Source organism: Notechis scutatus, chromosome 2 (genome assembly GCF_049901735.1).
Source record: "Notechis scutatus isolate UNSWTSFEM ecotype Mainland chromosome 2, rNotScu1.2, whole genome shotgun sequence".
Taxonomy (NCBI): domain Eukaryota; kingdom Metazoa; phylum Chordata; class Lepidosauria; order Squamata; family Elapidae; genus Notechis; species Notechis scutatus.
Window position 1 is genome coordinate 89,284,688 of NC_142010.1, and position 139,945 is coordinate 89,424,632.

The 139,945-nt window shown below is 39.0% G+C and overlaps 2 long non-coding RNA genes across 2 annotated transcripts; one reads left to right on the forward strand and one right to left on the reverse strand.

The window, feature by feature from the left end:
* Positions 1 to 21,147: 21,147 nt before the first annotated feature.
* On the forward strand, positions 21,148 to 66,477 carry LOC148132124 (uncharacterized). Its single transcript, XR_015747613.1, has 4 exons — positions 21,148 to 21,275; positions 56,952 to 56,990; positions 62,394 to 62,513; positions 63,806 to 66,477. It is a non-coding gene; the product is annotated as an uncharacterized LOC148132124 (long non-coding RNA).
* Positions 66,478 to 72,452: 5,975 nt separating this feature from the next.
* On the reverse strand, positions 72,453 to 81,999 carry LOC113423984 (uncharacterized). Its single transcript, XR_003372453.2, has 3 exons — positions 81,898 to 81,999; positions 74,372 to 74,585; positions 72,453 to 72,646 (listed from the first exon to the last, which is right to left on the reverse strand). It is a non-coding gene; the product is annotated as an uncharacterized LOC113423984 (long non-coding RNA).
* Positions 82,000 to 139,945: the final 57,946 nt, after the last annotated feature.

Sequence of the window (139,945 nt, forward strand, 5' to 3'; positions counted from 1 at the left end):
AGATTGACAAACCTTGAAGTTTCCCTTGAATGGTCTTGGAAGAAAATTCTACATTAACTTCAGAATAGCCAAGAGTAATGGTTTACGCCTGTCTTACTTGATGTCTGGGGATGAGAAAAAGGTCATCTTATGCTAGATTGTCAGGGCATCTTTGTGCTGTGGTTCAGTGAAAAGGGGAAAGCCCTTGCATAGGACCAAATGAAAAAAATGACATACCTCAGGGTGGGGACATTTATTAGACTCCTGGATTACTCCCAGAGTTGAATGATGTTATTGACTTAGACTCCACTCAAAAGTCTTTTTCCAAATGTTGCTCCTTAGAATCAGATCACTGTGAACTTTCCTATGCATTAAAATCTCAGAATTCTCCCTTTCTCCTTTTTCTGATCAGTCTGACTTTGAGACACTGGAGCTTGCAGAGGGGCCTTTTAGCTAGGCCAGAAGAAGCTAAATCAAGAACCTTATATCCTACATCAAGCCTATACAGGAAGAAAGTTCCCAGAACTCTGCCATATGTTTTCAGTGAATTGTGAAGATTTAAATACACATGTGTATAAAAGATCATACTGAACATTTGGTTTAAAGACAGTTCTGAAAAAGTCCTCCTTTTTTGAAAATTCAAATACGGCATTGTCCTGACACCAAATGTCACAATTAACCTTAAGGCTATACTGGAAGACAAAGCTGTACTGATAAACAAAATGAACATTTGCTCAGCCTCAGCAGTTTATGGCATTGGTACGTTTTAAAAAAACCAATAATGAGGTATTAAGAAAATGGTAATATATTCAGATGCATTAAAATAGTAGCTTTATACATAAAGTAGTCAGACCAATGCACAAAAATTAGCCAGAAACACGCCTTTATACTGTTGTAGCAGATAACTAAGTTTTAAATAATATGTTATGTATATTTAAAAAAAAAACATAATAAAAAATTGAACACTTCCCTAATCCAGTAAGACTGGGGCAACAAACTTACTTTCTTCCCAAGAAACAGTTTTGTCTTACAATCCATTGCATGCTTACTTGGGAGTTACTGTTATTTACTTCCAAGAAAACATATAATTATGTGGGCTGCACATAATTGTCATCAATTATAATTATCTGTAGTTGTTGTCTTGCCTAAGTAACCCCCTGTACTTCACATAATAGTACATGAAAGATATTATATGAAAAGTTCATAGTGACTACTTCTTTTAAACATTTGAAATCTACCTTCTACTAAGCAGTCTTACCCTAATGATCCTTAAAAAAATCACCACTTTTTCTTCCTGTTATCATTTATGCATAACTTACTATTTCATTTTCTTGGAGACCTTAACTTGTATCATATGCTCACTCCAAAAGACTTCAAAGCAAATCATACTTAGGACTGGTTTTTAAGTATTTCCCTAGATATAACAGCTGGAAAATGAGATTATGGTTAGAATTTCCAATCTTCATGTATGCTGGCCTTTTTAAGCCATCTATTTTCAAAGTGACTGTCATGTTAGTCTTTCACAGCAGAATCAAAACAAGTGTTTTGTGGCATGAGATACCAGTATATCTGATGAGAGGACTGGGTTCTAGGAAAGCAAAGCAGTAATAAATTTTCTAGTCTTTAAGGTAACCCAAACCCTTTACTATTACAATTTTATTCCTATCAGTTTTCAGGTGTCTTTCTCTGCCAATCATCTCAGAATATTTCTATATCCATTTATTGAACTCAGGGTAATGAATTCCCCATTAAAGATCTTTATTAAAGAAAAATAAACTGTCATTATTTTGATTTCTATCACTATTGGATGATTGTTTTATTGTTTCATTGATTATGTGCCAATGCTGACTCTTAATTTCTATCCAAGATGATCTGTCCAACCTGATCCTTCAATTCTTCCAACATTGTGATAATTTGAGTCTATCCACCTTGCTGCTTCTCTTTTCTTCTTCTCTTTCCTTCCACTTTTCTCAGCATTAGGCACCATTCCAGGAGCCAAATCTTCATAAAATGTGTCCAAAATATTTTAGACACAACATTTGTGCCCCAAGTCAAGTGACAACCCTGAACTGATTTGTGTGATGGTCAGTTAGACTGCTTTCGTGGTTATCTGTGGTATTTTCAGGAATCTTCTCCAGCACCAAAGTTTAAATGTGTCAATATTCTTGCTAACCTACTTTTTCCAGTCCATCTTTTGCTTCCATAGAGTATCAAAGGGAAAAACACTGTCTATTCAATTCTGATCTTTGTAGATGTGTGCACATCCCAGCATGTAAAATTTTTCCAAGGCCTTCATTGCTTTCCTAGCAAGTGCTAGTCTGCAGCATATTTCTTAATTGCTGATTCCTTTGGTGTTCATTGTTGAGTCTAAAAGACAAACACTAGCCACCATTCCAGTATCTTCACTGTCAGTTGCGAAGCTGGTTATCTGTAGTGGTTTTTATATTTAATCTTAATCCCATTTTTTCACTTTGTTCTTGCAGATTATTTGCATTTTCAGCTATCAAAATAGTTTCATCATTATGACAAGTATTGTTGTTCCTCCAGTCTTAAAGTCATGCTCATCTTCTTCTAGCTTCTCTTAGTATATATTCAGCATATAGGTTGAGTAAATAAGGAGGAAGTGCCCAGTCTTGTCTCACTCCTATGCCAACCTGGAACCTGGTCTGCTTCACCATGTTCTTTCTGGACTGTGGCTTCCTGACCTGTGTTTACTGGTTTTGCCAATAAGATGTTATGGGATTGCTTTTTTCTCAACACTATGGTGTTACCTAGAGTTAGGTGAAGAAGTAGATGTTTTGGGCAGAATTAGCTAAATTGAAGTAACGGCTTGACAACTGGTACAACAGCTTTTATCTGGAAACCTGATGCAAAGACTACAAGATGTGCCTTGTGTTGGAGGAATTATTTACATTTATGTTTATACACATATAAAGCAAATAGTATTAATGTGCCATTTTATCATCCAAACTGTACTTTGCAAAGGAAAATAAACTTTGTAGTATTGCTTTTAGAACTGCTCACAGGATATATGGGCATGCGCAATAGCATTATGCAAAACGCCATATATTTGAACTGGAATATATTAGGAACATTAGGTACATCTGTAGAAATGTGAGTGTGCTTGTTGCAAAGTTGGATTTTTATTTTTATTTTTGCCAAAGTTCACAGTGATAAAAGCAAATACAAGTTTATAATATGGCAAATTTTAAAGCAACCATTTAAAATAAATGCATTCCCCAAAGAACTAATAAGGAGTTATGGTCCCTATTCCTGGAGATAAATACCCATAATGACTAATAGCTACTGTTCCTGTAGTCCTTCCATGGTAACTGGCTTTTCTAGCACATCATCATGTGAGGTACCTCCCTTGTGTCCTCGGCACACATTTCTCCACTCTCTGGGAGATTAGTGGCATTCATTATTTCAACACCTTTGCATTTCTTCCTGATTTTATTCTCCATCCGAATAACATTTTCAGTGATATAAATATGAAGACAATTTCTGAAACCATGGTAAATGTTTATATAGAAGGACCAGTAATTCAGTTCCTGTATGCAAAACAAAATTTTGGATTCATAAATCTTTAACACTACTGGGAACCTGGTGTTATCATTTATGCATAGTGATTTGGTTCAGGAGTTTTCTGCTTTCAAGAATTTTAGCCTTTCCCCCCCCCCATAGTTTGGCTCTGCCTCCCCCTGTCCTTCTGCACCAAAAGTTTGTCTGTCTCTGAGCTATGGCTTCACATTACAACTGCTGAAAAGCTAACAAAGTCTCAAACAATGAGAAAATTGCTTGCTTGCTCCATTATATGTATGTTTCATTCATACTCTTATCTTCCTCTAAGAAACCTAGCATAGTGTTTTGTTAAAAGACCCATAGAGACACATATGCACACACCACTTCATGAGACAGGATGTGTCACAAATATATAAACTGCCCAAAGCTATTCAACAAGCTTAGCTGCATTTGAACCTAAATTTCACCAAATTCCATCAACATCACACATCTACTAACATTCCTTCTCAGGTTAAATAATTTGTTCGTCAACTTGACTAGCCTGACAAGTTTTATATAATGTGTGTGTGTGTGTGTGTGTATCTATATCTATATCTATATCTATATCTATATCTATATCTATATCTATATCTATATATATATATCTATATATATATCAAATACAGAATACTCAGAATCTATCTATCTATGGCAGATATATATATATATATATATACTACTGATAACATATATACATATATACATATATACATATATACATATATACATTACATACATACATAAACATACAACATATACACAATGACGTGGGAAAATACCCGAACCAAGCCGAACACCATACATGTAAGTGCCCGCAAAACTTAAGAAAACATATATATGTGTGTGTGTATGTGTGTGTATGTGAAAAATGTATTCTGATTTAAAAAGGAGGCATGTATGTGATCTCAGGCATATTAATCTGTTTCAAGTATGTATTGTTACTTGAGAATAAAAAAATAAGCTGTAAGAAAAATGAGAAATAAGTGATCCGGCTAAAATCAAAAAATTATCACCAGTACTGTAGCTGAGCATATTGATTGGCTAACAAATTGCAGCTACAACCTATATCTATATCAGCTCTACTATCATCCCAGTGCCAAAGAAGCCCTCCATCAGGGAACTGAATGATTGCAGCCCAGTTGCTCTAATAACTGTAGTTATGAAAACCTTTGAAAGTGCTGTCCCACCTGAAAACCATCACTGATCTGCTGTTAGATCCCATGCAGTTTGTATACCGAACAAATAGATCGACAGATGATGCTGTTAATATGGCTCTGCACTACATCCTACAACACCTTGAATCTCCAAATGCCTACGCAAGAGTCCTCTTTTCAGCATTCAATACCATCATTCCAGACATTCTTTTAACTAAACTAAACCACTAGCAATACCTGAACACACTTGTAAGTGGATCATAAGCTTCTTAACAGACAGGAAGCAGCAGGTGAAGCTAGGCAGAATCACACACCTGTACAATTAGCACCCCCCACCCCCAAGGCTGTGTGCTTTTTCCATTTCTCCCTATATACCAATGACTGCATCTCAAACAATCCATCTGTTAAAATACTGAAGTTTGCAGATTATACAACAGTGATTGGTCTCATCCGAGACAATGACGAATCCACATACCGACTGGAGGTTGTACAACTTGCATTGTGGTGTAACTGGAACAATCTGGAACTGAACACACTGAAAACCATAGAAATAGTGGTAGACTTTAGGAGAAACCCTCCCATACTACCACTTCTTACAATACTAGACATATCAACAGTAGAGACCTTCAAATTTCTAGGTTCTTCATATCCCAAGACTTAAAATGGACACCTAACATCAAAAACGTCATCAAAAAAGCACAACAAAGAATGTTCTTTCTGCCCCAACTCAGAAAACTCAAACTGCCCCAGGAGCTGCTGATACAATTCTACAGAGGAATTATTGAGTCTGTCATCTGCACCTCTATAACTGTCTGGTTTGGTTCTGCAACCCAACAGGACAGACACAGACTTCAAAGAGTAATTAGGACTGCAGAAAAAACAATTACTACCAACTTGCCTTCAATCGAGGATCTGTATACTGCACGAGGCAAAAAGAGGGCTGTGAAAATATGTACAGACCCCTCACATCCTGGACATAAACTGTTTCAACTCCTACCCTCAAAACAACTCTATAGGGCACTGCACACCGGAACAACCAGACACAAGGACAGTTTTTCCCTGAACACCATCACTCTGCTAAACAAATAATTCCCTCAATGCTGTCCAACTATTTACTATTAATCTTCTCATCACTCCTTGTTACCCAACCCCTCCCACTTGTGACTGTATGATGGTAACTTTGTCACTTTATTTATTTATTTTATTTATTATTTGATTAATTGTTTAAAAATAAGAAAGTGAATAGTTGGAATAAGAAATGGGTACAGAAAAAAAAGAAAAGGAAAAAAGGAGGGCGGGGCCGTTGGTGCCTACCCCAAGACCCTTAGAAAAGGGGGAGGTCAATAGAGACAGCTAAGGTAAAGTTGGGGTTTGGGGAAGAGACACAGACGGTGAGTTCCAGCATGCCACCTTTGTTGAGTCGATTTCTGACAGTTTGGTGCGGTTTACTTTGAGTTGTCTATTGTGGCTCTGTTTGTTATGGTGCGAGATCATTGAAGGTGGACTTGCATGATGATATACCACTAAGTCAGACAGAATTCAGGTTTTCTGTCAAATTCGTTGGTGGCATGGTATTTACGTCCAATACTTGTATCCTTACAATTTATATTGACTGTTTCCTAATATGATTTGATTGCTTATTGTACCCTATGACTATTATTAAGCATTGTACCTTATGATTCTTGATGAATGTATCTTTTCTTTTATGTACAATGAGAGCATATGCACCAAGACAAATTCCTTGTGCGTCCAATCAGACTTGGCCAATAAAGAATTCTATTCTATTCTATTACAAATATGAAGAAAACCTGGTGTAATCAGAAATAAAAAGACTGTGAGTTCTATTCAGCTTTTGTATTCAAAACAAGTTCCTAGGCTTGGAATTTTCAAAATCTGAAACAAGGATAGGTGGCATCAGTGGTGGGATTCAAATTTTTTTACAACTGGTTCCGTGGCAGGGGAAGGATACTGTGAAATCTCCACTCAGAGGTGATATTTGCTGCTTCTCTGCACTACTCAAAATTTCTGCTACCAGTTCTCCAGAACTGGTCAGAACCTGCTGAATACCACCTCTGAGTGGCATGCAGATATTTAGATATGCTCCTTTCATAAACCCTGACTCTTGGTTATACTGGCTGGAATGGTTGAGAATTGAAGTCATTTATATCAATTTTTCCTAATTTGCTCTTAATTTTCTTAGAAGTTTTTAGCTAGTTTACATTTTCTTGCTAAGTATATAGTTAATATAGATTTTTTCCCTTGCTAAATAGTTTATTATATAACAGTTATACAGTCTATATATTAGTTATCAGTTATTAATATATAATACCTTTTAAACAATTTAACTAATATTTAAATAAATCTATTTTTCAAAAGAATTGAATTCCAAAATATTTGGCACTTTTGGATGCCAAAACCTATTGATTAATTTCGGGATTTTAATAAAAAAAAATTAAAAATTCTAGCACATAAAAAGTATGCTTTTCTGCTCCTTTTAGATTCCAGTATAAATGTTAAAGTTGCTGGATTTTGTGGCATTACTCATAATTAATTTAGGGGGAAATGGGTCATTCATAATGTAAAAGTTGTTTAAATGCTACATTCATCATCTTTTATTATTCTGTAATAATTCTCAGATACATTTTTCTTTATAAGCTGGTGATATAAAGAAATGACTACATGATTATTTAACTAAAAAGTACAAACTAAATGTAATAAGCCTTAAGTCTACCCATAGCTTTTTTCTGAGTTCATCTCTGTGTATGTTCCCATGTAGTTCCTTCTATGTTTTGAAAGGCTCTTCATTCACTTTTTTTAGCATTAGAATTCCTTAAAGTATAATACTATTAGGCACATTTTGTAATTATACTCCATAAAAGTTTAATGTATAAATTATTGAAAATTAATGAGTATCACTGCAAAGTACATATCATCCTATTAAGAAGTTACTGTGAATAAAATTCTGTGTGCAAAGAATGTGTGAAGACAACTCAGTGAATTCTAGCATGTTATTGTGCCATCAAAATAGAATAATAAGCACAATTACCAAAATCTATCTGGGGTATATGTTGGCTTCCTAAGCTTTTCCAACAGCTCCATTTGAATCAACTTAATTGTCATAATCCAGTAGCCAATGACCATTTTCCAAGGTGAATGAAGATAATTTCCTAGAAGGTGACTTTCTTTGCATTTGCCACAACTAGTGGCATATAATGTGTTCACAGCATCATGCAGCCTGGGTTGAAGTATAACTCATAACTATTATTTTGGCACCAGTGGTGGGATGACTCTAGAACACAGGGTTAAATTATAGTGGGAAAATGATTTACAACAGTCAGATTATTATTTGGCCCCAGGAAACCATGAGGCCTCAGCTTTGTCAGTCAGTACAGTAGCATTTAAAAAAACAATCCATGATTGCTGATAATGAAGTGGGAAGAAAGAGAAAGAAATACCATGCTTGAGCTATTGTTTTGTTAACATTGTCTGCTTGTTTTACCAGTCTGATTTATCTGAATTTATTATTATTTTATCTTTTATTTATTAAACATGAAACTCAGTCAACTGAACATTTTAAAATGTATCACAAATATAATTGACAAATATGACAAATTATTATTAGTATTATTATTATTTAAAAAGTTGCTTTGGATAATTGTGCTTGAATACTAATTGGGAGGCAGCTGTTTTTTGAGTGCCAGGCTGGCTAAAATGCTAGGAGTTAAAATCTAACACTTCTATTATTAGTACTAGGTTGCAAGAAGGCTGATGTGGAAAAAATTAAGAGTTACAATTTAACAAATAAATACCAAAAACTGAGATATCACTGTGTCACATGCTTTCTTCCGTAATCTTTTTTCTTTTTTCTTTGCTCTGTAGCATGTACTTAAGAGTCCCTAAAAATTAATGACATGGGCAAGAATGGGGGAGAGACAGCATTGGGACACAAGTCATCCAATCCAGCATTAACTAGGGTCATAGGGCCAGCCATGCTCATTCCTGATATCTCTAACATATGGGCAAGGATTTCCATACAGAATGGAGAAAACAAAACTGACAGGAAGAAATGTTCAATATATACTTCTGTCCTTCTCAGCAGATTCTGTGCCAGAGTTATATCTAGGCAACCAAGAAGAAGCTGATACAGAACAGTCCAAATTTAGAGATTGCCTTTGCTTCAAATACTGCACAAGAGATGTTTTACAAAGCAATCCTATGCATATTTATTCATGAACAAATCCCACTGCTTAATGGAGTGTACACCCAGGCAAGTATATAAAAGGTTATAGCAAATTAGATCCTAGGAATATTATGTCAGCTCCTTTACACACAGACACCTTGTCTGAATCAAGATGCAACCACAATTTGTTTTCCTGAATTTCCTTTCCTCTGTTCAGTTACTGCAATGCCAATTACTTGTTCTATAAACCATTTACACTGTTCACAGGCACATTTATTTGTGTTAAGGTCATTTAATAAAAATGCCTTTACTATTTTTCTGAAATTCATTAAGATATTATATAGTTACATACTCTCGTGTTAAATAAGCTTTTAATAAAATTCATTGCCTTAGAGCATGCTGTCTTTCTCTTCTTTTTCTCCTTTTTTTTTAAAGCTGCCAGTACCTAAAGAAGTATTTCAGATGTAATACTGTAATTATGTAATATTAATGAATGGTACTGCATGCAGTTCTATTTGCAAGTCCTTTAATGGATGGAAGAAATTCATTGTACACAAAGTGCTTCTTGAGAATGACCTGACTTTGCAAAACTGCCCAGGTTTAACAGCTCATGTAATATAAAAACAAATGCATAAATAATTGAGAATCAGAAATAGGCAATGTTTTAAGGATGATAGTATTCATGCAGATACTTATTAAAAAATCTGCTAGTTAATTCTATGGAAGCTTCCCATTTTACCAATAAGTATGATGCACCATCCATATAGTGTTCACTGTGCATATTAGTTCTGGGTACAGCACAATCTTGTATGTTTCCTCAGAAATAAGACTCAGTATCTGAATTCAAACTTAATGTATACTTGTTAGTCTTTTTAAATCCATGTCCTGCCAAACGGCATTAAAATATTTCAGGTGTGCCTTGGAAAAAGACATACAACTGTATTATTGCATACGATATGCGCATAATATAATGTGAACAGCCATTCTTCAATGCACTTTGCAAGAACAAAATTTAAAATTTGGGATTCACAACATTACAGGCCTTACTCCAGGCAATAAAGCCTAGACTGAAAAGAGTTGTTGCATATTTAATGCTCTGTTTCCCCCCCCCCCCCTTTCATTACAATGGGGGGAAAAGTTGTACAGTTTAGGCATCTGCTATGGTATAGAAAGAGCACATGGCTTGTAGTTTTTCTCCATGTTAAGAAACCAGGTTTATCTCATTACTGATGACAGCACATATTGGTAGGTCATGGAGTAAGGGAACAGCCCTGCATGGAGCAGCTGGGGCCCAGAGCCAGCAATCTCATTAAAGTAAGCCGCTGCTGTTGCTGCTACTATTTTCAGCCAGTAATAGATCTTTGCAGCTCGGTTAAAGTCAGTGTAAGCAGGTCATTACAAATAGCGCTTTTTTGTGTGCATATTATCTAAATTGAAAAAGTATAATTTCTCGTTTCATGTTCTATATTGATAACTTCCAGTTCAGGAATGAAACATGTTGATTAGTTAGTTAAAAGGTGTTAGTTCAGCTTTATGCTTCCAACATTAAATCTTGCTTAATGCAAACAAGTATTGTTTTGATAATAGGTTATTTACAGATTATTCTTTCCAATGGAACACACAACCATCAAAATGAAGTTGAAATGCCACAGGATTCTCCCTTTTTTTACTATTTAAGCATAACTTTATTTTCTACTTTTAGAACTTAAAAAGCAAATCTATATTGTGTTTAAGTTGTCTATCCTTCATTCAACAGTATAATAATGGGCAAAGGAAATTCATTGCAGTGTGCAAAGATTCAAAATATGGTAATATGGCAAACAGAATCTCATAACAATCTTTATACTAAACTGAAGGGAATGTATTCATGGGATTCTTTAGGTGGCAGACAATATTTTTCTATACAGTAATTGCATCTTCCTTAATGAACAGATAAACAGCCAGATTTACAGCCTTATCCAGGCTTGCTATGCTAGTTTCTACACATTTAAACTAAGGCGTTCCTATTTTTATATTAACTGTTGCAAAATTTGTTGCGCAAGCCATTTTTTTTTTCAGATTGCTAGCCCCAGCACTGGTGAAGATTCAGGATTCTAGGGGCTTTCCTAGTAAGATTAATTCTTGAATAGTGTTTTCTAACCTATAAAACTTCAGATTGGACAGTTACAAGATACCCTGCTCTTAGTGCTTGCTTAAGTACCTTTCTAGTCACTGTGAGGCATTCGGAGATGCTAGATGCTCTGAGAATTAACCAGAATAGAAACTCATAATAAAAATATCTTAATTACCTTGTAGAATATTAATAGTTATATATAAAGTTAAGTCTATATATTTACCCAGTGCATAAGAAAATAGGAACCTTAATTTTTAATAAAAGTTATCAGTATCTATATTACCCTATTTTCTAAATATTTTTAATTGCAGAAATATTCTTATTACCCCTTGTCACCCTGCAGAATCCCCTTTTTAATTCATCAACCATTATCTCTGAAAAAACAATTTCTTTTCAACGTTTTACTATTTCCGTATTTCTTTATTTCATGCACCTGTTTCTTACTGCTTCTCCTCCCCCTCTTTTCCCCATATCTTTTCTCATTCCAGTTTATATCCCTCTCTTTCTTAATTTCTTCCTTTCCCCTTTTCTGCTGGGTCTTTCTGCCTTTTCCGACTTCACAGTTATTCCCCCTTTTGATTGCCTTCTTAAATCTCAACTTTTTAACCTTCCTTCTTTCCCCACTTCTTTGTAGTGTTCTTTGTGTTAATTGTCTATTTAAAATGTCTTCTCCTTGAGTCGACTCCTCCTCCTCTGACACTCTTTCTTCTTGTTCTTCAATCACCATTTCCATTTTTTCTAACACAGAGCAAAATGATTCGCCTCTTTCCTGTAGTAATTCTCTCATATTTTTAAGTTCCATTTTTTATTCCCGAAGAGATATCATCATTACACACTCTTATATTTTATGATCGTTAAAGTCCACAAAAAACCACTTTTACTTTCCTTCTTTTTTCTTTCAATTTTCTAAAGTTCTCAATTATTCCAGCCCAGGGTCTATACCAAAAAACATCAATCAATCCCACAGTCAGTCTTTCCTTGCTTTTTTCTTTATTCTGGTTCTGCTTTCACTTTCTAAGATTCTTACTTTGTTTCAATATTTCTTTAGTGTTATATCCACACAAGTTCATTCAGAAACAGGATGCTTTCCCTTGTTTGAGCTCAAGTTTTTGTCAAAAGGTGGCATTCTCCATTATACAAAGTCTTCACCTTTTCCCCCTATTTTTTTGTTTAGGGTTTTTTGAACCTCAATATTCCAACACAGTCCAGTCTCTAATTTGTAAACTTTATTATTATTATTTTTTGACAATCTTAAGTCCAGCTTTATTTTATGCCTGTTTATTGCCAAAATATTTTAGTCCAATTTAGTTAAATCTTTAGTTCCAGCTTCTTCCTAAGCCCCGCTTAGCTGTCAAAAAAAATTTTTTTTTCCTGTCACTTTGTAATTTCGCCGCTCACTTTTCTTTTCTTAAAAATTCCATGTTACCTTAATCCTGGGGTACTTTTGTTTAGTTGTATTGCCCAGTTGTCTGGGTTCAGATGTTATCCACCTCTTTCTTCTCTCCTGCACAAAGCTTAATCCAGCTGAGTCCTCCTCTTCGGGGTGGCCATTTTAAACCACCGCTGCAGTCATCTTCGGGGGGAAAAAGACCAAGCCCAGGAGGGGAGATGCGGCTCCCCTCAACCTGGCTTGCAGCTTCCCCTTACTCCGCCACCCCTCCAAGGCAGCTTCAGCCCCTAATTGTAATGATTGGGGCTCTCCAACGAAAGAGCACGGACCATAGCTGCAGAGAGTCATGATCTACAGTCCGTCAGCGAGGAGGCTCCGCCTTATCAAATTTTATTAAAAATTAAGGGGGGGAAATATGCTGCGGAATCCAAATGAAAAGATGTAATGATTATTATTGTAACTTCTTAAAAATAATGGTTTATTGGGAATCAAGATGAGGGAATAAAGGTATATTTTAATCATTGAGATGTCACACTCAAAGCAGTAAAAGGGGGGAAACCTATACTTGCTTTTTTTTCTTTAGTGTTAAAATTTGTATTAATCTAGAATTTATAAAAAGAATGTGTAATGGAAAGGAAATATGACAGACTAAAGAACCAACTAAATTAATAAGTTAATATAGACTATTAAAAGCAATTATTATTATTATTATTAGGCAAACACATATTGTTTATCTTTATTTTTAAAATAAATATTAAAGGATTATATTTGAAATAATTGAAATGAAACAAAAAGATGTTTCAATTGAGATTAATGAAAGAGGCTAGAATTAATGTGTTTGTTTCTCTCCTTACTGAAAATTTGGAATGGAAAAGGTAATAATAGAATTAAGTATGCATATATGAATGTATAATTGCTGTCATATTTGTATGTAAAGGTGATGACCCGGAAATATGTTGTCCACTAAAAAGATATTTTTGTTTTTAATGAAAAACTGAATAAAATTTGTTTTAAAAAAAGGAAGAAAATAGGAACCTTTAAAAAAATGTTACATTGACATTCATTCCCTCTCCAAGTGAAAGAATATGTCTACTCATATGACTATATTTATAGTATTTGATTGTCTTCTGATTCTAGTTAGGGGCTGAAAACCTGATGGTCTGTCTGTACCTAACAGAAGTGGCCACTCCTTCATTCATCACTGAAACATTTTCAAAGCCTCCACTGAGAAAGAAACCAGGTTTGAAACATTCATTTAACTCTCAGTAGTCATTAAGTCTTAAATATATGCTTAAAGTCCAGTTTGTGTTTGCAATGTGCCATTAAAATTATGCTTTCCTAAAGCCTCACCCTGTGTATGTTTACTCTAACCTAATTCTCACTAAGCGTAGTGGAACTGACAATTATTTTCATCTCTAAGTAACTGCGATCTTAAACACACAATAAGTCCCATTGCACATAATGGTTTTTATTTCCAAGGAAAAATGCTTAGCAATGTGCCATTAATTAGTTATATGGCAGTCTTCACTGCCAGTCTGTCCCCAGAGCAAAGCTGTGTATTGTTGCCATAAAACATGGCTTTATGTAATGATTATTGGCAATTTCAGTTCTTTTATATATTGCTAGGTATGAGAAAGATAAAGAAAACTGGAAGACCAGAAAAGTGTTTGTGATAAGGAAAGACAAATCATAATATACAAGTATAGATAAGTTCTATCTAATTTCCACTCCTAACTTTCTAGGTCATCATTGGGTTTATTTACAGTCTCCCTCTATTTATTCCTAATCAGTTTTTTTTTTTTTTAAGTTGTGGTAGGTAATCCTGCAGTCCTTGCAATGTTCGGACCTTTTTCCCCATTAGCTTCAGCCAGCAAAGAATATAGGAACTATTGACTATCTCTTTTTAAACTGTAGAATGTATGCTATCAGACATGCCTTCTGGCATCAACATTAGTAACATAGCTCCTGTCATCGCAGAACTAGAGACTTGTGAATAGAATTAGCTTAGGAGATAGTTTAGGGTGACTGAAATATGATAGCGTGGCCCTACTTTAATCCTTTGGTTTGGAATAAAAAACACCCAGTACACTCATGTCGTCGTCATCATCCTCATCCTCAAGTTATCCTCACTAAAAAACCAGGTCTTCAGGGCCTTTCAAAACAATGGTAGAGTGGGAGCTATTTGAATCTCAGGAGACTCATTCCAGAGAGCCGGCACTGCTAGAGAAAAGACATGCTTCCAAAATCCTAATGGATTTATTGAAGGAACTGGATCAGATCAGCCAGGCAGATACTTTTGCTAGAGGAAGTGTGCAACATGTATATAATAGTATTTACACATTGTACTTACAATTAGTTGCAGACATCTCCTAAAAATATTTTATACCTCACATGGAGAAAAAATATTTTTTAGTTATTTAAGTACTGTATTACAATTTTAATCCTTTTTGCTTCTGGTTTTGGAAAGATGAACAAGAACCAAAAGAATGTGAAAATCATAATGAAAGACTGATTTCTCAGAAGTCAACATTTTGCTGAAATATAGTTGTTCACCATCAAGTACACTACATTTTACTTGCACCTGCAATAATGGTGAGTTGCAAAGTATATTTAAAAACCTTAAACCTTGATGGTTTGCTGTTCTTTTATCTCAGTTTTCTTTCATATTGTTCGTTTAAAAACTAGAGGTCAGTGCATTGATCTGTTAGTTCAAAATTGTTTGTGGTGATTGGCAGCAGTTCTGGAATTCTCAAATAGGAGTGTGTTGTTTTTTAAAATCAATCCTACCTAGAGATATAGGGGATTAAGCTTGAAACATTTTGTGACCTTTTCTCCTAAATACAATACTCACTCTTTCTCCCTCCCTCCCTCCCTCCCTCCCCCTCCCTGTCTCTCTCTCTCTCTCTCCTCCCTCCCTCCCTCCCCCTCTCTTTCTCTCCATTTATGAGAGAGAGAGAGAAAATGAGAATATATATTATTGTGATACAATATGTCTTTAAATAAAGAAATAGAGATATAATAAAATAAAATTCTGCTTCCATGTCTTGATTATCCTGTCCAAATTCAGTAAGTAAGATATCAAAGGTCTTAAGCAAATTTAAAAATATTGAGTTTGAAAGATTCAATGTATACTGTATTGGGAAATCAGCGTGTTATTGTCAAACATTCAATAACCATACGAAATAACTTTGTTTAATGCGTATGTAGTACACAGGTCAAATGTGGGAAGAAATCACCAGACCAGATATACTTGAAAAGCAACATTATTTGTTACCACAGCTTTGTTGCCAGAAGCTAGAAACTAGTTTAGATCCTGTTATATTACTGAAGTCAAATGTAGTTGTTTTATCATTCCCATTATGCTCCTCCTACGTCTCTTATTCCAGTTTTTCAATCAACCATGCACAATATTATAATGAATTTCTTGCCTTGTAAGGAATAAAATATGTGTGGCATGTGCCTATGTGGCATATATAGAACTTGCTCTGATGTTCATTTGCTGCATTTCATTTATCAGAAAGCCAAATAAACACTGTGTCATATCCATCCAACAAGTTGGTATTGTAACTCAGCTCACAAAAGAACAGCACACAGATATTTTCATCCTCATCTGCATAAAATGCAGCACATGTAAATAGACATCTTTTGAGCATTTGACTTAATAAGTTTGCCTATCTGCTATATCAGAATTAAGCTTTACTTGCCTGTGCAATTATTAAGAAAACATGTGTGTCCATGGGTGTGAACAGTCCATCTACAATGTGAAAATAAAACAGCTAGGTGTTAACTTCTCTTTGAACATATTGTCAAGCTCTTCTACTTGCCATAATGTTCTAACTCTGCCTATGTTTTGCAAACTGTGTGTCTTTAAAATCTCTGATGGAGCAGATTTCATTTGTTGGCTTATAATTGCCCATTTGTCAGGTTGCCAGGCCCAACAAGGTTCTGCATTTGCTCAAATGACTATGAAGATATTATTTACTCTCCGTTTGTTATGAAGCACAATAAAGAAAAAATGCCAGGGCAAACATTGTGATGTCAACAGAGAAGGTTATAAAATCTGATATAAAAAGTTTCTTCTACTGTTTCCCCTCTAGATGACTTAAAGGTCAGGGTTTAGGTTGGTTTGTTATAGACCGGGTTATTTGTCAGGTTGCTGTAGGTTTAGTTCTGTGGGGGGAATGAGAAGAATAGCAAATAGGAAAACATCTTAAACTGTGTACCTTTTAGTGCGCAAATGTGCATGTGTACATGCAAGCACATGCATTCACACACCTATCTTTTGAAGTTGTAATGCTTCCCAAGCTTCATATGCTTCAAATATTTTGACACTAAACTGTCAATTCCCATTCCATCTTTACGGCCAAAGAATTTAGAAATTCAGATCTCCACTCATTCAGAGGTAGCAGATTGAGGATAGATTCTGTGCATACTGCCCATTTTGTGAAGATACTATATGGATTATGATCTTATTCCTGTTTGCCATATAACACATATAACTTAATATTGTTGCCTAAAAAGTCAAGCTAGGAGGGTTAGAAGAAATTAGAGGAACAATATAAAAGCACTGTTTCAAAAAGTATGCTTTTATTGTTGGGACTACAGGAATACTTCTCATTTTTGTCATTTTTTAAAATATAAATCCTTAAATAGAGCTGCTGTTGCCTTCAAAATCATGGGAACTATAAGGTTTGGGAAGGACAATAGAGATTTTAGCCAGTAATGTTGCCAAAACTGAGCATTAGTTCATAAGTTAAATTTATAGCATCTTCATGTATCCCAAACATATGAGTCCAGATGTCCATCCAATGAACTGTAATATTTTTGAAACTCAATGTAAGCTTGATTATACATTCATTGATACTTTCTGCACTTGTGCAGTTCATCTGCTGTAATTGCATATGGCCTACTGCTGAAATACGTAAGAAGAAAGTGCATTTGTGCATACTGTATGTGGAATGCAATTCATTTTAACCCTTCAGTTATTCTTTAGGAAAAGAACAAATAATTTGAAAATGCAATCAGAGGAGGTGGCTTATGGGAATTTTCTCTGCCTTGACATCATCAGCAACATATTGAAACTTGTAATAAACAGGTAAGATTTGGTTGTGTTTCTACTCATTTTGTTCCACTGCTACCAGATACTTTACTAGTCTCATATATTGATCTACTATATTAAACAAAATGTATAGAATGACAATCTCTCAATAAGTAACATCATGCATGGTGCACTGATGCAGTAGTATCTAACCTGTGTGGTTACCAGAATGCCTTTGATGTGCATTCACTGAAATTATAAATTACATACAGATAGTTCTCCTTTGGCGACCATTGAAAAAGTAACTTTGCAACCAATGACTGCATTTATAAACATCATAGTTCTATAAAACAAAGGAAAGCTGAGGTAAATTCATAAGGACATTCATAGTTTCACTCAGCAATGACTTCACTTAACAACTAAATGGCCAATCCGCACTGGGGTCACTAAACAAGGATTGCCCGCAAGGTCATTTTGATGTCAACCTTTTTAAATCTATTTGTTTGTCACATAGAAAAGAATGTACAGGTAGTCCTCAACTCCACATTTGAGCCCAAAATTTCTGTTGCTAACTGAGAAATTTGTTAGGTGAGTTTTGCCCCATTTTATGACTTTTCTTGCCATGATTGTTAAGCAAATCACAGCAGTTGTTAAATTAGCAACATGGTTGTTAAATGAATCTGGTTTCCGCACTGACTTTGCTTGTCAGAAAGTCGCAAAAGATGATCCTGGGCCACTGCAACCTGCCATAAATGTGAGTCAGTTGTCAAGCATCCAAATGTAAATTATATGACCATGGGGATTCAAATAATTTAACAACCAGTTCTCTGCCCTAATGATTTCTTCCAACAACCAGTTCGCCAAACTGCTCAGAAAATTAACAACCGATTCTCCTGAAGTGGTGCGAACTGGCTGAATCCCATCACTGATGGGGATGTTGCAACGGTCATAATTGTAAAAAATGATCATAACTCACTTTTTTCAGTGACATAACTTTTGAATGGTCACTGAGTGAACTGTTATAAGTCGAGGACTGTATGTATTAGTATCTCATATGGTACAGTTCTACTAAAATGCTACCCATGGAAGATTCTTTTTTCTTTCATTATTAAAAATATAGCATACCAATCATTCAGTTGTTTAAGAAAGTCCAACACATCTGAACAGCACCAGACTAAGGATTAGAACTTTGTCCTAATTTATTTCTTAACTGGGTAAGGAACTTAACATTAAATGTTCAGATGAAACTTCTCTATGGTAAACAATGTCATATGTTGCCACATTTCAGTGAATGCACATTAAATGAATCGCGATAACATGGCATATATTAGATGCTATTGCATCAGTATTTTCACATATCATGGTGACTCTTCTTTTGATTGGTTCTTACTATATATTTAACCTTATTTTGGTTGAGTTCTTGGGGCTAGTTTGTTTACCTTTGTCTTTTGGTAAAACAAAGATAAAATCAAGCATGCTAGGGTTTTAAAAAAGAGCATTTTATTTTTTAAAAAAACATTATTCAAAGCCTTGCATTTACAGTACACACACAACCCAGCCTTGTCCCCAACCATGCAAAACAAAAAACCCTATCAAATTTGCCTTTCTCCCAGTTTTATATTCTACCAGTTACGGGCATATGCAAACAGTAATGCACATCTGTAATGAATACCATATGCAATTATCTGCAACAGCACCTCCCTAAGTGCCAGAAGTGGCTCTTTTAACAGTCATCTAAATTTGCCATTTTCTGTTGCATTCATTAAAGCTGTCCTTTTGTGCATATCAAGTAAGGTTTTCAATGCAAACTGATATTTTACGTGCTCTGTTGGTCTACAGGTAATTATTAGTGGGATTATTTTAATCCATTTGCTGCATGTGCTGCAGGATTATTTATTGTCCCAAACAAACAAACAAATAAAGCTCCCACAATGAGATTTCTGCTAGGTAATACATTTATAGAGTTTGGAGCTAAAGGGAAAAAGGCTGCCAGTATGTTCTCGGTTTAAGACTGTGATTTAATTCAAGAACGCTTTCAGATATAAACTTAACACTGTGTCTACTCAGAAGACAATTTCAATGAGATGGACTACAAAGTAAGCAGGTGGATTGGAAACATTTGGGTCTTCAATTTTTTTCAGAATTACAACTTGTGCTAACCCCATCCACTATTAGACACTGACATAGAATATGGTATTTGTAGTTCACAAAGATGTGGAGGGCCCTTATTCCCACCCCAGCACTCAAGATAGATGATTTGAGCTCCATTTAACCAAAGCTACCTTGATCACGAGGTTATCTGGAGCAATAATATCATAATGTGAAAGAATTTAATTTAAGAACTAATGTTTGTCCCAAATCCTATACATTTAATAAATTCTATCAGCAGACATCCTCTGCAGTAGTGAAATGTAGTGGTGACTAATTAAATATTAAATGAGTCTGTATGGCTAGCTTTTGATGATCCTTGCAACTTACAAGCTGGCAAAAATTTGCTGAGTAATATCATAAGAAAGGCAAAAGGACAAAAAGTCCTTTATGTTGTATTTTATGTTTGTGTAAAATCATAGATCTTTCTTCAGAGGTGAGCGCAAAATCTGAAAGGATTTAAGCAACATTAAAAACAGTATAGCTGGATAAACACATCAAACTAAGCCATTATGTGATTTGCTTGGTCTTGGGCTTAGCTCTCATTACTCTGTTATCTAGTTCAGTATAACTTGTAAAATAAGCAATGGCTTAAGCAGAGGAATCCATAACCTGTTTGGAACAGTAAGCACACTTTTAAGAATATATACAGGCATTCTCACAAAATGGTTGCTGTGGTAGGTGTGGTCACTCACAAAATATTTGGTTACTAGAAGGCAAACAAAACACTGGCTGTAGTTATGTACTATTTGATTTTCTTCTGGGTTCCAACTATAATCTAAAAATATTGCTGAAAATACAGATATGCTTGAATTTAGTGATATGCTTTGCAGCATATCAGATTATTTTGTTGTTTTAATTAAAATAATATTAGCTTGAAAAGTTTAGTGGGCACCAAATAATATGACAGAGGCACATCATTGCTCAGACATTACTTTGAGGACCAGCAAAGATCTGGGTCTAGTCATAGTATTTTGAAAAATGTACTGTTGACCAACATGTGCAGAATCCTACTACAATTTTCAGGTATCCCTAGCAAGACAGAACAATAGTGCTCCTGACTTGTTCAGCCATGAGAAAAGCCATCGCTTTTTGAAATATTTTCTGCCCTTCCTTATTAGACCACATTTTAAATTGGGAGGGGGGGATGAGGAGGTGGTCAAGTCTAAGATCAGCTATTTTTATAGAAATGAAATGCAGCTCCATGACAGAAAATTCCATAGATCAATTTCATACTGGCTGTATGGCTAGGCAATGAACACTATCCGTGTTCAGTGCAGGATCTCCACACTGCCGGCTTTTAAGTTCAACTATCAGTCGGGAAAATGCTTTATACCAAGAGTCAGCAGAATCCAAATCACAGCCTTAAGTACATGGGCCTGCAGCACAGAGTAATAGCTGCATGAAGATCCAGACTTTCCTGGAACACCATCCTATCGGTACTATGATCATGCCTTTACTTGGGCTTCAGTATCTCTTTTCCTGGAAAAGCATTTCAATTATTAATCAGGGTTTTACTGCTGTCACCAGTGGACAATGGGGAGCTTTGCCTTCCTTTTGTTTATTCCTCTTATTCAGCAAATTTCTCTCTTTCCTTTTTTTCCCTTACAACACAGCAGATTAATCGGTGCAGAGGTATCAGCTGATAATACAACACATATGCTACAAAGAGATACAAAGGCAACAGCGCCTTGTTCTCCAAAATACTGAAGGTAATGGCTGTTCTATAAAGTGTTCCATTTAAATCCTAGCATGTACAGACTTCCCTGTAATGGTGGCAGACCCTGGGCAGGTTTTAAGGTTTTTCATGAACAAGACTTTGGCATTCAGTTGGCTAGCTGGTGAACAATATGCTCTCTTGTCCTAGAAAATTCCTCTGCATTCCAACCAATTAAATGAAGGGTAGCTCCTATAGATGGTTGACAGTGGTTGGCCTCCTGAGTTAAACTTCAGGTGATACAGGCCCCTAGCTGGAGTCAAACAAGGAGAGGAATGTGTGCATTAGTACTTGTTTACTGTTCAAATTGCAAAATGAAAAAGTTTCTCTCTGGGCCATTGAACTCGTCTATAGCTCTGTCAATAGAAGGTTGACGTTGCCATAGGGAGTCATAAGGGCACATGGTATTCACAGTGATCTTTGCATTGTGCCCTGAGAACAGCAATCCCACCATGCTTTCACTTGCTTTTTGATAATTAGCAGCAAGTGCAAATCATGTTGGCCCTTAGTGTTTTCAGACATTTGGAAAAAGCTGTATGTTTGCTGTGTCCTTAACATGCAATTGTTCAATAAAGCAGCAAATTTTATGACGAGCTAGGCTTCTTTTGGCTCTTTCACATTAAGGGCATTTTCAGTAATACTCTTCCCCAGCCCATGGCTTCCCTCTAGAATTGTTGGTGCGTTGTTTATTTGTTTAGTGGCAGTTACGCATTCATTCCCAAATTAGCTTAATCTCTCATCCTATCCATTCTCCCAAAATTACATGTACCTTTCATTCAATCCTTTCCTTCGGTTATCTCAAAGAAGCACACACTGTGATTCTCGGCATTTATCTTTGCAACAAAATTGAAAACACCCTAAAGCTATAAAGAATAACCACAGGCTCCAGGATCATCCAATGTGATCTATAGTTGTGGGAGATCTCTGTAATCTTAGTCCAATACTGTTTTCAAGCCCCCTTTTTAACTGAATTTCATCTTCTAGCCACTTTATATCTCTCCTCCCAAATCCTGAAATATTTCCTGTTTCTCACAAGTTACTGGATCCAGGCCAGACTGCCCTATTACAACCCTTTGCATGATTATTAGTCAGTTCAAATCCATTTCAACACAGTAGTATTTGTCTCCAGGTTAACACACATAAAGCCAAGCTAGTTCAGGTTTTAGTCTGTTGTCTATTGTACCATATACTGATTTCCAGGGCTGCATGTCTCACTTTTGCCCTAAAAACTCCTCAGCTGCTATTACCTCACTTTAATTACCTAAGCATAAATATAAACCAAAAATAAAGAGAATCAAAGAAAAAAGAAACACAAAAGCATACATTTGTCAGGTAAAACTAGTTTTGCATATATTTTCATCTCTTGTTATACAGTTGCATTAATAACATTTAAGTCAGTGTTATTAACAATAGGAGAGACTAGAATGTGCTGTATAAATTTCTAGGTAATCCTCCAATAGGAACTCTTTCTCTTGTGTCTGAGCTCATGTTAGTAACAACCTATAAACTTATTTGCCCCAACAAATATCTTGAACTGTGGGCCTTTTCCACATTTTGGGATAGCTGATAAATTTTATTTTTCTCCTTTTCCTTCTTGTCATGTATTTGTTAAAGTTGTTCTCTTTCTGGCATTTACGCTGCTTCTCAGTCATTAGGTTATGTCATGTTCAGCTGTTCTGGAGGATAGTCTTTTAATTGATGATGCCACTCTGAACTGTGTCTGTGCCCTTATATCTTGAGTAATATCTTCCACAAATGATCTCCTGGTAATCAATGTGTCATCTTCATCACTTGTGTTCCATAGCTTGTCCTGATTGTCTTTCAAATTCCACCCATAACTCGTAGTTTGCCTATTCTTACCATCTGCTAGTGGTCACGAACCCTTTAGCTCATAACCACTGGCAGGTCTGATTTGAATGTCCAAGCAATTTACTACCCAGGAGAAGAGAAAATAAGCAAAGAGGGAAGGGCACTGTCCGCAGTACATTCCCAGCGGACAAAGCGTGAAGATCCGGGAATGAACAGTACAACTGAACTGGAGTCTGTACTATCTAAGCTCAACACTCTGTGTATGCTATATCAACCTTCTCAAGTTCCGGAATTTCTCCACAAAGGTTCCTATTTCTACTCTCCTATTTCTCTTGTCTCTCACCTCTATTGCTGCTAGCTCCTCTCTGCTTGGTCTTCTGGTGTTAGAGGTGAACAGAAAAGAATTGAAATCAATCATTACTGTAGAATGTGATCATATGGGATGCAATAATAGCACACTCGTAAATTTAAAAGTTGCAAAGAAAATGGAGAGGAGGTTGACTTTTAAAGGCAGACAAGTATGGGAACTGCTAAACGCTTCACCTGCGTCTAGCTTAAGTCTTTGCACTGCTCTCTCTCTCATGTTGGAGGTCAGAAACTTTCTTTAGAAAACCAACAGAAGAAAATAGAATGTGTGGACAAAAAGCATTCCCTTTCTGCCATTCCTTTTAATGACAAAAATTGAATGATGTGATTAGGATAAGTCTGAACATATGATATGGAATTGCTTAGCAGATTATATGTATTATTCTGATAGAAATTAATATGATATGAAAATTTCTACCAGAATTGTATATATAGTCATCTAAGCTGTCAAAGCAGAAAAATATAGATCTTATAATATGTCATTATTATTATTATTATTATTATTATTATTATTATTATTATTATTATTATTATTATTATTATTATTATTATTATTATTATATTATATTATATTATATTTATATTATATTATATTATATTATATTATATTATATTATATTATATTATATTATATTATATTATATTATATTATATTATATTATTATATTATATTATATTATATTATATTATATTATATTATATTATATTATATTATTATATTGTTATATTATTATTATACACAAAAAACTACAGTGTACACAGCATGCGAGATAACTATGCTGGGTTTCGTATCACAAATCACTAGTCGAACACAAGCATTTAGGACTATGTGATGTATCGGCGGATTATGCGAGCAGATCCCAGTAAGGTGGCCTTCTGCAGCTGACCAATGGTGATTTTGTCAGTGCCTATTGTTTTTAAGTGCTTGCCTAGGTCTTTATTATTATTATTATTATTATTATTATTATTATTATTATTATTATTATTATTATTATTATTATTATTATTATTATTATTATATCTTTAGTGAGATTCATAGCCTTAAGGGCTGGTTGATAGCTCAACAGCTCGAGTCCTAACCAAAGACCTAGGAACTTTTTAGGTAGCATCAGAGGATATAAGCTGTGCCAAGTAGGGTGGTTTTTTGTAGAATCAGGGTATTCAAGTCTGATAAATTCAGAATTTCCAAATAGCGAGGTAGCCCTTTAGGTATTGCGCCAAGGGTTCCAATTACAATTGGGATAACGCACAATTTCTTTTTCCAAAGTCACTCAACTTCAATTTGTAAGTCCCGATACTTTGTGATTTTTTCTTGCTGTGTCTCTACAATTCGTGCATCACCAGGTATTGCAATGTCAATGAACCAAACCTTTTTCTTTTCAACTATTGTTATGTCAGGTGTGTTGTGGGCCAAGTGCCTGTCCGTCTGAATTCTGAAGTCCCACAAGATCTTGATTTTTTCATTCTCCAGAACCTTCTCAACCTGATGTTCCCTATTATTATTATTAATAATATTAATAATAATGCTACCTTTTTATATATTGCCTTGTATATGCAATTTTGCATGGTATTCACACACCATCCATATGACCAAAGGTAAATTTCTCTTATTTTTACACTGTGGTATTTTCAGTTTCATTGACCACCACATGACCAAGTTCATCCTTATAGGAACTCCGCAGACAAGGATAGCCAGTTGTTATCCCATGAGATTAAAATCCTCTACTGAAAATTTAATGTTTGGATTTTCCCACTGTAGATGGCTGTATATACACAGTGTGTTAGATTTAGGAGCCATCCAGACCCTAAGGTCCAATGTTTTCTGGAAGATATATCTATAACCTATCAGAATGGTATATATATATATATATATAATCTATAGGTTATTTATTTATTTATTTATTTATTTATTTATTTATTTATTTGATTTGCCAATTGTTTACAAGATAATAAGTATAAGTGTATACATAGTTGTGAATATATGAAATGGGTACATATAAGAAAAATAAAAGAAGAATAAGAGAAACAATAGGACAGGGACGGTAGGCACGTTCTATCTGCAATATCTGCAATATCTGCAATGGGTACATATAAACTGTAAAAAAAATTTTTTTAAAGTAGGGTGACTTCATGTAAAAAGCCATACATGAGGGCCATGCATAATATAGCATCTGTATTTCTCTTCTCTGAGAGTTCAAAAAAGGGTGTTCTGTATCGTTCCTAATATAACTATATGAATGTGCCGATGAAGTCACCTGGAATAATGTAACCATTAAGTTTACTGCTCTCTGACCATGTAATAAAAAAAATTATTCTTGCAGTTGAAATTTAAATGACAGGAAAAAGTGTTCTAAGTCACAACTCACCAACATATGTGTAGAATTTTGATTGAAAACTTATTGTATCTTTGACCATCCCATTGTAATCTGAAGTAGTGGAGTCCAGATTTACTCTTAGATGCTCATCCATCAACATTTATAAACTTATTAGCATGGTAATTTGCCCTCTCTTACCTAAAATGCTGTATACATAGTGGTTATATATATGATTCCAAGCATATTATGAGACAAGGCTCCCATTACAATAGTGAATCCATCTACAAAAAGAACACAACTATAACAATGCACTTATTGTTCTATATTGATTGACACAAAATGGAGAATCTTTAATTCATCAGGGAGCTCCTTTGAAGTGCTGGGTCAGAATGACTAATTAAAAGCAACAAATACCTAATATCCAATATTTTACCTCTCTTGAACCTGCCAATTATTCAATGGACACTTTTTGTTCCTTGAGTAAGCAATTTATCCTCCCATTTCCCTGAGAGAAAATAGCCCATTTTGTTACTACTATTACAACCATAAAAAGTACAACAGAAAAAAGATTAATGATTGTAGGGACATTCTACTTTTCCAGTCTTAAGATGTGTTTGCTCTGAATTTAGCGTGCTGACTGGAATTTATTGGAACTTTCATCATTTTCTGAGGGCATCAAGGCTATTGAATTGCAATACAGGCCAAGGCAATTATTTTCATAGATGCTCATCAGAATTATAAAAAAAATGCATGGAAACAAGCAAACTGTATTTTTTAAACCATTTACATTCACAATAACAATCAACCAAAGTGAAAAGTTGGTTGTAGCAGAATTCTTCCGGCTTGGGGCAACTAAATTACAGAGTGCTACTTTAGACATAATTATGTGAAGTCACAACAATGCTGCCTCCATTTAAGAAAATACTGATTACCCTCCAAAAGGACCAGAATAGCCATCTGAATAAATTGAGTTTTTTTCAATATAAGCAAATCTTGGGGTTTTGATTTTATTTTGCAGATCTTTATTCCCTGCATGTGAGACTGCATCAATATAGTGGCATGTTTTCATGAACTTTGTTATCTCAGCCAGGGCCAAGAGTAGTTACATGATCAGTAAACAGAAATAAGTATTTATTCCATGACTGGATGCAGGTGGGGATACAATCAGTATAATTACTACCCACTCTGAAAGTTTTATTTCTTTTGCTCAAGCAACTACTGAGGAATTTAAATGTGTCATTGTTCTTAGCTGGTATTACTGGATTTACATTACTGGATTTTTGTGGATGTACTGGAATTATATATGGTTGAGTCAATGTCAACTCTTAGATTTTCTCCAGAATGAGCTATCTTTAACCTGGCTCTTCAGATTTTTCAAGGGTGCATCTATCTGTCCATCCCACTCAAGTCATCCTCAACTTCTCTTTTCTTCCGCTTTTCTCAACAATATGGACTTCTCAAGAGATCTGAATTTTCACATAATGTATCCAAAATTGTTATATTATTATTAAGCTGAATTTCTATGTGTTCAACTCCCAGCAAATTTGGGCACTTTACAAATTGATAAAAATATTTTTTTTAAAAAAAGAAAATCACATAAAGGTGGCAGAGATAACAAACCCAAATGGGGGCAAAGAGAAAGAATAAAAAGAATGCTTCAATCATACGCACCAAGGCCTGAGCAAAGAGCCATGACTTTATAGCCCTTTGAAATGCCAGTAGGATGGAAGTTATTCAGGTTTTGAGGAATCCACATACCACATAGTAGGCAAATATTATAATTATGTATGGTTATTTGTCCCTTGTGCAGCAATCTTGGATTGATCTGTTCTATGATCAATTTGTTTGCTGTCTTGGCTATCCAAAGCATTCCTAAGAGTCTTCTATCCATTGAAATTCAAAAGCATCAATATTATTTTCATCCTGCTTCTTTAAAGACAAACTTTCACTTCTATAAAGTGTCCCAAAGAAAACCATTAACTGCAGGGTTTTGATATTTTCAGGTATAGACATATCATAGCAATTGATTGTCTTTTCTCAGGCCTTCATTGCCATCTATTGTGTTTTTTATTTTTTTATTTATTTTATTTGGTTTGTCAATTGCTTACAAGATAATAGGTATAAGTAAAAACATAGTTATGAATACATGGATACATATAAGAAAAATAAAAGAAACAATAGGACAGGGACAGTAGGCACGTTGGTGCGCTTATGCACGCCCCCTACAGACCTCTTAGGAAAGGGGTGAGGTCAATAGTAGAAAGTCTCAGGTTAAAATTTTTGGGGTTTGGGGAAGAAACCACAGAGTCAGGTAGAGTATTCGAGACATTGACCACTCTGTTGCTGAAGTCGTATTTCCTGCAATCAAGTTTGGTGCGATTAACCTTGAGTTTGTATCTATTGTGTGCTCTTGTATTGTTATGGTTGAAGCTGAAGTATTCATTGACAGGTAGGACATTGCAATGTATGATTTTATATACTATACTTAGATCGGACCAAAGGCAGCGTAGTTCTAGGTTTTCTAGGTCTAGAATTTCAAGTCTGGCGGCATAAAGTATTCTGCAATGAGTAGATGAGTGAAGAACTCTTCTTGTGAAATATTTCTGGACTTTCTCAACTGTGTTAATATCAGATACGTAATGTGGGTTCCAGACTGATGAGCTGTATTCGAGTATTGGTCTGGTAAATGTTTTGTATGGTCTAGTTATTAGTGTAATATTACCAGAGAAAAAGCTAGGTAAGATTAGGTTAACAACTTTTAATGCCTTTTTGGCTATGTAGTTTTTCATTTTTCTTATATGTATCCATGTATTCATAACTATGTTTTTACTTATACCTATTATCTTGTAAGCAATTGACAAACCAAATAAAATAAATAAAAAAATAAAAAACACGATAGATTTATTTATTTATTTATTTATTTATTTGATTTGCCAATTGTTTACAAGATAATAAGTATAAGCGTATACATAGTTGTGAATACATGAAATGGGTACATATAAGAAAAATAAAAGAATAAGAGAAACAATAGGACAGGGACGGTAGGCACGTTGGTGCGCTTATGCACGCCCCCACAGACCTCTTAGGAAGGGGTGAGGTCAATAGTAGACAGTCTAAGGTTAAAGTTTTTGGGGTTTGGGGAAGAGACTACAGAGTCAGGTAGAGTATTCCAGACGTTGACCACTCTGTTGCTGAAGTCGTATTTCCTGCAATCAAGTTTGGTGCGGTTTACTTTGAGTTTGTATCTATTGTGTGCTCTTGTGTTGTTATGGTTGAAGCTGAAGTATTCATTGACAGGTAGGACATTGCAATGTATGATTTTATATACCATGCTTAAGTCAGACCGAAGACGGCGTAATTCAAGGTTTTCTAGTTTTAGAATTTCGAGTCTGGTGGCATAAGGTATTCTACAACGAGTAGAAGAGTGGAGAACTCTCCTTGTGAAATATTTCTGGACTTTCTCAATTGTGCTAATATCAGATACGTAATGAGGGTTCCAGACTGATGAACTGTATTCGAGTATTGGTCTAGCAAATGTTTTGTATGCTCTGGTTAGTAGTGTGATATTACCAGAGAAAAAGCTATGTAGGATTAGGTTAACAACTCTTAATGCCTTTTTGGCTATGTAGTTGCAGTGGGCTCTAGCACTTAGATCATTAGAGATGAGTATTCCAAGGTCCTTTACAGAGCTTGGGTCATCAACAAGTTCTTGACTATTCAGCTTGTATTTTATTTTCTGATTTTTTTGCCAATATGTAAGACAGAGCATTTATTTGTTGAGATTTGAAGTTGCCATTTGTTTGACCATTCAGATACATAGTCGAGATCTTTTTGAAGGGTAGCAGTATTGTCTGTGGTATTGAACAGCTTTACATCATCAGCGAAAAGAACGCAATTGCTCTTAATATGATCGCAGAGGTCATTTATGTAGAGTATGAAGAGAGTTGGTCCTAGAACACTGCCCTGGGGGACACCACTATTGACAGGTACTGGATTTGATAGGACGCTCCCGATTTTGACCATTTGTTGTCTGTTTGACAGGAATGCTTCTATCCAGTTATTCAGTTGTCCAGAGATACCATAGGATTTTATTTTTAGGAGTAGTTTGTCGTGTACCACTGAATCAAAGGCTTTACAGAAGTCTATGTAGATTGCGTCTATTGCTTTGCCCTGGTCGAGTTGTGTCGTCCATATGTTTTTGCAGTGTAAGAGTTGCAGATTACAGGATAGTTTTTTTCTGAAACCAAATTGTTTATTGGAGAGTAGGTTGTTTGTCTCTAAGTGGAGGATAATGGATTGGTTAATAATTGATTCCATGACTTTACAGGTGACGCAGCATAAGGAGATTGGCCTGTAATTTTCAACTAGGCTTGGGTCTCCTTTTTGAAGATGGGGATGACTGTGGCTTGTGACCATAGGTTAGGCAAGGAGCTGGTTCTGAAAGATTTTTCAAAGATTATGCTTAGAGGTTTGGCTATGGCAGTGGATAGCTTTCTTAAGAAGTAGGCACATATTCCATCCGGTCCAATAGATAGAGATGGTTTTAGATTGCGTAGTGATTTTTCAACATTGTCTTCTGTGAAATCGATATGTATTAGATCATTGTAGTTATCTGTGGTACGGCTAGGAAATACTGGGCATGATCCATTGCTGTTTACAAATACTGAGCCGAAGAATGTGTTAAAGATGTTGGATTTAATGGTGTCGTCGTTGCAGTCTTTACCATCAGGTCCTATCAAGGGAGGGATGGACCTTGAGTCTTTAGTTTGTTGTTTACAAAATTGTAAAAAGCACGGGTGGAATTGGTGCTTAGAAGGTTTTCCTCTTGTTTAATGTGATAATTGGTGCATTCGGTCTTTATCTGGTGGCATAAATTTTTGTATCGGTTTTTGAAATTGGCAACGTGACCAGATTTGTTTTTCCGCCAGAGTGATCTCTTTTTGGATTGAAGTTTCCTTATTGATATGGGTAATCTGCTTTTTTGTTTTGTTTTGGGAGTTGTTGTTGGAACATATAGTTTGATGACTCTTTTGACTTCAAGTAAAAATATGTTGTAATGGTCTTCAACAGTATTGCATCCAGTGAATAGAGATTGCCAATCAAGGGATGAGAGATCGTTGTCTATAAGATCATAGTTGCCTTTTTGAAGTTACAATTGGGGATTACATCATAGTGGTGATTTTTGTGTGGACGTATGTTGAGACAAAAGTCAATCATATTGTGGTCACTACTGGAAAAGGGTTCTTTAGTTTGTATTCCGTAAATTAAATTCAAACTATTGCAGAAGATGAGATCAAGGCAGTTGTTTAGTCTAGTGTTGTTGGTTACTAGTTGTTCCAGTCCCAGATTTGTAATAGCATTATAGAAGGTTGTGTGTATGATTTCAGTTGTACAGTCATTTAGGGTCCAGTCAATATGAGGTAGATTGAAATCACCAAGAAGATAAAAGGGCGGATGCAGCCTGTTAGTAGTTTTGCTTGTTTAGTTGAGTATCAGGGCTCGAACAAGTAGAACGGATGGGCCAGAGAGGAGGGCCTCTGGGAACGGATATTTTTAGATGAGGTTTTATAGAATAGCAACACCCTCTCGTTTCTCGACGGGAAGTCTCTCTGTGGAGAGTCGGGGAGATGCTTGGCCAGTTCCAGACAAATATAATGTCGAAGTTAGCCATAGGGATGAGAAACAGGTATTTACACGAGGCTTTGCATGTAGTTTGCGGCGGCCTTCTTTGGGGTTTGCTGAGTAGGGTTGCGTGGCACTTTTGATACAGTCAGCATGGTAGTCATGCGGCCTCCTTGCGTTGAGTTCGACACGGGGCAGCACGTTGGGGTGGCAGGGCCGAGGCGGTGTGTGGCGGAACGGTCTGCAGCCCTACGCGGGCCTCTTTGCCCGGCCCCGCGACACTTACCAAATAAGATGGCAATGAAGGCCTGAGAAAAGACAATCAATTGCTATGATATGTCTATACCTGAAAATATCAAAACCCTGCAGTTAATGGTTTTCTTTGGGACACTTTATAGAAGTGAAAGTTTGTCTTTAAAGAAGCAGGATGAAAATAATATTGATGCTTTTGAATTTCAATGGGTAGAAGACTCTTAGGAATGCTTTGGATAGCCAAGACAGCAAGCAAGTTGATCATAGAACAGATCAATCCAAGATTGCTACACAAGGGACAAATAACCATACATCATGGCTCTTTGCTCAGGCCTTGGTGCGTATGATTGAAGCATTCTTTTTATTCTTTCTCTTTGCCCCCATTTGGGTTTGTTATCTGGGCTCTAACACTTATATCATTAGAGACAGTACTCCAAGATCCTTGTCAGAGTTTGGATCATCAACAAGGTCTTGACTATTCAGCCTGTATTCTATTCAGCCTGTATTTGTATTTATATTTGTATTTGTTGATTTGCTGGTTCTCTTACTGCTGAATCGAAAAAGCTGAAACTATCCACCTCTTCAGAGAATGCCTGTTGAGAAATACTCTGGATTATAACCCCAACATATCCTCCCCAAAATTAGGAGAGGCAGCAGACTTATGTCTCAGCAATGTTACAGCTATCTGAGATCTCAGTGAAGTGTAACAAACCACAGCTCACAACACAGCTGTAGTGGAGCAGGTTTGGAACAGGCTTACATTTATAATGCAGGGTTGTCCTCTAACTCAAGAAACTTCATACAGAAAGAGGGACACAAAGGCTGCTTTGTATACAGTGAACTTGATCAGCAGTGAGCATAAAATCTCCCTGTGCTTGTTAATATTTTTTTGTGGCACAATATTCTGTGCACAGGCTTTCCTTACTGTTGAATGAATCTTTCCACCGCCTCCCCCTACACCCAGTAGCTGCTGATTTATTATTATAAAGACATAATTGAAGGAAAGCTGGAGTTGCCTCACCACGCAGAGCATATGCATCATTTAGGCAAAGCAGACATTTAAGCTGAGTCATCGTAGCATGGCTGAGAGCAGATGCTAAGCAATAAAACTCCAGGTAAGCTGGTTCATTAATGACAGGACTCTCCATTTCTTCCACCTATCATTTCCATGATGAATCCAAAGTACCTTGTTTGCTGCTGATGCAATGTGAAAAAAGGAAGCTGAAAATAATTCTGCCCTCTTCCCATTTTGCCTTCAAAGTATTCAAGAAAAGTTCTCAATCTATTTAAATACAGTAACAGATAGTCTAAAAGTTGTTGGGTTTTTTTACATCTGAAAGGGGACATACAACTGTGGATAATCCAACACACGCATCTGCATTTCTCATCACTTTGTGCGTCAGCTTGTTCACTGGCTGACAGCTCATATATCAGGAAGTTTCTCCTGATACCTTGTATGTTTTAACTCATTGGGTCTGCTCTAGCAATAGAGAATAAATTCATTCCCTATTCCGTGTGACAGTATTTGTGTATTTGTGTATTTCCGTGTATTTGGGAACTGGGCACACACCTGTCCAGGGCAGAGAAGAATGTAATGGCTATTTCCCATAATTTAGACACAATACTCCTTTTATTATAGCCCAATATAACATTTACCTTTTTAGTATCTGTATCACAGTGCTGTACTTTCCCAAGGTTTCTTGCATCCTATGCGTACCTTACATTTTTCCTTTTCAGATCTCCTTCCTATACATTTAAGCCCATGCACACACATTTGAAACTTCTCTTCCTTCTGTAGAACATAAGCCCCTATTCCCAGCTTTGAGTCATTTGCAGATTTGATAAATATTCCTTCAATATCTTATATTCTTAGTTTGAAACTAAACCATTGGTTTTGGCTCTGAATAATTGTGATGATCCGGAGTGTAACACAAATGTAACAAAATCCAAAATGTAAATAAATGTCCTTTAGTGCCTCCAACTTGGCCCCACTATTCAATAATTCTCAGTTGGAGATAAAACTTATGCAAAAATAGTCTTCAAAATAAAGCAATACAATCCAAACAATGAGCAGATAGAGGTGAAATAAAAAACCAAAAACAAACAACAATGGAGGAATTTTCCCAAGGACCAGGATAAGTAATTACCAACTGCAAGGAGATAACAAGGCACAGTCTGTTGGAAGGATGCTAACCAAGATGACTTCATCCCAAAATAAAACATGCTTTGCTTCTGGCAATGCTGTGCTTTAACCGTCTCTCTTATATACTATTCTCCCCAGCTGCAACCAATGAGGGGGATCATGGCCGCTTCCTCTCTCATAAGCCAAGTTGTTTCCTTCTCCATTCCTCCCTGTGTGTCCTAGGATGAAGAGGGGATGGGCCTGGTTCTTCCTCTGACTGCCCAGCTGGCCTCTGCCCTCCTCCACAACCTCTGGAGTGATACCTCCACTCCCTGTCAGCTGTTCCTCCTCTCCCTCAGAGTCTGAGGGCATGTCGGTAATTCTGCAGCAGAGTAAGTATTTCAGTATGAAGTGTGTCCATAGATATGAAACAAGATGACATTGCTGTCAATGAAGCAGTACACACAGTGACAGGAGGCCTTAAACCCACACCAATTGAGAAAATGTATCCTCTTTTTGGTATTGTTCCACCTAGGATTAGGACAGAGAACCAAACAAAAGAATGATTCTTGGCATCCTCTGAATGGATGCATGCCCCAAACTTGTTGGCTTAGATCTAGGAGGAGTTTTATAGCAAGAACAAATATTCTTCAAGGTGCACAGGAGCAAAACTGAATTAGAAGATGAAGGAGAAAATTTACGGAACAAAAAATAATCCCAGAGGAGAACAGGGTTAAGGGATCGTATCTCCCCTGTGTTATTTGGAAGACTTTAAATAGGCTGAGGGTGGGAGTGCCTAAGTGTAAGACCAAAATGCTCTAGTGGAGGTTGGTGGCAGATAATACACAATGTGAATGTGGAGAGATGCAGAGTCCACCCCATTTGTTGGTCTGTTAATTACTTCCAGTAGAACGCACCAAAAGTTATTTGGTTTTGGCCAATGATATAGCCAAAAAGGTGGCCTTGTTATGACAGTATAAGGTTTGATCTGCGCATGAAAGAAAGAAAATCAAAGTCCTTCTCAATAATATTGAACCACAAAGAACTCTGGACACAATTTTGGAGGGTCCCCTTGATACATCCTTCTAAGTCTCAGAAGAACCAGTAACTCCATCACAGCATGTACCCCAAAGATCATATGGACCAGTGGTGAGATTCAAATTTTTTTACTACCGGTTCTGTAGGCGTGGCTTGGTGGGCATGGCATGGCTTGGTGGGCGTGGCTTGGTGGGCATAGCAGGGGAAGGATACTGTAAAATCTCCATTCCCTCCCCATCCCGCTAACCTGCTTTCCAGCTCCATTCTCCTGTGTAGGGCAACAAAAGAAGACCCTGCTCATCAGCTGGGACTCAGGAGGCAGAGAATAGATGGGGGTGGGGCCAGTCAGAGATGGTATTTGCTGGTTCTCCGAACTACTCAAAATTTCCACTACTGGTTCTCCAGAACTGGTTAGAACCTGTTGAATAACACCTCTGGTATGGACTCCAATTTGACCCTGTTTAAATGAGCCCTTAAAACTGGCTCTTCTCCAGGCCTTAGATTAGAATGGTTGGTAAATGCTATGGTGGTGTTGCTGTTATTTTTCTCAATATTTGGTTTTTAGGACAGATTTTGAAACGGAAGTGAACCCCTCTCCTTCTGTCACAGAGATTGAAAAGTTTTACTACCTTTAGGACTGCATTCCTCTGTAGGGCTGTGGTAGAGTTAGGTGAAGTTGGAACTAAAAATGGATCCAGCCAGAGCCATGATACATGCATTAACGGAACTCTCCACACAGAGACATATTCACATTCTACCATCCACATAGTTCTCTCCTTAATCTTCTGGGAATTTACCCAGTCTCCTTTAAAAACCTTCCAAATTAGTAGCCATTACCATGTCTGATGGTACTGATTCCCACAATTTAACTGTTTCATCAGAATCCTGGCTCAGTGGAAGAAAACCTAGCTTCCCTTTTGTAGAAATCTACACTGAACATGCACACATCTGCAAGAAAACTGATGATATCACAACCACAACATCAGTGGCTGAGGAGGGTGGATATTTAAACACAGTTTATAAAGAGAAAATAGATTCCTGGGAATCAGTTCCTAGGTTTTTTGTGTTGGGGGGTTGTTATTTTTTATTTTATGGTTCCTGATTTTATAATTATTGATAGTATTATTGTGAGCTGTCCTGAGTTGTTATTTAAGATGTGGCCATACAAATCTTTTAAATAAATAATTAAAAGCAATAATAATCAAGCACACAAAAGTCTGTCTCAGTCTTTTTGCCACTATTTTTTTCTGCTCAGTTCTAAATTCCATATTTAATTCCCACTCATAAAGTTAATCCCTCATCAGCTAACAACAGTGTGGTAATTGGGAAAATGTTTTTTTTAATCCTCCACATAATTCTTCAGTCAAGTAAGGATATGGGTAGATGGAATTGCATATAAAAGGATAATTGTATACAAGAAGATCATATCTTATATAATTTTATGTGGTATACAACAGGAAGAAGCCAGTGCCTACAAATGTAGAACATTCCCCCTAATTCTCTCTCAGAATATAGTACTCATAGTACAGTTCCAATTTTGGAAATCAAAACATTCAGTATTTGAATATGATTGGTGATGGGCTGGGCCCAAGGATGAAGAACTGAAGGGAGGAATGTCTGTGAAGATTCTCAGTCATCCAGGTCATAGTTGTCCCAAAGGTGCTATTTCAAGAGGCAATTGGACTTTCTGTTCTTTTTCTTTGAAGACATTTCGCTTCTCATCCGAGAAGCTTCTTCAGCTCTGACTGGATGGTGGGGAATGGAAGGATTTATACTCCTTGCAGATAGCTGGTCATTTACATTATTTTAGCGAGTTGTTAAGGGAAGAGAGGAATTAAAACATTGAGAGTGGGTTGTGAATAAGAGCTATCTAATCAACTAAGATACCTAATAAATAATTATTAAAATCTGGGAGATATTAAATAGCCTGCCCTATTATTTCCCTGGTATATCTTTCAATTTTTTTTAAAAAAAACCACCCACATATTGTGGGAGTTCTTTTTTTTCTGGTTGGCAACTATAATCACAAATAGGAAAAAGTGACGTCTGTCTGGTTAGCTGCCTCATTGTGTTTTGCACTAGGATGCTATATTTGTATTCTCTTCTTATTTCCAGTAATCATCATGATCCAGTTGTCTTCTCTTGTGTTAAAGTTCAGATATATTCCTGTTTGTGAGTGATTTTAATCAGGGAGAGATTATGTCTTGATACAAAAGTAATCATTATTGTCCAAATAATTTCTTCAACGGTGTAATGTTATGATTGTTTGCTGCTAATTATACTTGTAGGCCAAAGTAAGTCAGTGGATTTTATTCAAAATGCACCACAATATATTAAAACACATTGTGCATGTTCAAAACATATATGCTCAAAGTTATTTATTTATTTGTTTCTTTGTTTGTAGAATGAACATGGCTGCCTATCTCGTACAATGACACTAGAAGGTTCACCACAAGCCACAAAACATGGTTAAAAACAAAGATACTTTCCTCCCCAGGCATCAGACCCAGAGGTGGTATTCAGCAGGTTCTGACCAGTTCTGGAGAACCGGTAGTGGAAATTTTGAGTAGTTCAGAGAATCGGCAAATACTACCTCTGACTGGAGATTTTACAGTATCCTTCCCCTGCCAAACCCACCAAGTCACGCCCACAGAACCGGTAGTAAAAAAATATTCGAATCCCACCACTGATCAGACCAAACATCCTTGCAACTCAACCCTCATCCTAGCCAAAACCTTTGACGAAGAACCAAATTTTCACAGCACTCCCAGAGGGCTAAAACGATAGGTATCATCTGATCTCAAATAGGAGGCTGTTCCAAAATGTTGAGGTGACTTCTGAAGACTCATTACATGACAACATTTAAGACAGGAACCTGGAATGCACCACCCTATTTAAGCTGAGAGCCAGTTTGTATAGTGATTAATGTACCAATCTAGAAGCCAGAGACCATGAGTTCGAATTCTATATTAGGCATGAAAGCTGGCTGGGTGACTTTGGGCCAATCACTCTCTCTAAATCCAAATCACAGCACAGGGTTGTTATTGGATAGGAAGGAAAAGTATCATCGTAATATAATGTTCACCCCCTCAAAAAACAACAACCCTGAAACCAGTTCAGAAAGATAGGTCAGTTTGATCTAGTGGGTAAGGGCACCAGGTTAGAAAGCAACAGTGAGCCTTAGCCATGAAAGCCGGTTGAGTGACTTTGAGCTAGTCATTCTCTTTCAATCCAACCTACCTCAGAGGGTTTTATGGTAGGGACAATAGGAGGAGGAAGGAGTATTAGATACATTTGCTGTTTTGAGTTAGTTATAAAAATAATACAGACAGGATAAAAATAAATAAATAGCCTGATAAGACAAGCAGATACCCTCAGGGGAGGGTCCCATCGGTAATCAGACCTTGTGTTACAGTATGTATAATCTTTAAAGATTATAACCAATGGAAAGCACTATTGTTTATTATATTTTGATAATCTGTGGTACCCCAATCTCAGCTGAACCATGGAGAGATTTTGGTGGCTCCATATATGGCATAAAATACTTCTGTGTCTCAATGGACCTCTAATAAAAACTTGACAATACTTCTTCATGATCTTCCTCATACTAATATCTTCTGGGCATATTGGGAAAAACTTGAAATTGCCAGGTTGGAGAAGTCTATTCAGCTATGGTCACAGAGATCTACAGGATCTGATGTTTTTATTAAATCAGTGAAATCAACATCTTGCCAGTGTGATGTGAGTTTTGCCATTTTCATATGTGTGTGTAATTAACACAATACATGTATAAAAGGGGAGAGCTAGCAGCAAGAGGTCATTTGCCTCTCTCCCTTGCCCCCCACTCCCATAAACACCTTGGGACAAACAAACACACACCTCATAAAATAATTTCCTGCCTTGATCAAAATTTAATCCAATAATAAAGACACAACAAGAATGCACACATTTCTTTCAATAGAGACATCTGACCTGTCACTTAAAGAAGCAGATCAACCTAATTAGAACTTCTCATTAGGATAAAGTGAACTTTGTTTTGAGGGACAAAAGAAAGAAAGAGAGAGAAGCCTGACCTGAATTGCAAAATGCTCCCGGTTAGTTCTATTATTGTATAATCTAGAACACAAAAAGTTTTCCAAAACTAAATACTGCCATTTATTGTTAGGAGCTTTATTAAAGCCTCGCTGCATTCTTGTTCAGTTCTATCATCATTTCCAAAATTTCACAAAGGGAGGCATCCACAATATCAACTCAACAAGCAGCTTATGAAACAACTACAAATATATAACCAATAACCTGACACAGTCTCAGCTATTTTTTTTTATAAACAGGGTACTCTTTTTATTGCTCAGGGAGGTGCTATTAAATAAGCACTCTTTTTTTTAAAAAAAAAAATAGAATGTAAATATGGTTAGGGTTAAATCTGCAAGACTTTGATAACACTAAACAGTCTAATACAGCATACATTATGTTTGGATCTCCCATAAGAGGTATGTAGAACATGGGCTGTTTATTACATAATTGAATCAACAGCCATTTAATTCAGCGAATGGCAAGCTTTACACTTTAGCAACAGCAAAAGAAAAAAATCATTTGCCATTCTATAAAATGCCCAGATCTTTCTTACCTACGTCTTATCTTACATCTTATCTTATCTTACCTACAAATTTGTATTCTAGCGATGTCACTGCTGAAGTTATAATATGCTATCCCACATATTTTAATGTAGTGAAGCATACAGGGTAACATGGTAATGTGAGGAAGCCTGGAGCCTGAAAATTCTACACTTCTATTATTTATGTTTAGTGACTTGGTGTGCACATATACTACTAAAAATGTCAAGTACTTCAAAGTTTTAAAAGTTTTCCACAAGTTTATGGGCACTAGAAATCAAAGCATCAAAGTGCCACAAGAACTCCTCCTTTTCTTCATCAGGTGCTCATTTACATGCTAGATTAGTAAAAGAAAAAAAAAAGGAAAAAAGATTCTCCAATACATTACTTTTCCTACTGAGATAATGCTTGGAGGCTGCAAAATGAGACTATAACGGAAGACAAGGAAATCAAAAGACAAAAGCTGTAACAAAACCATATGAAATGCATATTTAAGCCTCCAAATAACAAAAAAAAACAACAGATCAAAAAATAATGAAAAGTATTAATATGTAAAAGCAATTCAGTTTTCGAATTAAAAAAAATCAGCTTTACACACATGGAATCATATTGATTAATCTTGTTGACAGGGAGCTAATTTAAAAGCTGAGAGTAAAAAATTTAAAAGGTTTTAAATTTGGGTTTTTTAAATATAAATTGTTGCTATAATATAAAGAAAAGAAAAAAAAAGCAAATAGAGGGAATCAGAGTTAAGCATTTCTTCACCCAACACAGCAGATTTGCCTCTCCTGAACCCTTTCATATAAACTGTGATCAGACTTCTTAGACTTTCCGGTGAACACTGGCTGAAAAAAGGCTTGTTTATAGATACACTGATGCACTGATAGCAGGGGTGGGATTCATTTTTTTTAACAACCGGTCCTGTGGGCGTGGCTTAGGTGGTGGGTGTGGTTTAGGTGGTAGGTGTGGCTTAGTGGTAATGTGACTGACTGGGCATGGCCAACTCAACATCACTCACATCGAGGCACGCATCTCCTCATCTAGCCTCTCGTGACTATGGGGATGCTGCAATAGTCGTAAGGGTGAAAACTGGTTATAAGTCATTTTTTTCAGTGACATTGTAACTTTAAATGGTCACTCCACACAAGCAAAGTACCAGCAAAGGAGGGGAAAAAAACTCCAGAGAAGTTCCTGAGACAGGAAGTCTAGTCCTGCCAAGAATGTAATAAGGGTTAACGGAGAGGCAGTTTCTGTAAGCAACACCAGAATGTTTCCTTCCTGCCTTCCTTACAGGATTAGGCCAGTAATTTCTTCTAACAACCGGTTCTCTGAACTGCTTAGAATGTTAACAACCGGTTCTAGCGAATAGGTGCGAACCTGTAGAAACCCAACCCCTGACTGATAGCCACAATCCTAGAAGGTGACTTTTAAAGGATTGTTATTGATTAGACATTCAGTCTTTTGTGTGATCCAATGGATATTATTTTTCCAATACTTCTTTGTCCTTATAAGCTCCTGAGTGTTTATCTGTGACAATATTTAGCTAGCTATCATTGTCAGCCTCTGTTTTCATTGCCTTCAATTTTTCCTAACATCAGGAACTTCTTCAGGAACTCTTGCCTTTGCATCAGGGGTGGGATTCTACCAGTTCAGACCAGTTCTATAGAACTGGCAATATCATGCCCCTGGCTGGCCCTGCCCCTCTCCACCCACCCGTCCCCTCCGTGCCCAGTCAGTCCTTATCATGCATGCATGACATTGTGTGCATGCCCACCATCGCTGACTGCATTCTCCCTATCCAGTCACTCCTTAAGGTACTTCTTCTTTTTCCTCCTCCTAATGATCAGCTGTTCTGACGATCAGCTGTGCCAGGACTCCCTGCTGTCTTACTGCTTCACCCAGGAGGGTCCCCTGAGGCCCAGGAGGCAAAAAGGAGTATGGGGGTACTGTGCTGCCCTCCCATGCTGCATTTTTTGCCTTCCTTGGCCTCAGGGAAGCCTCCTGGGAGCAAAACGCCCAGGAGGCTTCCCTGAGGCCCAGAAGGCAAAAAAAAAAAAATGGAGCACGGGGGGCTGAAAAAAGAAGAAGCCATGCCCACCCAGTCACATGGCCATGTTCACCTCGCCATGCCCACCTAGCCATGCCCACAGAACCAGTAGTAAAAATATTTGCATCCCACTCCTGCTTTGTATTATGAGTCTGAAAGGACCCAAAGCGTAGTAATGGATACCAGGACAACAGAGGGTTAGTTGTGATAGCTAAATGGTATCTGCAGCTCAAAACAGCTTTATATACCAGTTGGTGACTGTCAGACAGGTGAGGGCTCTTACTTCCATGCTCAGTTGATGAAATTCCCAGAATAGATGGTTAGCTGTTGCTGGGAAAATGCAGGAATGCTAAATTAGATTGCCTCTTGATCTAATCTCCTGGGCTCTTTTGGAGGATAAGCCTACCAATAACTAAAGTGATGACAGCTATATATACCCTTCAGAATCAGAAGAAACGTTTATCTCAATATCAGCTCCAAGTAAATCCAAGCAGAAACAAATCTTGCCTGTTAATTTCCCAGAAGCACCTGCTGGTCATTATAACAACAAAATGCTTTACTAGATGAATCTTTGGTTCAATCTCTGATCTAGAAAGGACTAGTATGTAAGGTTTTTACATACACAAATGTACTTTTTGTGAAATTAATTATTTTCCACTTTGATGGTTGAATGCCTGCTAACTTTTTTTTCTTTCCTGATATTAAGAAAGTGCAGAATCCCATGACCTTAAGAAATGATCAGATCTGGTTTATCTTGTTTTAATCTTAATGTATTATATATTTCCCACATACTTAATGACACATATACATCATATCTACAGGATTAGGCATCTTAAAAGTAGATTTTCTAAAAAGTCCTAAGGACTTTTACTACATGGGGCCATGGAACTAGTAAAAAAAAAAAAAGGCATAACTCTGGCTTGTCACATTTGTCAGTCAAAATACTTCAAGTCAAAAGAAGAAGAAATGTATTGTGTGATTATACTGTATTTGGGAATACTGCATCAAATCATTATCCCTGTTTTAATCTTGAAATAACCATTTTCAGGCACATGCAGGTCATTCACACCTGTGGAAAGGGACAAGGAAGGATTAATGATGGAATGTTCATTAAAATGGCAGTTCCATCTCTTACGTATTTGAGTGAGTTGAGATGAAACTTGCATCAGCTTGCATTCCGATATCACAAGTCATATTTCAGCCTTTTATCATCAATGTGGTAAGGATGGAAGTCCAGGGAAAAAAAACATCTTGCTGAGGTCTTTAAGGGCATTCTAGCAAAATGAAAAGCCTTGCTGATCTCTTTAGGATGTATAGGAATACATTCTCAATCATATTGGCTGGTTCTCAAGTTATTGTATAGATTTGACAGCCTTTTAATCTCAGCCTATCCACAAAATAAATCCCCATCAAAATGGTATCCTCCAAAGTAGTCTGCCAAGATATTGACTACTCTAAATATTTTAGGAAATTCAAACTACTGCTTCAATTTATTCACTATTCCTATATGTCTGTGTCTAACATTAAACCAGGATTATTACTGCACTTATTTATGAGCTCATGAGTTTTGTGATGAGAACCAATGACATAACAACACTCACCAAACAGTGATTTCCTGGTTCCCTCTCGTCCCCCTCCTTTGTGATGGTTATCCAAAGGACATTTCCTGTGCTGTTGTATACTAAATAAATCAGAATTACTTTTGGGTCAAGAGAGACTAATCCCTCCTGTATCTCATTTAGTTTTGAAATGCATCCCCTCCTTGCACTATGATGGGGAATGGCACATGATCGGCATCCAGTTCTTCCTGTCACTTGGCTCTGTGTCAGGAAGCCAGAAGAGAATGTCAACATTTGGTAAATTCCCAAGCAAAGTCTCAGTGTACATCAGGCCATGACTTTGCCAAGTAAGCCAAGAAAATTATTACAAGTTAAGTTTTAGATGTTCTACTGGAAACTGAGCCATGGTTCAGATTCAAATGACATTATGATCCAAACTAGAGTATGCCTTACTTTGGACCTACTGAACTATACTCAAGACTTCCAGTAGAATATTTTCTTAGTGCTATCTGAGCGTGTCAAGAATTGAAATGGTTTAGAAAATGTGCTATCATGCTTGATGGACCAGTTTAATACATGCTATGTTTGGTGGACATGTAAAACCGCTAAATATTTGGATTCAAATGTATACTTTGACACAAAGGATTTCAAAGATTAATATTCAATTGAAGCCAGAACTTCTTTTCTTTTCTTGCACTTTTTGCCTTCTCTTTGATTTCTTTCTCTTTTTTTCTTCCTTACTTTTATATTAGTTTAGATTAGTTTTGATCTTTCTTTTTAATGTTTCAATAAAAATTAGATATTAAAAAACATGCTCTGCTATTTGAGGAACAGAATTTCCTGGTCCAAATTTTATATACACATGGTGGAATATTTTCATTACCAATTCTTTAAGAAAAACAAAACTGAACCATCCACTGCTATTCTCAAAACCAAGCCTTTCTCTAACATCAAAGCTGAATTGAGAGGGGGCAATGCTGGTTCTATGGAGAGAGGGAGGTAAAAGAGATCATAACAGGGTTAGCTTAAGCATCCACATGTTTTTACATTGAAAAGGGATTCTCAGGTTTCTGTCCCATTGCAATTGACAAATTATACCGAGTTTACATATTCCACTAAGCTGAAACATGGTTTATTTGATTACTGCATGGCTTGAGTCAGTGTGTGACTCCAACCACGGTGTAAACCATGATTTGAAACTTCTTATCTGTGAACCAGGCCGTGGCTTAGTTAACAAACCATCATTAATAAAACAAACTGACATGTGTGCATTAAGGGACACTAGCAAACATTTGACCTTCATGTACAGGTAGTCCTCGACTTACAACAGTTCATTTAGTGACCATTCAAAGTTACAATGGCACTGAAAAAAGTAACTTATTACTTATTACACTTACAACTGTTGTAGCATCTGCATGGTCACATGATCAAAATTCAGATGCTTGGCAACTGACTCATATTTATGACAGTTGCAGGGTAATATGATCTCCTTTTGGAACCTTCTGATAGCATAGTCAGCGGGGAATCCAGATTCACGTAACAATAATGTTAAATTCATATTAAATTCACTTAATAACTGTTTCACTTAGCCACGGAAATTTTGCCCTCAATTATGCTCATAAATCAATCAATCAGAATAGAGCTGGAAGAGACCTTCAAGGTCTTCTAGTCCAACCAGGAGATCAAGCAGGAGACCCTACATCATTTCAGATGATTGTTCAGTCTCTTCTTAAAAGGCTCCAGTGATGAAGCACCCACAACTTCTGGCAGCAAGCTGTTCCACTGGTGAATTGTTTTCACTGTTAGGATGCTTCTCCTGAATTCCAGGTTGCTGCGCTTCTTGATTAGTTTCCATCCATTGTTTCTTGTCCTGACCTCTGGTGCTTTGGGAAGTAAGTTGACCACCTCCTCTTTGTGGCAACCTCTCAAATACTGGAATGCTGCTAAAATGTCTCCCCTAGTCCTTCTTTTCTCTAGACTAGCCAAGCACTACCTGTACACATACTCTCATTCCATTGCTTCTCTAAAATATGTTACAGAGACTTTTGCAACAGAGAAGCTCTCTGTTCAGTATTGTAGCTACCTCTCTATGGTCTCTTTTTTCAGAATCCTTCTTTTCCTTCTGCCCCTGCTTTTTATCCTCTCACCTTCCTATGGCCACTCAGTGCTTATTGGGCTGTTCCAGAGGTGGGTATTTAGCAGAATGACCAGTTCTGGAGAACTGGTAGCGGAAATTTTGAGTAGTTCAGAGAACCGGCAAAATACCACCTCTGACTGGAGATTTTACCATATCCTTCCCCTGCCATGCCGACCCAGCCACGCCCACAGAACCGGTAGTAAAAAAAAAATTGAATCTCACCACTGGTTTGTTCCCTTCATTCATTTTGTACTTTTTCCAAATGCTGGAAAACTTCAAGCATCACATCTGTGATGGTTGTGATCTGGTGGGATCTTAGTACCTGAGCTAACTATTACTGTGAGTACTATAAGTCCAAAGGAAACATAGGATAAACATTTAAATAAATAAACAGACAGACAGCAGGCTATAGCTTACTCCATGACATGAAGGAAATGGAGAGGGAGAAATGAAGGCAGCATATGCCAGACTATTGAGCTGTCATTCAAAACACATCTGTATGCCATAAAGAAAGATGGCTTCCTGAACAGTGGTAGGGCCATGTAGTGATCCAGATAAAAAGTGCAGGGTAATTTGGAGTATATATTTGTGTGTGTGTGTGTAACACTAGTCAAGAAATTCTTGTTACAAATGTATCTTTCCCCACGTTCAAGCAACAACCACCTGAACCCAGGAAAGAACACTGCTGTTTTAAGATATACTTGACAAGTGTTACATCTGCACCTATGTAAACTCTGAATCATGTTTTGCCTTCCACACACTTTTTTTGCATAGTTTTTGCATAGTTTTTTGCATAGTTTTCCTCAAAATAAAAGTGCCCCAAAAATGGAAGTGGTTTGTCTTCCTGCATTGGATAGTGTTCCAATATCTATGGGATTGCCACAAAGAAGAGGGAGTCAAGCTATTCTCCAAACCCCCTGAAGGCAGGACAAGAAACAATGGATGGAAACTAATCAAGAGGAGAAGAAACCTAGAACCGAGGTATTAGTTCTAGGTTCCAGAGTTCGAACAATTAATTAGTGGAATGACTTGTCTCCAGAAGTTATGTATGTTGCAGCATTGGAAGTTTTTAAGAAGAGATTGGACAGCCATTTGTCTGAAATGATATAGGGTTTCCTGCCTAAGCAGGGGGTTGGACTAGAAGACTGCCAAGGTCCCTTCCAACTCTGTTATTTTATTCTGTTGTCTTGCTTACAATTTTTAATGAGTTTCCTGTTCAGTTTGCAACCTGTAATTTCCCTCCCATCCAATCACTAAAACTAAAGCACATATATACTCCAAATTGCTCTGCACTTTTGATCCTGCTTAACTTTTTGAGATCAACTGATGTTCACATTTGATTAATACCTTTATTTATTTGAAAGGTAGGTTCTGTCCTTCCTTTCAAAACAGGGTTATTCCAATTTGATGGAACACGGGAAACTTGCCCTCTCAAGTTCACACTTGAATATGGCTGAGATTTATTTATGTATTTTGGACCATTGTATAATACCAATTATAAATACCCATGTATGGTATATATGTGAGAGATAAAGGGATGAAAATATTCTCAAGAGCAACTGGTCAATGACATTTCCAAACCTGATACAGTTTGTGGTCCTTTCAGCTGTTATGGTTAAATGTGATTGTAATTGAAATACATTGATCAATGCAAAATAACTTTCCCTCATTTTGCTGGCTGCTCAAAAATACTCAGGGAACTTGCTTTTGTTCTTCGTTAGTCATTCAGGAGTCCTGGCTCCAGTTTTGATGTAGCTATTGAAATTGAGTGAACCAGAAAAGCTCCAGGAACTATGCAAGGACACGTAGTACAGTTTAATTAGTTGGAGGGAAGAGTTCAATTTTTCTTGCAAAGTATTACTCTGATACTGTATTTGTTATTTTGCTTTTACATTTCATGCCTATGTGGGTGTGCACACACATTTGTGGGTAGATACTTTTATTTTTTTCATCCACAGTTTATTAGAGTGGGCCAAGGCCCAAGACATCTCAGAACATGATTAGAATACACTTATTCCCTTCATCCAAAATTTAAAAGCGTTAGATTTGGCTTATATGTAAAAGTTTTCATTTGTTGATGGTTTGTACGTTGAAAAAGCAGAATGGTCACTGGTAGATGTGAAGCAGAAGGACCCAATAAAAACATAATAGCTTCAGGGTTTTTTTCAGTAATGGTCTCATTTCCAGAGTGACAAGCCTAAGGAAAAGAACTGTATTCAGAAATATAAACACCGGGATTCAACTAAGTTTTGTTTCTGTACTTGTAGTTCCTGGAATCACATTCGGTATTGGTGAGGTTCTTCCAGATGTAAGGGTAGCACCAACCTAAGAATGCTGCTATAAATTTAGGTCATGAGACTGATAGCTTAGAAAATATGGAACCAATAAACTGGACTAAGTATGGTTCAGCATTATATGTTAACCCAACTGTACACATATAAACAAACAGATATATTACCTGAGATTAAAGCTGTAGTTGACAGCAGCAAATCCTTTCCTTTAGTATGAAGGTATCCTAATCACTTACAGGAAGCATAAGAAGCTATCTTATATCAAATCAAGCCTCTTATATTCTTTACTCATCTTTACAGGGTCCCAGACAAAGTTTTTTCAAACCTACATTTAAATTATAGATTATGCAACTTAGTTTAGATCAGTGGTGGGATTCAAATTTTTTTACTTCCAGTACTGTGGGCGTGGCTTGGTGGGCGTGGCAGGGGAAGGATACTGTAAAATTTCCAGTCAAAGGTAGTATTTGCCGGTACTCAAAATTTCTGCTACTGGTTCTCCAGAACTGGTCAGAACCTGCTTAATACCACCTCTGGTTTAGATCCTGTCTCCTAAGGCTAGGCTTATAGCATGGAAACATTGGCAACTTTCAATTCCATAATATGGAAGTGGGGAAAACATTTTAAAAATCCCCTAACATTGCTAGGTTAAATTTGGCCTCATCACTGAGCCAGCAAGATGCAGCGAAGAGAAAGGGCAGTTTAGTGGTTAGTATTCATGATAGTGAAGTTTGCCTCCATTATGAAGATGGGGTCTCCTATAAAAAATTGATTTATTTATTGATTGATTTATTTATTTGATTTGCCAATTGTTTACAAGATAATAAGTATAAGTGTATACATAGTTGTGAATACATGAAATGGGTACATATAAGAAAAATAAAAGAATAAGAGAAACAATAGGACAGGGATGGTAGGCACATTGGTGCGCTTATGCACGCCCCTACAGACCTCTTAGGAAAGGGGTGAGGTCAATAGTAGACAGTCTAAGGTTAAAGTTTTTGGGGTTTGGGGAAGAAACTACAGAGTCGGGTAGAGTATTCCAGACATTGACCACTCTATTGCTGAAGTCGTATTTCCTGCAATCAAGTTTGGCGCGGTTAACTTTGAGTTTGTATCTATTGTGTGCTCTTGTGTTGTTATGGTTGAAGCTGAAGTATTCATTGACAGGTAGGACATTGCAATGTATGATTTTATATACCATGCTTAAGTCAGACCGAAGACGGCGTAATTCAAGGTTTTCTAGTTCTAGAATTTCAAGTCTGGTGGCATAAGGTATTCTACAACGAGTAGAGGAGTGGAGAACTCTTCTTGTGAAATATTTCTGGACTTTCTCAATTGTGCTAATATCAGATACGTAATGTGGGTTCCAGACTGATGAACTGTATTTGAGTATTGGTCTAGCAAATGTTTTGTATGCTCTGGTTAGTAGTGTGATATTACCAGAGAAAAAGCTACGTAGGATTAGGTTAACAACTCTTAATGCCTTTTTGGCTATGTAGTTGCAGTGGGCTCTAGCACTTAGATCATTAGAGGTGAGTATTCCAAGGTCCTTTACAGAGCTTGGGTCATCAACAAGATCTTGACTATTCAGCTTGTATTTTATTTTCTGATTTTTTTGCCAATATGTAAGACAGAGCATTTATTTGTTGAGATTTGAAGTTGCCATTTGTTTGACCATTCTGATACATAGTCAAGATCTTTTTGTAGGGTAGCAGTATTGTCTGTGGTATTGAACAGCTTTACATCATCAGCGAAGAGAACGCAATTGCTCTTAATATGATCACAGAGGTCATTTATGTAGAGTATGAAGAGAGTTGGTCCTAGAACACTGCCTTGGGGGACACCACTATTGACAGGTACTGGATTTGATAGGACGCTCCCAATTTTGACCATTTGTTGTCTGTTTGACAGGAATGCTTCTATCCAGTTATTCAGTTGTCCAGAGATACCATAGGATTTTATTTTTAGGAGTAGTTTGTCGTGTACCACTGAATCAAAGGCTTTATAGAAGTCTATGTAGACTGCGTCTATTGCTTTGCCCTGGTCGAGTTGTGTCGTCCATATGTTTTTGCAGTGTAAGAGTTGCAGATTACAGGATAGTTTTTTCTGAAACCAAATTGTTTATTGGAGAGTAGGTTATTTGTCTCTAAGTGGAGGATGATGGATTGGTTAATAATTGATTCCATGACTTTACAGGTGACGCAGCATAAGGAGATTGGCCTGTAATTTTCAACTAGGCTTGGGTCTCCCTTTTTGAAGATGGGGATGACTGTGGCTTGTGACCATAGGTTAGGCAAGGAGCTGGTCCTGAAAGATTTTTCAAAGATTATGCTTAGAGGTTTGGCTATGGCAGTGGATAGCTTTTTTAAGAAGTAGGCACATATTCCATCCGGTCCAATAGATAGGGATGGTTTTAGATTGCGTAGTACTTTTTCAACATTGTCTTCTGTGAAATCGATATGTATTAGATCATTGTTGTTATCTGTGGTACGGCTAGGAAATACTGGGCATGATCCATTGCTGTTTACAAATACTGAGCCGAAGAATGTGTTAAAGATGTTGGCTTTAATGGTGTCGTCGTTGCAGTCTTTACCATCAGGTCCTATCATGGGAGGGATGGATCTTGAGTCTTTTAGTTTGTTGTTTACAAAATTGTAAAAAGCACGGGTGGAATTGGTGCTTAGAAGGTTTTCCTCTTGTTTAATGTGATAATTGGTGCATTCGGTCTTTATCTGGTGGCATAAATTTTTGTATCGGTTTTTGAAATTGGCAACGTGACCAGATTTGTTTTTCCGCCAGAGTGATCTCTTTTTGGATTGAAGTTTCCTTATTGTTATGGGTAATCTGCTTTTTTGTTTTGTTTTGGGAGTTGTTGTTGGTACATATAGTTTGATGACACTTTTGACTTCAAGTAAAAATATGTTGTAATGGTCTTCAACAGTATTGCATCCAGTGAATAGAGATTGCCAATCGAGGGATGAGAGATCGTTGTCTATAAGATCATAGTTGCCTTTTTGAAGTTACAATTGGGGATTACATCATTGTGGTGATTTTTGTGTAGACGTATGTTGAGACAAAAGTCAATCATATTGTGGTCACTACTGAAAAGGGTTCTTTAGTTTGTATTCCGTAAATTAAATTCAAACTATTGCAGAAGATGAGATCGAGGCAGTTGTTTAGTCTAGTGTTGTTGGTTACTAGTTGTTCCAGTCCCAGATTTGTAATAGCATTGTAGAAGGTTGTGTGTATGATTTCAGTTGTACAATCATTTAGGGTCCAGTCAATATGAGGTAGATTGAAATCACCAAGAAAGATAAAAGGGTATGGGCAGGATGCAGCCCATGTTAGTAATGTATTTAGCTTGTTTACATGTTCGATGTCATAATCAGGTGCTCTGTAACATAGTAAGAATCGAATTGTGATATTTAAGGATAGTTCACAGATGATGGTCTCAGGAAGAGCAAGCTCCTGGGTAACTTGGATATTTTTTAGATGTAAGGATTTTTTATAGAAGATAGCAACACCACCTCCTCGACGATTTTCACGATCTGATCGGTAAACATGATAGTCTCTTACTGTGGTAATGGAGTCGGAGAGAGATGCATTGAGCCATGTTTCACAGACAAATATAATGTCGAAGTTAGCCATATTTAGTAGGATGAGAAATTCAGGTATTTTATTCACGAGGCTTCTTGCATTGAGTAGTTTGCATTTAAGGCCGGCAGTAGTTGGAATTGAGGTAGTTGGGGCGTGCGTGCCTAGTCTTGGGTGATGGTGGATCGGTTGAGGTAGGGTTGTGGTTGAGGGTAAAAGCTGAGTATTGGGTTGCGTGGCTTACTTTTGATACAGTCAGCATGGTAGTCAATGTACAGGTCCTTCTCTCCATTGTCTAGACGGTTTTTGAGTTCAATGCGGAGTACACGGGAGCGGGCACGTTGCTGTATGGTTAGGTCAGGGCGACAACGGAGGTTCTTATGGTTGGTGTTGGTTTTGGCGAGTGAGTTTATAGTATAAATGAATTTATGTTTGCTTGATTCATTTTTGCAAATGACTCTGCACAGGCGTGGGGCCACAGAGCCGTCACTGTTATTGAGCTCTCGGCCAATGCGTGATTATGAGCCATCAAGTCATAGTTGATTCCTAGTGATTACATAGATAGATCTGCTGTATGTCAATGTATCTTCAATCTGTTCTTTCAAGTCTCCCACTGGTGCACTCACTGCCATTGTAACTGAGTCCATCCACCTTAATGCTGATTGTCCTTTTTTTCCCTTTCTTTCCATCTTTCCCAACATTCTCTAGAGAGCTAGACCTTTGAATAATGAAATAGGATTATTTGAGCCTGGTCATTTATGCCTCAACTGAGAACCCTCGGTTGACTTGATCAACAATCCTTTACTTTGTTTTCTTGGCTGTCCACAGATTCTTCTCTAACACCAAAGTTCAAAAGCATCAATCCTCCTCCTATCCTTCTTTGAAGGCTGACTTCAGGAAAAAAAATAAAAATAAAACCCCCTATACTTTTAGCTGAAGCAGCCCTGGGTAGCCAAGTATATAACTCTGATTTGCCCATCTTCATCCTCACTTGGAAGAGGCAGAAAAAGAGTGCACAGGAATCTAGATGCACCGAAGCAGGACCCTCTATCTCCTGTGTTGTTGTGATGCTCAATTTAGCATCTAGCATTCACACGTCATAATTTTATCCATCAACAAAACAGATAATGAGCAAGTACAAATAAGCACCATGACTCATTGAAATGGATCAAGATAATCACAAGTTCATTGTCTAAAAAAAAATCATGTGAATCAGCTTCAGGAATAAGTTCTCCCCACATGGAAAGAAACTGCAGGAAAAACTGACAGTTGGAGATTGATTTTTTAGGAACCAAACAGCCCGTTCTTTGTCAGAGCAAGTACTGATAAATTTGGCAGCAGTTCATTAAATCCAGTGGGTTTTTTTCTTCTTTCAAAGATTTAGGAGTGAAATGTTAGAACAAAAAGGGTTCATTTTCCAGATAATAAAATGAACAGAATAATACAACAGCAATACAGAAAATACACGTGAGGGTTTTAAAATGGCATCATTTTTTTCAGTATCCTTTGGGAGATACCGTTCTTTCTGCCAAGGAGGTCATCCAGTTTTATTCAATGGAGAATCAATTGTAGGTCCTTACTGGACTTCTGCTTATAGGACAATGAATGATGGCCTATTAATTGTCTGGATTTGGCAGCAAATATCTTTTTTGTTTTTGTTTGGGAGGTTCTTAATTTTGGCATATCAAATATATATTTTCCCATAGTACAACTGAAAAGCATTATGCCATTAAATCTGATGGCAACCAAAATCATTCTGGAAATCAAATGCTAGGAAGGAAGGAAGGAAGGAAGGAAGGAAGGAAGGAAGGAAGGAAGGAAGGAAGGAAGGAAGGAAGGAAGGAAGGAAGGAAGGAAGGAAGGAAGGAAGGGGAAAAAATCACATGTTTCAGTGTTTAAGCTGCAGGTGAAGTTCAAGAGAGGCAGCCAAATAAAACATGCAGCATGATTGATGTAACAAATTTTAAATAACCCAAAAACTAACCATTGGTTAGTTTGTGGTACTATAAAAGGAACTATGAAAAATAGAATTTTTTTTCTTAAATAAATACAGAGGTATGCTTCCTGCTGTGAAAGGTTATGGGGCACATTTGCGCACAGATTAATGCACACTGCTGATGATTATGTTTACAACTAATCCAACTTTGGGTGCTTTCTGATAGGTATCCTGTCTTCATGGGCTCAGGCAAAATTACATGCAAATAGTGCTAGCAGTATTCGGAATCAGCTGTTTATGTTTTCCATAATGCCTGGAGGGATGTTACACCTAGGAGACAATGGAAAATTTGAACAGCCATTCCCAGACCTTGCCCTTTTTCCAGGACCGATTAGGACTGATACCATCAGTTGCACTAAGAGAAGCCTTTTCTGATTGTGGCCATGCTGAATTACAAATGCTTATTATTATAAATACCATACATGGAACTAACTGATATACCTGGAGGTAGCATTATAATTAATCTTTGCCTTTAGGGACTTAAGCTATATATATATATCTCCCTGCCCCACCCCACCCCCAGGAAAACAAAACAATTCCATCACAATGCAGATTTAAACCATGAAGTCCAGAGGTGGTATTCAGCAGGTTCTGACCAGTTTTGGAGAACCAGTAGAGGAAATTTTCAGTAGTTTGGAGAATTGGCAAATAACACCCCGACTGGCCCCTCCACCATCTATTCTCTACCTCCCGAGTCCCAGCTGATCGGCTGGGCTGGGTCTTCTTTTGTTGCCCTGCACTGGAGAACGGAGCTGGAAAGCAAGTTAGTGAGGTGGGGAGGGAATGGAGTTTTTACAATATCCTTCCCCTGCCATGCTCACCAAGCCACGCCCACAGAACTGGTAGTCAAAAATTTTGAATCCCACCACTGATGAAGTCCGACTTCCTTCTCAAGGAAGGAATATAAATTAAAGCATCCCCAACAGCTGACTGTTCTGCCTGTGACTGAATATATCCTGTAAAAAATATCTCACCATCTTTCTTTGTAATTAAGTCTATAATACTGCTAAACTGCTTTTATTGTTAGGAAGGGTTTTTCAGCAATCAATGAATTTAGGCAAACCCTGGCTACCTGTAACTTAATGTTCTGCATTCTAGGATAATAAAAAAGTCTTAATCTTCAAATATTTCAAAAGGGTTATTATATCCCTTTTCTCTCCCTCTCTCCCTCTCCCTCTCTTTCTCTTTCTCTCTCTTTCTCATTTTCCAATCTTCTAATCATCCTTATCACCTTCCCTACACTGCTCTGTTTTCCCCCGCATTTCTTTAAGTGTTGACTGTAATACGCCAGCTAGAATTTGACTAATATGGAATAGAGTGAAATGATTTCTACTTTCATGAGCTGGAACCTATATTTGATGGGGAACTTAAAGCACTATATTTCCCCCACTGAAACAGGTACTGTTGAAACAACTAGAAAAAGGGAATGAAAAATTGGCACACATTAAAAACAGGGAAGAAGAGCAGAACAAAGGTGACTGAAAACAACCCAAGATATCAGGCTATTTTAGGCTTCCAGCCATCATATACAGGGGTGTGGGCCAGAATAACACTAAAGAAACAGATGACTGTGAAGGCAACACGCCACAAAAGAAGAAAAATATTTTTAACACAGGAAAAACAAAATATATGAGAGAGAAAGCATGTCCTTTTAAAAAAAACACACACAATCAGATTTACCACCTTCTAATGAAATAGCTACTTTCAACTTGGGAGGGTGAAGAAATCCCAGCAAATCCTAAACAGCAGGGTGACCAATACAGAACCTCTGAATCAAGACAGCTTAATACTGTGTTGGATACTTGCCCGAGAGTTGTTGAACTCCAGAATGCCAAAGGTTGCATTTTAGCTAGCTGGATCATGGGTCTGGCAGACAAATTCCTTTTTGCCCCATGGTGCCTATCAACAAAACAGGACAGTAAGGCAAAGGCCTAGGAATGTGTATGTCTTTAATCCTGCCATTTATTACAAGTGGCTGGCTTTTTGTGCAGAATGAAAGTGTTAGTTCCCCTAAGAAAGGGAGCTTTTCTTCTTCGCTTGATTAACAATAATATATATTCAGTTTCCTGTTTCAGGAAAAATATGTCAGCACATTTTGGTTATTAGGATCAATGTAGCATGAATGGAACTTGGGGTTAAATAGAGGTTTGTAATCCGCCACAGTTGCCCCTGCCATTTGACAGAGAGAGACAGCTAGAAATTATGAATGGCAGGGTTAGGGTTATGATGTGTGCACCGTATGACTTGTCCTGAACCTCTAAAGCTAACCTTCTCTTTTCTGACAGAAAGAAATCAGACTATTGCCTGTGTTAAGTAAGGGTCAACTGCCAGACAGTTTCCCTGTTTGAACTAGAATGGGAGCATTTTGTTCTTTCTCAATGAAAAAAACTTTATCAATACATACAAAAGGGACCTTGACTGTCCTCTAATCCAACTGCCTGCTTAAACAGGAGACCTATACTAGTGGTCCTCAACCTCTGGTCCGTGGACACCTGGGGCCCCCAATATCATCATAGGAGGATCTGCAAGGCTTGAAGAAATGTTATTTAAATCTTGAGTTAAGTCTTGGTAGTCTGTGGTCATGGTCCGTGGCCACAAAGGGTATTTAAAGGGGGTCCATGGGGAAGAAAAGGTTGAGAACCACTGCCCTATATCATTTCAGAAAATGGCTGACCAGTCTCTTACTGTGATGAAGCATCCACAACTTCTTAAGGCAAGCCATTCCACTGGTTAATCGTTCTCACTGAGGAAATTTATCCTTATTTCTAGGCTGCTTTTCTCCTTGATTAGCTTCAACCCATTGTTTCTTATCTTGCCTTTTTCCGGTGCTTTGGAAAATAGATTGAACACCCCTCCCCCCTATTCTTTGTGACAGCCTCTCCAATATTGGAACAATTGCTATCATGTCACTCCTTCTATTCTCTAGACTGGCCATACCCAATTCCTGTAACTGTTTTTTCATATTTTTTTTAGTTTCCAGGCCTTTAATTATCTTACTTGCTCTTCTCTGCACTATTTCAGAGTCTCAACATCTTTTTTATAACATAGTGGCCAAAACTGGATTATAAAAAAGATGTTGAGACTTTGGAAATAACCTTGGTATATTCTGACCAAGCGATCTCACTTTAAATCTCACTATTATGGGTGCTCTGTATCTTCCTCAAATCTCAGGTTCTATATCAGTGGCCTGGGAGTTTGAGATTCTGAACAATATCTTAGCTGTTCCTAACACCACACTATTCTGGATAGAGAGCTCTGATATTGTGGCTTGGATCTGTTGGAGCTATTCTGCCAACTTAGAGGTCACAGACCCAAGGGCTCCTACCACCATTGGGACTAACTTGGCCTTTGTTTTCCACATCCTTTTTAGCTCCGCATTCAGGACTCTATTTTCTCATATTCTTTCTTCTTGATGCTGCTGTCACTTGGCACTGCTACATCTATCATCACCACCATCTTCTCCTTGTCTACTATCACAGTGTCTAATCAATTGGCCAATACCTGCTTTTCTTTCTGGATCTGAAAGTCCTGTAGGATCTTAGTCCTGTAGTTCTCCATTACAGAGGATGGAGCCATCTGACTTTGGTATAAGCCCGTACACCGTGCAAATGTTCCCGTATACCATGCAGCTACTTGGTTGTGCCATCCAATGCCCACATCTTATCCCTGCCACTATTCGTTGAACTGTTTCTGAGTCCTAAAACAGTAAAGCAATTGCTCTAAAACAGATGTTCACATGAGAACCAGCTATCCTATTAGGCAGAATACAACCATCAACTCAAGCAGCAGATTCTGGGGGACATCCGTGACAGGTTCTTGGCTGATGTTTGTAATCTGATCTCTTTTTTTTCCCTTGCAGAACCATTCCATTAATCCTGTTACCTGTCCTGTATCTCTAACTTCTTTTCAGGTACAGTCTATGCGACAGTATCCCATCCCCTGTTGTGAAGTAAGTGTCAATTTTCAGCCCACTCATCTTCGGCACGGGGACAATTGACATGTATCATCTTGTCTTTTGCTTCTAGAAGAATAAGATATTGGGTTGGTACCGGCTCACCCATTCATGCTGGGAAAATTTTGGAATGAACATTATCCTTAATGATCATTTGTTTGCGATGTGAAAAATAAGATGAAACCAAAGAGAAAATCAGAAGAGTACTTCTTTGCACTCCAACAAGTTTACCAGGTTTCTATTCAAACCTGGGAGCACAGTGTCACAGCCCATCTCCTGCTCACTTTGTTTTTTGCCCCTGAAATGATTCTTCTTTCCAATTTTAACTTTTTTTTTGTTAAAGTTTCTGCATGGAATTTTAAAATGATCTTCTGCTGTCAGATTACTGCATAACTGAAGTTACATAATCCAAAACCACTTCTAAAGCATGTTTGAGTTTTTACTATTGTGAAAAGAACTCATGCTTGTAGATTAATTAGAGTAGTGGGGAAAGCAGTTCTGACTGGGGAGAAGCAAACTGGCAAAGCTACAACTGGCTTATTATTGGAGGTTTAAGCTATTCTGAAAAGAGGCATTGTCGTTGCAAGTTGTGCCAGTTCTAGGAACTCAGAGTCAGGCCCTGTAAAATCCTGTTTGCACAGCTTCCGCCAAAAAATGCTTTATTAGCAAGTTGCAAAGTCTCTAAGGCTGGAATTTCTGCTGCAAAATGGCATCCAGGCCAAGTTCACAAATCATTAGCCCCACAATCTTGTTTATCCTGCTAGGGATTGGAGTTTGTCCTGTTACAAAATCAGAGCAACAAGGTTGGATAGTTCTGAGCAAAATAATAAATAAATAAGCTACCCTTTGAAGAGCAGAAAGATGCTCGCTTTGTGCTGACAGGATCAAGGCTATGTAACATGCTTTTGGAAAAGAGAAAAGACCAGCAGAAAATCTAGGGCAAGCAGCCAACTGCAAGCCATTCCTCTTCAGCTCCTTTCCTACAAAGGAGTTCTGATGCTAATTTTTGAAGCAGATCAATCAGACACACACCCTGCACTCAGTTCTGTATTAATCAGTCCCTAAATGTGAAGGACTGCTTCCTAAGCAGTTACCAGGCTTATTAACCGAACCATACAATATTTTTTGGATTGATTGACTCCATCTGTACCTTCTCTCAAGGAATTCACTGTTGTGTTCTTATTACAACCCTGCAAAACAATTTAGACTAAACAGAAGCTATTTATTCAAGGATAGGATTGGCATATGTGAATCAGAAGTCGGCCATTTTTACCCATCTCATTTGAATAAGTCAGTTAATATGCCACCCAGAGTCACTTGCTTTTAAGATGGGTGGCTATATAAATCAAACAAATAAATAAGTATCAAGGAAAGCAAAAGCTGCTGGATGTCAAAGCTGTTGTGGTTTCACAACTATTGTTTTCTACGATGGGATAGAACTTCAATTGTAAGGGATATTTTAAAAAATCCTTAGTTTAACATTCTGGAGCATGGTCACTCTAAAGTGACACCAATAATTTTGTATTTCCCTTAAGAATCTGGGATCATAATATATGGAAAGCGAATGTGGTGCAGTGGTTAAGATACTAGCACCGGAGAGGCTTATGCAAGTTCACCTTTGGTCTTGGAACCTTCCTAGGTGATTTTGAGGCAGTTATACTTTCTTATTAAAACATCTATTTTTGGTCTGGTGGTTGAAAGAAAATCTGAAGGCCAGGAGTGATATGTGTTCTTCTTTGAGAGGAAGGAACAGGTAGCAACTCAAGCCAAGAAGCCAGGCAACCAATAATTATGGATTTCAGGCTGCTCCAGAAACATGGGTTTTGTTCACTAACTTCATCTTGGTCCAATGGAACAGTACTTCTCATTCAACCACTTCTTTTTCCCAACACCTTTTCTAAATGGGAGAATAAAAATCTTTTGTTTATAGTCCTTAGCAAAGAAATACATGTAATTTTGAGTGTTCTCTTCATTTTATAGATCAAAATTTCAATTTTGTGATTTGGCTGGAGAACTGGCATTAAAAGAGAGTCACATTATTACAGTGAGCCCATTAGGGGTCCATGTAAATCCTGCTGTAGGACTTTCAATATCTATGATTTTTCTATCATTCTAAATGGAGTCAGTCTCTATTTCAGAAATTTCACTGATCACAGAAGAACTCACAAAATCAGAAAATAAAGTCCCCAAGCACAGTGGACCCCATGCTAATAATATCTCAACCAGAATGATTTTCATTTGTTTTTCTTTGTACTTATAGCACACACATTGAATAGGGATAGAGGAAATTCATGTATACTGAATATATTCTATCAACGTTTGTATTTAATGAATGCTTAACTTTGCAAAGACAGACAGTTTGGTGTAGTAGTCAATGCCCCAGGTACTGAATTTTTGTACCACCTAAGGCACAAAGCTAGCTGGGTGAACTTGGGCCAGTCCCGCTCAGCCCTGGAAGCAGGAAAGGGCAAACCACTTCTGAAAATGTTGCCAAATAAATTGCAATCAATTAAGCATTTCTAAAAGAAGTTTTGAAACTCTACAATTCTCCTGCTTCAGGTTTCAATCACACATATTCAAACATGGTTGCTATGGAGATCAGTAATTTTTCTTCAAGGCTGAAGAAATAACAGCAAACGAAGAATGTAAATGAAACTGAGGCTTGCCTGAAGAATTTGCTTTTAATAGGAGCACACAGAAGAATAGTCGAGGTCCAATCCAGAGTTCTGAAAGCCAGGTCAGGATTGACACCCTGTTCAGAAGTTTAATGTTTTTTATACAAACAGGACTCCCAGGAACATCACCCAAGAGCTGGAGATAAGATGTTGCTTCCAACAAAGACAAGTTGGGTTAGAATTGTTTCATAATAGCAAGCTACAGTCTGCTATCATTATTCAAGAAATTTACTCCCTTGCCTGGCAAGTAGATTCATGGAACATCTCTGGTCTTCTCTCTGTTTGCTGGGTGGAGGGGCTGGGAGGCCTTATGTTAGTCTCATCTGACTGCTCCAGCTGTCCAGGTAGTACCTGTGTTTGATCAGTCTCATGTGATTCCTGGCTTGGTGTCTCCTGAGGCTGATATTCCACCAGTTCAGCAAGAGCAGTTTCTTCAGATTCAGAATCAGGGACAACAGTGAAATTCAATTGTAATTCATGTTGCACACTGATGTCCTCACTATGCTATGGTACACCTCCTTACGGTTGTGGATTTTTTTTTATTGCTATGAACCTGCTTCCATTATTTTTAGAGGGATATATAGTAGTATGTAGCATCCTCAATGCTGGGAACGTGATAGTACAAAAGTGTATTAATTAATCAAATTTATGTAGCTTCCCATGTCACCAAAGCAGTTCTGGGCAGTACACAACAAATGAGTATTATGTAGTATTATGTAGACATGAGACAAATTTGCTAGATAAAGTGAGACCTTCAGACACAATTTTTTCTTGTAGTTTGCCATATCTTTACCATAAGTTTTTGTTTTCTAGGACTCCTATTGGCAACTCACATCCTTAATATTCTAGAAAGGCTTCCTTCATGTAAGAAATAAGTGTTTTTGTAGAATATTAGTGTAAATTGCAATTAAGGAAGAGAAATTGATTTATTTGATCAGAAATTGAAGTTTTCACTATGCCTAAACCAGGTGTTTGGGTTTTTTTTTTTTTCATGCCTTGAATGTTTGAATTGCATACCACTCCTCTGGCACATGCCCTACTTTTGGGGAAGAAGGTTTGTTACTTTTTTTTTTAAACATCCAGGTCCTGTACTTAGGGCTAGCCACCATCCATTTAATGATGGTGATCTGTAGCAGTAAGCAAGTGATATATTTACTTCATCAGCTGTTTATTGCATATGAAAATTTGCCTTCTCTTTAGTTTACTATTTTATGACCAACTGGCAACTGTATAGGTAGTCACCTACTGTTTTCCACTGTTAAAACACAGCCTTGAAAAGAAGGTGTGCTTGCATATCTGATAATACAAAAAAAGATTTCGGGCTTTGGAATCAGATTAAAATGCAGTTGTTAATGCTAAAGAATCGGTTCCCTTTTCTTGAATGGAGCTTTCTTATTTTCAGTCCTCTGTGGAGAAAGTGTTTGTCATTGGAGTGATTTTTAATCATTATATTTTCCTCAGTGTACTTTCCATAAACTACATACAACCCTCTTTGACATTTAAATCGTTTCTAGTAAGCAGGTATTTGAGATTATAGAGCTATGGGCAGCGCAGTATACTGTAAAAATCCTGGAAAAGAGCTTTAAAGTCCTATGAAGAATTATTATTTCCCTCATTTTCTAGGGTAATATCATTGACTTCAATATGACAGTTCTTAAATCCATGCTTTGGATGCAAATGTATCAATTCCCCCCCCCCCCCATGGACTGATATAAAACATCCCAATAGTCTAGATAATTCTTAGCACCCAGCATTATAATCCAATGTAATTTGTGGGCACCAAATTGAGGAATACTCCTCTGGATGACCACTTACTACCTTTATATTTTTACCTTTACCTCACTACCTTTATATTTTTCAGTTAAGCAATTTTCCCTCTTTTATCAGTATTGAGGGAGGGGGGGGGGTTATGCAAATATTGTCACTTTCCTTTTTTCCTTTTCTGTGTTGTTAACCGTCTCCCAGAGCTAACTTCTTTTCAAGTCAGATTACCCTTTATTAAAATAGCCCTGTAACGTCCTTTTCATCAATAACATCATACAAGGCATGAATTAATCCCATTCCACAAAAAGCTCCATCTTTCGATTATGGAACACCACAACACAGGAGCAAACTAGTTGACAATCCTAGTTCCAGGCTTTTGTTGTTGTTGTTGTTGTTGTTGTTGTTGTTGTAGTAGTAGTAGTAGTAGTAGTAGTAGTAGTATCTAAGATTGCTATGGTCTGTTCAGCTTCACTTCATTTATTATTATTGTTTTGTACTATAGCGAAATGTACCTATTTTAACTGCAGTAAGATAAACGCTTGCCCCCCTTCTCAGTCTTCTAAGTTCTCTGCAAATGTGACAAAGTATAACAATGGTCCATTCTGAATGAGTAGTTCAACAAATATGTATTTATAGGTCATAAGCCCATCACGGGTCCACAAAAGTATAACAAATTAGGATTATCTCCAGTTTGTAGCAGCTTGCTTTTCCTCATATGTATATACCGTATGATTAATTTTTGTCTAAAGAAGAAATCATAATCATCTTTCAGAAAAATTCTATGTGGCTGTATAAAATTGGTTTCTATTTGCTAACTGACCAAACAAGTGACTATTTGCACAACTGGTAGTTAATATAGTTCTGTGCTCTTTGGATAATGTAAAATGTTGTGGTGAATTATTATTATTTTTTTAAAAAAACACCTTTTCAAATCATATTGCTTCAATTCTTCTGTCTGCAGAGTTTTATCTTTCAGTGTATGTTGAGAAATCAAACTGATGTAGCACCAAGATGGATCATCTTTTCCCTTATAATGTTATGCAGCCATTTTTCTCCCTACTGTCAGCCAAATTCTGAAAAGGTTTGTTTGAATAATTTAACAAATTTCACTCAGTTTATATTGGATTTTTAAAAAGCCCTGCCTGTTTCCACAAGTAGGGCCCAAAAGCCCCAGATAATTTGCAAGATGGGGATCACTTGTGATGGAGATTGAATCTTCTCTTAATTGTGTTACTTCTTTTTCATAGTGGGGCTAGTTCCAGTCACTGGAAGCATTGACAGTGATAATAAGTAGATTTAATGTATTCTCCCATGCCCCCATCCCACATTTTGAATGGCTCCCTCCCACCCTATGGCTTTATATTGGCTTTCTCCAACTGGATATCCTTTGATAAGTATGCTGTGACTGCAACACACAGAAGCAAGGCTACAGTTTAGACAACATTGGTTTACAAAACAGGATCACAACTGTTTAACCTGAATGTGATGCTCTTGAACCTAAGAAATAGAACATCAAAGATACTGTATGTGGCTGAGGGTGTAAGAAATTAGCACTGTTGAATGATTATGGGCATAAGACAGTATTGTTGATTTCCCAAGAAAGCACTTCCTTTCTAAAGAAGAAACACAGAAGCATCTTGTCCTCTGGATAGTTATTAACAGAATAACAGACTTGAAAGGTTCCTTGGAGGTCTTCCAGTTCAATCCCTTGCTCAGGCAGGAAACCTGATACCATTTCAGACAAATCATTGTCCAATCTGTTCTTAAAAACTTCCAGCGTTGGAGCATTCACAACTTCTGGAGGCAAGTCGTTCTACTGATTAATTGTTCTAACTCTCAGGAAATTTCTCCTTAGTTCTAAGTTGCTTCTCTCCTTGATTAGTTTCCATCCATTGATTCTTGTCCTGCATACAGATGCTTTAGAGAATAGGATGACCCCCTCTTCTTGGTGGCAACCCCTTAGATATTGGAACACTGCTATCATGCCATCCCTAGTCCTTCTTTTCATTAGACTAGACATATTCAATCCTGAAATTCTTGGCTAAATGTACAACCATACCTTTTTCACCATAATTTCCCCATCTATTCCCTTCCAATGATCTAAATCATTGATGGATATTGAAGTGTACTTGGCCTAGAACAGAGCCTTGGGGTACTCCACTGCATACTTCCCTTGATGGTTGCACACTTATTAATCTGTTACCTCTTTGAGTTTAATATTGTACCTATTTTTTAATGTTATATTTTAGACACATAACTTTAGTGTTCTACTTTAGGGATACATGACTTCATTTCTGAATGTGAGTAGTTTTAGAGAAAAAATTCCTTTGAGTTAGGGAATAATCAAGCCTTATGTTTTCATTTTATTTATAGATATATAAACAATAAATGCTGAATAGATATTGAGGGAGATTGGATTGGAAGAAGATGAATGTGATTTTAAAACTGAAGGAAGAAACATCAATAATCTGTGCTAGACTGAAAATATTATTCTGATAGCAGAAAATGCAAATGATTTACAAAGTCCAGTAATGAAAGTCAAGGGGCACAGTGAAAAAAATGGAACTTAGATAAAATATAAAGAAGATTAAAATAACAATAGATGCAGCCAGCAGTCTCAAATCTGCCAAAATTATTGAGGTGATTGATGGCTTCTGCTTTTTAAAAGCAATTATCAACAGTAAAGGCAATGAAATATACCACAAAGTAGAAGTTTATAGAATAGCTTTGAAAATCTTGGCAAAGATATTCATATGCTATTATGTTTCTGTACCTGCTACAATCAGAATTTTGCAGTTTTATGGTTTCCTTTGTGGCACTCTATGAAAGGAAAAGCTGTGCTTCAAAAAATCAGGATAGAAAGAACATTGGTGCTTTTTTGATACTCCAATGTTGGTGGAAAAGACTCCTGAAAATTCTATGGATAATAAACAAAATAAACAAATAGATAGAACAAAGCACTTGAGGCACAAAGTACCAGGCTCAAATTATCATACTATGAACACTTTATGAAAAGACCCAGTCCCTTAAGATGTTCATAATAGTGGAAAAGATGGAAAGAAAGAAAAAGAAAAGAGATTGATTATAATGAATGCACCTCTGGAAGATCTGAAGGGCCAGCTGGAGAACAACTCGTCCTGGAGAAGACCTGCCTATGTAGTTGCTAAAAAGTCCACGCTCAATTGATGGCACTTACTCAGTTAATATGAGAATATCATGGTCAAAAGAAAAAGGCATTCCTGCAGTAATGAAGAGCAAACAGTAAGTCTGCATCCGGTTCAGTTGACAGATCTGTGAGTATTAATGTGTTTGTGGATTTTTCTCATGCTTACCAGACTCTCAGATCCCAATCCTCCTTCCTGTGAACTCTTCTAACAATTATGTTGATCACTGGTAGGCACCATGCTCCCAGTTTCATCCTTACTGGGAATTGTCAGAAACCTAACAGGAACTAAAGCTAATGCGGTACATCCAAGTACAAAAGTCCCTGAGTGCAATTCCTGATAGGGGTTTTGAACCTCATAGAATAACATCCAGTGGTGGGCTTCAAATTTTTTTTACTACTGGTTCTGTGGGCGTGGCTTGGTGGGCGTGGCAAGGGAAGGATACTGTAAAATCTCCAGTCAGAGGTGGGATTTGCTGGTCCTCCAAACTACTCAAAATTTCCACTACTGGTTCTCCAGAACTGGTCAGAACCTGCTGAATACCACCTCTGATAATATCTGACTACTCATGTCTGATGATTCCCAATAAGGATGAAACTGGTAACATGACGTCTCCTGGTGGTCAGTGAAACTGTGAATGCCATCAGGATATATACTGTGTAAAAATAGAATTGGACTCATGGGGACATGACATAATGTAACATCTCTATCTCTCTCTTTAAAGAAAGCTGGGCTATATATATAATATTCTGATAGCTTCAATCAATTACCGTGGAACTTTAGGATAATATTATTTCCAAGAAGGGCCCCCTCAAAGGCCCCACCAGCAAAATACAGAAACGTTGAATAGTTGGGTGTTTTGTTTGGAAACATGTCCACTTACCCAAGAAAATCAAAATGTCTTTGGTTAGCTGAAGGATAAAGGCCTTGGAGGACTTGGCAGTTTACATTCTAAAAATGGGATATGTGAAACCCATCTGGCAGGCATTTTGTGACTGTGCCCATGGCATGATCTCAAATTCCCGAGCCCGCCCTTAAACTTAAGAGTATTGTCTTTTCCTATTATATATCCATGTTTTCCTGGATTGGGTTAACAAATATTGTTGGACTATGATTCTTATCATAGTTAACTAATTCAAGATATAGATCAATATCTGGAGTTTTCTATTCTGGCAAGTATTATTTGTGGAGAATAAGATGAGAATTTGACTTTGACATAAATATGCAAAAAACAAAAACAAACCCATCAATACCTAAGCAGAGGACTGAAATGTTCTTTAAATGCTGGAAAGCAAGATAATATCCAGAAGTGGCTAAGGGAAACAACTCCTTGATTCACTGTGATATAAGGAGAGAAGGAATAGTACAATCAGACTTGCAGGAATCTGTTATTATGTTAGGGATTATGTTCTGTTATTATATAAAGAGACATCTCTTTTATCCAAATGTTAATTATTAACCTAACTGATTTGTGTGTGTTGGTGTGGGTGTATACATACACACTAAAATAAGTTTAATTAATAATTAACGTTGTGACAAAAGGGATGTTCCTTTACTAATCAATCTGCAATCCATTTACTAGGTTCTTGGTCATTCATTCCCAATGCTGCAACATTTTTAATTATATCTTTTATTAACATCCTATATACCACTCATTAACGTTTATTCTTTTCTTGGAAGCTCTTTGTTTTCTCCAGTGGAAAAGATATAAATTGCTATTCAAAGAAATTTAGCCAAAGCACACCCATTATAAAATCCCCCAAATGGAACACTGGGACACTGCTATTTTAAAAATGAACAAGAAAACAAAGCAGCATTTCTTCAGCCCCAAAGTAACATGGCCACCCAGAGAATGCTTGAAGGTTTATTAAACACCTGTATCATTAAATCCTTGATCAGATTCAAAATCCCTTGAATGAACTTCCATGCATTACACTGTAGATGTGACCCATCCAAGTCTAGTTCTTTCTCTGAACGAATCTTACATGTTCTTGATCGTCCTGTGCCCATTTTTGTGGGGTGAATGTCACTACTGAGGACTGGAGCTTTCTGACGGGCATGCTATGAGGTTACAATAGCTCTGATTGGTTCTGATGATTTGGAAAAGGCTTAAAACTGTAATACAATTTTGCTTTTAAGCAAATTATCTAGCTGGGGGAAGGGGAAGGCACTGCATGCAAGAGATTCCTGCAGAGATTATTGTATTCGCTTGCTCCCCCTCCTTTTTTGCACATGAACAGTCCGTGTGAGCCAAAGTCCTTTCCATGTGACTTGCTCATTCCCATGCTGGCAGCGTAGCAGGGCATTTAAAGCAAGAGGCAAGGTCAATGTCTGTTTGTTGACTCTATTATAGGAACAAACATTACAGAAAAGATCAGAATTCAGAAACTCCCACCACATGCATGTACACCGAGAGGTATAAATAAGTGCTCCCTATACATCTGTGGAGAACACAGGCATCATTCCTTTTATAATGCTACCAGATGGAGATTCTAGATTGGGCATCCAAAAGAGGTCATATTAACTGAATCAGAAGGCATGTCTACTTGTCCTGCTACCTTGCACAAATGTGACATTCAATGCGGCACCACTGTCTATGCATCAACTTTCAAAGAAGTCTATTATCCCTTCAGAATAAAAAAACACTCACTTTATTAGCATTTTTTTCTGCCCTTCCAAATGTGCTGGTAGCAATCCTTCATGTGCCCAGAAATTAGATGTTATTACTACAACATCATGATAATCAACGTATCAAATCAGACATAAAATGAATTGGTTCCTTCATTTATTTATTTATTTGTTTGTTATTTTCGAAAAGGACTGCTTTCTGCTTAGATTAAGAATAGAAAGCTTTTACAGATTAAATTTATGGATGAAATATATAATGTATCCAAAATTTCTAGGATGAATGTGCATTCATTTGATTATTGAAAAGAATACTGCAAATGTTGGGGATTAAGGACAGCAGTTTTAACAGAGTGTGCAATTTTGTCATCCATTGAGTATGTTACTTCATTAAAGACTCCAGTGTAAATTGTAATGTTCCTGAAGTTCTGAGAATGAAAATCTAATAAAGTAAGATCTGTATTCAATCAATGGGAGTTGTGACATTTTAGTCATAGAGTTACATCTGCCAAGTTATAGTCCTAAACTGATCCAATTTATTGCAAGCAAATCAATGAGGTTTAATTTTAGAGTGACTGTATGCCAAGATGGAAAGAATTCTTATTCTTTTAAAAATTGTGAACACTTGCCCAAAACAGCTTATTTATTTATTTTAATTAAGACATTTCTATAGTTGCTTATCTTTCAGCCAACTTTAGATGGCACCCAATCAAAGCTCATCATAACAAACTTAGAGTGTAACATTAATTAATTAATTTACAACATTTATATCGATACCCAGCTCATATTACCATGACTCTCAGACAGCCTACATCAAATAAAAACCAACCAATCAAACCAATCCCCCCCCCATTATTACAAGTAATAAAGTATATACAACTTTTTTTAAAAAAAAAATCCCTAGCCAGCATATCAAATGCATATGATATAGGTCAACCAAACACAAATTCTCCCTCTCAGAAGACATGTTTATTTTTTATTCTGGCCCAGTGACTGAGTAAAAACAGTTTTTAAATATTTTTGGAAAGCTAATAAAGGCAGGGCCTTCTCCCCTTGTGGGATCATTCCAATGAGCAGGCATTAATACAGAAAAGAAACACCTCCAAGACACCATCAAATAATCTTGCCATAAGGACAGGACTTGTAGCAACACCCTCCAGAATGGATGAGACAGGCACAAATGGGCAGAGAGGTCATTCTGCAAATAATTTGGAGTCTCCACCCAATTCAAAGCTGTTAAAGACATAAGCACAATGTTATCTCTTCTTCTTTTATTTAATCATGAAGCCGTGGAGGTGCAATGGTTAGAATGCAGTATGGCAGGCTAATTCAGCTCACTGCCAGGACTTCAATCCTCACCAGCTCGTGGTTGACTCAGCCTTCCATCCTTCCGAGGTCAGTAAAATGAGGACCCAGATTGTTGGGGGCAATATGATGACTCTATAAACTGCTTAGCACTATGACGTGATATAAAAGGCTAAATACTATTGTTATTACTTCTCCTATATATCAGGGGTGTCAAACTTGTGGCCCGCGGGCCAGATGTGTCAAGCGCTGGTCATGCCCACCCGTTTTAACAAAGAGGAAAGAAGTTGTGACAACAACGTGATGCTGTGAGTTTGACACCCCTGCTATATACCATCCCAAGTAAAATTGATTGTTTTTTTAAAATTATTTCAAAATGCCCATATTGATACCAAGTCAATATGAGGCCTCTGGTTTATATACAACTTACTGGTAGAATATGCATTAAGAATTAGAACTATCCCAATTTGTGAAGCTGACTGCATAATGACCAAGCAGAAAATGGAGGACAAGGGGAAAGGAACACCCTGAGCTTTGCCTCTCCTAAATTATGGGTGGAAAGGTGTTTTTTTTCTTCTCCTTCATCTAGAAAAAAAGTATAGCAATGAAGGAATAACAGTGGATAGATGGAGGGTCACAGATCAAAAATGGCAAGAATCATGCGCTGCAATTTTAGTGCTAAGGTTGCCAAAAACTTGCTGCTGTTTCTGTGCTTTCTACTTCTGCAGTGATGAAATGTATCTCTTGTGTTCACATTATAAACCCTGCAGATGCTACATTCTTCTATTCATAACGAAAGGGCTTGCATTCTGGAAGACTACTGTTGTCTTAGTGCTTCATAGATGGAAAGGACTTGTAACCTTAATCAGCCACGTGGCATCAACATGGGGAATAGAAACAAGAATATTGTCGTGGCCCCAATGGAGCCCAGTTCGGAGGAGAAGAAGGAGTTGAAACTGGGACCATCTGACAGGGATGGCACTCTCCCTTGGCATGCTTGGAGTGGCCAGGAGATGAGTATAGTGCTGTCCTGGGCCCAGTGGTGGGATTCAAAATTTCTTACTATTGGTTTGGTGGGCATGACATGGCTTGGTGGGCGTGGCTTAGTGGGCATAGCAGGGGAAGGATACTGCAAAATCTCCATTCCCTCCCCACCCCTCTAACCTGCTTCCCAGTTCCATTCTCCTGTGCAGGGCAACAAAAGAAGACCCAGTCAATCAGCTGGGGACTCGGGAGGCAGAGAATAGATGGGGCCAGTCAGAGGTGGTATTTGCCAGTTCTCTGAACTACTCAAAATTTCCACTACTGGTTCTCCAGAACTGGTCAGAACCTGCTGAATATGACCTCTGCCCCTCAGGTATTGGAGGAGGTGTTAGACCAGACAGAGAGTTGCCTCCCTGCACAGATACAGGGGAGGATCAGCTGCTGACAGGCAGTGGTGTTGATAGGCAGCATATCTCTTCCTCTTGATCCAAGGGCAAGGGGAGCGGACGGTAGGCAAGCATAAAGAAGGGCTGCAAGGGAGGAGGTTGCCCCACCCCTCCTCACAAGGAACACCTGGAATGGGGTAATTTAAGGAGAAGTCATGGGAAGTTAGTCTTTGCCAGGAACAATTGTTTGCTTTGGATTACACTCCCCCGGCTTCGACTGGTGCCTGTTGCTGTTTGCCTTACCTTCAAAGATTGCTCTTCACCTTTAGTCTTGGACCTTGCCCTTCTCTGTGGACTGCATTTGGCCTTTGATTCTTGCCTTGGAGCTTTTTTTTTTTTTTTTTTGCCATTGTCTTGTGCCTGGACTCTGCCTTATGGACTGGACTTGGAACACTGGACCTTGCCCCATGAGCATGCACCTACTCCATGGACTTTATTTATACTGAAGTGGCTGTTGTTTAGGGACTGAGGGTGGCTGCCTTCAGGGTAGCGTGGGACTGGAGCCTGACTGGTCATCGGAGGGCCATTTTCTGGATGAGAGAAATAAAGAACTCTCTAGAGGTCTGCCTCGCCTTGACCAGCTGGGTCAGAACAAATATCCTGAATTATACATACACCTTCCAAATTTCCAAATCCAACATCCAGAATATTATCTAGGCTTAAAGATTTTATTTCTTAATTTTATTTATTTAATTAAAACGTTTATATGGTCATCAATCTTTCAGCCAACTCTGGTTGACTCCTGGTCAAGTTTCTACATTTAACCATGTAGGTTTCAAAGAAAGGGCGGAGGGGAGGTGGAAATAATCTTAAATTTTCCTTTGCTTAAAATTTAGGTTCCATATATTGCAGAATGAGATAGAGAAGTGGCTGTTTCTCCAATGATAGTGCCAATCTTTTAAAATAGTCTTCCTACAAAGCATTCGATGCTACCTTTGTCCCTAAGCTTCAGGGAGACCTTGTAACTGAACTATTCAGAAGGGCATTTGCTGGCTGAAATCTGTTTCTGGGACACCATTTAATAGCTTTAATAGTGTTACTGAAGCTTGATTTTATTAGTTTGATTTATTATTTTATTAGCATGGGTAAGAGACTTTCTTAAGGAATACCCTGTGACAATAAGGATGGCAAAATGAAATTATTTCCGTGCTGTTATTGTGTCTGAAGAACGCTGACCATCAGGCCTGTTTAAGGTAACTTGCTCTCTTAGGATGAGTAAGGGAACACTTGCAGACTCATTGTGAGGATCAGTCTAGGCATTTGTCAGATAAAATCAATTGGATTCACTCAGTTGCACTTCGGCTGCACAAGTTCTACAGGGTTGAGTAAAGTGTATCCTTTAGTTATCTGGGGAGAGTTTGATCCTGTTGTCGAACTCTGATGAAGCAGTCAGAGTTCTTGGTGATCTTTATTACTCCTGGCAGTAAAGGCCTCCTAGAAGGCCTCCTACCTACCACTTGTGGTGGTAAATATTTCATTGAGGGATGGAGTGCTGCTGCCTTTGTACAAGATATCTTCACTCCATTCAACAGAGCTGGATTGTTTTTAATCCAGGATCAATCTTCCCTTTTTAATAAAACTTTTTGACAAGGTTCCCAATCTCCAGTTCCAAAGGGAAAAAAATGAATTATCTGGATTCTTTTCAGTCGGAATTCAAACCTGGCATTAGCACTGTGGTGGCATTGATCGCACTTGTCAATGACCTCTAGTGAGCTTGGGATGGGGGAGGGCAGTGAATCTATCCTGGCCAGCAGCTTAATTCCCAAGCAGTTTTCAACGTCATCAACTACGGTACTTTCTGGACCAACCTAGGTAGTTTGAAGTGACACTCTATTCTAGAGTGGTTCTCCTTCCTTCAAAGCAGGTTACAATCAGTGACAAAGAAAATGAGGTCTACTCTAAACTCTTTGTAATTATTGCTATTTTGGCAATAGTTATCAAAGGGAAGTTCAAAGACCAGGGGGGAAAGGGATTATGGGATCTACATGCAAATATATGGGACATCTGCAGCAATGGACAGTGGCTTCAAAATGGTGGAGGCAAACAAGTTATGTGTGTTAAAAAGAGATGGCACTTTGATCACCTAGCCCCATTTAAAACCAGTAGCTGTCTCTCAGATGACCCTGCTGGATGGGTTTGTAGGTGGCTCCCCTTCCTAGGCTGAGCACAAACAATACCCCCTACCTATAAGCCAAAATGATACAATCCAAGTAAAGTCTTACTGTGAATTATTTCTTTCTTTATGAATTTGAAATAGAAACAAGAAATCGTTTCTGTCTTTGTAATTCAATGTATTATGTGGGAAGTAATGCACTTTTCAAATGTTCTTCCCCAAAGGTTACCCCAGTGACATAAAGACACCATGGTAACAATTGCTAAGCTTTGGTAGACAAAAGTTGGGATGGTTTTGACAGACTGAATAGAAAAGTAAAATAATTAAAGTAGCAATTCTCAACTTACTTTTTGCAGAATAAATAACATTGAACTCAAGTGTGCTTTATTCTAAGTAAACGTACTTAGGACCATATTATAGACGTGACTGCACTGTGACACTGAACAAAACAATTAAATGCTTTTGGTTTGTTCAACCTCTGCTACATGACACACTGAAGTCAAAGGTCAGGGTATCTTCCAGGACATGCTTGTTCATTTTTATTATGCTGTAAACCAAGAATGGTAAGTTCTATTTCCTGAAAAGAGGTAGAGGAGAGATTTCAATTGTTGATCCTGGATATTTGTTTACAAGGAAACACATTTAATGATGACCTATGGGTGGCAATTGTAGACTGTTTTCTTAAAAGCAGAAGATATGTTCCTTATCAGTTTTGCAACGAGTTTTTTAAATGTGAACTGAGCTTGCTGAGTATTCCACTCACCACAAGTAGCTAACAGCAATAATGGAAAAATAAAACAAATCCAGTATATATTTAACTGGCTGGAACAATTATTCACTGACAAAATTTGGCTAAATCTACACGCAAAAGCAAGTAGGACACTCAAATATCTGCAAATCTAGTACAAAAGGCCATTTATAGAAGAAAACCAGGCGAATGTAGTGCTTAAAATTTTTCTGTCCAATTCTTCCAAACTCAGTCCCTTTCCATCCATTTTCTCCCCAAATAAGTCTGAGATTAGAAACACCTGCTGCTAAGACCTAAGCAGGAAAGGGATTATGGGGGAAAGAAAGACAGCTAAGAAACTCAGAATCTAAATATCGCTCTCATAGGTCTTTCTTTTTCCTGATCTCTGGAATCCCTTTTGAACATACAGATTGTCCTATACATATGACCACATTTCCAACATTTCTGTGGCTAAGCAAGATATTCATTAAGTGAGTTTTGTTCCATTTTACAACCTTTCTTGCCACAGTTGTTAAGTTAATTACTGCAGTTGTTATTAAATGAATCTGACTTCTCCATTGACTTTGCTCGTTAGTTCACAAAAGTGTTCACGATTCCAGGATTCTGCATCCATCATAACTACATACCAGTTGCCAAACTTCTGAATTTTGGTCACATGACCATGGGGATGGTACAATGGTCGTAAGTGTGAAAACCGATCCACAAGTCACTTTTTTCTGTCGTAACATTGTCACTAAATGAATGGTTGTAAGTCAAGGACTACCTATACTATCAAACCACCAGAATATTGTCCTGCCATTTTGAGGCAGGAAATCTGAAGACTGTATACTCCACGCCCTAACACAGACTTGCTCATTCACTCTCGTGTCGGAAGCTCCGAGGGTTAGCCAGTGACATCACTGTTGCCCCCGGGACGCCAGTTTGGGGGCTCCTCCGTTACGTTGCCCACCAAAGTGGTACCGATCTACCGTATTTTTTCATCAATAAGATGCCCCCATGTATAGGACACCCACAAGTTTCATGTAGAGTAATTAAGCACACTACAAGCCATCACTGCGCAGAAGCCATCTTATTATAATACAAGTGACTAATACAAGAACAGGAAATGCATCAAGGAACAATAGAGATGAAACCTAGAGTGGCAATGTAAAACTACAATAGAGTGGAACGATAGAGCTGCATATAAGGTAGAGGCTCAACCAGCAAAGCTGGAAGAAGGGGGTGGGCCACGCCTTCTCCTCTTGGCCTCCTGTGTATAAGACACCCCTCCATTTTTAAGTAAATGTTTTTAAGAAAAATTAGCATCTTATACATGGAAAAATATGGTAACTACTTGCAGTCACCCTCTTTCAAACTGCTGGGTCAGCAAGAGCTGGAGCAAATGATGGAAGCTCGCCCCATTGCACAGCAGCATCCGGGTCTCAAATGCGGGCTTGCTAATTGTCAACCCACCATCCTAACCCTGTGAGCCACCATGCTGCAGACATAGACTTAAGACTTAAAATGGCACATAAACCCAAGAATCATCAATATTCAGGGTCCCAAAACACTCACCTTCTCCAGCATTTTCTCATTTTCATCCCTTGGCCCTCCAGGATAGATGATCTTGTACTTCTGCCAAGAACACCTGCCCTTGATTTCACCTCTGCTTTTCTGGCCCTGAGACAGTGAGTGGCTTTTAGATAGATATTTGTCTCTTTGGTGCAGCAAATGAAGTCAAACGCTCAAGAGGAGGCTTTCAGTATTGTCAGAATTCAGGCCCTTTTCCCTGCCCAAAGGAGGATAAAGAAATTGGTGGGATAGATGCCAAAAGCAGACTTTTTAGCAGTACAGGAGTTCAGGCCTCTCTCTTCTTTTTTGCTTCATTACTGAGTAGAATGGCTATAAGCCATTTACTAAACATATAGCTGCTTAAGTTATATGTGTCCATGCACTATATATAAGCATTTGCTAGCTATACTTGTTCTTAAGGTAGAAATTATACCTACATGACCCCTGCTGATTAGACCAATTTATTCCTGCGGTCTTCCACGTTGGTAAACTAGATTTCTTTGGAAAGTTGACAAGCTCCTACATTATTCCTCACCAACCAATATGCTCGTTACAAGTAATCATTGACTTGAGACCATAAGTGAGTTTGAAATTACAGTTGTAAGTCATTGTCGTTATTAAGCAGACTGGACTCTATTTTATGACATTTTTGTGAAAGTCATTAAGCAAATGCTATAGTCATTAAGTGAACGTGGTGATCACTAAATGAATGATGCCATCATTAAGTGAATGAATTTTACCGTAACTGGAAATAGTAGCTGAAAAGCAGCAAAAAATATCACAAATTGCAGTCATGTCGCCAGGGAACACTGCAGATGGCCATAAAGGTGAACCAGTTGCCAAAGACCCAAAATGCAGTGACATGACTGTGAGGCATGGGTGGCTATTGTAACTTCAAAATTGGTTCATTAAGCGGCTGTTGGTAAGTGCACCCATAGCAATAGCAATAGTACTTATATACCGCTTCACAGTCCTCTCTAAGCAGTTTACAGAGTCAGCCCCCAACAATCTGGGTCCTCATTTTATAGAGCTGAGTCTGCCACTATAAAAAGCCAGCCTCTGGCTGGCCCACCCATCTTTTAGGCGAGGATACTTGACAGACGTAATGTGTCTCTGGAAGATAAACAAGAAATTAATTTCACCTCTCCCCAACCATCATAACCAGATGTTTAGGGTGGGGCTGGACTTTCTTGCAGCGTAGATAGAAAGGGCGTTCTCAGGTAATTATACCAATGTTTGTTTTCATCCATGCTGCCTCAAGAGTCCAGGAATGGGACATACCAAAGCCTGCATGTCCATGGGAGGGCCAACATCTGGTTCAGTCACTCTGACTGAGGAACCACCTGTTGAAGCACCCTCCGACCAAACGATGCCTGGGTTGAAGCAAATGAATCCAGGCGATAATGCCATATCAACGGTGAAGGTGAAGCCCAGGTAGCCGTTCTGCAGATCTCCTCCAGCGATGCTTGAGTAGACCAGGCAGCCGAAGTAGCCACACTCTTAGTGGAGTGGGCCGTGACATGTCTGGGGACTGGCATGGACAAAGTTTGGTACACTTTGGATATTCAAACTCTAATCCACCTACCAACTGTCAATGGAGTCATCTTGTTCCCCAGGGTAGAGGGATGGAATGACACAAACATGGCTTCAGATTTTTGAAAGGCCGGCGTCCATTTGATGTAAATCCGAAGGGCCCACCTCACATCCAGCGTATGCCACCTGTGTTCCAGTTCGTGTTGTGGTCTGGGGCAAAAGTCTGGCAACACAACATCTTGCACCCGATGAAACCACATGTTTATCTTAGGGACAAACATGGGGTCTAACCTAAGAACTACCCTGTTCTGATGGAAAAGACACAGGTCCATCATACCAAGAGTGCTGCTAATTCAGACACTCTCCTGGCGGAGTTAATGGCCATTAAAATGCTACCTTGAGGGACAGCATTTGTAGAGATACAGATCTGAGGGGCTCAAAAGGGGGCCTCGTTAGAGCTTGTAACACTTTAGGTAAATCCCAAGTGTGAAATCTATGTACAACAGGGGGTCAAAGGTTAGATGCCCCCCTTAGGAACCTGCGCACTGAAGGGTGATGGGACAAAGAAGCATATCCCTTCCAGGGTAGAACAGGGGGGAGAGCCGTTACCTGGTGGCAAAGCGTGTTACGGGCCAGTCTCTTGTCTAAGCCATCTTGTAGGAACATTAGCACCTCTGCCACAGAAGCAGAAGAGGGATGCACCAGGAGTGGAATACCCTCCAAGTCACATCATAAATGCGCATAGTAGACAGCTTTCAGGAAGCTTGAATGGTGTGTGTCGATTACCCTTTCAGGAAAGTTGGAAGCCCTCATAGATTGCTGTTCAAGTGCCAAATGGTTAAGCTGAACCACTGGGGTTGTTCGAGTGAAGTAATGCTCCCTGATGCAGGGAGATCTTGGATGCCGGGATCTTCCATAGCTGGGCCACAGACAGGTTCACTAGATCTGCAGACCAGGGTCTCCTGGGCCACTGGGGCACCAGGAGAATTAGCTCCACCTTTTCCTCCAACAACTTCCAAATTACAGCCGGAATAATGGGAAGAGGAGGAAAGGCATAGAGGAGACACGGAGGCCAGGCACTCCAAAGCGCATTGTCCCCTCCATTTCCTGGGTCAGAAACCTGGTGAAGAACCTGCCCAACTGGGCATTCTGAAGGGTGGCAAAGAGGTCTATGGTTGGAGAACCGAATCAGCGTGACAAGTCCTGAAAAAGAGAGGGGTTTAGACTCCACTCTGCCTGGTATACTGTGGACCAACTCAACCAGTAGGCCTGGACATTGTTGACTCCCAATATATGGTCTGCCCTGATTGAAAGGAGGTGTCTCTCCGCCCACCTCCCCAGGCACTCTGCCTCTCTCATCAAGGCCCTGGACATGGTCCTCCCTTGCCTGTTGACATGGGCCATTGTCCATCCTGACTAACACATGGTGACCAGCCACCATGTTCCGGAAGTGTTTCAGGACTAAGAAAATAGCCTTGAGTTCCAGCCAATTTATGGGGCACGTCCTTTCTGACTGTAACCAACACCCCTGGGCTATTTCCCCCTCCAAATGGGCTCCCCAGCCATGGAGACTGGCATCTGTGGTGAGCTGGATCCTGTCTGGCTCCTTGAAGGGAAGACCCCTCTCTAGAGCCTGGGACTGCCACCATGCAAAGGACCGAAGGACCTGAGAAGGAACCTGTACCCTAATGGTAGAATGGCTGGTTCCTGCCCGTTGAAAGGGGAGCAAGAACCATTGGAGTTCCCAGGCATGGAGACAGCCCATGGGACAATCCCAATGCAGGAGATCATCTTTCCCAGGATCTGGGACAGTAGAGACAATGGGACAGTGCTCTGACACCGAATCTGACTGATGCCACTCAGTCCGGGGAGAGGAACATCTCACAAAGTGATGTATCTATAATTGCCCCAAGGTGACCTGATCGTTAGGGAAAGGTGACTTTTCCTTAGGTTGATCAAGAACCCTTGGTCTCTTAGGCTCTGCAATGTGATGTGAAGGTCGCCATGGGCCAAGTGGGTCAACTGTGAATGGATGAATATGTCGTCCAGGTAGCACTGGACCCTCACCCGTATGGTGCGAAGTGAAACTGCCAAAGCTGCCAAGACTTTCGTGAAGACCCTTGGGGCTGACGAGAGACCGAAGGGTAAAGCCTGGTAATGGAAATGGTCATTCTGATAACAAAAACAGAGAAACTGGTGATGATGAGACCAGATAGGAATGTGGAGATAAGCCTCTGTGAGGTCTATGGAGGATAGGAGGTCGCCCTCTCAAATGCTTTCAAGGATAGAATGCATGTCTGCATCTTAAAACGCCTGTATGGGATAAATTTGTTTAAGAATTTAAGGTCCAAGATGGCTCGCCACCCCCCAGAGGCCTTTGTGATTGCGAAGAGGCAAGAAGAGAAGCCTTGCCCTCATTGATCCTCAGGAACCGGTTGAACAACTCGTATGTCAATGAGATGTTGGCTTGCCGATTCTGTAAGGACCTGTTTAGAGCAGTCCCTGGAGTAGCGAACAAACCATCATGGAGGTGGGGAGAGAAACTCCAGTTGGAGGCCCAACCTCACCGTCTCAAGAACCCATGAGTCTGATGTAGACTCCTCCCATCTGGAGGCGAAGAAAGCCAAATGGCCTCTGATGGGGGGGAGATGGGGCACTCATTTTGAGCATCTGAATTAACGACCTCCTCCCCGTCGAAAGGGCCATTTACTGGGGGACTGTTGCTGCCTGCCAGAAGCTTCAGCATGCAGGAAAGGACCTCTGACATCTAGAACCGAGAGCTGGTTTTGGGTCTGAAAGACGAGGGGCGATACTCAGACCTTTTGCCTGCCAAAGAGAGGACCTTCTTCTTGTCCTTGGTCGCTGTCAAGTATGGTTCAAGGATGTCGCCAAATAGCTTATTGCTTATATATGGAGCCGATGCCAACTTCCATTTATGGTGGGAGTCGGATTGCCAGTTGCGTAGCCAAAGTATCTGCCTGGCCACCACTGAAGAAGCCATGGCCCTGGAAGCAGACTTGGCCGAGCACAGAGTGGCATCTGCCGTAAACTCCACCGCCACAATTGTCTTATTGAGATTTTGGTGTGCTCTGAATTCGGTGGCCAGGAGCCCCTCCTAAAGTTGGTGAAGCTAGGTCAGTGAAGATCTCGTAAAAAACAAGGCTGCCATTGATGCTCTAATCACCCAAGCCACTGCCTGGTGAGTGCGCTTGAGGGTTTGCTCAGACCGTTTGTCCTCTGCCTTGAGCACATCCTCTGGTTCGGTGCCTGAGAAAGAAACGATGCCACCACCGGAGCATCCACCAAAGGTACCAGCAGGGCATTGGCCAGGGATGGGCCCATGTTATAGAATCGTCTGTGGTCTTTTCTTTCTCCTCAAAGGGGCTTGGGAGTCTTTTGAGTCTTCCAGTCCTTTGGGGACAGGTTGGGGGGCTTCCCTCTTCATCTGGCTAACAGGGCAGACACCAAGGATGCTGTGAGCTTCCCCCACATAGGTGCTGCCCGTTGCCTAGGCCAGGAGAGTCAGGAGACTGTGAGGCCTTGGGGAAGCACTTTCCCCCAAAACAAAATGGCCACTCAGCAATTCTAAAATGGCTGCCCACCATGTGGGGTGGCCCTGGGACGGCCTAGCCACCGTCTTCTCCTTGGGCTCTTACCAGGCCCCGAGTGATCGAATTAAGCCAGAACAGCTGAGAAGCGGCAGGAACTAAGTTCCGGAGTCAGCTGTAAAGCGGCTTGGCTGGCAGCAGCAACAACAAGGTTGCAATCAGTGGGGCTGCGTAGGAGGTTCCTCCAAATGTTCCCTGGGTCCGCAGTGCTTGTGCAGCAGTGCCAAAGCCTTGGCACTGCAGGAGAGTGGATCCCTGCTCTCCTGGAGACAGAGCTCTATCGGATCCCCAGGAGTTGGATTTTAAATTATTGCTGTCTCTTTGAGTTCAAACTTTTCCTTTAGCTGTTTAAAAGCACTTCTTCCAGAGACTATGCTCTCAGACAAGAAGCTGAGCCAAAAGATGAGCGGGCCAGCCAGAGGCTGTTTTTTTATAGTGGCACACTCAGCTCTATGACGTCAGAAGGAGGAGCTTAACCTATTCCTGGACTCTTGAGGCAGCGTGGATGAGAATTGAGGACTATCTGTAGTACTGAAGGCAATATATAGACATAATGACTAATTGCCTTTATTAGTCTTATCCCACATATATGAATGTCCCATTCTTTAAAATTGATTACGTCACCACTTTTTCTAAGTGCTCCTTTATTCTACATTGTTTAATTATTTGAGACATGTGTACACATCATGATTTGGAGTTTATCAGCACTTTTAGAATGTGATAAAGTGTCATGGGGATCCTCAGAAAAAGGATGGCTGTCCTATTGGGTGTATCTAAACACAAATACCTATTTCACGGAAAGGCACACTGCACAGGCTAGATGTCACTCTTCTCAAACCTGAATATGGAAGACATGGGAGCAGGGTCCTCAAATGCAACCTACTCTTTTGAATTTATTTTGTTCTCTCATTATTATCCAAAACTCTTTCAACCAACTCTCTTAATACAGTAAGCTGTGTTTACATTTACATGAGTCATTCACTCCTCCTGACCACCATTCTCACATTCATTCTCTTCTTAGATATAAATGGGCAGAAGAAATGTTGAGTAACAGAAGGAAGAGGAGAAGAAGTGGGAGTTGCTAGCTGACCTTTATGTTGGGAAGAGTTTGTGTATCATTTACAGTAAGCTTTGGCTCTCTTCCCTGCACCGATCATTGTTGAGCAAATCTGCAGTTATTTTGCAAACAAAGAGCAGAATGAGTGGAATGGAAAGGCAGGTTTCTAATCCAAAGGAATTATTAAACTACAAATTAACACAGGGTAACAAGTGTCTACTCAGCTGTGCAGGTGGAACAAAGACAAGAAGACAAAAATGGTTGCAAAACAGTTTAGGCTATCTCCAAAAATCAGGCCTCATTAGGCCATTGAATGTGTATGCGGTCAACTCTGCCTCACTATTCCATACATCACAATCTCTCGCCAAACACTCCAGGCCATAGTTCAAAGAATTAAACCACAGGCATTCTCAGCATGCAACCTGCTGAGAAATATGAGAAGAACATGAGGAACTAAACAGGCAGCAACAGTGCAGTGTAGAATTTGGAATCTAGTTCACAAGCGCCTGTTTATTATATGGGGCTTGATGGAATCCTACAAGTAGACATGGAACTGAACAAAGGGGTATTATCAAATTGTCCAATTCCATTTCACTCCTTATATAATGTAGGAAATGAATAGTTTGACATAGTACATTCCCCCAACTTAAATGAATAATATTGGCAAGCTACAAGAAGGGGACGCACATTCTGCTTTCTTTGCGGATAAAAGGGGAACAAAACACTAGATGTTATGGTGACCTGTTGTTCAAAGTCATACTATGGCCTGCCTTCAAAACCATTAATGATAAATTAATGTTGGGACTCAGCCAAGAGGGTGATCCTTCTGCTTCCAATCAATTATAATTTTTTTTAAAAAATGCCTTCCTTTCGCAGTACCCAAAATATCTTCCTGAAAACTGAGGCTTCTTGTAAGAGTTCAAGAGCCATAAACTAGTAACTTAACAATAGCAAATACAGAAAGCTAATATTATTTATAATAATATAATATACTGAACACACTTTAGGACTTAAATTCCATCCAAGCCTCATTTCACCCAATGACTAAGTGTTTTCTACTTTCTTCTCTGCTAATGCCAAGCGTAAAAGCAACCCTGTCATCTGAATCCTTCAGCCTCAAAAACATCAGCATTCCTTCCTGCCACTGTTCCACTTGTTGATTTGCTGCAGCATATCAGACAGGTGTGTGTGTGTGTGTGTGTGTGTGTGTGTGTGTGTGTGTGTGAGAGAGAGAGAGAGAGAGAGAGAGAGTGGTTTGGGCCCCTCCCAAAACTATCTGACTGTTCAGCACCCATGTGAGTTGTTTCTAGCGTCTGCCGGAATTGCCTTACCTGCAAAGGAGCAACTCACTGCCTTTCCCTTTTCCTCTCCTCTTTGCTTTCTCCAAGTGAGCTTGCTGGTTAGGGAGGAAATTTACCATCTCTTGGCTTAGAGACAGGGACACAGACCCTGGTTTTACTGATTAACTCAGCTGTACCAGCAGCAGTGAATGAACAATAGAAATGGTACTTAAACAAACATTCATGTAGTGCACTTACGGCTGTAGATAGTCTATGCAGTGTAATGAAATGTGCAGTGTAAGAAAATCTTGTTTCATCTGTTTCATCTTTGTTCCATTCTGCTTATTATTAATGTATGGTTACAGAAAGTAGGCTTTCTGATTCAGGCATGCATTACAAAGTATTCTCAGCAAAGAAGAATATTAACTGATGATTAATTCCAAAATGACTCCATTTTTTTTTCTTGAAGAATTTAGTGCAATATAATATATTTTTTTAAGGGCCACACAAAGTGACAGAATACAACTGATTTCTCAACAGGAGAAAGCGTTCACATTTGTTCCCTATTTGATGCTTCTGAAAGAATCAGGAACGAATGTATTTGTTTATGTTCTTCACCCTTATTTTTGCAAATTGGCATAACATTAAGAAGGCCATTCACTTTTGTTCCTCTCATATCCAGGTTTTACCAACATTGTTAACACAGCCTAATTAAATTCCTGAAGTATGAAAAGCTGACCAGGGGAAATTTCTTATTTAGATGGTACTAAAAATAAAATGACATAATGCAAGGGGGTGGGTGGGAATAGATGCATTCTCAAACATTCTTTTTACTGTAAGAAATCCAAGTATATTAAAGAGCAGATAGACATCTATAATTATGGTAACCTCGTGATCTCTTTTGCTCCCATATCCTAAGTAACTACCAATAAAACTGTAATCAGTATATATAAACAACACAAGAATGTTGAGCTCTGTTATTATGATCTTCCTCTTCAGGAGCAATCCCCATCTATCTTTATAAAGGAAGGTAATTGTTGTAGCAAGTTAGCAATCACATGCTGGGTTACGTATATCATTAAGCAGTCCTTCCTCATTCCAGTCGTCCTGAAAGATAGGCTTTGCAAAGCTCTTTTCTCTGCAAAGAGAATCACAAGCTGCAAAGGGTTCACAGTACAAACAGTGATTGCACTCTGCGAATAAAGGACAACTCCAAATCTGTTGATTCTGACTGGGTTTGATTTACAGTGGCACACAGAACTATCAACATTTCATTCCACAAAATACTTGAACACTCTATCCTTGAGCACGTGCAGAACAGCAAAAGCAGGCATATTTTTAAAACACAGACTAAAAAGCAAAATAGGCTTTAGCATATGCAGACAACTTTTCTTGCTGGTAGAAATCACTTTGAAAAAGCAGTAAGGCCAAATTATGTTTTGGGGAATGAATTGGTTTAGTGATTTAGTGGTTTAATCACTAAGTGATTAAACACTCTGCCTATAAAAGAGCCCTGTTTTAATCCCTGGCACCTCTGGGTTGGACTAGGAAAGATTCATAGACCATATTCAGTGGTTTTGCCATACTCGCCCCACCCTCCAATCTTGAACCCAGCAGGATATCATGTTGTCCTAAATCTATCTGCAATCTGCCCTTATGAGGAAAGGGGCTGTGTTGCTGTCCATAAAGTTTTAGTGTACAAGCTTCTAAGGGCTGTGATTCAAACTCTTGGTCAAAATTCCAGTTCTACCCAATGTTATCCAGCACATGAAATGCTTATCTCTAATTCTTTGAAATCATAGGCCAGCCATTTGACTCTTCAACCTCTTGACCACTTCCTCTATCATTCATTCATTCATTCATTCATTCATTCTCACCTTTGAGTCGGTCGTGACTCTTAGTAATTGCCTGGACAGGTCTCTACACTTTTGTTGGCAAGATTTCAGAAGTAGTTTGCCATTTTCCTAGGTTGAGAGAAAGTAATGACTCCAAAGTCATCCAACTGGCTTTGTGCCGAAGGCAGGACTAGAGCTCACAGTCTCCCTGTTTCTAGTCTGATAAGTTAACCACCACACATAAATGCCTCAACTATTTACTTATTTGTTTGTTTGATGTGGGTTGGTTGAATCAATACTGACTCCTGGCAACTGCCTGGAGAAGTCTCTGAGAAGCCACAGGCAGAGCTAGAAATCATAATCTTCCAGTTTCTAGCTGAGTGCCTTGACCAACTACATCACTCCTTGTTGACCACTAATTGGGAGCAAAGAGTTGGGGATTTTTCATCTCATGGTTGGCATCCAGTGGTTGCCAGCATGCAGCCAGTAGATACATACTGCTTAGGAAAAAAAGGTTTAGCCATTGAGACTAGTGTGGCAACTATTACTCTTAAAGCATAATGTGAGCAGAGGAATTCCATAGGAATTCTTTGCCAAGCAGACTACAAAAGTATAAGAACTGATTCCTTTCAATTACATCCCAAATTATATACATTAAGGCAGGCATGGGAAGGTTAGTTTCAAGGCTTTCTATTTTGCATGCTTCCTACTTTCTACCAGTTGGCCAATACATTTAAATACTGTTATATACAGTATGTATATAATGGCCACAGAAGCTAATGTTTAATCTCCCTTGCTGCCAAGAGGACAGAAGGGTAGGTCAAGAGATCAGGGACCAGACTGAAGTGGGTAATCTCACAGGAAATCAGCAGATCAGTTGAAACCAAAAGATTGTCACATGGAGCACATCACTTGAGGCAGTTTCCCTAATGCCTATGTTTCTGTATATATTGCCTGCACAAAGTATAGCATTTTAAGATGGGATTTTAGGGAACACACCATCTTCAGAGCCTAGAACCTTAAACTGTCCTCAGCTGTGGGATGACAGTGAGATACAGTTGGAGGCAGGTGGATATGCACTCAGGAAATGATTTCTAGACTGTCCTTCCACCAGGACAAAAGGCTGAGTAGATTTGTCCAGATACCACTTAGTTATATCATCCTTTCCCCAACTTTGCATTCTTCAAAATGTGCTGGGACTTGCAACCAGAATGGAGATTTCTGAAGGCCAACCAACTAGGAATTCTGGAAATTGCAAAATGACCATAAATGACATGGAAGACAGTCTCATTGTTAAAGGGTCCCCAAGCAATTCAAAACCATGGCAAGGCAATACTGGATTTTAAATATAAATAAATAATTCTGTGATGATAGAAATAGTTTTTGAAGCTTTACCAAAAGCCCAATACTGTGCATAACAGCATATGCAGTGTGTGTGTGTGTGTGTGTGTGTGTGTGTGTGTGTGCGTGTGTGTGAATACCAAAGAGATTAAATTCTTCCATCATGAGCCATGGTGGCTCAGTGGTTAGATTGCAGTCCTTCAGGCTACTTCTGCTGACTGCCAGCTGCCAGCAGTTCTGCAGTTCAAGTCTCATTGGCTCAGATTTCACTCGGACTTCCATCTTTCCAAGATGGGTAAAATGAGGACACAGATTGTTGGGGTCAACATGCTGACTCTGTAAACTGCTTAGAGAGGGCTGTAGAGCACTGTGAAGTGGTATATAAGTCTAGTGCTATTACTATTGCTTTTTTTTTTACTTTTCTTGTCCTTGTGAAGCCATGCGCCTAGATGGGCAAGACAGAATTGTCAAGAATCTAATTTAGCTCATCAGTGATAGCACAGAAACCATAAACATTAGAATGATTTAAATATGTTTTGTTTGCTTGAAGGTTTTTTTTTTTTTTTTTTGCTGTACGTAATTGTTGAGGTTGGGGGATGTGGGAGGTTGAGGATATAAATTTGTGCCAGTCCTTAATAAACGAGTAGTATTATTAAGCTCAAAATATAAAAGGCAGTCTTCCATTGTTCAGCAGGAATTGAAGTCACCACCACATTTCATCTCTTTGGGAAATTTACTAATCAGTCAATTAAGTATTAATCATTCCTAATGTGGTTTTTATGTAATCATTTTACCTTGGAGTTGTGACTTCCTGTGTATTTAATCCTCATGCTTCCATTCAACATAAGAATGCATTGTTCTGTTTTATCTTATCTCATGTGGCTGACTGTGTGGTTTGGGCAGAAGGTACAGCTGTAGGAGAAGCAGACTTCACAGAAGCAAAGTGAAAACAAATTATCTCCCTGCAGTACGCACACCATACTATCTGGCTCTTCAGAAGGAGCAGGCACCAAACACCACAGTTGTCCACTCCACTTTCCATTTTTCATCAGCAGGCTCGCTCTGGTTTGGCTTCTCAGATCAAGCTAGCCAACCCAGGTCTTGAAGGCAACCATGTGCATGATTTCAGGCCTGTTGGGCCCATCAGCATTGCCATGGTTACAAGGATATAGCAAGATTGCGGCAATACATCAGAATATCCAAATGAGGCTGATGCGGACTCAGAAAGCAAGAGCGGACGAATCAGCCACATCATTTGTTTAATCCATCAGCCACCTACTGCATGTTTTTTCAACACCCTTTATAGGGGGGAAAGGGAAATGAGGGGTCCTTGGTGCTCTCTGAGCTTGGTTGTTTTTTGCAGATGTTTCCTTACCAAACTAAGTAACATTTTTAATGCACTGAGACCTCATTTCAACCCTGAGCTACCAATGTTCTCTTTTATTGGTAGCACAAAAAGGGAATGCCTCACATTTGATCACCCTTTCTAGATCTTAGTAAATTATCTGAGGGAGAAATTTTCAACCTTATTTTGATTTGGAAAGGCTTCCCCCCCCCCCCCTTAAAAAAATCATGTTCCTCCTTTATACCAATAATGGTATGAGTGTGCCTTGTACAAGGTTACTTGGTACAGGTGGACAGACTCCAACACATTAATCCACATCATGAAGATATGCTTAATTGAGAAGAATTCCAGGATGAACTGTGACCTCCAATAAGAGGCTACATGCAACCTTAGAAACCTCCATCAGACTTATTCCTCAATGTACTATGGCACCTCCACTCTGCAAATGGAGCTTATTTTCTTTAGCAAACTTGCAAGTGTCAAATATTTTTGTACCAATCTGAGATAATCCTTGAGCCTAGGCAAACAAACAAAAAACACACAAGTCCTCTATATATTACATGTTCTGTACATAATTATGCACCATAAGAAATGTGACGGATAAGACTTGGACTTCCTTTTGTAACATATTTGTTATGTTACAAAGAAATCTTATTATGGTTATGAGAGTACTATTACAGCTGGAAGGGTTAGCAGATCTTATTTTCTCAAAGAAAATTACATGTGCTTGAAGCAGAAGGCTCCTGCTTTCAAGGGCACTGTATGTGTGAAGGAAATATATTTTTTAGATGAACAACATACATAACAGGCTTTCATTGTATATATTTCAAGGTCTTTTTGATATCTATTGCACATTGGGTTCTGCTTAGCTTAGACAACACCGCATCAGCAGGCAACCTTTAGAGCAGAAACACACAAAAATCCAGTTTAAAGGAATGTGTTGTCCAGAAAGGCCTTATTTATGGCTTACCTTCATTCTCTTTGCTCTTGGCCCAAATTTCTTTGTGCTCCAAGGAAAAATGGTTTTGCTCATCCATTTTCAACCCGTATGCTAAAGGATTCCCTTTTAGTGGCAGCAACAGAGCTGATTTTGCCTGATCTGAAAAAGTTTAGCACCATCTGATCTGATTTCTGCTTGGATGGAAGTTCACCAGGAAACTATCAGGGCCAAACTGAAAAGTCCAAACAAAAACAAAAATACAGAGGAAGGCACTGGCAAACATATCTGCATGTTACCAAGTAAACTACATGGATGCATCTGTGAAATTACAAGGAGTTAAGCAGACTCAAAGGAGACTTCATTCGAGAAGATACTTTAGTCAGCCTTCTCCATTTCCTAAAGCTTTGACAAAATAAAAAGTGGTATTGGTTTTGTCCATTGAGTCATTTTTTCCTTCACTGCATCCAGCTTTAACATTTTGGAATACATTTCTAAAAGAACCTGAAAACAACCAGCTTTTGCTAAAAAGGAGAATAAAATCCAAAATGAAAGCTACCTATTATAGAATTTCAGGGAGGAGGGAAATTATTTTGCTTGATAATTTATAGTTTTCTCAAACATTATGGGGACTCCCTTAGTTATATTTAAAATGAATAGATGACTACCAGCTATTTACTGTACTAGATGAAATGTCAGTAATGATGGATCCATTGCAGCTTGCTCTTAATTGAGTAAATGGGCAGCTTCTTTTAATATGACTGAAACCAGGAAGACAGCAAAACTGCCTGGCATGTTTTTGGAAACCTGTTGCCTAGTAACACAATAAAAAGGCCTTGTCCTTCTTAATGATCTTTTATGCATAGGTACCACAGTTGCTATTAATATTAATCAATAACAATAATCGCTTGTTATTAATGCAACAGTTAACAGGACATAAACTGAAGCTCCTGACTGAGAAATGACTGTGTAAATGTTCTTTAGTTTAATGAAGTCTTATATGATTTTCTTATACAAGAATGGAGGTGTGGTGTGTTATATTCTGAGCATGGGCGCAAGGAACGGAGACGAGGCAGTGAACAGTGAACTTCAACTCTTTATTAACGATCAGGAACAGAGCAAAAACCCTGGGCAGCAGCAGCTCTTTTATAGGGCTGGCTGCTGTCCCATTAACCAATGACTTACGTTAAAACGTTTAAATTGTATCCAATGAGAGACGTTCCACTAATAGCCAATCAGGTTGCTCCGTAAGGACCAATCCCAGCTCGCTATCCACGGGCCAATCAAAAGTGCAGGATTACGAGCCTGCTTTTCTATCAAGGTTGTCAAGCTTTATTAAAATACGTTTATGTTAGTTCATAACACCCCTCCCCCCTAGGTTCCGTTTGAGGGATGTGGTGATATAATCGTGTAGATATGCAGGTCGTTTCACCTGCCTGTTTGATTTTCGCTGTTCCACCGGTTTCTGTCTGTAGTCTGATTCCGGTGGAGCGCTTCTAAGGTTTTCCGGTACGGTTGGTTCCGTTTCGGTGCGGGAGGACTCGGCGCGGCCGCCATTGTTGTTATCCCAGTCTCCAAGGGTTACTTCCAGTTTCCGTGGCCTTGCCTCCCTCGTGGTATTTCCCCGCGGCGAGGCTACCCCGCTTCCTGATTCTTCTTCAGTTGGCGCGCTTCTTTGGGTTGGTTGCTGGGTTTCCCTGATTACATCATTATCTATTTCGTTTTCGGTCCCCTCAATATCCCCTCCCGCTCGGTTTGCGAATAAGGGGAGTCACGGGAAATGGGTGGCAATCTGGAGCGAAGCTGATCTATATGGCATTTCCAAACTCTCCCGTCATTAGTTTGTAGGTGGTAGGATCTGGGGCCAGTGGGTTGGGTAATGGTTGCAGGGACCCACAATGGGTCGCCGGAAAAGTTCTTAGCAAACACCAAGTTGCCTACCTTGAATTCGCAGCACTTCCCGCTAGACCCGAAGGGTTTTTCTGGTGAATAAGAAGGATGTAGATGGTCGAGGTGGGAGCGAAGTTTCCGTCCCATTAACAGTTCGGCAGGAGTTTTATTCGTGACGCTGTGTGGGGTGATGTGTTGAAGAAGCAGGATTCGGTTCAGCTTGTCGTCGATGTCCCCACAATCCATTTTTTGTAGTGTTTTTTTTGACGAATTGGACCATTCGCTCCGCCCTTCCGTTGGCCACAGGGTGCGCCGGCGAGGTTAGCGCATGGCGGATGCCCCGGTCTGCTAGGTACTGTTCAAATGCCAGGGCAGTGAACTGGGGCCCGTTATCAGAAACTAAAACGTCTGGTAACCCATGCGTTGCGAACAATTTGTTCAGTTTGTTAATGACTGACTCAGTTGTGGTTGTCTTCATTTTATATATTTCTAGCCAGTTGGAATAGGCATCCACTGTTAGTAGAAAAGTGTGTCCTTTGGTGGGTCCCGCAAAATCAATGTGGATGCGGGACCACGGACCCCGAGGGGTTTCCCACTCGGTTGGTGTCGCTTTAGGTGGGGTGTTGCTGACGTCTTGGCACTTCCGACACGTGGTTACCCAGGCTTTGATCTGTTTGTCGATGCCCGGCCACCATGCATAGCTCCGTGCGAGCGCCTTCATGCGCACAATGCCCGGATGTCCATCATGCAGTACTTCTAAAACTGTCTGTTGTAGCCTCTCTGGGATGACGACTCTATCTCCCCAGAGAATGCAGCCCTTCTGAGAGAAAAGTTCTGTCTGCCGGTTTTTGAACAGCGCGAAGTTGTCATGGAGTTGGTCGAGTGGCCACCCTCGTTCGACCCAGCTGAGAACTTCTGCTAGGACAGGATCCCGTTTTGTCTCGATGGCGATGTCTCTCGCCGTTAGCGGCGGCAAGTGCAGCGTTTCAATTTGGAGCGTTGTGAGGGTTGGAGCTGGATCGTCGATGGCTTCCGGAAGTGGGGAACGGCTTAAAGCGTCAGCGTGGGAAATGGCTTTCCCCGGGCAATGTTGCAGTAGATAATTGTAGGCAGCTAGGAACTCTGACCAGCGAGTCATTCTTGGCGATAATATATAGGGGGTTGGCTTGTCTCCCGCTATAATACCAAGCAATGGCTTGTGATCCGTAATTATAGTAAATCGTCGTCCATACACGTATTCATGAAAACGCTTCACAGACGATACAACAGCAAGAGCCTCTTTATCGAATTGGCTATAGTTCCTTTCGGCCCTTGATAATGTACGTGAGAAAAACGCAATAGGTGCTTCATTTCCGTTTGGTAATACATGACTTAAAACTGCTCCTACTCCAAACGGTGAAGCGTCGCATGTAATAGTCAAAGGTAAAGTCTCGTTATACTGCATCAATACAGCGTCGGAGGTTAGTAAGTCTTTCACTTGTTGGAAGGCGCGTTCTTCTCGATGTCCCCAGACCCAGGTCGCTCTTTTGTCAAGAAGTCTGTGTAGGGGCTCAGCTACGGTCGCCTTCTGGGGCAAGAAGATGTTGTAAAAGTTAATGAGCCCCAGAAAGGCTTGGAGGTCTGTTCTATTCTTAGGTGTTGGGGTGTTTTTAATTGCTTTTAGCTTGTTATCAGAGGGATGGATTCCTTGACTATCGAGAAGGTATCCAAGGAATTCCACCCTCTCAGTACACAGTTGACATTTTTTTTTTTTTAACCTTGAGGCCGGCGTCTTTGAATTTCTGGAGAACCATTCTGAGACATCTTTCTAAAACTTCTCTATTCGGGGCGGCAATTAAAACATCATCAAAATATGAAACGACTCCTTTTATGCCTTGTAAAAGTCTCTCCATCAGACTTTGAAAAATTCCCGGCGCTACGCTCACTCCGAATTGGAGTCTATTGCACTTAAAGGCGCCTCTGTGCATAACGATAGTTTGTGCTTCCGCAGTTTCCGCATCTACGGGTAACTGTTGGTATGCCTGCGCTAAATCCAATTTTGCGAATATTTTCCCGCCACCCAGGGAGTGGAGAAGGTGTTGAACCACCGGCACCGGGTAAGCACTCTGCTGAAGTGCGTGGTTCAGGGTGGCCCGATAATCCCCACAAATTCTTAATGACCCATCCGGTTTGATGGGTGTGGTCGGTTGGTTCTAAAACACCCTGGGCTATTAATTTATCGAGCTGCTCGTCGATCTTTGGTTTGAGTGCAAAAGGCACCCGATGAGGCTTAAGGCGGATGGGAGCTATTTCAGGATTAAGGCTAAACGATATTGGGGTCCCCTTGTACTTGCCTAGCTCTTCTGAAAAAATGTCCTGGAATTCTTGGACGAGAGACTCCTCCCAGTCGTCGTTCTCGGCTCGGTGAATGCCAGCTACCTCGATCCCGAGCGGGGCGAACCATTGTAGGCCTAACAAACTAGGCCAGTCACGATCGACGACGGTCAGTGGTAGTGATGCGGTACGATTTTTGAAGGAGACTTGGACTTGGCTGGAGCCGACGACTGGGATTCTGTTGCCCTGGTAATCTTTGAGTATGATTCTTTGGGGGCTGAGATCCTGATGATGGATGGCCGGAATTAGTTGTTGGAGGGTCTTCCAGGATACCATTGAGAGAGACGTCCCTGAGTCGACTTCCATTATGCAAGGTTGGTTCTCAATGGCGACCCTTACTCGGATCTTTCTCGCATCTAGGGATGAGGCATGACCGATGGTAATAGTCTGGTGTGTTTCTTCCCATCTAGTTGAGGTGGCAAGTGCTTTATTTCTGTAGTAGTGGTTGTTCCATTGGTGGTTCTGGCGATCTCGGCTCACAGGAGGATTTTCTGTAGACTGGCGGTAGTTATTTTCCTTCCGAATTGGGCTGGAACCTTGCTTGCTTCTACAGACCCTTGCAATGTGGCCTCTCTTTCCACAGGAACGGCAGAGTGCGTCGAGGAATTTGCAATCAGATCGTGGGTGGTGTGCCCCACAACCCGCGCATTGATGCGGGAATCATTGGTTTCGTTGGTCTCGTTCTGACCGGAGTCGGTTGACCTCTTCCTCATCACTTTCTGATGGGGATTCTAGGTCCTCATGGTGCGCCGTTGTTGAGTGCCTCTCTGGACGAGGCGAAGTATCATTTGCGAGTTGACGGAGCGGTGCGTTGGTGCGGCGCATTCGAGCGGCCGACTTCCTGGTTGCCTCTGCTGCAGTAGCGTCTGCGATGGCATCTGCAAGATCAATGTCCCCTTTGGCCATGATCTTGCTCTGCGTCGTGTGGTCATCTAATCCCAGAACTATGTGGTTTCGTAAGGCTTCCTCGAGGTTTGAAAACCCACAGAGGCCACCCAAGTTCCGGAGGTCAGCGATGAAGTCTGCAAGGCTTTCGCTTTTCCGTTGGTCCCTCTGGTAAAACTCGTGTCTACGGACAAGCGTTGGCACTGCGGGTGCATAGTGGGCCCGTAGAAGGGGCGCGAGGGTGTCCCAAACCATCGTTTTCACCTCAGCCGGTTTTGCGAGTGCTTTCGCCATCTTAAAGACGGCAGGCCCGCAATGGGTTAGGAACACTGCTCGCTTTTTGCCGGTCATAGCGTCCTTTAAGTTGTTGGTCTCCAGGAACATCTGGAACCTGTCCATATACGAGTCCCAGTCTTCGTTTGCCGGGTCAAATGTACGGGTGGTATGGCACCGCTGGACATCTTGCTGTTGTAGGTGCTCCTTCAGCCACGTGCTCTGTTTGTTGCTCTGTAAGTGTTCAGTCAGCTCTGATGTCTCCGTATCCCATCCTCGTCGCCAGTGTTATATTCTGGGCATGGGCGCAAGGAACGGAGACGAGGCAGTGAATGGTGAACTTCAACTCTTTATTAACGATCAGGAACAGAGCAAAAACCCTGGGCAGCAGCAGCTCTTTTATAGGGCTGGCTGCTGTCCCATTAACCAATGACTTATGTTAAAACATTTAAATTGTACCCAATGAGAGACGTTCCGCTAATAGCCAATCAGGTTGCTCCGTAAGGACCAATCCCAGCTCTCTATCCATGGGCCAATCAAAAGTGCAGGATTACGAGCCTGCTTTTCTATCAAGGTTGTCAAGCTTTATTAAAATACGTTTATGTTAGTTCATAACAGGGTGCTTGGATTTTGTTCCTGTAGGAGAAGGACTGGCAGAGCCAGGGGGAGGGGTGAAAAGAGAGATCATCCTAGAATCACTACATAGTCACAAACAAAATCTGACCCCACCCCCTTGATTGCCATTGACCCTTATCTAACTCAAACTAGGTCCTGACCATTAATTGAAAAGATTCTTGTGCATGGTGTTTTAGCAATAAATTAGTTAAACTGAACCTTCATATGTGGAGCTGACAGTTTCATTATTTCTTGTTCTCACTCCTAATCAATTGGCACAGTGAAAATGAAGAGTGTGAAGCTTTGTCAATGAAGATTCTCAGTCATTCAGCTACAGTTGTCTGGAAGTTGTGGCAACTGGATTTCTTTTCATGTTGGTTCAAAACATTTCGCTGCTTATCCAAGTAGCTTCTACAGTCTGAGCAAGTTTATTAGAGGGACCTCATCAGTGGTGGGATTCAAAAAATGTTACTACTGGTTCTGTGGGCATGGCTTGGTAGGCGTGGCAGGGGAAGGATAGTGTAAAATCTCCAGCCAGAGATTGTATTTGCCAGTTCTCCAAACTACTCAAAATTTCCGCTACCGGTTCTCCAGAACTGGTCAGAACTTGCTGAATACCACCTCTGGACCTCATATATATCAGGAAGGTTTCATTTGTCTCTTAACCTAGATAGGCTCCTTACTAATGAGTAGGCAGAAAGTCATTGGGATGTCAAGTTCCATCTCCTAAATCCTTTACTCTACGTTAGGTGTGTCAAACTCACGTCATCATGGCGGTGTCACGTGATCGGGAATTTTTTCCCTTCACTAAACTGGGGGTGGGTGTGACCAGCGTGTGACGCATCCAGCCCATGGGCTGGGAGTTTGACAGCCCTACCCTTGGTGTGTTGGAAGAAATATTCTTCTGGGTTCAGTTCCAAGTGGGGGAAAAGACATTGGATTCATGGAAGTTGCTTGGAAAGAAGGTTTAATAGTGGACAGGAAGAAAGAAGGGGGGAAAAGGACTGAGATGCTGAAAGTCCCTTAGTTATATAACCTCTGTTGGACCCTACCTTAGTGTTTCCTGTTCCTATGCAAAAAATGTATCCCATTGGCTGTCAGACTCCCAGGGGTGAGGGTCTTAGCTAACTTTGTAGGCTTTGTCTGAACCACATAGCTTCACCTGAGTGCTGGCTGATGCAATCTTCCCAGGCCAGGTGGTAAGATGGGAAGAGGCCTTTAGTATGTAGAATACTCTGGCCTAGGCCTTAATGGCCCACCAATTAACAAAACTGGGGGTGAGCTTCTGCTTCTGAGTTTCTACTCTTTTTAGGGGAAATATTCTGCCTTTTAAATATTTCCTAGGATGTTTTCTAGGAGAGGGTTGGGTGCTAACTTCCTACAGGTGGATTGCTAAGTGTGGCCTTCCTGATGAATCTGTGAAATGGTCTTAATCTTCCTGGGGACTGATGAAACAACAGCATAAAAAATGGGGGACAGGTTGTGTCTGAGGCCTTGACTTTTATTGAGAAAAGTATTTTCCATTTTGGCATAAATGGATTCCTCTACTCCTCTCTCAAACCATCTATCTTCCCTATCCAACATGTGAATATTATTGTCTTCAAAATAGTGTCCCTTTTCTTTTAAATGAAGGCTTACTATTGATTCTGGTCCTGTTGTGTTGCTTCTCCTGTGCAGGGCCATCTTTTGTGTAAAGTCTGCTTAGTTTCTCCAATACAGAGCTCTGAACACTCCTTGTTGCACACAACATTACTCTTCTTATGTTTTGGTGTCAGATCTTTAGGGTGGACAAGCCTCTGTCTCAGTGTGTTAGTGGGTTGAAAGAGTACAAGTACGGCAGGCACAGCTGAGATTCAGAGTCAGGAACCTGGCCATTCCTTACATAGCCGGTGCATCGGAAAAGCTAAAACAGGTATTTGAAAAACACCACACACCTTGTGCAAAAGCCTCCATTTTTGTATTCTGAATTTATCATGTCTATTTTAACTATACTTTTTAAAATTGCTTTTTATTATTTTTAAAATTGCTTTTTGTTATATAAAATTGTTATTTTTGCTATGCTGAGTTATTTGCCTAAGATGGGCGGCCATATACATTTCCTAGGTAAATCGTTTGCACGTATAAGATTGAAATCTTTCCTCATGGGTTTCCTTCAACCTGAAAGTGCTACTAGTTTCCAAGAATTGATACACACACAAAATTATTGAAAAAATGCTGAGCTCGAGTTAATTTAATCACTCCACTATTATGCATGACCTCATGATCACTTTTTTAGAGGAGGAGCAACAGGGCAAGATAGCAAGTGTTTACATTCCATATTTCCAGAGTACCTGCAATTACACTAAAAGCTCAGTGGTCTCATAAATAAACACATTCATTCTTGCTTTTGGTGAATTTTTAAAACCATCTACTGTATAGATAGATTTTTGCCTTTGCAATAATATAAACATTGTAGCGTTTTTGGAAGGAGAAAGCTGCAGATTTGTGGCTTGCAGAAATCCACACGTATGATAAAAGGATTCTCCAATAAAGGTATGTACTTGTTTACCCACCCTTGTCTTTACATCCCACCAGGCTGCTTGGAGTGACTGCAGATTTCCCAACCATATTACTAGGCTATTTGCATTTAAATCGTTTTCTCTGTCATTATGTAAATGATGCTTCCTACACTCAAATTGTCCATTTTTCACTGGGAGTTTCACTATGGGATTACCTGGTCCATTCTGCCTCTGAGCACGTGCAGATTATCTGGATTTTCTAGGACCCAAGAGTTTGATTTCCTAAACCACATTGAAAACGCTGGTCTCTTTATCTGGTCTGCTTATCCATGTTTTAATTTCCATCTTGATGGAAATAGCAACTTAAAAATGTTGCGTACATTACCAGATATGTGAGAACAAAGATAGGGATTGATATTTGTAATTATGCACACCAGATTTCTTTGTGATTACCATTTTTTTTAAAAAACAGTCTAATCATTAGTTATATTGGCTGTCTGATCTCCATCTTTTTGGACTTCTGAGTGAATAGTTATTAAAATGCCATTCAAATTACTTTCCTTTTTCATATTGTGAAAAAAATATGCAATAGGAAGTACCAAAATATCAAATGCATTTTGAATGTCTAAAATTCTATTTAAGCTTCCATATCTTAAAATTCATTTTAGGGTTTGGTTTCAAACTGATTGATTTTCAAGCGATCAGGAATTCCGTTCTAGGCTCTAATATAAGGTACAAATGCCATATGTTCTTTCTTTCATGTAGGATTTCTTATTTCAGAGTCTCAGCTTTTTCCTTCTAGGTTATTTATAAACTAGCATGTGGTAAACATGGACTTCTAAGGAGAAATGTGATTTCATGGTCACATTATTGCCATAAAACAGCCATAAAAGAGAACCCCATAATTTGCATGAGGTGTACAGATAGCAAAGGATTTTACAGAAATTTTAGCAAATGGTTTTAGTCATTTAGAATTCCATCTTTTGATTGTATCCATTTGGACTGATAATGAAATGTTGTTAGACTCAGGCAAATGCTACATTATCATTCTTATTATTTTGGATTAATAATTGGGCTATTTATTTTGTATACGACATTCCATTGTTTCTTGGTTTTAATCCTTTCTGTACCGCCCAGAGTCACTAAGATAAAATAAAAATACATCGTGACATTACTGTCTTGAAAGAACTACGGTACTTACCAGCATTTTTCATTCACTTCAGTGGGACCCAAATATAATAATTTAACCACATGTCAATTTGTGTGTGTAAGAGCAATGGCAGAAAAAGACTTAGTTTAAGTAACCCATCACTCATTGCTGTCTATAGCCACTGAGACAAGACTAGCATTCTTAGATTTATTTTCTTATTTTGGATAAATAGGCATAGGCTATGAAATCTTGGTATTTGAATGTTTTTGCAATCTTTTATTTTTCGATCTAGTGGTACGTTTGGTATCACTGATGCATTATTCTATAATTTTCTCTTGTTCTACTCCTACTTTTACTCACAAGGTATTATTTCTGGAAGAACTGTGATTGCTATGTTTTATTCATCTTGCTGTAGCCGCTCGCTGAAAATGCCCACAGTCCAATTATTTTAAAAATGTTTCCTATTTGTTGCCTGCCAGCTGAATATTGAAAAGTTATCAAATCTACCAAAACTACATGAAGAATTTTGCTTTGCAGTTTCAAAGGATCCAAGAATATTAAGCAGACATGCATGGGATATTGGGAGCAGAAGGGAGGAAGCAACATTTGCAGTAGCTTTATGCTATGCTGCCTCTGAAACACAGACTAAGTGCCTCAAACTTGACCACATTGTTTCCTCAAACTTGACACTTGAGCCTACTATATTGATGCCTTATTTCTAAGGCTGAAAATACACGGAATATGTTTACAAGCACTCTCGTATCATCTTTGGCATCTGCAACAAGGCTAATGATGATTTTTCTGGCAACATAAAATTTAAACTAGAATCTTATAGGTTGAATGGTGCTGGACTATACCTTAAGGAAATAGCCACGAGTCTATCTATGGATACTCAAAGCCTCCTTAAACATAGAAAATTAGATGCAACATCTGTCCAAGCAATTAATTTCAACTTGCACAGTTCAGTTACCAGGTTAGGCAGCAGCCTTCATACAATGCACTCATGGGGTTAGTTTAGGGTTTTTTGTGGGAAGGCATAAGCATAATTTATATGGCTATTTTATCATTCAAAGCATTATGCATATTATGTGTCCCAGTAAATTGCAACTTCAGCTGAAGGTCATGTTTGGAAAGATTTGGGCAAACTTCTTACTACTCCTTAAAGGAGATGAGGCAAATACTGAGGCATCCCAACCTTTACTGCATTGTGCTGGAGCTAACACTGTGCTTGTAATCATATCAGTCAGTTGTTGCATATTATCTCAAGGATGGGGAAGCTCTACCCAGCCCATTTTGTCAAGAATGGCAATTCCCTACATCCTGTACCATTAAGACTGGCTGAGGTCACTGGAAGAGGTAGTTCAAACATCTACAGAATAACAACAGAATAACAAAATAACAAAGTTGGAAGGGACCTTGGAGGTCTTTTAGTCCAACCCTCTGCTCAAGCAAGAAACCCTATACCAGTTCATGCAACTGGTTGTCCAATATGTTCTTAAAACTTCCAGGGTTGGAGCATCCACAACTTCTGAAGGCAATTCGTCCCACTGATTAATTATTCTAACACTCAGAAAATTTCTCCTTTAGTTCTAAGTTGTTTCTCTCCTTGACTAACTTCCATCCACTGCTTCTTGTCCTGCCTTTAGGTGCTCTGGAGAATAGGTTGATCTTCTCTTCTTTGTAGCAACCCCTTAGATATTGGAACACTGCTATCATGCTACCCTCGTCCTTCTTTTCATTAAACTGGGCATATCAAATTCCTGCAACCATTCTTCGTATGTTTTAGCCAAAGAACAATTGCAGGAATTGGGTATGTCTAGTATACCGGGTATATCTAGATGGTTATGATTTCTTCCCTTTTGAACTAGGTCCCAATTTTAATTACCATAAGCTAGAAGCTGCTCTGTGAAGTTCCATGGCCTTACCTCCTTACCTAAAGGTTCCCAAAAGCTTCTCTGAAGGCCATGCTAGTGGAATGGCTCAAAATCAAGACCAGATCCTGCTAAGTCAAGGAAGATCCTAAGCATTTCCTATCTGTTCTTCTGCCAAAGAGTCCTGCGGCAACCCATCTCATGCTGCTTAGTTCACTCTGTTCTTTTAGGAAAGCTCATTGGGAGGTGCGCAAGGACGACAAGCTTTTCTTCTGTGACCTTTCAGAATTCAGCCTATTTTAAGATCTAAGCCACAATCTTTTTTTTTTCTGCAAAAGTAAAACATAGCAAAAACAAACCTGTTCCTCAAATTCAACAAATGCAAGATTTGTGCAGCAACAGCAGCTGTATTATGCTTGAAAGGGAAAACAACATCCCTGGGATTGAATCCTTAATGTTTTCTATTTGTTATCTTGTATGTATAATCCAGCGAACAAATTGAATTCCTCGGTAAAGAAGAGATCCACTGAAATAATTTCCCTTTGTCCAGCCAGAAATTAATAAAACCAACAGAAATACAAGGTCTTTTCTTTTGCAAAGAAAAAAGGGAAGGGGAAAAAAACACAGTGGAAATCTGGCATGCAAGAGCAGTAGGCTACACGTATGCATGACTCACAGCAGCGTGTTGGAGAGCTTGATTTGGAGCAAGACTGCAGAATAGTAATATTCTACTATATCAAAGAGCTTTCTTGCCTAGCAGCATTTCCATGCATATCATGAGGATCAGAGAATGCTTGGATGTGTCTGGTTTCTCTTCTGAATGGGATGGATCAAAGAGGCAGGGCAGGATGTCCAGAAATTGCATATGTGGTTGCACAGACAGTTGTTGACAGGGCCAGTGCAATGTCACACCCTTTTCCTCTCCTAAAGCAGGGGTCTGCATGTATGACACACACACACACACACACACACACACACACACACACCCATGAGATCTGCCTGGTTTAGGCCTGCCAAGGGAGGATTCTTATTCAGGAGCAGCCTGGAGTGAAAATTCTGATGTTTCTCAACCAATTGTGCATCCCCTTGAATAAGCCTCTAACTTTCCGCAGTAAATCTCAATTTTCCATTTGATACCATCTAGTTATCTGTATCCTTTTAAAAAGCACTTTACCTTAGAAACAAAGCAAAAAGGATTTGGGGCAAAGAAAGGTTGCTGTTTATTGGAATATTTGACATGGTTTAAAGATAAAAAGATAAAACAAAGCTTGTCTACAGGAAGGACTATAGGAAATGATGATTAAAGACCAAACAGGCCCAGATCAAAATATTGTTGCTTTAGGATGTCAGTCCTTCAAGGAAATCTAAGGGAGAAACTGTCACCACAAGAACTATTGGAATACTACTTTAATGTTATGGATATAGTAACAGAATCTAGAAAGCCTGAATACATTCTGCCTCCTCCTTATAGCAAAGAGAGTCAAGGTGGGACAATTTAAAGTTTCTTTTCAATATTTCTAGTTTTCCTACGCTGAGTTCATCTTTTACTAACAGTTTCTCCATACCTTCTCCAAGATTATATCTGAGCTCCCCTACAAAGATGGAGAACAAAATGTCTCCCTCCAGGGGTGAAATTCGATTTCGTTCCCTACCGGCGCTGTGGGCGTGGCTGTGGATGTGGCTTGGTATATTTGTTATCATAGTAATAGAAACCAGGGGTGATTTTTTTTACCGATTCAAATCATCCCTACCACCTTCTCCTGAGGTGGACTGAGGTGGTTGAATTTCACCCCTGTCTCCCTCCCACTTCCTTCCCCAGGTCACTTGCAGAAGCTTACCAGATTTCATTCCATTGAAATGAGTGATAAATCACCAGTAAAGGGAAGATAAGCATTTGAGAAAAGAAATACTAGACTGGGGCTGTAGGGTAGGCCCACTTGGTCCTCTGATATGTCATTGTTGCTTCCCAGGCAGACCCTATCTTCTGCTTGAAGCGGTGGCTGCCTCAGTGCCTCACCCTGTTTAATACCAGGGAGGATATTTCTATGTTATGAGTCCTGCTTTACGAAGCACTACTTCTGGGTGGATTCAGACCTTAGCTACATGATAAAACAAGTAGAGGACACTTTCAGCACAGAATGAATTATTTACAACTAGCTACATGTAAGCCATTCGCAGTATACTGGGGGGGGGGGTGGGGATCATAAATCATTCCTTTGTTTGAAATTTTCAAGCTAGATATAAATGTTCATACCACTTCGCTCCCCCTTTATTTGAACCACATAGTTAATTGTGGTTGCTGTTTTTCAAGGGTGAAGATAGTTTCAAAGAAGGATCACTATTTGGGTGCTGTGCATACATTTTGCTTGTTCTCGCCTTTCATTAACAATTGCAAGTTTCAGCACTGTTTAAAGCAAAAAAAAAAACACCTGCTTTTCTGAAGTACACTATGAAACAAAGACAACATCCATCTCAGGCCAAATCCCTTTCTCATCACCAATCAGAATGGCAAAGAAGGGAGTACAGACAATTACATATGTTGTTTTAGGTTTTGTTTTGCAGGAGCTCAAAGATGGAGGAGCTTCCCTCCATCTTACATCTCAGTTCTTGCCGGTAATTTACCTAGTCAGTCCTCATTGCCTTTGGCTTTAATATGCAAAAGATCTGGGAATGCACAAATGCATAAAGCAACAGAATGAGAGAAGAGAACAATAAGAACAGGGAGGAAAGTCTCATGGCCATAGTCTGCGATAAAGATTGTTAAAATCAACATCTGCTATTGTCGCATCTAAAGAAAAAGGTGGGGGGAGGAATCCATGGAGGAATCTGAAAAGGAAAGTCACAAGTAAAATGAAAGATTAATAAGTATTCAGTTCAGAATTTTTTTTAAAAAAGATTTTTTTCCCACAAAAATATATGTATTAATAAGCTTTGCATTTTGTTGGCAAGGGAACTCTTTGGTGAACAGATGGTTGATTATCAGGTAAGGTACTGCCTTGAATGATAATTCTCCACCTTCAGATTAGAACCACATTTTCAGAGCATTTGAAACACTGTCAGACTTGATTCAATGAACAATGAAAGGAAAGCCTACTTTTCTTGGACTGCCTAAGAAGCAAATGCCACCAAACTTGTTTGAAGAAATCTACAGACTGAATGAGGTGAGATGAAGAGAAGATAAAGGAAGAAGCACTTCAGCAACAGAGTTGTTAATGTCTGGAATGCTCTACCTGACTCTGTGGTTTCTTCCCCAAACCCCCAAAACTTTAACCTCAGACTGTCTTCCGTTGACCACACTCCATTCCTAAGAGGTCTGTAAGGGGTAAGCGCATCAACGTGCCTACCGTCCCTGTTCTAATGTCCCCTTTTATTCGTACCCATTTCATGTAATCATAATCATGTTCTAATTATATCTGTTATCTAATACATGCTTGACAAATAAAATAAATAAAAAAAATCAAACTGTTTCCTTATCAGACAGTGTGGATTGATACCACTCTGGGGAAACAGGTTAAGGAGAATTTCCCATTCTTTGCTGGCAATGTAAATTCCAGAATCCAGTGCCAGTGCTGCAAATTGTTCTTGTTTTAATTCAGATTCTTCTTTTCCATCTAAAATTCAGAAGATTACAAAATTCCAAATATAAAGTATGTTCATATTGTCGAATTGTTAGAACTGGCAGAGAATAGCACAAGAAGAAGATAACAATATAGACCCAAGATGTAATCATAAGATAACCAATCTCCTAATGAAATGGATAAGCTTTACTAGCCTTCAAGAAGGAAAGGAAAAACTGATTCAGAGGTCTTTCAAAGCCTACCAAACAGATTTCTGTGCCAATATATGAAGAGCCCTTTCCCTAAGGCTTACCTGCCATTCATTTGACAATAGAGAGCCACAGAATAGAGACTCTGAGGCTGACTTTCACACCTAGGCAAGTTTGTGTCACACAGGGTGGTCAACATAACACTCACAGGCAATAATGTGCCCAGAAATATCAAGTCAGTTTAGCCTATTTTTGTCCAGTGCTTACTAGGATGGGGAAAATCTGACTTGCAGTCCTGCCTTAGGCACAGAAACCAACTGGACCTTGGACCAATAATTCACTCTCAGCCCTAGAAAAAAGGCAATGGCAAATTGTTCCAAAAATGTTGCCTAGAAAATTGCATGGAGTTTTCCACCTTGCTGCCAAGAATCACGTCATAGCTGAAGGCAAAACAAAAGTTTTTTCTTTTAAAAGATACAGCACATACAACATTCTAGTGCTGAAGAATTTGAGAGGAATTGTATGGGTTGTATTGGCTATTTTTGTTTATATAAGCTTATCATTACTTTGAGATTTTATTGCTCTGTACTATTGTAGCAAATGAATAAAGTCAATAAAAAGTGTGACTCATGCCATGTTTAGCGCCAACTTTTTATTTTTCTCCATATTACTGGATCTCTTATTAAACCAGTGCATCTTCTACTCTCAGACTAGCTGCCTTTGAGATTTTTTTTATGGCTGCATTCTTTCCTGAGAGTAAGTCCCTAAACCATATACTTGCACATACTTGCCGCATATGTTTTCTTGCTGCCCTTAAAGTTTTATTATTTGCTTCAAAACAAAAGCAACTTTTTTTCAGGGGCAATAATACAAAGGAATAATGATGCTTTAGGCAGGGGTGTCAAACTGGCGGCCCACAGGCCGGATGCATCACACACAGGCCACACCCACCCCAGATCAGGGGTGGTATTCAAAAATCCCAGCAACCCATTTGCTGCCCGGTTGCTGGGTAGGCGTGGCCACGGTGGGCATGGCCTACCAGAACTCCCTGTTTCCAGCTTCCGGTGAGCCTCCAGAGCCTGGGGGAGGCCATTTTCACACTTCCAAGGGTCCAGAGACCTCCCACAGGCCTCTGAGAGGGCAAAAACAGCCTCCCCCAGGCTCTGGAGGCCCTCCAGAAGCCGGTAACAGGCCCATTTCATGACTTCCGGAAGACCCATTTTCCCCCACCAGAGCCTCTGTGCGGATCCTTTGAAAATGGGCCTCCTGGGAGGGGAGGAGCAGGGTGGGCAGGACTAGCTGGTTGGTTGAAATACCGGTTCGGCAAACCAGATATAACTTTAACATCTGGTTCACCCTCAACTGGTCCTAACTGGGAGAATCCCACCCCTGTACCAGCTCCACGAAAGGGAAAAATTTCATGAATGTCTTGATGGCAATGTGACATGGTGAGTTTGACACCCGTGTTTTAGAGGATCAGGATGCTTCCAAATAATTGGCTCCTATTGTTAGTCTCCAAAAGTACATTCAACAAATTTCTTGTGATTAAAAAAATAAATTAAAAAACGGTGAGCAATTGACAGCATGCTGCAATTTATCACTTCCAATCTGGATTACAACTTCCATCATCAACCTAGATGGGGAAACCTTATGTCCACTAATGAAACCTAATCCAGAAGTACTATCAAAGTTGTCCAGAATAGATCAGAGAATGTTTGGTGTGACATCATCATAAAAGTCTTGATTAGGTGACAGCCTCACCTTATATTTCCTTAGAAACATTTGTCAAAATGGTTTAGACAGCTAATGTGATTAGTCATTAAAAGTTATGTTGAGGGAGAAATGAAGAGATGATTTTTTGCAGCCTCATGAAAGTGCTAATGGCTAAACTGTTATTACTTTGATTCTATGTAGTAGAGGGGGAGGAAATAAACAAACAGGAAAATAATATTTTTGAATTATATACTTACCACAAAGAAACCAAGATTCCTTTATAACACATGAACAATTCAAAGGATTACTTTTCTCAGTGAGACTTAGTTTTTTTTTTTTAAATTCCATCAGAATATTCTACTGGTAAACAATTCCATTGAGATATTTAAGCATGCATGCTTTCCAAATAGTGTTAAAGGTTAAACAGGGCAAATGCTAGCAACAGCCTGTGAGGCAAAATAGAGGAGAAATCTGAGAAAGGTAAATTCCCCTTTATTGATCTGTCTGGGTTCTCTTCCTTCTTCATTTTCTAAAGTCTGACTTTTTGAAATACCCTGGAACGTCTCATTTTTGTATAGACCAGACAAAAGTAGACTTGTGCAGATGTTTTCATTTCACACACACACACCAGTACTCACAAAATACCAGAGGGCACTTTAGGGTAGAAATCAAATTATAAAAGGTAGATGCTTCCTGCTGGATTACCATCTGTTTATTGGCAAGCTTCATTGACAGCATAGCTCTGGGTATCAGAACAAGTAATTTAAAGGTGGACTGCAATTTGCAAAGGGAAGTTAGTCAAGCTTCTTGCTTCTAACATCTCAAGGACATTATCTTTGCAATTTTTGAAAAGTCAAAAACATGGATAGATTTAGGTTTCTGTGCCTGACCTTCAATTCCCACTAAAGCTCAGTCAGGAAAACCAAGAAGCTTATATTGCATTCCTTCTCGTTGTATTCTTACATAGATACTTAAAAACAAAAGCATTGAGATGTTTCAGATTACCATGCTTGAAAATATCTTAACAGGTTTAGTTCTTCTTCTTTCTTTTTTTTTCTTTCTTTTTTGGCATAGTGTAACTCAGCAGCTTACAAGCCTTGGTTTGGGGAGTGGGAAGCTATCTTCTCAAATACAGTTCATTTAACATCATGCCTAAAGCAGAAAAGCAGCACCAGAAAGCTCTAAAAAATCCTCTGTATGTTTGTTCAATATCATCACGTGCAATGAGACACCTAGAACGAAGACTGTTTAAGATCTAAGAGTCAGATTGTTTTTAGAATATCACTGGGTGGTATCCCAAGGTAGTTGCACCCTTCTTTTCATGTATTCCCCACCATACATACAGTACAGACACATACATGCGTATCTAGCATTCATATAGGTGCTCCTCTGAGCACAGGCAAAGGGCCTGCACCTTTCTTCATGCAAAAAAGAAAAACAGTGGCCAGCCATGGATGAATATAAACCCTCTCATCCTCCATTGTTAGATATCTCTGTTGTTTTTTCTGATGGAAAAAGAGCCAGCCCTCTGGTTTGTTTGCTTTTTTTTTTTTTTTACTGGAGAGTCTTCTTTAGCCGAATAAGGATGGAAATTTACCCTCGTGTTTGAACAAGAGAGAGGCTCTTTTCAGGCCTTGATCTGCTAAATGGAAAGTTTTGCAAGACGAATCTAACCTACTCGACGATGATTCTTGTTCCCTTTTCTCAAAACTGAGGCATTTCAATATGAAGTAGTGGAAGCCTTGTGAAGAAGTCTGGTTTAATGTATGTTTGCGTGTATCTTCTGGGAGAGTTTTTAAAAGTAAGCAACCAAAATCACATCGATTCATGAAAAGGGAGAAATTCAACATTCAATAAAGGGAATGTTTTCATTAGGTCCCAACCACACACAGAACAGAGCACACAAAATTTTCAGTTTCTCCAAAAGTCTGGTTACAGCCAGCATTGGGGGAGGGGTGATGGACAGCCTGTCCCTAATGTCACCTCACACCAACCAGGCATTCAATCCACAGCTCCCATTTTGAAGCTGACTTGCATGGATGAAATGCCTTCCCTAATTTGGGAACTTTGCTGCTTCTTCCCCCTTCTGTTTTTGCTTTGTTGAAATTAAAACAGATGCTCTAGAGCAGAGGTCTCCAACCTTGGCAACTTTAAGACTTGTGGACTTCAACTCCCAGAATTCTCCAGCCAGCTCTGCTGGCTGGAGAATTCTGGGAGTTGAAGTCCACAAGTCTTAAAGTTGCCAAGGTTGGAGACCTCTGCTCTAGACAACAATAGTGGCCAATAACATCATTTTGGAAACAGAAATATGGCCAATGTTATTAATTCCACAGTTTGGATTATAGATTCTGGCAATGCCTGATACCCGCCCTCTATCTTCTATTCCTGGAAATCAGTTTCAGGAAAAACATACTTTTCTGTTCGTTCTTCTAGCTAACCTGCTTATTGTGCTGATTGCTTTAGAGGGAGGGAGCCCCCTCCCCTCCTTCTATCTAGTGCTCAGTCAATATGGCTATGTTAGCAAGCCAAAGCATGAGGTCTTCTGGGAAATGTATTTTTCTGGGATAGGTTGGAGGATTATGGCAGGGAAGAAATCACTGCAATATGCTGAGCATTACAAGTCCCCATTTAGGAAGAAGTAATGATTATTTGAAGTGAATAGGGGAGGGAAATGTTGCCATGAGGATGGTAACTTTAGTGAGTATGAAATAGACTATTGAAAGAACATAGACAAATATGGAGAATCCAAATTAATAATAAATGCCCATTTTAACCTGATTTGAAGTTCTGGTCTTTGGATATGATTGGAAGAAACTCTACTTAATAATCTTGCCTATTAGGAAAAGGAGATTGAACCCCCAGAATCAGTAGGCTAACAGCATATTTCCATATTTTATTTTATTTTTCCCCCCAAAATAAATATCAAAATCTATCACGGGATCTCAAGAGCTTATGAAGATATTCAAGGCAACAAATAGCATGCATTAAAAGCTTTGGTTACATTCTACTCCTCAGGGATACAATGCACCATTGTAGAAATGACACAATGTCCTGTGGTTTTCTCACAATGGGAGCGTTGTACAATTGTTTGTGAATATTCAGAAGTGTGTGGCTGGTTATCACATAGACTTTACAAATATTCTCACATATTTATTTAAATTCAGAAGGCCTAGTTTCAATTCTGTCATAAGCTAATACAAGGGAATATATGGGCAAAGGAGGGTGGAATTTTCAATGACTAAAGTCTGCCACATTCCTACAGTTTGGAAGTGTTCCTTGAACTGAAGATGGTAGAAAAAGACCCAAAATGGAACTTTTGGAAAATGAATAAGAATTAGTCCTGTGATCATCATTTCCATTAATATTGGAATAAACCACTCCTGTTCAAAACAAAACAACAAAAAGGCATCCTTTTGCTGAGCCCTAATCAGCAGCCCCACCAGAAATATGTTCAAAGAGCATCTTTATGAGAATAATAGAATGGACTCCCTTTACACTGTGTTTTTGGATATTTGTATCCTACTCTCGCCTGCTAAATCCCATCACTCTGAGTTCCTAGTAGATGGCAAGCAGCAATCTTCTGATAGCAATACTGCTGAGATGTGAAGTATTACCTTTCTGATATGGTCAGGATGCTGGAGCAACCCTTGTTTCAAATAATGTGTTTCAGTCCATTGCTCAGTTACTGGACAGCGATGTCTCCAGATAGGCAAACGTCTTCCAATGTCTTGATGGTCCTCAGATGGTCATATGCCATAAGAAATAGAAGCAGCCAGAATTCTAATAACTTTACCTTGGTTTGGATAAGGAGGAGAGGGCAAAGTTCATGTTGCCAAAGTCACATTCATTTCATATTGTGAGTCAACTTTTTTCGGTTGACACAATGGTTTAGCAGTAAGGAGAATAATTGTTTGCTCAGTCCCAAGGAGATGATCTCATCTGAGGTTGATTTTGCCATTATTCCACATAGGGACCGGCTTCTTTCCAGTAGGGAGCTTCAATGCAGCACACGCAGCAGAGATAGCCAGTACAGAGCAAGTCCATGGCAATTCAAATAAAGCCGAGAAGGCTCAAGGCTTTCAGGCACAAGGTTGTATTTTATAGCCGAAAGCATTGAGAGTTTGTATAATTGCTAGAGAGAAAACAAAGGGGAAGAGTAAAACTATGTGCCTTAAGAAGCATTCAGGGTTCAGTGTGATGATGTCTGCTATGTGGTAGAGAGCAAAGATGAATGGCTTCCCCACCCCCGGAGCAAATATGCCCTCTTCCCTGAGCACAAAGTTATACTATGGCCACATTCTGCAGGTCATTCAAGACCTCTAGTTCAATCAAAGAGGACACTAGAAACAGATCTCAAAGCATCTCCAACAAAGCACCCGAGGGTAGGACTAGAAGTAATGGATGGAAGATTATCAGAGATACAACCTAGAATTAAGGAGAAACTTCCTATCAGGGAGAACAATTAATCAGTGGAATGGTTTTCCTCCAGAAGTTGTGAATGCTCCATCACTGGAGGAATTTAGGAAGAGATTGGATAGCCATCGGTCTGGAACACTTGGATCAAGGCCTTTGTGCCATGGGTCATCCTTTCCTTCTCACCATCTTTCTGAGGTTGCTACCAACCATGTTTTATCCTCCTGGTCAACAAAATCTGTTGGGTGGGACCTCTGAAAACTGAGGCACTTCTAAGCACAGAGACTGCTGATTCAAAAGAGCCAAGGCTTCAATATGTATTCCATAGTTATTTATTACAGCTTCCCTAAGTCACCATCAACTTAATTCATCTTTATTGTTGGGTTTTTCCCTCACTGAAAATGGCTTTCCTGCCTGTCCTCCTTTGTTGGGCTCCTCTCCACACCCTGCCTCTGCCAGCATGCTGGGAAACAAGATACATTTGACACAGTGAAAGCTTTCCTTCTCAAACCTCTGACACGCATACCCGTTACTGAGCAACAGCGGACGTGGCCCAGGGTGAGGTGAGAGAAAGAGTCAGTTATTCCATGTATTTAAAGCAGCGCTGTGCCAGAAGGTGGAGCAGGAAGGAGCAGTTGAGATCCTATCTGATGCCCAGTGTTTCTTCAAGCAGTCTTTGACAGTGCCAGCTCTGGAAAACACATAATAGGGTGCATTTTCTATGTCTAAGAGTGGATAGATACTTTGATGCATTGATTGCTGGCCCTTTTCAGACAGAAACCCTTCAGTTTAAAGTATTCAATGGAACTCTGTAAACGTCTCATCTGCCAAATTAGCACCAGCTATCATCCTAACTATCCTATCCTTAAAAGTGAAAATTAGGTCTTTAGGGTTGTGCTGAATTCCTATTATTAATATTGTTTGTTGCACAATCAGCCAGTTGCTTCTACTGGATCAAGTCCTTCCCAAAAACTTGGGCTAAAGATATTGTTGTAGATTGTAAGCTGTTCCAAATAAAACTTCCTTTTGCAATTCACTGGTGGTGATTTTGTCAATGCTGCTTGTGTTCGAGTGGTGTTCCAGTTGTTTAGGTATTACATTCAGGGCACATATTGCTATTGATACTATATTTGCTTTCTTCTGCCACAGTCATTCTATTTCTATTTGTACGTCTTTGTATAATTTATTCTTAAGGCTCGGTCTTGTGCAGCCAGAATTAGACCCTCTGTCACTTTCTTCAACTTTCCTGTTCTTACTTATTATCAGGTCTTGTTATCTCCTTCACCTTTTTTTTAATATAATGCCAATACTGTGCCTTGCCATATCGCTTTTCTCTTTTTCATTTGGCTTTTCTTGTAGGCCACTGGTTTCTCTGCTACTCGAAAAACCTTCAGTGCATCTTCTTCATTGTTCTTCAGATATTTTTCCAAAGCTCCTTTCCCACCAGTATTCCACACCCACCTATTTTCCTTGGTATGTAACAGTCTGTAACATCACTGCGAGGATGAAGGGAATGATTCATTGCCATTATTTTTCTGATCTTCCTATCCAGGACTTTCAGTTCTGCTTGAATCAAGTCCACCATTCCAGCAACTTATCCAATGATTGAAATTGTTCTGGTGTTAATTGCTGTGATAGTACTTCATCAACTGAATTTGAGTTAATAATCTTCTTTATATTCTCATGATGTATAATCTATCTAATCTTCTTGACTTCAGTGTCCTTGTTTTTGTCAGCTGGAAGGATGGCCAGGTATTTGTCGTGATTGTCTTCATCCAATTCTTGATGTTATTTCCATAGAGCATCTTGATTCCTTCAGTTTTCACAATTTCCCCCCCTCTGTTGAGGGTAAGGGTAGCACATTTCTCCAGTCCAAATTCCATTGCAATTTTTTGGCTGCGTATATGGACAGTGTTGAGCAGTGATTATATTTCAGGTGGTATTTTTCTATATAACTTCAGATCATCCATGTAAAGGAGGTGAGTTAGCCTGACAAATGCTTTTGATGTTTGAGAACCATAGTCTGACTGTCAAGTATTGCCAACAGAGAAATCAGTGCAATGAGAAACAATAGTGGGGAAACGATTGTGACTCTCCTTGAACGATTCTATTTTGATAATACTGTACATGATGGCAATGAGTGATTTCAGATCAGTCAGGAGTTTCAACCAAAACCCATCTTCACTCAGGGTTGACAATTTCTTGATCTTCTGTTATTTCTGATTCTGGATGTTGTTCTTTACAGAACTGGTGCAATCTAATGTGGATTTCTATAAATTACACCCCACTATATTGTCTATGGGGGTGATTGTCTTCATCTGCCTCTTCTGATGAGACCTGTCCAGTACGATTGAAACTGATATAACTCTCATCTTCCTCAGAGCACACAAGCCCCACAACCCACTCATATTATTATTGTTATTGTGGTGGTTGTTCAAAACAAAGACCATAAGAGATTCCTGTTTACAAAAAGGTTAAAATATGTATTTCTACCTACATTTAAGATTCCTGTTTCTTTCTAAAATTTATTTCCTTTTTATTTCTTAAAAAAATATAAATACAAATAACTAGGCCTACGATATTTGTGACATTTTGAGTGATCAAGAATTCTTAACATACGTTCCTGTTTTTACAATATATTTTCCAGACTGTGAATTTTCACAAGTATTCTTTTGCTTTAAAAAAAAGTGTGTGATCTTCTGTCCACTGGAGTACATCTGTTAGCAATATAGTGTGTAAGCCACATGGATTAATTCTTCTCTTTTTTTTTCAGCAAAGTTCACATCTGTTTAGTTTTTTAAATAGCTTAGTTCCTGCCATGAAGTTCTTCTCTGATTTTTTTTTCTAGCTTTGTCAAACAGTGGCCTCAAGGGTATTTATTCATCAAAATGTCCAAATGTACCAGACAAATTAGCTGAATGAAATGATTGAACAGCCTGTGCCAAAGTACAAATTCTGATTTGATGGGTGAAAGTTTGAAGCCAAGTCTTGTGATATCATGCCACAAATCACCATAGCACAACGAAAGACAAGATGCAAGACAGAAAGAACTCAAAAATTAATCAGAATCTTTAAATATGAACATAATTTGCAAATTACATTTGCCCTGGTTTTAGTGATAACAACTGGATAATCTACTGCTGAAAAAGGAGGATGATTTGCAGACACCAATACCTCACTGAATAGCTCAATCACCAGTGCTGCTCAGCTGGTCCTGTGAATTGCTTCCATCATGCAGAAGCTGAATAAAGGAGGCACAACATCGTCACTTGTGAATTAAGATCCCTGATGACCATTTCACACATGACTTCTTCACCATTTGAGGTTGACTATGTGAGATTGCTCTCACTAGGGTTAGAAGTTGCACTAAGTGAACTCAGTCCAAAGAAAAATGCAAGAAAGAGAAGGGTGTCATCAAAATCAAGATTTAAAATAGACATCAGAGGCTTTGTTGTTTGTCAGCAATTGCTAAAAGTACATCTTTAACAGAAGCTTATAAATAATTACTGCATCTAAGTTTGCGTCTTGAAGATCTGTTTCTTCTTACAAAGTACTTCCTGAGTGTGATTCAGAGAACAGAATATTGACTTTAAGCAGATGTAATAAAAGTTCTTAGCCTTATAAAGCTCATGTTCTTGATTTACACGTGACAAACTGAATATTAAGCACAAATTTTATCTATTTATCTTTATAACACATTATATATTGTGTACTGCTGAGTAATGTAAGCAACTCCCTAACTCCACCCCAATAGAGTCCTATCCTAAGGAAGATAAAGAAAGATTTGTGGTTCAGGATGACAGGATCTGTTTTAAAGAATTGTCACAAGAACTTTGTAACTCCAGTTTTCTCATCATGACATTTTCCTGATGTATTTGGGCTGGGAATTGACCGGGAATTCTGCAATTGAACATCTCAGTTAAATTAGATGCTGGAAGAATTCATTATGTATAGAAATCACACCTATTAATAATCATATTAAATTTATTTTTAAAGCCTCCACAATAATCATGGTTGCACTAGTGACCCACTCCTAATTTAAAAGCCTTCTATTAACTAGGTGGAGGCAGGGTGTGATTAGGTTTTAAGATTAGCTGTAGGCTTATAATATGGATGAATTTACCTATTTTTTTAAAAAAATTATAGTCATCAGATGACAGGTAGTAACAGTTCGCAGCTGGTAACCAGTTGAAATGACACTGCTGATTATTAATCATCCCAAGCAACTATACATACTAAAGTTATAACTATAATTATTAGAAGACATGTGATTTTAGCTGTCCTTTAGGTTTCATTATTTCATCTCCTCAGTCAGAGACCAACAGAACATGAGATCTGGATTTATCATAATACCTTTTTCATAAAAGCCAAAGCTGCATGCAATATGCATTAGTTATTCTATTATACTTGAATTGTTCAATTCAGAATCAAATAGAAGTTACAATAAGGAAATAGAAGGGCAATTGGATTCCTTTTTTCTTTTCTTTTTCATTCTTGCAGTTCTCCAATACTTCTTGATTAGACCATGACATGAGATAAAGCATGAAAGTCTCTACCTGCCCCAACATGGAAAACCCAGGTGAGCTGCCCTTCACATTCTGTTGTTGTAAATAAGAGTTATATTGTACCATTAAATTGTCACTCTATTACTCCTTTGCACTAAACTAACACCAAAGCTTGAAACCTGCAAGCTGGACCCCATAGGAAACTAAATACGCCTTGGTATAATTAGCGATTACAGCTTTGTCACTCGATAATAGATGATGTGGCCATACATGATTTATGCAGCATGGAGACAGCTTTGCATGTGGCTGCAATGTGACGTCGGTGTCTCTTTATGTGTTTCTATTACAAGGGGCAGGAGCTTAATGAAGAGGTTTGTCATCTTAGATGTTGTTCTGCCATTTTAGACATCTACTTAGCTACATGCTCATTAATATGCCTTTCAAACAGACCAGGGAGTCCTTCAAGCTAGAATGTCTCCTAGGCAAGCAAGGCCAAATGCCTAATACTTCTAATCCAAACCAAGCAAGGTGGACTACTGAATGAAAAGCACAAAATGAGAAGGGGGAGCAGGAAGGAAGGAAGGAAGGAAGGAAGGAAGGAAGGAAGGAAGGAAGGAAGGAAGGAAGGAAGGAAGGAAGGAAGGAAGGAAGGAAGGAAGGAAGAAGTTGGTGTGGACAAGGCAAAAATATATTCCTGGAGCACACCAAGATTCCCACTATTCAACGAATTGTCAGGGAAGGCACCATGACATAGAAATAATGCCTCTCTTTCTTTATTAATTCACTTTATCTGCAGCCCATCATGCATTTGCTACTATCCTGTCTGCTGTCTGCTGATCATGACCACTAGGTGATCACAGATAGAATGCTGGATAACAACCGAGTCACTGGGAAAAGTTTACATCGTCCTTCCCTGTTGACTTTCTAAAAGGATAGAAAAGCTGACTGATAAAGGGTCTGAGAGAGGAGGGGTGGGCATTAACTAGGCGTAATGAGTTGTGGGCCTACTTCTGCTAAGCCAAGAGTTTTCTAAGGAACCCTGGGGGATAAAGGAGAGCAAGTCAGGGTTATCCAAACATGTATTCACCCTCAAAATCCCTCTTGAATGAATGCTGAGCTCTTTGGAGCAAGACTCAATAGAAGACATGTGCCTCTTCCTATGAGTATATACTAAGATGCTGGAGAAAGGAAGGTAGTATAAGATACTGGTGCTAAGCAACCAGAAAGCCCCCTCAAAAGTAGGTGCCAATAATAATCTCTTACAGTACATTCTCAAAGGCATTTGTCACATTACAGTCAACAAGAAATGCTTAGAGCACTTCTGGAGGAAGACAAAGCGTAAGGCCAACAAAGCACAGGTGAGAGCCTATATTAGGACATACCTTGTGGCAATAAAAGCAACAGAGTATACTTACATCTCCACCCTTACTGCAGCTGTAGATAACTTCCCAGAGGTTCCTCCTGGGTAAGGAGGAGCTGGGGGAGCCCTTGCAGGGTTGCTGTGAGGAATATTCTCAGCACTGGTCAGATAAAGTCGCACAACTTTGCTTTCCAACTTTGGACTCTGGTTGGAAAGAGATGCCTCGGAAGTGGCTAGGACACATCTCAATCCTGTTATCTGGGAGGAGTTTAAGACAATTAGTCCTAGCAAAGTAGACAGTGTCCCTATGGCTGTATTTGTGTGCTGGATGAGTGCCTTTCCAGAGGTGGTATATTCAGCAGGTTCTGACCAGTTCTGGAGAACCGGTAGCAGAAATTTTGAGTAGTTTGGAGAACCGGCAAATACCACCTCTGACTGGCCCCGCCCACATCTCTGCCTCCCGAGTCCCAGCTGATCGGCTGGGAATTCTTTTGTTGCCCTGCACAGGAGAATGGAGCTGGAAAGCAGGTTAGTGGGGTGGGAAGGGAATGGGATTTTGCAGTAACCTTCCCCTGCCACACCCACCAAGCCACGCCATGCCCACCAAGCCATGCCCACAGAACTGATAGTTAAAAAAAAAATTTGAATCCCACCATTGCTGTTGCAATGCTGGATGAGTTTCTAGAGGATGTTAAGAGTCTAGATGAGAGAAATCAGCTACCACTCAACTCTGGCAAAACAGAGTGGTTCTAGATTTGAGGCCCAGGTGACAGTCCCTCTATAAATCTGACAGAATGGCATTTCTCCAGATTGAGCTGGTGAGCAATTTGGGAGCCCCCTTAGACTCACAGCTCAGGTTTGTTGCTAGCTGTGGTGAGGGAGGCCCTTATACAAAAGTATCTGGTGCACCAATTGGCTGTGTTCCTGGACCGGGAGGCTTGGTTCATGGTCATTCATGTCTTGCCCATTTCCCGCTTGGATTACTGCAACCCACTCTACATGGAGCTGCCTTTAAAAAACACCTGGAAGTTACAACTGGTCCAGAATTTGGCAATAATGGGCACCCATAGTTTATGCACATTACTCTCCTGTTGTACAAGCTGCGCTAGTTGCCAATTGCAAATTATTATCTTTAAAGCTATATATGGCACAGGACCCTGTTATCTGTGAGACTGTGCCTTTCCCTAAGAAATCTTCTCATCCTATCAGGGTGAGCATACTCTTAACTCTCTCCTTTACATGTTGTATGTTACATGGGGATCTAAGAAACATGCCCTACGGAACATCCTTCCCCCTGAGGTTTGTCAGGCCCCCAACCCTTTTAACCTTCTGAAAGACAAGACCTGGCTTTTCGCCCCCAAGCAGTGGGATAGGGTAAGATTGATGAGGTAAAGCTGTTGTGGGCTGCATGTGAAGGTTTAGCTGTGGTGCCAGGATTTTGGTTCAGTTTGAACACTTGTGGTTTTAATACAGGTAATCCTGGACTTACACGTTCCCTTAGTGACCATTCGAAGTTGCAACAGCATTGAAAAAAGTGCCTTATGACCATTTTTCACACTTATGACTGCATGGTCATTCAGATGCTTGACAACTGATTCACAGTTATGAAGGTCACAGGGTCTTAGGGTCATGTGATCACCTTTTGAGACCTTCTGATAAGCAAAGTCAATGGGGAAGCCAGATTCACTTAACAACCGGGTTACTAACTTAACAACTGCAGTGATTCACTTAACAACTGTGGCAAGAAAGGTTCTAAAATGGGACAAATTTACTTAACAAATGTTTCACTTAGCAACATAAATTTGGGGCTCTATTTGTTGTCGTAACTTGAGGACTACTTGTACTTTTATTGAATCTAGATGTTGATCTTTATCTTTATGTTTTGGTTCCGAGTCCTGCAGAGTTTGATGCAGTTATGTGTTTTAAATAAACAAATTTCCCCTATTTGTGAAGAGCAACTTCACTCCCAACTTTCACAGGGCAGAGAGAAAGTAGGGCCGTGTCCCTCTCTTTAGATTCAACTACTTTCACCCGTGGCCACATGTGGCCAGATATACGGAAACAAATGGTTCCTTTTGCAATTCTGGTGAACAAAAACAGCTTGTGGGTCTGTCAGCCCTGAAGGGCTTTCTATAAATAACATTTTAACATAGCTGGAAATCTGAAGTGGTTCACGGCTTCTGCTATTGGTCTTTTTTGTCCTTGCATCTGGATTTTTTTTTTCCCTCTCCACACTGCTGTCAGAGCAGAAACTTGCTATACCTGCTCAAACTGCAATGCTTTTTAAATACACAAACACCATACCCAGGACTGATTCATCTGACAGGATAGGTCATAATAATAATTTTTTAAAAGTTGTCCGAATAGAAAAGAACCTAAGGATTCCCAAATGGAATGAAACTGTGGCCCACCTAGAACAGGGGTTCCCAAACTTGGCAACTGGCAGCATTAGCTGGCTGGAGAATTATAGGAGTTGAAGTCCACAAGTCTTACAGTTGCCAAGTTTGGAGACCTCTGACCTAGAATAATACCTCAAGCAGGTGCTTTGGATAGTTCAGAAGCAGAGTATGGTGGTGAAGGCTGCCACCTAAGACTTTTTCCCCAACACCTAGGATTAAAACTCTACTATCTTGTACATGAAAGGCTTCATTTACGACAATAGCAAACAGGAGAGACAAATTCTTCTGATAATCGTTGGCAAATGAAGCAGCTACCCAGGATGGTGAGCAAGGTTAATTTATATTAACAAATCATACAATTCAAGCTGTAGCCCAATTCTGTGGACCCCGATTCGTTGCAACAGCAGAATGAAGCACCTCAAGCAGTCCTCAAAGTTGCAGAAGAACCAATCCCAGAACTGATAGATGAAACCGGCACCAAAACAAAAAACAAAACCCTGAGATATTCACAATGGATGATATGGACAATTTTTTTAACGTTACAGTTCTGGCCAGGATCCCTCCTCAGCTGTGAACTTGAGTAAATAAATTCTGAAAAGATGCTGCAAAGTGTGAGGAGAGCATATAATTAGCAGGGCGAATCAGGCACTGACTGTAGCCCAGAAAATTGCCTAAGTAAAAGATGTTTCCTTGAAAGTGAGTTCTGCCACCTTAGATGTGATGCTGTTCTGCAGGCTGAGCTGGTAAAGCAATCCTCGGAGTGACTCATCTCAGCAAGCCAGAAGCTTTAATTACAAATACCAAATGCTCAGCCTGCCCTTTGCATCCAGGGTGTTTTTTTTTTTTTTGTTTTGTTTTTTTTTTACTGTCAGCTGATTGCAGAGAGTGCCAGCTTGCCCGAGATGCCTTCCTCTTCCTCTCACGTGGTCATGCCCCCTCCAGTGGATCCTTGGTGAAGTGCAGCCTTTGTTTGCAAAACTGCTTCCTTAGCCTGTGCCTTAGAAAGGAGCAGACAAGAAGGGGAGAAAGGTGGGTGTTTTTCTGGCTTGAAAATGAATTTCAGAAGCTGGGCTGAACTTAAAGCTTTGAATATCTTAAACCTTAGGAGTGGCTGATGCTCTAGTTCTTCTATCTTCTGAATCCGGCTAACTGCAAAACCAGATTATGGATCGCTAGGGATCGTCTGCCCATATGGTCCCTCGGCTCTCTTCATTAACAACACTGAAAAAATATTCAGAGGAATTCATGCAGAACTGGGTTGGGCATTCTTAACACAGAATAATTTTGTGCAGAGTTATATACATATACTCCAGACTTGGGTGTAATTGTTTTAATTCTAGATTTCTAGATACCATCACAAATCCTTGGAGCACACTCCCCATTTATTTCCTTAGCTTTGGTCTCTAGCACTTCATCTGAAGCTTTTTTGGGGGGGGGTCTTATGTGCCTTAAAGCTCCTTGTTTATAGCTCCTGCTTATTTCTATTTCTGTCAAGGAACAACAATGTCTTTTCAACAACTCCTTTTCATTATCTTCGTGAGTAGCCTCTTTTATTCAAAGTGGAGGAACTTTAATTATTGAAATGAGAGAGAGAGAGAGCCATGAAACGAATATATAGCCCACCTTCTATAAAAGAACCAAAACTCATATTAGAGAAATGAAGAGGTAATTCAGTACAAATTAACTTTTAATTAAGGGTCAAAAGAGGTTTTAGGGAAGGGCAATGCACTACACGACAAACTACTCCTAAAACTAAAATCTTATGGTATCTCTGGACACCTGCATAACTGGATAGAAGCATTCCTGTCAAACAGACAATGAATGGTCAAAATTGGGAGCGTCCTATCAAATTCTGTATCTGTCAACAGTGGTGTCCCCCAAGGCAGTGTTCTAGGACTCTCTTCATACTCTACATAAATGACCTCTGTGATCATATCAAGAGCAACTGCGTTCTCTTCGCTGAAGATGTAAAGCTATTCAACACCACAGACAATACTGCTACCCTTCAAAAAGACCTTGACTATGTATCAGAATGGTCAAACAAATGGCAACTTCAAATCTCAACAAATAAATCCTCTGTCCTACATATTGGCAAAAAAAATCAGAAAATAAAATACAGGTTGATGATCCAAACTCTGTCAAGGATCTTGGAGTACTCATCTCTAATGACCTTAGTGCTAGAGCCCACTGTAACTACATAGCCAAAAAGGTGTTAAGAGTTGTTAACCTAATCTTACGTAGTTTTTTCTCTGGTAATATTACACTAATAACTAGAGCATACAAAACATTTGCTAGACCAATACTCGAATACAGCTCATCAGTCTGGAACCCACATTACGTATCTGATATTAACACAGTTGAGAAAGTCCAGAAATATTTCACAAGAAGAGTTCTCTACTCCTCTACTTGTTGCAGAATACCTTATGCCACCAGACTCGAAATTCTAGACCTAGAAAACCTACAACTACACCGCCTTCGGTCCGATCTAAGTATAGTATATAAAATCATACATTGCAATGTCCTACCTGTCAATGAATACTTCAGCTTCAACCATAACAACACAAGAGCAAACAATAGATACAAACTCAAGGTTAATAGCACCAAACTTGATTGCAGGAAATACGACTTCAGCAACAGACTGGTCAATGTCTAGAATACTCTACCTGACTCTGTGGTTTCTTCCCCAAACCCCAAAAACTTTAACCTTAGACTGTCTACTATTGACCTCACCCCTTTCCTAAGAGGTCTGTAGGGGGCATGCATAAGCGCACCAACGTGCCTAGCATCCCTGTCCTATTGTTTCTTTTATGTTTTTATTTTTCTTATATGTATTCATGCATTCATAACTATGTTTTTACTTATACCTATTATCTTCTAAGCAATTGACAAAAATAAATAAATAAATAATAATTACATTAATTATATGTAGGATCCTTATTTAATATTTCTTTCCTTTCTCATAAAACATACATACATATGCACAGCCCAATCTCATCAATGCTGAGAGGCTCTGATGTCCAGATAGCTATGGAATCTACTGAGACAATCATGGTTTAAATAGATCTAATGGTCAAACAATATGGGAAGTGGTATGAGTTATTTTATGCAGCAAAAGGCACAGTAAAGTATTGAAATCATTGGACAGTCTTATGATAACTCTTAAAATAGCCTCAGCTCAGCTTTTTAAAAAATTTATCTTCTCTTCTTCTTCCCTCCTTTTCTTGAAACAACTTCCCCTTTTAAATAATGACACCATCTTCATATAAACAAAAACATTCCAATGTTCAAGAGGAAGTAGGAAAAAAGGATATTATTCTGTGTGATCCTGCCCTGAGAGAAAACAAGGAACAATTAATAGGACAAACAAACAGGGAAATGTTAAAGGAGCCTTCCAGCACTTCATAACCACCAAAGGACCACCAAACTAATAGATATTAACAAAGTTCTAGCTGCTGCAATGATCTCTTCCCTGTGCATGCAAGGTTGCTTAGGAAGAACCAGGAAGGTCCTAAGCATATCACAAAAGAAGTAATTTTAAAGAGTAAAATAACAATAACAGAGTTGGAAGGGACTTGGAGATCATGTAAACTTATCCCTCAAAATTTGATTAACCTTCTTTCATTGGTGTCACCTTGAGATGGATAAAACATTTTTACATGGAATATCTACTTTATCATAACCTATTTTGGAAGTATGTCAATCCTAACAATTCCCCCCCCCCCCACTAAATGACAATCAGTCTCAGCAATCATCAACCAATCACACTGCCTCCACGTCAAAAGCAATATTTACTGTTAAAATCTGTCATCTGTTACAGCAGGGATCCCCAACCTTTTCGACGCCGCGGCCCGGTTCCGGCATCAGCTGGGCGCCGCGGCCCGGTTCCAGCGTCAGCTGGGCGCCGCCATCTTTTTGATGAAAAATCACTTCCGGTGACGTCACGGAAGTGATTTTTCGTCAAAAATGGCGGCGCTAGCGCTCGTGAGCTTTTTCGGGTAGAAATGGCTTTCTACCCGAAAAGCTCACCAGCTCTAGCGCCGCCATCTTTTTGATTAAAAATTGCTTTTTTACCAAAAAGATGGCGGCGCCCAGCAACCAGCGGCCCGGTAAGGCTTGTTCCGCGGCCCGGTACCGGTCCGCGGACCGGCGGTTGGGGACCCCTGTGTTACAGGACTACAGAATGACAGTGCTGAATTTGAATTTGAACAAATATTGGATAGCCACTTTTGTCTAGTGATTAAGGTACCAGGCTAGAAAGCAGGAACCTGTGAGTTCTAGTCCTGCCTTAACTATGACAGCTAGCTGGGTGGTCATGGGAGTCACTCTGCCTTAGCCCAACTCACCTCACAGGGTTCTTGTGAGGAAAATAAGAAGGAGAAGGTGTGTTGGACATCTTTGCCATTTTCACTCATTTATAAAAAAAAAATAAAGATGGGATACAAATAAGAAATGTTCAAGCAGAGTAAAACAACCATTTTAGGTAACCAATATGAGGTGCCATGAATGGAGAGAAAATTGTGAGTTACAAATTTTGTGGAAGTTATTTCTTCTGCCCAACAGCAAAATAGTTGTGATTTTTTTTTGTCTTTAAATGCCAAAGTAACTCAGGCAGCACTGAATGTTATAAAAACCTGAAAGAGGGATATACTGCTTCATATCTTGAGTCATTCCAAAAGATGGCTTCTTCATTGAAAAATGTAAAAGCAAGTTGTTCCGGACTAGCGGGCTTGAAAGCCTGCAACTCGGATTGGTCCGTAAACAGCGGGTCGTGATTGGTCGCCTCAGACTGATCTGATTGGCTTGTAAACGGGCTGCCGCGATTGGGCGAACCAAACGCGACAAAGTCAAATTGCTGTCATTGGCTGCCTAGCCGCAGCCAGCCCTATAAAAGGGGCTGCTGCGGCTAGGATATTTTGCTCAGATCAGAAGTCACTAATAAAGAGCTGTTGTTACTATCTGAGTCTCGTCTCCGTTCTTGGACCCATCCTCCCATACTTAACACAAGTAATTTCTACCATCCAAAAAACTCCAAAAAAGCCTAGCAGTTTCTTCACCATTCTATCGGGTTATGTAAGCATACTATTAACATCTTCGTTTTATATTTATACTGCTTTTCCTTAGCATAAATTTGGAGTTAAACATATTCAAATCATGTAACAACATTATTAAGACATGGTTAACCAAGCAAGTTAAAGCCAGTTGGCAATTAACTGTGAGTTCTAGTCACACCTTAGGCATGAAAAACCGGATGGGGGACTTTGGACCAGTGACTCTCTCTCAGCCCAAATCATTTCACAGAGTTGCTGTTGTGCATAAAATAGGAGAAGGAAGGAATATTGGTGTATTTGCCACCTTGCATTGTACATGAAAAAATGTGGGATAAAAAATCTAAAGAAAGAAAGATCTGTTACCAAGGCAATGAACAGATAAATACGACATAAATCCATATCCAGATGTAGAAAAACACCTAAGGCAGCTCCCCCACCTCCAATTCACATGAAGATAAAAGAAGGATAAAGGGAAGCACATTCCAATTTTCTGTTACTAAAGGTATCCCAATGTTAATTGGCACCAGCAATGCCGCTGCTAGGTGACATAGTTGTAAAGCATGACATCACGTGATCGCACTGACTTACAATGGCAGTTGTGCAATCCCAGTTGCTGTCATTAGGTGAATCCTGGACAGTTACTGGTCCCATAGCCATGTGATGATCATTTGCAACTCCTGCTAGCTTGCCCATTGACTTTGCCAGAAACTGCCAGTGAAGATTGCAAATGGTAACCATGTGACCACGGGACACTACAACTATTGTAACTCTGAGCCAGTTGCCAAGCACCTGAATCACGACCATAAAACTGTGGGGATTCTGTGACAGCCTCAACTTCAAAGACCAACCATAGACCAGCCAGTTTGGTCTGCTGATTAAGGCCCCAAGCTAGAAAGTATGAGACTGTGAGGTCAAGTCCCGGGTTAGCCATGAAAGCCAATCTTGAGCCAGTCAGTCTCTCTCAGCCCAATCCACCTCACAGGTTGTTGATGTGGAGAAAGTAGGAGGAGGAAAGTGTGTTGGATATGTTCGATCCAACCCTGGAGTTATCTGCAAAAATAATAAAGGCAGGATATTTATTTAATATAACAAGTCTCCTTGTTCAATGCTGCTGTAACTTTGAATAGTCTCTGAATGAGTAGTTGCTGAATATGGACTACCTATATAGCCATTCTAATAAAAGCAGTTTTAAGCCTACTCCGTTTCTGTTTCTCAAGCTGGTCTATCTTATAGGGTTGACACTATTCATTTCAATATCATGTTAGGATTAAGGCCACTGGCTTGGTAAAACTTACATTTAGAGAAAACACAATATCTCCACAGACAGAAAAGCTCACTAAGGGCTAGGATTAGCATTAGGAATCTCCCATTAACTAGTAAAGTTCAGAATTCTCCATTAGATCAATTGTTCTAAGGTTTGCTAGAGAGAATTATGAACAGGCATACTATAGAGATATGACAACAGCTTCATATACCAAATGCTCTTATTATCCTTGTCCATGCAAGACCAAGAGGAAACAAAAGGGAATGTGTGTTATAATTTTACATGGATTTTAACAGAAAACATACATAAGTTTCTGAATAGTCAAATAAAGACAATATTGGCTAGTCCTCATTGTGTTGTGCGCTAATGTTCTCTGTTTCTCCCTTGTTGAATCTTACAGTACTTCTGGGTTTTTCTCCTAAATGCTCATATCCCAGAATCATATGGTTTATATAAGAATCTTAACCGGGGCTGACTTTTAGCTTTCAAATAAAATATCCAAGGTACACCTGGTACTTGCCAGATGATGCCCAAATTAATTATGTACAAATATTCACATGCCATGATGCTGTAACCCAGTCCACTGTCAGAATAATTTGTTTACACCGTCTTTCTTCTGCCCTCCTAAATCACAACAGCTTTATTAAACTTTCAAGTCACTATGCCTTACATTACAAAATGCAATGTCACATTCCTAACCCCTAGTGTCAATCTATTTATTTCAAAATAAGTCCTATTACTGCCTAGGAAGGATGCTGATGCAGTGACACAGAGTTGTAATCTTACTTTTCCCATTTCAAGATTACCACAAAGTTGCCAACATTCAGGAGGAGGAAGTATGCTTTCCAATTAACAAAGATTAGGAAAATCATAAGCTTTCAGGAGCTACAGCTCACTTCATCAGAGGCAATGGAGTGGACAGGCAAATACAGATTTCAATTAGGTTGTGGGATGAGAGAAAAGGAGAAGGAAGTGATGGTTGACAAGCAGCTTATCAATTATCAAATAATAGGTTAAAATCCATTGTTTTTGTTGGGTTGAAAATGGACTAGCAGCCTCCTTCTGTTTTTGATCTACTCCAACCATCACAGCTCTCCTCCTATCATGGTAAAATTCCCTATTTCAAGCAGGCAGATATCACAAAATCCACATAGTCTCCTCCTTCTCCTACCAAATCACATCAGTATAATTGTATTCCTAATCTCCACTCCCCCTCCTTCCACCACATTACTTCCTGTGCTTATTTAGGGAAAAGATCTGTTATGCAAAAGCCTCTGTATCTGCATTTATTTCTCTTTAGGAATGTCCTTGCTATGGCTGGAGATGCCCTTTGGCCATCTATACAACTGGAACAATTGCTCATATTTCCTCAAGGGTGGAATTAACACCTGTGTTTCTTTTGAGGTTCTCCAGGGTCTTCTAACACTCATTCAGTAACTCCTACTCAAGAGAAGCATGTGGAGGAATCTGATGCAACATCCATGCAGCTTAAAATGCATGCAAATACTATTCTATTACAATGGTGAAGAAACTGGCAGAATTTGAAAGATTGTACATGCATTATATCATCTGTCTTTACAGTGATAAACCTCAGTTTAGTGCTGCAATTACAGGCACAGGAGGAGATTACAAAGCCATTTCAGACTGTTTCTTTAAAATCAATCAGGGCAAGCACATCTACAGAACTGCACAAAGCTATAAGCTGTTGTCCTTATCTACAGTTGAAATAAATGCATGCATTAAAAAATAGCCTGCAGAATGAACAATCAACCGTGAATTTTCTGCCTATGGATCCTATTTCTGGGCACATCTGAGGCCAAACAAAAGTCAATGAAAAAGTTACCAAATTTCAGGCTGTGCAATGAACTGGATTTGAAGGGTTACATGTCATTTGGTGTGTGCAGGGGTATTGCACCTGTTAATCCTTTAAAATGGATTTTTTCCTAGGCTCATGCAGCTGCCACACAGTCCTAAGGAAAGCTGAGTTTAGTAACATGGTGTTACTATGTTACTATGTGTGTACCTGCACACATCTATATTTGCCTGCTCATACACACTGCAGCTCACTTTTAATTCAAAATAGAGCGATGGCCTATGCAGTAGTTTTTACTGGAAAGAACAGACATTATTCAATAGCACATGAAGATCCTTGGCAGAGAAAACAAATTCATGGCAGGAATCAGAAGTATATTGAGTAGACAGGTAGAATCAATGCCAAAGGAATAAGTGTGAGGTATATATCATATGCCATGTAAATGAATTCAAGACAACAGTATTAGGACAAACATTCACATAACTTCCTCCTGGTTTTAGCTTAGGTTAATAATGCAGCATCAGTACAACAGGGAGACTGTGGCAACCTGATTTTAAACATACTTCCAATTTCACTGCTTTCATTTTTTTTCTTGCAAATAGCCTTTCTGCTACTATCTTCCCTTATCATAGTCTTGCAGAACCACATCTTGGCTTGGGGTTTAATCTTGTGTTGGTACACCGGGCAGCCTCCCTTTCAGTTTATATGTCGGCATAGCCCCTAAGTTGCTTTCTCCATTGTCTTTGCATTTTATGTCAGGACAGAACCAAATGTAGTTTTTTTTAAATTAGCAATTAAGAAAGGAAAACATTTGTCTACCAATAACATGGGGTTGGGAAGTATGCTGGCCTGTTCTGAAAGAGTCTGATAAAGTTCTAAAGAAAGAAGACCTGGTCTTGGTTGACAGAAGGGAAGGCAGATGCTTTGTCAGTGGATAGCCATGAGCGGACAAAACCCAAAGCACCAAATTAACACACTGGCTCATCAGGAAATGTTAATGTGCTTGAGATTTTTTTTGAGGGGGGAGGAAAATTGCTTCAGATGGGCAAACAAGCTGTGCAAAATGGATAAGCAGAAATGGAATTTGGTTCAAAGGTGGGGCAGTTTTTGACAATGATTTCACCTCCTCCCAGCTGCAGCCTGAGGGATAATACTGGAACAAGAACAGGAAATAACCCTGGTTTTAAAGCACGGGAAATAAAAACAGCCTCCCAAACTGAGCATCAGCTTCCTAAAGGTAGTCTGTAATATACGGCCATTACTTACACAATACAAAAGGCTATAAAGATATCACACTGCATTGCAATGTTACTAAAATGAAACATAAAAGTGGACCACCATCTTGAAACATCAACAGAGGAAAAATGATCAAGAGAATATTGATCTAGTCGTCTGTAGAGTAGGTTTGTCATTTTACGTGCAAAGCCAGATTCATTTGGCAGCTGGAGTACACCTTTTTAATATTCATTATGCTAGGTTTACTAGGCGTTAAAGCCTAGTAAACATTTTTAAAACATTTATCCAACCCCTTTAATACACCAAAATTATCCTGAATAATATATAATGGCAATGTCTCCTTCCCTTGATTGATTCATCAGATTTCTCATTTTCACCTGCTTGTCATAAAACATGGGAGTTTTTTTTCAAGGGAAGGAAGCCTGAGATCACATCTGGATTCTCTTAACCCATCCCCACCACACACACTTCCTTATCTTCCATTGCAAAGGTCCCATGAGCAAGAATCTATTATAAATATACAAATAATCAAGAATAACACCATTCTGTAAATAATCTCAAACTGACAAAGCTACATAGTACTGTATGTAACATAGAAAATATGAAAGGTATATATCACAGGTTTCAGAAGGAGCCAAGCAAATGCACATTTCATCTAGAGGAGCTATGGTACGGTAGCTCATTATTCAAGAAAGAACAGACAGAAATAAGTTTCACCAACAGTTAGAATTGGAGGCTTGCTGCTTTGTGAAACTGCAGTCTATTCACAGTTAAATCCTTGTGATGTCCTGTAAGCTCATGTCTCAGTGAATGGGTTTTAAGTTGTTCAACTTTGAATTTTACCCATTGGCTGCATTCCATTATAAATCTAGGCTTCATATTTCTAAATGTTTAACATGTTTAACGTGTTTTGTTAAGTCATATATTGACCCAGTTTGAATAGCACATTAAGCCAGAAAACAAACCGCATTAGTTTATGAGTTATGCACAACTAGGCCACTGTTGTGTTTGTTTCCCATTCTGGAGATTCAACTCAAACTTCTAGATCTTTTTTTTTAGGGGGGGAGGGTGTTGTGTAAAACATGAGCATATTCTTTTCTTTTTTTTTGTCCAAAACTGCCACATAAGTAATCATTTTAGAGCAGACAAAAAGGTACGGTAGTGGTCCAATAATTTTGCCTTTAGACTTAGGTTTTTATTTTTTCAGTCCCAAACTCAGATGTTCATGCTTCTTAATCCAAAAATATCCTCATCCCAGGCGACCATCTCCAAATGTTAATCCTTGAATAAATAAATAAACATTCATTATCCAAGTCCAAATCACTTTATAGTAGCTTCTTTGAACTTACATGTAACCTTCTAATGAACTAATTTCCACTACAAACACAGGATTCCCTTTTATCTCTCAGATTCCCCAGAACCTTACCCACATATTCTCCCAGGACACTTGCCCATTTCTTTGGGGTGGCACTCCTAATTCTCTGCCCTTTTTAACAAATTACTTGAAGTCTGGTTGACAAGCAGAGGAAAAAAAAAACCTTTACATGCAGGGCATGTAAAGAAGCCTCAGAACTTAGTAGCTTTTAACTCTTTTGGTGCTGTATTTTTTTTTCAAGGATGTTCAGAAAGCCAGTTTTGTTACATAATTCCATTTTCATTGCAGGATTTGGAATATTTTATGAAAATAAAGCAGAAATTTACTTTAACTAATCCAGTGGTTATCCAACATTTCCTCATTTTCCCCCCTCCGCATTCCTACACAATTGAATCCCTGGGAAGTTAACCAAGGAAACCCATCACTGAATTAGAACAGAATGACTAGAGCCTTATTTTGTTATGCCAAAAGAACTGTGAGCCAGTAAGTTTCTTTTGGAGCTGTTCAAGCATTTGAAGGATGTGCTTTGCAGGACTGGTTAATGTAACTGATGCAAACTTCTCAAACTGTTAAAACAACTGTATCCTTTTGGAAGGCTCACACAGCAGCTTTGAAAGTCATGTGTGAGTACATGTGTAATGTACACACAGCTGCTTGGCTGAAACTCTCAGCAAACATGTTCTGTTTCAAGTGCAAATCATTTCACCCTTGTCTCTTTGCTATTTTTGCTCCATGCATACAATAGGGAATCCTCCTTCATTTGTCAAGCATGTTAATTTACGAAGGAGGCTAGGAGAGGTTTTTCTTACACCCAGTAAATAGCCATTTTGACACAGCCATTCTGAAATGTGTGGTGTAGTGGTTAAGGTACTGGACCAGAAACCAGGAGAAGTAAATTGTAGTCCTCCCTTAAACAAGGAAGTTGACAGGGACCAGTTACTCTTAGTCCAACCAAAGTCAAACAATTTTTTTCTTGTGGGGAAGATAGGAGATAGAAGCAGGGTGTATGTTGCCTTGAGTTGTACACACTGAAGGTGCACTGTAGAGTTGGAAAAACCAATGGAACTAGCAGAGATGGCTAAATTAACTCCTTTATCAAAGAAAAGAACACATCCAGCTTTGTTTTTATGTGGAAACTACTTCTGGATTTTGTGCTTGAGATGTAAAAAAAAAAAATGAAACTTTGGGTTTTTCTGATTAGATAAATTTGTTGTTATAGAAATGGTTAGTACATGTGTAAAGATAAAAAAGTTCAGGCTGTAATATTATGCTAAAAATTCAGAAGTCAATGCTTTTTTCCTCTCTTTTTTCTCCTTTAAACCCTCCCCCCCCCCCAAATCTTCTCATTATTTTTATTTGTATTTTATACTTTGATAAGTTTAGTAAAAAAAATTAACGAAGAATAAAAGTGCAATATAAATGCAAAAACAAACAATGGCAATTTGGAAGGGTTGATATGAAAAATACTGAAACCTGCCCTTCTGTATCCAATTCCTGATACGTGCTAATGTGATAGTGAGAGCACACATGGAAACCCAGCTCCAAGATATGATTTAGAACCGGGACAGAAGCATCTGTTGTGAAGAGATCTCTCTTTTTCCTGTTTTGTGTCAGACTACCTTTATCCTAATAAAGGAACATCAGGAAGTAAGAAAATGGACACGGATTTCTTTGATGGACTGTTTCACATCAGGATTTTCACTTTTGCTGTTGTGTTGCTAAAAAAAAAAAAAAAGCTCACACTGAATTCATATTCTGCCTGCTGCCTAAATTGGCACTCAAAGCAGCATCTTTGCAAACCTGTTTGCATTGCAAATGCAAAGCTAAAGGTTGCAAATCAGCTGCCTGAAGCTGTGTCCTGATGTACTCCTCAGAGTGAACCTCGGTAATCAAAGTGAGCTTTTTGCAGAATTAAACAGAGTTTATTCTTATGTAACCTTGCACCGGATCCAAGGCAAACTGAGCGTAAGATATGGCGTATGGCATCTGCAAAGCCCTGCCTGTCAGATTTTACCAATACGCCATTCTTTTTACGAAACACCAAAGTAGGAAATAAAGAGGCTGGAAAAATCAGCTGCAAGGAACCACTTTGCTGGGTTGCCATAGCAATCCACTGGCCAGACTCCAGGAACAGAGCAGCTACTGAGGGTGGAATAATAGTTGTGGGTTATTACAATCCTGATGGGCATGTGCGGGTTTCCAATACTATGGGAATCTTATGCTATAGTCAGTATACTGCTCACTTAATATGCATTTATTTATTTAGTTTGTATGGCTCCCTATTTTATTTGAAACTTGGCCTCTTTGGGGCAAAGATCACACTGAGAGCTTTAACCCCCTGGATAATGAGTAAGTCTTTTCTATTATTCAGTTATATATTCTCTGTTATTGTTTTCTCTTTATTCAATTTTTTTCCCTGCATGTTACCATAAAATATTCCCAAAGTGGCTAACAATAGCCCCCACTTTGTATTCACATATTGGCATATTTTACTTACATTCACCAATCCTTCAGTATCTCTACCTTATAAAAGTATTCCTAAAAAAGGCAACTTGAATAATAGCAAAATTTATAAAAAGCAGTTAAAATTTAAAATAGATTAAAAACAAAAGAAACAAAACACAGATGAAATAGCAATAGCTAGTAATATGCTGAATGAAAATAAAAGTGTTCTTAGTCAATCATTGCTCCAGAATTGCTGGCTGGAATGAATTAGGGTGCCATGGGAAAAGGGGGCGCTTTTTCTAACAGAAGCTTCTGTAGATGCTAATCTATCAAGAGCAGCATAGTTACTGCTGGGGGAAACCCCAGAAGGTGGCATTTTAGTCTTAAGGAAGAGAAGCCTGTGGAAACAGTTCCCTCATGTCATTCCTCTTGATTTGGTCTGTTGGCTAGTAATCAGTGGAACAGCTTCTCTCCAGAAGTCATGGGATGGGTGCTCCATCACTGGAGGTTTTCAAGAAGAGACTGGATAGCCATTTGCTCAGAATGGCATAGAGTATCCAGCTTGACCAGGGGGTTGAACTAGAGGTCCCTTCCAGCCCTGTTATTCTATGGTCTGTTCTAGCATCAGGCTAATATTACCATCCTCTCCCGATGTAACTTACATAAAGAAATAACTGGGAAGACAGACCAGAGTTTGGAATAATGTGCTATGCAATTGTCCCCCATTAAACTCTCACATACTTCAGACCAGCAGAGCAAGAATTAAAAGCATAAATATGAATTTGTTCCTCCATCTTTTTGTCACAGTCTTAAGTTTAGGAATAGGAATATTACAAATTAAGTTGTCTTCAGTTTCCCAGGTTGAATGGTCATTGGCTTGGCTATTAAAAATAGAGTGAATGAGTGTTTGTTAGTTGCACCTTACCACGGTGGACTTAATGCTTTTACTAAGTATTGAAGGTGCACTTAGTAAGATTCTCCACAAATACAAAGCTGTTAACTATATACTCTCTTACCTTCCTTTGTTTACTTTCCTACTTATCTCTCCATGTAAAGCTGATGTTTGGTGTTTGGCAATTATTGTGAAAGGCCCATATTGACTGTGGATGAAAATGGTGCCTCCAACATGTACAATATACTAATAGTGACTGCAACTAAGGAGCACATTAGCAACACAGATGAAAGTCCTAGCAATTAAATGTGGTCACTACCATAGAGAAGTTATTCAGTTAAGTGTGAACTGATAGTCTTTTGCCTTGCTCAGGGTTGCAATGAGTATAAATTGCCTGGGACCATAGGGAATGACAGCTCTTGATTGCACCATATGGTCTCTTACTGGCCCCTACAATATTCCGATTCTTTGTTCATCTGTAAGATATTAACATAATATTCCTTGATACACCATTAAATGGAGTCACATGTGTGGCAGAACGTAATTTTATGGCCCGATCCTGCTCTTAGAAGCAATGACGATCAAATGAGCTAATCAAATCAGTACAAATTTGCAAATACCATCTCAGCAGCTGTGATTGTAAATATCCACAGCAGAATGTGAACAATCCTGTCCGCAGGATGACTTGAGTAATGGGTTCCCAATGGTGTTTCAGCCATCAGTTTGCTGCCTGGCAACCCAAGGGGGCCTCTGATTATGATGAGCTTGAAAACAGCAGATGCTGTTATCATGATAGAGCAGCAAAAGCAGGCTTCCCAGGAAAATAAACTTCTGCAGACAAATAGGGAAGGTGGAATGCAGTGTATTCATGTCCTGTCAATGTTTCTTCAGTAGGTCAGCCTGAGTGTGAAGTGTTTGTGGCTCAATAAATATTACTTTCAACATTTACAGAAGAGATGTAGCAGATTATAATATAATATCTTTAGTGGACCATCTAAAATATAATATAATATCTTTAGTGGACCATCTAAAATTTCTGGAAAAAAGAACTTGTTTGTTTATACAGTATATGTTCCAGTGTTTGAGTTATGTGTTACACTGGTTTCTCCAAGTGAAAAAGGATCCTATTATAATGTAATATCTTCCAGTGGTATTTGGGTATTAATCTATAATACCCAGAGAATGTATCGCATAGCTGAACAATTTTGCTAGTGGTAGACAATATTCTGATGGACTCTTCATAGATTCTTTAGAAATATTTGTCTTCTCCCAGAAGTAAAAATATTTAACAAGCAAATATAAATAAACTTCTAACTATCCTTCTTTCTACAAAAAGCCATGGGAAAAATATGATGTCATCATTTAAAGCTTTCGTTAACTTCCTACAATGGTGTATGAGAAGCTGACAAATAATAATGAATTACCACCATAAATATGTTTCTCTTTTTCCCTAGAAAATCAAGTTAATATAGTGGAGAAATGCTAAAGTTCCCAGCCACTGCAACGAAAGGGAGGAAAGGAGACTCATCAATTTCCATCAATAACTTGGACATTGGACATTTTTATTTCTTGAACAAGACAATGATATCAGATGTTTAATATGTAAAATTGAGGACCAACTGATGGTGAAATGATATTACATAGGATTAACATTCATTTGAAGAGTGCTAAGCTATGTTAGAATTTTCCACAGTCTGAGAACTAGAGAGTTGTCAGAATTGAGGCTCAAGTTGAACTTCAGAACTGAAACTGAAATCTAGATGCAAAAATCTGGAAATACTAATGTAAATGAAAATTTGAGGTCAGATGTTGGAGGAACCATAAGCTTCAGAAGGAGAAGGAGAGGTATCAGGAATCAGATCAAAATTCACCCTGATATTTTTATTGCCAGCGGTAATCAAGGGATCACTAGATCAAAAATTCATTCAAAATTAGCTGTATTGGAACTGCTGTCTTATATCTGAAATGATCAGTGTAGATAGGGGCTTCTATAGAACAAGGCAGAGCATCATCAGATGATTACTACTTCTGCTATGATGATTGTCAAGCAGACTTCAGCTTTGACCTTCACTCTCTGGCTCTCAAACTACTAAAACTTTGCTATAATATTTTGCTAAAATGCATAATCATTTTTTTCAAGAAAAACAAATGAATCCCAAAGATTTAAACCTACATGAAGAGCAACCAAAATGATTAGGGGAACTGAGGCTAAAACATATGAAGAACGGTTGCAGGAACTGGCCATGGCTAGTCTAGTGAAGAGAAGGACCAGGGGAGACATGATAGCAGTGTTCCAATATTTGAGGGGCTGCCACAGAGAAGAAGGGGTCAAGCTATTTTCCAAGGCACCTGAAGGCCAGATAAGAAATAATGGGTGGAAACTGAACAAGGAGAGATTTAACCTGGAAATAAGGAGAACTTTTCTGACAGTGAGAACAATCAACCAATGGAACAGAAGTTGCCTTCAGAAGTTTTGGGAGCTTTCAAGAAGAGATTGGACTGCCATCTGTCAGAAATGGTGTAGGGTCTTCTGCTTGGGCAAGGGGGTTGGACTAATGACTTACAAGGTCCCTTCCAACTCTGTTAATAGGCAGTTCCAAATTGCTGTAATACTAATTTTGCACACACACACAAATGTTCTACTTCTTCAGGCACTGTTGAGGCCAAGCCAGGAAACTACTATTTATTTAATTATCCATAAATGGAAAAAGCCTGTTGACCAGGAAGGGAGCACCTCTGAGGCTAAAGTATGTAGCCTCTATGCCATCAGCAGATTAATCTATGGACTGTGAAAATACTTTATGAAACAGTCCTCAGAATCAAATTAAAAAGTAACATGATCGATACAGCTGAACTTTCCTTTTCCAGAGAATGGGTGTTGGAGGGGGCAGCTAAGTAGGAGCAGAAGAAACACAACATTGCAACCAAGATTTCACATAATGGTGCTCAGTTCAGTGTAATTCATCTTCTAGGCACGTGATTCCAATGCCAGACTGCACTGCATATAATAAAAAGTAATATTATTTCAAACGATGACATTTCAAGTGACTCTATGCATCAGCGCTTCAGATAGAGTGGTCAATACATATAAACAGTAAACCCAAGAAAACATTTCATTTGGATGAAGGAAACTAAAAGCCCTGAAGCCCATTGCAAGGCAGAGAAGCAGAGAGGTTCTGACAGCCACTTCTGTTGTGTTTCTAGCACATTCCATCCCAACGTGGCAATTCAACCAGAAGAGAAGTGCCTGCTGTGTTTGGGGATCACCAATGAAAACATTCAGACCAATCTATTATTTTTTAATTGAATTTGGTTATTTCCTCAGAATCTAGAGAACATGTTGAGATCACCACCAACCATTCGTGCACCCTCCAGTTAATTATAGAACTCTCTCTCTCTCTCTCTCTCTCTCTCTCTCTCTCTCTCTCTCTCTCTCTCTCTCTCGTATCTATCAGTATGCTTACTGAAGAGTGCTCTTGGAATGTGCTTTCTGCCATTTTTTCTGGATTGCTAAGTAATTAATAATTTTCAAATATATTTACTTTAAGATGTACTGTACTCTACTACTTTTTAAAAAAAAAATTCATAGGAAAAACTTATTTTTAGAGGTATTTTGGCTGCAACTCAAATAATTCCCCTCATCTGGAAACAATAGGAATTGCAATCCAATTCATCAGAAAACACAGAGAAGGCTCTTCTTCTCATGTTCTTCACTTTCTCCCATTGATTATGACCTCAGTTTATGATGCAATGTGTACACATGTTTTCATGCCAGCACATTTTCTCCTATATCATGCTGGTGCAGGCTTACCGTCTCTTCAGAATAAATGTTGAACAGATGGGTATGCCTGCACTGTATACATGTAGGAGCACACCTCCTGGTATTTCAATGTGTACACAAGAACACTGCATCATAAAACCAGGTCATACCGAAGGGTGGATGTTTATTCTTGAATAATTATTCCAAAATTACTCAATAATGGACCCCTGAAAGTTGGAGAAACTTGATCCAAACAACAAAATAGTGATTTTATGACTGCCTATGAATCTGCACACATAATGTTTGTCACTGTTCACAACAAAATATACTCCTTTATTACCATCTCCTGCTCTGCACACAAAAGATCCCTGTTCATTGTTAAAACATGCAGCTTACTATCTGGCACAATCATATACAGAGCCAGTATTCAACTACTTCTTTAATGGAAGAGTGCTTTCTACGAACTTATAAAAAGAGGACAGATTCTGTAGTCTGGAATAAATGTTAAATGATGATGATGCTAATGATGTTATCCATTCGGTCATGTCTAACCTCTTGGCAATTCTGGGCCAGGTGTCTCCACATCTTCCAATCTTGCACTGCTTCTTTGAGTTTATCTATGCTCTGGCTGGTGTCAGCTTTGATGGTTCTAGCCATCATGCTCTTTGGCAGCCTGGTTTTCTTTTACCACTAACTCTTTCAAACATAATTGCTGTCTCCAGTGCAAAATACTAAATGACTTGATTTTATGCTCAAAGACCAGATGTTCTTTACACATGGCATATAATGCAAATATCCCTATGTCTAAGGATATTTACTCATGTAGTAAGGCTTACTTACTATTATCCTTCTTATCTTTCCTATTGCCTTCTATTATTGGTATCTTATGATTATATTACTTTGTTGTTTGTACGTACACTGAGAGCTTATGCACCAAAGACAAATTCCTTGTGTGTGCAATCACACTTTACCAATAAAGAATAACAATAGCACTTAGATTTCTGTACTGCTTCATAGTGCTTTACAGCCCTTTCTAAGTGGTTTACAGAATCAGCCTATGGCCCCCAACAAACTGGGTCCTCATTTTATCTACCTCAGAAGGATGGAAGGCTGAGTCGACCCTGAGCCTGGTGAGACTCAACTGCCCAACTGCTGGCAGCTACGAGTCAGCAGAAGTAGCCTGCAGTATTGCATTCTAATCACTGCAACACATGTATGTATACAATATATATGTACATATAATGGATGCGCATAGAGAACATACTAAAACAATGAGCAATGTACTGCATCGATACAGTTCCATAAGATGTGCAATGTCTATATAAATGTTCAGATTGCCAAACTATATCAAACTGTATTTCAAACATCAATGGAATTAGTGTGGAATTTAGCCGTTTTTTGAGATTTCTGGAGCTGAAACTTTTAGTAGAAGGAATACATTCTCCCCATCTGACCTCTTAGGAGGATTAGATAGCAAAGGTATCATTAAATCAATGTGCTTCCCTCTCAGGTATCATAGACAACTGGATAAAATGTACATGACTAGCAGATGCACCCCAGATAGGCAAAAATCAAGATGATCTTAATTGGGAAATTACTATATCCTTTTCAAGACAAAAATACAATTCTGAGTTTTACTAGTAACAGAGATAGCAACTATATACCATTGATAAGATATTCAGTACTGTGCTTTATGGATCACAAATTTGTGTTTAGAAATGTACAAGTTGGACTCTTGCTTGTGCCTCTAGAGGTGGGCAAACTATGGCCCGCGGGCCACATGCGGCCCGTTGGTCTTTTTAATCCGGCCCGCCGAAGATTGGTACAGAATTAAGGTTTGATGTGAATGATTGAATGATTGCATTCATTTGATTTTGACTTGTAATGTCAGGCATTTCGACACCCGGTGGCGGCCCATCTGTCAAATTTTAAAAGTCAATGAGGCCCCCGAGCCAAAAAGTTTGCCCACCCCTGCTCTAGAGAAAAAACTTCTAGAAGCAGTGTGATCAAATTTTCTAAGAGCTTAGCTCAGAGGTGGCATTCAGCAGGTTCTGACCAGTTCTGGAGAACCGGTAGTGGAAATTTTGAGTAGTTTGGAGAACCAGCAAATACCATCCCTGACTGGAGATTTTACAATATCCTTCCTCTGCCAGGCCCAAGCCTCACCCACAGAACCGGTAGTAAACAAAAATTTGAATCTCACCACTGGCTTAGCTGCAGGTCTCTCTGCACTTGGAATATGGACTAGTCTGTCTAGAAGCAGACACAAGACTCTGACATCTAAGATATTGCTAAAATGAGCTTTTAACAAAGAATCTATAGTCTAATGGATGCTTGTAGATAATTTTTGCAGCATGTCTGTTAGCGTGGCCTCTCCTTAATCATTAATCTGACCTGAGATCAAAACAGCCAATACAGAGATGAAGCAAAATCTTCAGAAAGATGAGATTACAATCTTCCATTGCCATAATGGTGACCTTTGTCAGGAAGTTTATATTTGTTTTTTTTTAAAGGTGAAGCTACTATTGTTATGGGGAGTTATCTCTTGTTATGGGGAGTTATCTCTGTTCCCTTTTTATTCCAGGGCAGATGAGTCCATGCTGTTCTTAATAAATACAGTCAGTTCGCGTCTTGCACCAATGCCTCCTTATCCATAAGTAATGCAAAATGCCAGAAGTGAAGCTGAATTTTTTGTGCAGTAGTGATGGAGCATTAGAGCCCCAGGTGTGGCCACTACCACATCAACTTTCTGCTAATGCATTAAAATGGGAAAATATGATTACTATTCAGACAAATCTTTGAGAGTCAGCAAAGACTACAAAGCCTTATGAAACAGCCATTAGTGTTCTTTGGTGCTTCTTTGGTGCTAGCTTAATAACAACGCCATAAAAAGTAATCTAAAAAGGATGCCCTCAGAATAGAAACATACAACATGTAAAGCCAGTGCGATATTTTTGACATGAGAGCAACAGATTATCTTCTACACACACACACACACATACACACCCAAAATAATGCTTTTTCTTATGAGGCCTGAAGTATGTAACCTTGAGATATGTATAACAATTTATATTTGTGAATGAAGAAAAGTCACTTTAAAGCTTTGTGACAGAAATCTGGGGCCTGTTGTGATCTGCAGAAAAAAATATAACAAACTTTTATCTTCCTCCCTATAAAAAGAGACTAAGGCAATTGAAGAATGTGTAATAGATAACAAACTAATGATAAAGTATTGAAGCCTTCGTGTGTTGACTGCATGCATGATTAAAAACAGATTCAGAGCAGTCTAAAGCAGGGGTCCCCAAACTTGGCAACTTTAAGATTTGTGGACTTCATAGCTGGCTGGAGAATTCTGGGAGTTGAAGTCCACAAGTCTTAAAGTTGCCAAGCTTGGAGACCTCTGGTCTAAAGCATTACTAATAAAATGCTTAGATTATTACAATTGAGAACAACTACAAAGGAGATATAGACAAGGAGTGAATGCATTAATCCAGAAGCAAAACAGATTAAAAGTGTTGAAAGGTGTCTGACTAAGTTATTGAGAAAGAAGAGGACTGTGCAGAAATGTGTTTTTACCAGAAGTTAAAACTACCCATGTGATTGAGAATAATATGTTCTTTGCAATATGTTAAAATCCTTCATTTCAAGGTCAAAGTTAAGTTCAAGTTGATCTTAATAAACATGATGTCAGGCTCCAAAACCCAAGAAAGGCACTTCAAAGCAGCTTCCTTTATATTGTTCCTCACCTACAAACTGAGGCAAACTATTTGCATCATTAAAGATATACTCTGAAAACTCCTAGGGAGGAGCTGCCTTGATCTTCTTTCTCACAATCTAACCTTTGTTGTCTCTTGCTCTTCTGGAAAGCAGCCCCTCCCTCCTGAGAAACTGGACTACATTCCACTATACATGACCAATTATACCTTAAATTATACCTTAGGCTTATATCATTGTCTCTCCATAAATAAACAACACAACTTTCATCCCAGCTATTTTCGTAGTATTCTGTACATGACGCAACCTACTCTCCAATAAACAATTTGGTTTCAGAAAAAAACTATCCTGTAATCTGCAACTCTTACACTGCAAAAACATATGGACGACACAACTCGACCAGGGCAAAGCAATAGACGCAATCTACATAGACTTCTGTAAAGCCTTTGATTCAGTGGTACACGACAAACTACTCCTAAAAATAAAATCCTATGGTATCTCTGGACAACTGAATAACTGGATAGAAGCATTCCTGGCAAACAGACAACAAATGGTCAAAATTGGGAGCGTCCTATCAAATTCTGTACCTGTCAATAGTGGTGTCCCCCAAGGCAGTGTTCTAGGACCAACTCTCTTCATATTCTACATAAATGACCTCTGTGATCATATTAAGAGCAATTGCGTTCTTTTCGCTGATGATGTAAAGCTGTTCAATACCACAGACAATACTGCTACCCTACAAAAAGATCTTGACTATGTATCAGAATGGTCAAACAAATGGCAACTTCAAATCTCAACAAATAAATGCTCTGTCTTACATATTGGCAAAAAAATCAGAAAATAAAATACAAGCTGAATAGTCAAGATCTTGTTGATGACCCAAGCTCTGTAAAGGACCTTGGAATACTCACCTCTAATGATCTAAGTGCTAGAGCCCACTGCAACTACATAGCCAAAAAGGCATTAAGAGTTGTTAACCTAATCCTACGTAGCTTTTCTCTGGTAATATCACACTACTAACCAGAGCATACAAAACATTTGCTAGACCAATACTCGAATACAGTTCATCAGTCTGGAACCCACATTACGTATCTGATATTAGCACAATTGAGAAAGTCCAGAAATATTTCACAAGAAGAGTTCTCCACTCCTCTACTCGTTGTAGAATACCTTATGCCACCAGACTTGAAATTCTAGAACTAGAAAACCTTGAATTACGCCATCTTCGGTCTGATCTAAGTATAGTATATAAAATCATACATTGCAATGTCCTACCTGTCAATGAATACTTCAGCTTCAACCATAACAACACAAGAGCACACAATAGATACAAACTCAAAGTTAACCGCACCAAACTTGATTGCAGGAAATACGACTTCAGCA